Source organism: Vulpes lagopus, chromosome X, assembly GCF_018345385.1.
Source record: "Vulpes lagopus strain Blue_001 chromosome X, ASM1834538v1, whole genome shotgun sequence".
NCBI classification, from domain to species: domain Eukaryota; kingdom Metazoa; phylum Chordata; class Mammalia; order Carnivora; family Canidae; genus Vulpes; species Vulpes lagopus.
Window position 1 is genome coordinate 17,714,930 of NC_054848.1, and position 132,154 is coordinate 17,847,083.

Here is a 132,154-nt window from a genome sequence, read left to right on the forward strand (position 1 = left end):
GTGCTGGAATAGAGTTAAATAACAAATCTTTTTTAAGGTAAGATTTAAGAGGAGTGCCTGGCTGGCTCAGTTGGTAGAGCATGTAACTCTTGATCTCAGGGCTGTGAGTTCAAGTCCCATGTTGGGTGTAGAGATTACTTAAAAATAAAATCTTTGGGCACCTGAGTGGCTCAGTCAGTTAAGCATCTGCCTTTGGGTCAGGTCATTATCTCGGGGTCCTGAGATCAAGCCCCACACCGGACTCCCTGTTCTGCAGGGAGTCTGCTTCTCCCTCTCCCTTTGACCCTTCTCCCTGCTTGTGCTAGTGTTCTCTCTCTCCCTCCCTCCCTCCCTCTCTCTCTCTCTCTCTCTCTCTCAAATGAATGGATAGAATCTTTATAAATAACGTAAAAAATAAAATCTTAAAAAAAATGGTAAAGCATGTGAGGGCACCTGGGTGGCTCAGTCGGTGAAGCATCCTACTCTTGATTTCAACTAAGGTCATGACCTCAAGTTTGTGAGATTGAGCCCTGTGTCAAGCTCTGCACTGGGTGTGGAGCTTACTAAGATTCTCTTTCCCTCTCCATCTCCCTCTCCCTGTTCCCCTACCCCCAAAAAAAGATAAAGCAGGTGGATATATTTTCTTTGAGACAATACGCCTTTCTGATCAGTGTATTTGCAAGCTACTCTTGCTGTTTTGGCCATGCTATTTGAATAATCCATTGTATATTTTATCAGACCATGGTAAATGAATTCATTGAAAGGAAAGCCTCTCTTTAAAAACCTAATGCCACAATAGATTATACTCAAGATGGAGGTAGGAAAAAAATGGCTAAAGGAAGTTGCAATTCTAATTACCAAGCAGGTTATATTGTCTAGCTTAACTTCCCAATGAAGAAAGACAAAAACATCCTGATATCTTAGTTTTATTTAGCTAAAGACTGATAAATATTCAATAATTGTCCCTTCTTATTAACTGACCATTTCTCAAATTTTTCTTTTGATGTGTTCCTGACACTTTAGGGGAGGGAAAAACCCAGAAAGATCTAAGAATAGAGCCCTGTAATTGGCTGTCCATCCTACAAAATTGAAATTTGCTTTACCTTAGATTTATATAAATTTTGCACTCAATCAAGTATCAGAAAGCCAGTTCCCTTAAATATGAAACTCTAAACTGTAAAAGAATTAGATGCTAAGAATATTAATATTTTTTTCATGTCTAAAACACATTGGTAGAAAGTTTATAACAGCTGGTCTGTAGACTAGTTGACAGTCTAGATGGTGTTTTTGTCTATTTCTAGTGAAATGAGAAAAATATATTGTATCTAATTACAAAATAAGGAAAACGTATTTGTGTTGTTTAAGGTGCCTGCTGCCCCTTATCAAGGAGCTCTCCTTTATTTGGATTATCGAAACACATACTTAAATTCACTTAGCACTTCTAGATTTCTCTACAGAATGTCTCTCTGTAATTGACACTCATCAGCAAGGCATGAGGGTTCCATGTTTCCCATGCCCTTTCCTCCACCTGAATTGTCTTTCATGTTCTCACAAATGTGTTGGTTGCAAAATGGCATTTCTTTTTAATTTGCATTTCTCAGATTAATAAGGTTGTGCATCCGTATACTTGTTTAGCCATTTAGATTTTTCATTTTGCCAATTGCTTATTGACATCTTTTGCCTATTGTCCATTGAGTTTACTAAATTTTTCTTATTGAGCCATAAGAATTTTTTTGTGTATTCTAGATTGAGTCAACAAACTGCAGCCTGCAAGCCAAATCCTGCTCAGCACCTATTTTTGTAAAAAAAGGTTGTCTTAGAACACAGCCACATTCAAGGGTGCCTGGGTGGCTCAGTCGGTTGAGCCTCTGACTCTTGACTTCAGCTCAGCTCGTCATCTTGGGACCTTGGGATCAAACCCCTCTTCTGGCTCTGCACTCAGTGGGGAGTCAGTCGGCTGGAGATTGTCTCTCCCTCTGCCCCTCCCCCTGCTCTCTCTCTCTCTCTCTGAAATAAATCAATATTTAAAAAAAAAAACTACAGGGCAGCCCCGGTGGCTCAGCAGTTTAGTGCCACCTTCAGCCCGGGGCGTGATCCTGGAGACCCGGGATCGAGTCCCACGTCAGGCTCCCTGCATGGAGCCTGCTTCTCCCTCTGCCTGTCTCTCTCTCTTTCTCTCTAATAAATAAATAAAATCTTAAAAAAACTACAGCCACATTCATTCATTCATATATTATGTATGGCTGCTTTCATGCTACAAAAGCAGAGTTGAAGAGTTGAGCAGTTGCAACAAAGACCATATGACCCACAAAGCCTAAAATATTTACTATTTAACTGTTTACAGAACAGCCCATGCTCTAGACATCAATGTCTTGTCCATTTTAGATATTGCAAAGAATTTTTCCAGTCTGTGACCCATCTACAAATTTTATGTATGAGGCTTTGTTGTTGAACAAGTACCTTTGGTTTGATATAGTCAAATCCATTAATGTTTTGATTGTTTCATGAATCATTTTGATTCATTCACTGAAAAAATGCTGTTCTGTTCCAAAGTCACAATAACAATGTGTACTTTTTTCTATTTTGCTTTATTTTTTAAAAAAGATTTTATTTATGTATTTATTTATTTGACAGAAAAGGAGAGAGAGCACAAGCAGGGGGAGCAGCAGGCAGAGGGAGAAGGAGAGGCAGGCTCACCACAGAGCAGGGAATCCGACATGGGACTCAATCCCAGGACCCTGAGATCATGACCTGAGCCAAAGAAAGATATTTAACTGACTGAGCCACCCAGGCACCTCTTCTATTTGTTTTAGAGTTATACTCTCACAGTGAGATCTTTGACTTCTAGAATATATGGTATGAGGTAGGAAATCCGAGTTTATTCTTCTATATAGCATGAACTATTTTAAAAATACAACAGTATTTTCCTTTTTAAGATTGTTAAAACAGTTTACATGAAGTTCTTAATATGGTACTTGCATGCTCAAAATATTACATACTTAAATTACTTATTTTCACAATGCAGAATTATTTTTTTAAGATTTTATTTATTCATAGAGACAGAGAGAGAGAGAGAAGGAGAGACACAGGCAGAGGGAGAAGCAGGCTCCATGCAGGGAGCCTGAGGTGGGACTTGATCCTGGGAATCCAGGATCACACCCCGGGCTGCAGGTGGCGCCAAACCGCTGCGCCACTGGGGCTGCCCTACAATGCAGAATTACGACACAAATTTGCCCTGATAGTCCCCTCCACACTGGTGTCAGATCCTGCCTCCTTTTGATACGCCTTCTTGGCTTCCACTGCCTTCAGGCTCACTCTGGTTGTCCCGAATGTCTTCCAGACCTTGATCCTTTTAAATATTTCCTCCTCCAATTAAAAAGAACCAAAAATCATGATACTTAAGGTGTTGGCTAAAGATTTTGCCCACAAAATAACCTGTGTTTGTGGGTATGTCCATTGATAGTAACTTAGGCATTTAAATCTGATCTTACCCAAACATTTTAACTTAGAAGGAGGCCGTGTGACAAACCAACATGAGAGAGAATCTGAGGTAGAATGGACTTTGAGGACTACATCAGACAGTGGAAAGCTGCCTACTCTGTGCACAGTTTAGGGTATTATATTTCGAAATAAGCTATTGTTTTACATGCTCACTTTATTTTTGCATTAATTAGAAAAGAAGCTAAGCTTTCTTTTTTAATGTGTGTTCTTTTGTAGATTTTTTTTTTATCCACATCATTTGTCCATATTTCCCTGCAGTAATCATCACCTTACTACTTTTCATTACTCAGGACTCACGTTTGTTACAAGGGTTTGCAAATATATTTGACCATACCTTAGCTTCTCTTACAGGTCCCTTACTTTCATACTTTATTCCTAGCGTTTTCTTCTTCCCTATCAGTCACTTTGTTTCCATCCTTTAATGGCTTATAATTTTCTTTCTAGGTGTGTATCACCAGAAATTTACAATGGAAATTAGTAGCACTTTGCAGTTTACAGAATGTTCACTTTTTCAGTACAGGGCACCCCCTTTTCTGTTATGGAAATACCTGGGAAAAATAAGTTGGTAATCAGGAGTTTGGAGAATATAGACTTGAACAGAAGAAGATAGATAATGTGATTTCTTTCACCTTTATAGAAAAACCGTTTTCTGTGGCGCCTGGGTGGCTCAGTTAGTTGAGCATCTGCTTTTGGCTCAGATCATGATCCTCAGGGTCCTGGGATCAAGTTGGGCTCCCTGCTCAGTGGAGAGCCTGCTTCTCCCTCTCCCTCTGCCTTTCGCTCCCCCTGCTTGTGCTCTCTCCCTCTGTCAAATAAATATAAATAAATAAATAAATAAATAAATAAATAAATGAATAAATAAATAAATAAATAAAATCTTAAAAAAAAATTTTCTTACTAAAAAAATGCACATTTATTATAGAAAACATGTTAAATGAAAGTAAATTGTAATTTATTGAAAAAACTAGGATTATATTATAGATTAACTGGCAAACTACTTTTTAAATTTGAGGTTTATAAAGCAATTTTCAATGTTATTAATACTCTAGTGTTATTTAAGTGAATATATAATATTTCAGCACTGACTATAGCATAAATTTTTTCTTTTCTTTTAATTTTCTTTAAGTAAGGTCTACACTCATATCAGGCTTGAGCTCACAACGCTGAGATCAAGAGTCACATGCTCTACCAACTGAGCCAGGCAGGCACCCCTGAATATGGCATAATTAACCAACCTCTATTATTTACAATTTTGCAATGCTATAAACAAAGCTGTGAGGAATATACCTAAAACTAAATCTTTCTGCATATCTATGATTATTTGGTTAATTCTAGAAACTCTTAAAAGAAAAATTCCTATCTTGAAATGTGAACATTTTATATATATATATATATATATATATATATATATATATATATAGCCTTGTTGCAATTACATTTTTTTCTCTTATTTGGATATGCAAAATGGCATCTCATTTTAATTTGCATTTCTTTGATTAGAAAAAGGTTGAACATTTTTAAATGTATTTATTGGCCATTGTGTTCTCTTTTGTTTATCCCCATCCTTTGCCCATTTTTCATGGGAGTGATTATTGTCTTACTGCTTTTTATCATAAGCTCAGTTCTGCTATTTGATTTGTTACATGTGAATAAATTAAAACTTCATTTAAGTATAATGCTAATGCTTATTTTTATGTTTTTATATATCATGATCTGTCAAGCTTTGCCTTATTATTTTCCACCTTTGGTAAAATGTTTTCAAAGTCTTCTCAAGATTTTATAAATATTCACAAACATTTTATGATAATTTTATGATTTCATTTTTTCAAACATTAATTTATGTGCAACGTATTTTGATATTGGTGCAAAGTAGGAATATTACTTTGTGTTTTGTTATCCTCAACTAATTAACCCAGTCATCTCAAAGGAGATGGTTAATCTAAAGAGGTATTTCATACCAGCCAGAAAGAGGAATAAATTTATATCCTTTGGAAAGAATAGAAATAATAAGTGAAATTATCTCTCATTTGATAAGCCATTCTTATTTATTTAGGAGGCATATATTTATCATTTACTTTTTCAATTCAGTAATACAGTGAATTGAGAATATGTCTCATACTTTAATTGACAAGAGTCCTTAAATAATTTTTTTCTCTAAGGTATTTTTTTAAGATTTTATTTATTTATTCATTAGAGACACAGAGAGGCAGAGACATAGGCAGAGGGAGAAGCAGGCTCCCTGTAGGGACCCCGATGTGGGACTCGATCCCAAGACCCCAGGACCATGCCCTGAGCCAAAGGAAGATGCTCAACCAGTGAGCCACCCAGGCGTCCCTAAGATATGTTTATTTTTATTGAAATAGTGTTTCTCATTCCTAGATTAGATTCCTAACCTATATTCCTAGACAATATAGATTAGCAATCTGGAGATTATCCTTAATATATTATATATCATTATCTAAAGGTACCATTTCTATTAACTTCTTAATTAAAATGTTTTTTTACTTCTTAGATTTTCAAGCTTTAATTCCTCTCTCTGTGGATTGTTTAATATTAGTCTTTAAAGGTTAGAAAAATCTATCTTTGGAATAGATGTCCTGATTTTAAAGTAAGTATTTTATCTTCATCTGTTTTAATTATATAATAATTTTAAGTTTGGAGCACTGCATTCTTGATTACTTGTTCAAAATATGCATTTTTAGTCATGATTTAAAATCATGAAAAGAGGTAGCTAGGATACTATGAATTTGTATTTTATTTCTTATAAAATTTGAAAACTGCTTTTTTCCCCATTTAAAATGTTTTTCTTCTGAGATCATTGTAGTTGGTTTTTAAATTTGCCTAATTTTAGAATATGACTCTTGTGAATATGCTACTTCAGGAGATGGTTATTGGATTTAAAAGTTTCCATTTTTCTTGCTTTTCCCCATTCTGTAGTCACTAGAACTGATACAAATATTCTTTCATTCATTTAAGAAGTATTTATTGCATACTTACTGTATTCATGGCATTGTCCTGGGTTCTGGGGATGCAGCAATAAATAAGACAATTTTCCTCTTTTGTATTTTGTAAGGAAAAATACCATTTATTTTTAAAATAATAAATATATGCTAAGCATTACTAAGTGTTATAAGAGATTAAGCCAAGAAGGTTGGCAGAGGCTAGGTCTTAGAAATAGGTTATGGACGTTAGCTTAATTGCAAATGGGAAGTCATTGAAAGTCTCAAGCAAGGGAGTGACATAATCAGATTTGCATTTTGGTGGATCACCTTGACTAAGGATAAAACATTGGAGGGAGGCAAGTCTGGAGGCAAAGAAATTGGTTAGGAGATTATTTCACTAATCTTGGCAAGAGATGGTAGTTATATAAAATAGGATGGGGACAGAAGAGGTTGAAAGAGAGAAGAGGACAAAGGAAAAGTAGGATCCATTGTGTTTGATGGTTTCATGTAGTTTAGATTCAAGAAGGAATCAAGAAGACTTCAGGTTTCTGGCTTGGACAATTGAATGCTAGCAGTGCCATTAACAGCTAGGGAACATCAGAAAAGGAGTAGTTCAGTTTTGTTTTGTTTTGTTTTTTAAAAGATTTTATTCATTTATTCATGAGAGACACACAGAGAGGCAGAGACATAGGCAAAGGGAGAAGCTGGCTCCATGCAGGGAGCCCGATGTGGGACTCAATCCAAAGACAAAGGCTCAACCACTGAGCCACCCAGGCATCCCAGCAGTTTAATTTGGAACTCTTGAGTTTGACTGCCTGGGAAAACTTCAAGTGGATTGTTGGATGTACAGGTCTGAAACTCTGTAGAAATTAGTTGGAGATACCATGTAGAAGCTGATGCACCCCAATATGTAATTAAACCCATGGGAGTGGATAGTCTGGAGAGAATGTAGAATAATGAAAAGGAAAGAGAAGGTGTCCTAGGATAGAGCACTCAAACTTTAGAAAATTAGGAAGAAAACCACAAGTGAGAGTTTGGTATTAGAAAAACAAAGGGAGGGACACCGGGGTGGCTCAGCAGTTGGGTGCCTGCCTTCAGCTCAGGGTGTGATCCCGGAGTCCCGGGATCAAGTTCCACATCGAGCTCCCTGCATGGAGCCTGCTTCTTCCCCTGCCTGTGTCTCTGCCCCCCCCCCCTCTCTCTCTGTGTCTCTCATGAATAAATAAATAAAAATTTTAAAAAAGGGAAGAGAATATATCAATATGTCAGTAATGTGAGATATTACTGAGAGAGGCTGCCAGATGTCCACAGGCTTTAGCAGTTCATAGGTGATCTTTAGAGAGCAGCCTCAGTGCAGCATGGAAAGCTGAGCCAGGTTGTAGTGGATGGAGAAGTGGGGGGTAGGGGTGCAGGGAGAGGCTACAAATGCAGAAAATGTGCCCAAGAAGTTCCATTTTGGGGTGGGCGCCTGGGTGGTTCAGTCAGTTGGGCATCTGACCGTTGATTTGGGCTCAGGCCATGATCTTGGCATCATGGGATGGAGCCCTGGGCATGGCACCAAGTCTGCCTGAGATTCTCCCTCTCCCTCTGCCCCGCCCCTGCTCACACTTGCATTCTCTCTCTCTCTCTCTCTCTCTCTCTCTCTCTCTCTCAAATAAATAAAATCTTAAAAAGCAGTGTTCTATTTGGAAGGGGTGGGGAGAAATGGGACTTGATGTAGGCTGTAGAGGAAAGTGTCATTATTGTTGTTATTGTTTTAGCAATGGGAAAATCATGGGCATGTTTTTGGTGCTGACGGGGAGAACCCGAGTAAAAGACAGTAGATCATCAAGGGAGGAGATGGGATCTAGAGTGCAAGTAGAGCAATAGTCTTTACCAAGAAAGATGCCTTCTCTAAGAGGAGGAAAAAGGAAAAATGGGTGCAAATACAGTTATCTTGATTCCAAAGTGTCTAGAAGAGTGCTTGACACAGAGTAGGCACTCTAGAAATCTCTGTTGAATAAGATGAAGTCCTCATATAACTGCAAGGAGCAGTTTAGCCAACCCCCCTTCTAGATAAGACATATTGCAGAGGCACTTGAAGAACAGGTGCAGAATTTCCTGATTTTGAGAAAAATAAAAGTGACTTCTTTGTTCTCAGGAAACACATGGCTGAAGTATAGAAGTTGAAAGGGTCCAGAATAAGACACTGTGGCATAAATTTTGAGCTGAAGGCATTCGAGTTACTAAAATGGTTTATCTGCCTAAAAGCAGAGCTTCGCAAAGGATCTCAACTGTCATAAATCTCCTACCCAGGAGCACCTCTAATCTTCTCAAGCAGGCATTGACACAAAACTATCATATCTCCCACCACTTCTTCTAGGGGCCCATTTATCTTTCCAAAAAGTCATTTGTTTTTTCATAAGTGCCCTCTCTCCCCTCCTTCTAGAAGTCATTTACTCTCCCAGAAGTGACCCTCTGCCCCCTACCCATCCCCTCTTAGATGACTGATAAGCCCCAAATTCTAATTGCCTTGAGTCACATTTCTCTGTGAACTCCTGTCCTATGTGTATAAATCAATGTGTTTTTCTCTTGTTCATCTGTCTTTTGTCAGTTTAATTTGCAGACATCAAATCATTAACCTAAGAATAGAGGAAAATTTTTTTTCTCTCTGATAAAGGGGCATGATGTGTGAAACTCAACTCTCACATGGTTCAGAGAAAAAGATGATAATACCAAAATGGCAAAATGTTAACAATTGTTGAATCTCAAGGGCATAAGGGAATCTTTTGTACTCTTTTTTTTCCTTTGTACTCTTCTTAGAACTTCTGTTTGAAATTGCTTCAAAATAAAATGATTTTTTTTTAAAAAAAGAACCTGCATTTATTGAATCTGTTTTTTTAACTTCCTATTTTATTTCCAATTTCAATGCTTTTTATTTCACAACTTCCTATGAATGGCAAGAATGAGGAATTTTACAGACAGCTGCTTTTTGCATTTGGGCAAATTATCTCTATTTTAATTTTTTTCTTTTTGAAAGTAATGCCTTCAAAACTTTGCTATGTTAACTGAAATAGTCATACAATCGGCACTCAGTAAATGTTTTTCCCTATATTTTTCAGGACCAGATGAAATCACAGTGCCCTTATGAAACCGTCCCTCATCACCTCCATGATAAAGCTTATTTTGTATTGCCCCGTACATTTAGCTAAGTGGCTTTTTCATACGTTATACCTTTGAATTCTCCCAATAATCTTACGACCATTTTCTTTGCCTTATAGATTAGGACATTTAATTAAGTTGAATTAATTAATTAATTAATTGGTTTTTTTTAATTGGTTTTTTTTTAATTGTAGTAAGACGTACAAACAAAATTTGCCATTTTAATCATTTTAATTGTACTGCATTAAGTACATTCACATTGTTATGCAACCATCACTACAGTCCATCTCCAGAACTCTTCATCTTGAAAAACTGAAATTCCATACCCACTAAGCAATAATAACTCCCATTCCCCCCCGCTCCCCGCAGCCCCTGAAAACTACCGATTTACTTTGGCATACCATCCATCTTACTCTGGATACCTCCTATGAGTGGAATCATATAGTATTTGTCCTTTCGTGACTGTTTTATTTAACTTAGCCTAATATCCTCAAGCTTCATCCATTTTATAACGTGTTCCTCCCAAGTTTCATAACTATTTGTGCTCATGGCATTCACCTGTGACCTCATGTGTCCTAATTTACTTCCTAATTTATAAACTCCTGGAGGGCTGTGACTCTGCTTACCCTTGGTATGGCCACCCTCATAGTGCCTTGTTCATAACAGTAGTCAATGAGCTCTCTTGAGCGGATGGCTAAGGCCACTCTAAAGTAGAACATGATCCTCATACGGTACATTCAATTTCACACCTACTCTCAACTACTGGAGATAAGATGGATGAGCATAATTGTTCTATTACAGTGGAAGACCAGACATAACATAAGAAGTTTCCCCAGGTTGGAAGTATGGCAGGCACATGAATTTTTTTAAAGGTTTTATTTATTTATTCATGAAAGACAAGGAGACAGAGAGGCAGAGACATGGAGAAGCAGGCTCCCTGCAGGAAGCCCAACGTGGAACTCGATCCCTGGCCCCCGGGATCACACCCTGAGCCAAAGGCAGACACTCAACCACTGAGCCACCCAGGCATCCCAGGCACATGAATTTTGTACAGTTAGCTCCTTACTCACTAAGGAAAAAATCATATATGGAGTGTTCTTTAAAAAGAGGAAAAAACCTTTTAGTATTATGAAGTGAGTGAAGGTTTGGTAATGTTTTTTTCCTCCCCTGAGAAAAATAAAAGTGACTCACCACATTATGGTAAGAATGAACTCTGGATGATTGGTCATCATCAATCCTTGATATCATCCTAGCGTAGTGAAGACGCATTTGCCTTGTCATGTTATTTGATTATTACATAGTTCCTATAAACATTAAAGGACAAAAAGAGGAGAAGTGGAATAAGAATTATTTTTGAGTCCAGGTTTTAGCTCTGCAACCTACTCGTGACATTCAGAAGGGGAAGAGTTTGCCGTCCCTTCTCACTAGTACACCCATGCCTCTACCTCTGTGGAGCAGCAGAACTTTGGGGGCAAACCTGGCTTCCGAGCCCAAGAGAAAATGTAGCCTGATCAGGAGCAGCCCAGGAAACTCAAAGGCCTTCATCTCCTTGTCTAACAGGAGATGCTGCTGGACCACGTGCCACCAGTCCCATTCCTGAAGCAGAACGTCAAAGGAGTCTGTCCAAAAAGCAGAGGCCACCTGCCCCCAGGAAGAAAGGCTATGCTTCAACCAGCCTAACTCTACTTCAAGAAGGGGCACCTAGAAGAGACACAACCTGAGGGATTCACCCAAGTGTCTCTGAGCCAGGACCTCTGGCACACTTCGGACACTGGAGGCATACAGTAATTGGATGCAACCTGAAAAGCAAAGTTGTTGAATATGCTAAATGACTTCCCTCTATATGTCTGCAAAAATACCAGTAGCACATTTTTCAAACATGCAAGCTCTGTGGAGAACACGCAACACAGGAGCTCTCAAAGGATCTTCCTGACTGAAGAGAAATCAAGCAGGCTTTTAGTTTAGCAACCTACTTATAACCTTAATCTACTTGTGGTTGTTACCTGAGTAGTACTAAATATTTCTCATGCAGGATTAGGTTTCTTAAATCTCATTTATTTTATTTTATTTTATTTTATTTTATTTTATTTTATTTTATTTTATTTATTTTTATTTATGATAGGCACACAGTGAGAGAGAGAGAGGCAGAGACACAGGCAGAGGGAGAAGCAGGCTCCATGCACCGGGAGCCCGACATGGGATTTGATCCCGGGTCTCCAGGATCGCACCCTTGGCCAAAGGCAGGCGCTAAACCGCTGCGCCACCCAGGGATCCCCTCATTTTTTTTTATTTTAAAATCTAAACAGGAAATATAGGGGCGCCTGGGTGGTTCAGTGGGTTAAGTGTCTGCCTTTGGCTCAGGTCATGATCTCGGGGTCCTGGTATCAAGCCCTATATCAAGCCTGGTTCTCCCTCTCCCTCTGCCTGCCACTCCCCCTGCTTGTGCGCTTGCTCTCTCTCTCTCTCTCTCTCTCTCTGTCAAATAAATCTTAAAGAAAAAAAAGATCTTTAAGGAAAGTTGTTCTGCAGCCCATCACGTTGTTCTAACATCTAACCTAAATGAGACATGACACATTACAATGTAGATTGATGTAAACAGTTGGAAAAGCAATTTAGCAATATTTATCAACTAACCTCAGAAATATCTGGGGTGCCTGGGTGCTTCAGTCCATTAGGTGCCAGACTCTTGATCTCAGCTCAGGTCTTGATCTCAGGGCCCTGAGTTCAGGCCCTAAATTAGGCTCCACACTGGTCATGGAGCCTACAAAAAAAAAAAAGAGAGAGAGGAAAAAAAAAGAAAGAAGAAAGAAAGAAAAGAAATGTCCATGGCCCTCTTTGAGGCAATAATTCCTTTTCTGAGAATTTATCCTAAATATATGCTAAGCTTTATATAGAGATATTCTGAGACGCCTGCTTCTGTCTTTGTCTCTGCCTCTTTGTGTCTCTCATGAATAAATAAATAAAATCTTAAAAAGAGAGAGAGAGAGATTCCTAAAAGTGTGATTTACCCCAGTGAAAAACTAGAAAGTACCTAACTGTACCACAATGAAGATAGTAGAATAGATAGATTAAATTGACTAACTTGACTCAGCTTTATGTCCACAGAATGATATTAAAAATTGGGGGCCTGTCTGGCTCAGTTGGGAGAGTGTGTGACTCTTTCATCTCAGGGTTTTGGTTTCGAGCAGCATGTTAGGTGTTGAGATTATTGAAAAGATAAACTTAAAAATTGTTTTACAGAACACATGATAATGTGGGGAAATATTTTCTTTTTTAAAAAAATATTTTATTTATTTATTCATGAGAGACAGAGAGAGAGAGAGGCAGAGACAAAGGTGGAGGGAGAAGCAGGCTCCATGCAGGGAGCCTGACCCGGGACTTGATCCCAGGTCTCCAGGATCAGGCTCTGGGCCTAAGGTGGTGCTAAACCGCTGAGCCACCCGGGCTGCCCGGGAAATATTTTCATTAAAAAATAAAACAGAATATGAAAGTTTGTTTGCTTCATGATTATAATAGCGTAAAAAAAGAAATCATTTGGGCCTGCTCAGGGACTCCAAAAAAAAAAAAAAGAAAAGAAAGAAGAAAGAAATCAAGCCAAATCCTATAAACTCATGTAATCGAAGCTGTTTACCCAGAAATTCCACTTCTAAGAGATGATTTTAGGAAATGATTAGCAAAAGGAAATTAATCACTAAGCAAAAAAGTATGAACGACTTTAATGGTTTTTTAGTAAAAAAGTGGAAACCAGATGCCAGGCTGGACCTCACAACCATGAGATCATGACCAGAGCCAAAACTGAGAATAGGATGCTTAAGCGACTGTGCCACCCAGGCACCTCCCAGCTAGAGGATCTTGAAGGGCAGAGGAAATTCTTCCTCCCCAACAGGTGGCCTAATCCGCAGGATCCTTAAACTCGCTGGATACCTCTCACTCTGACACTGCTGCAGCCGAGAGTTCCTCAGGACACCTGACATTCAGCCAGCGGCAGGTAAGATTTCTTACCATGTTAGCCCCCCGGAATCTCTATCTGTGGAGGCAAATGGAACCAATATGGTAAGAGGCATTTTTCTCTCTAAATTTCGATTAACAGGAGAAAATACTTGTGCAACTTGTTCCTTGGGCTAGGTGACACTTTGCTACATTTGGTAGAGACTCTTGGTTCCTGATCCATTTCTTCCCAGAGAGGAAATTATGTCTGTCTTTGGTGTCCTTTAATGCCCACATGGAGTGAAGGCTGTTGCTAAGGGACATGTTGGAAGCCAAAGCTGCAAAACTGGTGGGCACAGGTCAAACACCTAAAAGCTGTTAGAGTGCTCAACATCTCAAGAAGACTCCCATGTTATGATAAGTTGGACACAGGATGGGTTAGGATGACACTTGGTCACCCCCGGACCTGAAGAAAACTTCTGTGCAATGAGATATACTGTAAAACAAGACAAAATCCCTAACCTCGCTGCATATCCCTCCTAGATATTAGCGTGGCTATGGCTCCAAGAGACCCAAGACCTAGCCAAGGCTGTTAATGTGCATATAAGAGATTTGTCCTTTCGTCTTGTTCTGTTTTAGGTTGTTTTTTTTTTTAAAGATTATTTATTCGAGAGAGAGCATAAGTGGGGGGTGAGGGAGAGGGAAAGAATCCCTACCAGACTCCCTACTAAGCGTGGAGCCCAATGAGGGGCTTAACATGAGGTTGGATCCTAGGACCCTGAGATCATGACCTGAGCTGAAATCAAGAGTCAGACACTTAACCAACTGAGCCACCCGGGCGCTCAGTCTTGTTCTACATCTTAGGAGTGTAGCCGGGAATCAGGAGTGCATTCCTTATTGCTTCATGGGGTAGTTTCAGTTTCCATCCAGGGATTCTTTGCCCTCAAGAACTTCTGCCTGGGCCAAGAGCTAAGCCAGAAAGAACCCAACTAGAAAGTTCCAAGTCAAAATGGAGACAGCCAAGAGGCACCTGGGTGGCTCAGTCAGTTAAGTGTCTGCCTTCCTCTCAGGTCATGATCCCTGTGCCCTGTCCCTCTGCCTCTGTGCCTCCACTTTGCTTGTGCACTCGCTCTCTCTCTCTCTCTCTCTCTCTCTCTCTCTCTTTCTTTCAAATAAATAAATAAAATCTTTAAGAGAAAAATGGAGGATGGGACGCCTGTGTGGCTCAGTGGTTGAGCGTCTGCCTTTGGCTCAGGGCATGATCCTGGGGTCCTGGGATCGAGTTCCACATCAGGCTCCCTGAATGGAACCTGCTTCTCCCTCTGCCTGTATCTCTGCCTCTCTCTCTCTCTCTCTCTGTCTCTCATGGGTAAATAAATAAAATCTTTTTAAAAAATGGAGGCAGGAAATCCCTGGGTGGCTCAGCAGTTTAGTGCCTGCCTTCGGCCCAAGGCGTGATCCTGGAGTTCCAGGATCGAGTCCCACATCAGGCTCCCTGCATGGAGCCTGCTCCTCCCTCTGCCTGTGTCTCTGCCTCTCTCTCTGTGTCTCATGAATAAATAAATAAAATCTTTAAAAAAATGGAGGCAGACAAAGTCTTTCATTTTCAATTATGTCGTATAATCTATGTTTCCAATTGTGTCCTACTAAAAGGAAAACATTCTTATTGAATATATCCAAATATATATTGCCATAAAAATATAAGAACACTCAGGTGCCTGGCTGGCTCAGCCTGTGGAGCAGGTGACACTTGATCTCAGGGTTGTGAGTTCTAGCTTCACATTGGGTGTAGAGATTACCTAAAATAAAATCTTAAAAAGTTAAAAATCTTGAGATGCCTGAGTGGCTCAGTGGTTGAGCATCTGCCTTTGGCTCAGGGCATGATCCCGGGATCTGGGGTCGAGTTCCTCATTGAGCTCCCTGCAGGGAGCCTGCTTCTCCCTCTGCCTATATCTCTGCCTCTCTCTATGTGTCTCTCATGAATAAATAAATAAAATCTTAAAAAAAAAATTTAAAAATCTTTAAAAAAATAACACTGACAGTTTCTGAATTCTGGAGGGATTAGGTAAGGACAAAAAAATAACTGTTTTGATTTGTTCACAAATATGTATTTTGTCAAATTGCTGTAAATAATAAGCTTAAGAGAGTTTTTAAAGAAGATTTTATTTATTTATTTGACAGAAAGAGCCACAAGCAGAGAGAGTGGAGGAGGGAGACAGAGAAGCAGGCTCCCCACTGAGCAGGGAGCCATATGTGGCCTCAGTCCTAGGACCCTGAGACCATGACCTGAGTGGAAGGCAGACACTTAACCTACTGAGCCACCCAAGTACCCAAGAATTTTTTTTAATTTGAAAAACAAAGCATTTTTTAAAAAGTCAGCAGCATTTTAAACAGAAAGTCATAAAAATTACAATTACCTTCCTCAGTTTATGCAGTTTCATGTTATTACTTTTTGTTCTGCTTAAATCCAGTTTTCCCCCTAGTTTTAGAAATTCTTACTTCAGTTTTAGGGTCTTAAATAAAAGATTTTAAAGGCAAATACAGAAGGTCACATAGTAGGGAGCAAAATTTAGCTTTTTTAATATTAAGACTCAGGTTTTTTGTTTTTGTTTTTGTTTTGACTCAGTTTTTTTTTTCAAGTTATCAAAGACCTGACAAACATAGGAAATTATTTTGGCAAAATACAGAATCCTCGTTTTTTAGGCAGATAATTTTAAAGGTAAAGAAAAGCTTTTGTTTACAATTTCTTAATAAGAGCAGACCAATAGTTCAATAAAACTTCATCCTTTTAACAAAAAGAAAACACAATTTTACTTTTTGATATTTAAATCCATTTACTTACTTAAATTGATCTTAATTTTAACTAGTATTGACCACACATAAATTCCTTTCCAAAGATCCCTTTTGTATAAAACTTCTACAACTTTTTTTACATTCACATTTTGTCCTCAGTTTTTCCATGTTAAATAACCAGCCTCATTTTAAGACAAAATCATTTTCTTTCCCTCAACTCAACAAAAATGTATTTCTATTCCTTTACTACTTCTTACCAAAAACACACATCTTATTTTCCTTGCATAGAGTTTTTCCCCTTATTATTTCCAGTAGTCTCATTAACATTTATTAGCATTCATAATTTTTTGAAAACTTAGTTTCTACTAAAAACTAAATAGTAAGCAATTGTGAGCCATCAGTTAAACCATTATTCTTTACATTAGCAAATTTATTTATTTATTTATTTATTTATTTATTTATTTATTTATTCATAGAGACACAGAGAGAGAGAGAGGCAGAGACACAGGCAGAGGGAGAAGCAGGCTCCATGCAGGAAGCCCGATGTGGGACTCGATCCTGGGTCTCCAGGATCACACCCCAGGCTGCAGGCGGCGCTAACCCGTTGCGCCACCAGGGCTGCCCCATTAGCAAATTTATGAATATACTTCATAATTTCTAGAAACATGCTTTTTCATGGTATAATTTTTCAGTAAAGCACAAACCAAGTGTACTAACAGACCCATATTTATCAGTAGTCTCGGTGATAAGACAAAAACAGATAAACTTATGTTTAGTACTTGATGTTTTATTATTTTGTCTTATTTAGAAAGAATTTAGGTATTCAATAAATTTAACTTAACTCACTGTTTAACTTAGCAAAAATATTTAAAGTTTCAGGTTACCAAAGATTTTGAAACTACTTAGAAGTTTACTTATAAACCTTTTTACCTTATTTACCTCTATTTTATCTACTTGTTCTTAACAATTGTGTTTAGATTACTCACAAAACTTTATGAGGCATTAGACAAAGTCAACCATTCTTGTTTTTTGGACAAATTTTGCAACAGAGATAACGGACTTATTTGACTTTCAGTGAAAGACAGACTACAAGTTTTATATTTAATGCTGTTAATTGTAAAAATGTGTATTTTAATTTAATCAACAACCTTAAATTAGCTTTCATATTGAATATTTTCCTGGATCGTGTGAACTTGAAAAATATTTGGGTTATATTTTGTCTTTCTGAGTTTTATTTATTTTTTTAAAGATTTTATTTATTATTTGACAGAGCAAGAACACAAGCAGAGGGAGCAGCAGAGGGAGAGGGAGAAGCAGGCTCCCCATGGAGCAGGGAGCCCTATGCAGGGTTGCGGGACTCCATCCCAGGCCCCTGGGATCATGACCTGAGCCAAAGGCAGACACTTAACTGACTGAGCCACCCGGGTGCCCCTCTTTCTGAGTTTTAGATGCCCAATCTTACAAGTGCTTGCCTTCAAATGACTACATAAATCTCTTTTACAAGTTGATTTTAGCAATACTGTTAGGAGCTAGTTGGGCAGTTAGGTAGTCAGAGCCAGAGTCCCCAACAAGAAAATAAGGAGTCAGGACAAGGAAAATAAAACAACACTAACATCCTGCTTCACAACTTAGATAGGACTACGCTAGCATTCTGCTTTGCAGTACTTGCAGAAGTGACTTCTGCAAAACCTCCTAAAATAAGGCAATTGACTACAAAGCACTTGCACTATCACAGGCAAAGGGCAGTTAAAACATAGTCCCCCAGATGTCAGCAAAAAAGACCATCAGCCCAGGGATATTAACCAAATAGGCAGGCAGAAACATGACCAAAGCCCTGATTGCTTAAGAAAGTTCCTCAAAAGAGGATCCCTGGGTGGCTCAGTGGTTTAGCACCTGCCTTTGGCCTGGGGCATGATCCTGGAGTCTCCTGATCGGGTCCCATGTCTGGCTCCTTGCATGGAGCCTGCTTCTCCCTCTGCTTGTATCTCTGTGTCTCTCATGAATAAATAAATAAAATCTAAACACACACACACACACACACACACACACACACAAAGTTCCTCAAAAGAGCTCATAAAAATCCCTAAACTTAGAAATTCCAAGAGCAACCTCCTGGGCTTCTCTCCCTCCTGGGGAGCTTTACACACTTGCTCAATAAACCGTGCTTTGCTGCCCACCACTCTTCTCTGCTCTACCTCTAGATTCTTTGAGGCAGCATGACTGAGAACCTGAACACTAAGGGGACACGGGACACAAATCCTGTAACATTTACATGAGCAACCTGTAAACTTGGAACCTAGAATTTAGGCTGGAGCCCTCCCTGTAAATCTTGTAAGGAAAGGGAAATTACAACAGGCAGATGAAGCTGGGTTTTAAGAAGGGAAATTTATGGGTGCCTGGGTGGCTTAGTGGTTGAGCGTCTGCCTTTGGCTCAGGTCCTGATCCCAGGGTCCTGGAATCAAGTCCTGCATTGGGCTCCCCACAGGGAGCCTGCTTCTCCCTCTGCCTGTGTCTCTGCCTGTCTCTCACGAATAAATAAATACTTAATATTAAAAAATGTTTTTAAAGAAGGGAATTTTTGTTGGTTGTGGGCCTTTAAGTCATAAGTCTAATTTCCATTATTTCATCTTGTCATGGCAGTCCCTAAGGCTAGCCACTATGCTAATAAGACAGTTGAGAGCTGTTTATTTAAAAAATGTTTTTAATATAGCCAATTTAAAGGATCCATCCTCCAGCCACTGATGAGTAGGATGTATTAATAGTAAATCAAACCAATAAGCCTCTCTGGTTTAACCAGAGATACAAGGCATACAGAGAGGGGATAGATGACACAGCATACATGATTCAAAAGTTTACTCCCAGGGGTGCCTTGGTGGTTCAGTCAGTTAAGCATCTGCCTTCAGCTCAGGCATGATCCCAGGGTCCTGGGATGGAGCCTCATGTGGGGTTTCCTGTTCATGGGGGGCCTGCTTCTCCCTCTCTTCCCTGCTCGTGCTCTCTGTCTCTGTCTCTGTCTCTGTCTCTGTCTCTCTCAAATAAATAAATAAAATCTTTTTTAAAAAAATTTACTCCCAAAATTCATCTAAGAAAGCAAAGGCCTTCCTTGCACATGAGGTAGGGATGTGTCTCTGGTCCTCACAAAATCATGAGATGCCTCCAGTTACTGATCTGCTCATCTCTAACATGGGGCAGGCACTACTGTAGTGGGACTTGCCAGCACTGCCAAGCAATGAAGGTTGAGATGACAAGGGTTCCTCTAGGCTGGAACCTCTCATGACAAACTTCCCACAGCCAGACAGAGAGAGAGAGCCTGGGACTCCCAGTCTATTTGGCCACCGAGTGCACTCCAAAAAGTGCACCCTCTGAATGGTGGAGACCAAACAGCATATCCTCACTGGTCATAAAGCCAAGTTCTTGAAAGAGGATTTCAACTATCTCCATTTTGACCTCAAACTTTCTAATTGGTTAAGTTCTTCTTTCCGGCTTATTTCTTAACTCAGGAAAAAGACTGTGGGCAAAGAATCCCTGAATGGGAACCAGAACCAAAACTACCCCTGGAGCAATAAGAACTGCCCTGAGCCAGCAAGACCCTGCCCACGCTTGACTTGACAATGATTGACTTGACCTTTGCTGCCCACCTGCAGGTACCCACCTACCTTTGCCCCACATTTTCCTTATGTAAACCTGGAAGTATATTTAGCACTTTGGAGACTGCCTCTGAGACGCTAGTCCACTATCTTCTGGGTGTTGGCCTCACTGAAATAAATTCCTTTCTTGTTTTACCACCACTCCCTTCTCTGCCTTTGGATTTTGTCAGCAGGAGTGGCCAAACCTGGTCTGTTTGGGACCGCCAGAGCCAGGTGTCCTTGCACTCCTGTGCCTCAGCTACAGAAACATTGGTTAGATTACCAGGGCTTTGACTGGAATGCCATATTTGAGAGAGATATGCATAGACTCAGATATGACCAGACGGCTTTAAGGAACTAAGGTTGACTTTATGAAGCCAGTAAAGCCCCTTAGAAATCTCAGCCTGATACTTTGCTCACAGAGTTCCCAACAGCCTTACCAGATGAGTAAAGGTCACTTCCTCGCAGGTGTAGAACCTCAGAATACTTGGGCAAATACTCAGAGAATACTCAGAGACAGGAAAATCTTCAGCTATGTTAAGCAAAGTCTGATGGCAAGTATTGGGCTTTCTGGCCTCAAAAGGCTGTTAAAAGTTCAATCTAGAGATTCCTTATAAAAAAAAGTGCTGGCAAAGGAGTGTTTAAAGAGCCTGCATGGTCAACTGCTATTCTTATTGTACATATGTAAATGCCCAGGCCAAGGCCTTTTGAAACTAGATTTACTTAGGGGTGCCTGGGTGGCTCAATTGGTTAAGCATCCAACTCTTGATCTCAGCTCAGGTCTCAATCTCACAGTCCCAAATTCAAGCCACGAATTGGGCTCCATGCTATGCATGGAACCTACTTGAAAAAGAAAGAAGGAAAGAATGAAAGAAAGAAAGAAAGAAAGAAAGAAAGAAAGAAAGAAAGAAAGAAACTACACTTATTTAGCAACAAATCAGTATTAATTCGTCTATCTTTGGTAGAAATGAGGGTGATTATAGAGAGAAAACATTTCAATAACATACCGTGTTAAGTATTAGATTCTAATACTGTTCATTATAAACTGGACTAGATCCTGGTTTCTTCTAGTTCCAGTGTCTGGTTACAATTCTCCAAAGTAACATTTTAAGTCTTTTCTCAACTTTCTGAGTTGGATTCATTTGAGAACTAAAACTGCCCTTTCTCTTGAAACCCTGCAAACTAAACATGAGCTACTTCAGAAATATCACCACAGTAGCTCACATATAGGCAATCTATATGTCTGTTCCTCTTTGGGCCATTGAAAAAGATCATCACCAGACCCATGGCTGGCTGTCAGTAGGGTGTGCGACTCTTGATGTCAGGGTCATGAGTTCAAGCCCCACACTGGGCATAGGGCATACTAAAAAAAAAAAAAAATAGAAATTAGGTTTCCAGAAGTATGTAACTCTAATAGACATAATAAACCTCCTTGTCCACTTAAAGAAAAAAAAAAGATCACCACAAATATTTGAACTACAAACCAAGAAACTCTTATCAGACTGATGCTGTCTGCTGCCACTCTATAGAAAGATGACTTAAGCTCAACAATCTAGAAATCTAGTGGCTGGCTAGCCTCAGAACTCGGAAAATGGTTTATAATTTGATCCAATCATTAACCACTATTTTTCTTTTGTTTCCATAGAAATGCCTCTTATTTAAAACCTGATGGCTAGGGCACCTGGGTGGCCCAGTGGGTTAAGCATCTGCCTCTGGCTTGGGTCGTGCCCGGGGCCCTGGGATCAAGCCCCACTTAGTCAGGCTCCCTGCTCAGCAAGAAGCCTGCTTCTCCCTCTCCCTCTGCTTTCAGCTCCCCCTCTCCCCTTGCTTGTGCACCCTCTGTCTGTGTCAAGAGAATAGATAAAATCTTTAAAAAAAATAGAAAAATAAAACCTGATTGCTTGAACCATGGGCCTAACTTTGAGAACAGAACTGCATCACGCCTCCTGAAATGATTTTAACTGAACTGACTTATTACAGGGACTGGTTCAACAAGACAGAATGACCAACCTGATCAACTTTTACGTGTGAACCTTAAGGGAAGTTTCAAAGGAGGAATCTGTAGAGGCCCAGGGCAGGCCGTCCCAAGATGGGCCAATCTGGCAGGGATGTTATTTTGAGTCAAAAGTAATGAAAACCCAGCAAATTCAGGGAAGGCTCAATACCTCTCCCCTCTGCCTGCTGCTTCCGGGAAAATGGCTGTTTACAGAGATTCAACTCCATCCAAGAAACTTATCTACATAGCAGGGCCACCTTTGTTTTCCAGACATCTCCTCTCACCTTCCTGCTAGTTGTCTTTCTTCCCTTTGTTTTTTTTGTTGTTGTTGTTGTTGTTTCTTTGTTTGTTTTTGGGTTTGGGGGGTTAAGATTGTATTTATTTATTCATGAGAGACACAGAGAGAGAAGTAGAGACACAGGCAAAGGGAGAAGCAGGCTCCCTGCTGGGAGCCTGATGCAGGACTCGATCCCAGGACCCCAGGATCATGACCTGAGCTGAAGGCAGACACTCAACCACGGAGCCACCCAGATGCCCCTCTTTCTCCCCTTTGGATCCTCAAACCCCCACCCTGCTCCTGAGCTCATATAAGCCTCATGTTGCTTGATGTCTTTGGGATTTGCGTGTCTGTGGATTCCCCATGTTTATGAAATTAAATTTGATTTACTCCTGTTACTCTGTCTCATGTCATTTTGATCTTGGTCCAGTTAGAAGGACCTAGAAGGGCACAATCTTTCACATTTACTCATGATATACTCAGCTGGGCTAAAAATGTAGCTTTCTTATTTCTCTAAGTCTGCTCTCATCTACCTTACAAGCTTCCACATCCTAGGTGGAAGCTGGGAGGAGGGACAAGATCAGGTCCAATTTATTAACCTCAATTCAATGCTATAAAATGCTTCTGTAGGTAAACAGTCTCTGCTTGGATGACTCTGTTAAGAACTCAACCAGTGAGGGATGCCTGGGTGGCTCAGCGGTTAAGCGTCTGCCTTCTGGCTCAGGGCGTGATCCTGGAGTCCCGGGATCAAGTTCTGCATCGGGCTCCCTGCATGGGAGCCTGCTGCTCCCTCTGCCTATGTCTCTGCCTCTCTCTCTCTCTCTCTCTCGAATAAATAAATAAAAATCTTAAAAAAAAAAAAAAAAAGAACTCAGCCAGTGAGATTTCCACCCTCCCTCTACTCCTCTCCAAGAAAACATCCAGGTATGTGAGGGAAAGATGTGGCTTTTATGATCTCAAAGTGGCAAAGGGCATATGGCAATCCTCTCAAAGAAAAGCAGAATCCAGACCTCTCCATTTCTGTCTTCTGCTTTCCCAACAGCCTAGCTAACCTACTTCCTGCCCCAGTACTTCATCCTGGAAAGAGCAGTTGTGTCCTAGGACCTCCCTCCCAAACTCCAATCCCCTGGGTCCCCATAACTGATCCAGAATTGCTTTCCCCCTCATTCTTTATAGCCTAGAGGGTCTCCCTTCTATTCTGCACACAGGCCCTATGTACTAAAAAGAAAGCTTTAAGGAGGGAAAATGAGTGGGGAATATCAGAGAGGGTGACAAAACATGAGAGACTCTACCTAAAAAAAAAAAAACCATGAGAGACTCCTAACTCTGGGAAACGAACTAGGGGTAGTGGAAGGGGAGGTGGGCAGGGGGGATGGGGTGACTGGGTGATGGGCACTGAGGGGGGCACTTGACGGGATGAGCACTGGGTGTTATGCTATATGTTGGCAAATCGAACTTCAATTAAAAGAAAGAAAAGTAAAAAAAGAAAGAAAGAAAGAAAGAAAGAAAGAAAGAAAGAAAGAAAGAAGAAAGAAAGAAAGAAAGAAAGAAAGAAAGAAAGAAAGAAAGAAAGAAAGAAAGAAAGAAAGAGTTGTCATTTAGAAATCCCTCCCTCCAAAAAGCCTGGGTTTTATGTACATTGTCTTACTAAAAAGAGGTGAAAAAAATCAGCTTTGAAATTCAAAGCTGATGAAGGCCTGGCCTCTCTCTTATGAGCAGCACCTGTCTGTCCTTTCTTCCCTGGGAAATTAAGCTTGATGACTCTGACAGAAGGCTAGCAGGACATAGGGGTTTTTTTTTTAAGATTTTATTTTATTTATTTACTCATGAGAGACACAGAGAGAGAGGCAGAGACACAGGCAGAGGGAGAAGCAGGCTCCACGTGGGGAGCCTGATGTGGGACTCGATCCCGGGTCCCCGGGGTCACACCCCGGGCCAAAGGCGGCGCTAAACAGCTGAGCCACTAAGGCTGCCCAGGACATAGGATTTAAAGGGGGGAATCAAAATGCATTAGTTTAATTCCTATAAAATATGTTCCCCAGAGAGATGAAATTGGATGAACTAAAGAAAGGAGGTTCATTTTCTTGGGTGTCTTCTGAGCTCCATTTCTCTTTCTTCATAGAAACAAAGTATAACTTTCGAAAACATGACCCTCATGAACATATAGAATTAATACGTGTCACAGGTTTTATGCATTAATGAGAGAAGCAGGAGGATGGTAAATCTGGTATAAAGGAGAATTTGAAAGGTAGAGATTTATAGGTTCATAAAGGAAAAGCATGCTGAAATAGTTTACTAAATTAGAAGCAAAATAGGACAATAAATCCAGAACCTCTGCAGAAATCTTTTCCATCTCTCCTAGACAAAAATCTACCAAGTTAACATGTCTGAACTTTAATCAAGCAACAGTGCATTCCTCTGAAGAACTAAATGTTCCTTGGGTGGGTCTGTTAGATAAAGGCCTTGAAATAAAGCTTTAGTTCAACATTCAAAGGACAAGCAGTCATCCTTTTGCTTCGGTTCCAAGTGTTGGGCAATTTTTCTTAACATAAATAACCCAATATTGCGTACCTCCCACCCACCTTCAGGGTTACGAACCAAGTATGGTGGGAGCTGATGAAATAAAGGGCCGTGAATGGATTTATAAAGAACCTACAGAAATAAAAGATGTGGTTTAAAGCAAAGCCAGTTTTCGGCCTTAGGGATGCAAGTGAAAAGGTATCTTTAAAAACCTAAAATTGTGATGTTGCTCCAAACCTGCAGATCTTAGAGATATCTTTTTACTCACAAATTACTCTTTCCTTAGAATCACAATCTAGATCTATTTAATGAAGCATAAATGATTCCCTTACCAAAGCAGATTAATCTGTTAAATGAAACCATAAGGGCATGTGATTATTTTGCAATCATAGGTTACGTAGGTTACTACAGCCCGTGTAATGTAGGCTAGCCTATTCGTTTACTGAAGTGACAAACATTATTTCATCAATCAGGCAAATTCAGAGTTGGCTTAACTTTAAGGAATTTCGCACAGTTCACATATAAACCACTCTTCAACTGATAGTTTCCAAAACAGATCTGATTTTTAAAAATTTCCTAACAGCTCATTTGTAATACCATCCTCCCTATTCAGGTGGCTATTGAAGTATCCTCTGGGTTAGAGAGCAATGGAAGAAAATGAATATCATAAAAGAACAAAGCCTACTCTGAGTAGCAGTTTCCCCATGGAATTTCATTTTCTGAGTAGAGCACAAGATCATCTGATTAAAAAGCTCAAGTTTTCTAAAACTTTCTCTTGATGTCTACGGTGTGTGTAACATGAGCACGTTTCCATATTAAGGTTATTCAGCTGTGGAAAACACGAGAGCTCACACAAAGCTTTTCCTCTAAAAGTTGAAGAAATCTAAGACTGCATGTTGGTGCAGCAATGAGAAATCTTTAAATGTTGGTCACCAACTGCTTGGCAGTGGGTTTTGTTTGTTTGTTTTGTTTTGTTCTTCTTTTCTTTTTGTCCTCCAAGGAAGCAGAGACAAATATTTTGGAAAGCACTATAACTTAAAGGCATGACCAAAGCTAAGAAATTTAAGTAAGCGTGTCACAGAAACACAGGAACACAGATTTTGTTGGCTAATCCAAATAGATAATTAATCATGTTCCTGACAGTGTGGAATGCAGATTTGCCTGCTATTTGCAGAAACTTTAGCAGGCAGGCCAAGAGCTTTCTTGAATACTGGAATCTGGAGTGGCTTGAGGAGCCATAAGACACGGATTTCAAGATCTACAGATTTCTTGGACCAGTAAAATTTCAAAATAATGTTGAAGACCAACATGGTGTTAACTTCTTATCTTGACAAATAAGAATAATATTGGGAAGGGGGGAGTCTTAATATTTGTAATTGACATCCAATTATGAACTAGCCTCAAAAAAAGGTTTTGGGTTGGGATTTTTCTTTCTTTTTAAATATTTTATGTATTTATTCATGAAAGACACAGAAAGAGGCAGAGACAGAGGCAGACGGAGACGCAGGCTCCATGCAGGGAGCCCAATGCGGGACTTGATCCCAGGACCCTGGGATCACGACCTGAGCCAAAGGCAGACGCTCAACCGCTGAGCCACCCAGGCATCCGTTTTTTGTTTTGTTTTGTTTTGTTTAATTTTGAGGCTAGTTCATAATGGCTTCACCAGTAGATTTGGGGCCAAGATATCTTTGAGATAACTTCTTTCTCAAACCTTTCATTAGTGACTAACAAGCACCTTGAAGTACCTGCCACCCATGGCTGATCAAAATGAATGCTACTCCTGAGAAAGGTGAGTGTGCTAAGAATTAAACTTTGGCTCTAGATAGGGTCCTGGCTCTTGAGAGTTCTTTAGGATCGCTTATCTTAAGGACAATTTTTTTTCAAATGGTGAGGAGATAGGAGGTTTAAACATTGACCAAACTCTGACCGGGACATTTTTTTCAGCTTTCTTCTGACCTAAGTGACCTTTAAGCAATAATCAAGTCAAATTCCTTGGATGTCTATTACTAAGAGTGTTGTGCTAAGCTCTGGGGCAAAATTTCTCAAACTTAAAGTCTTAGTAAATAGAGCCTGAGAACTTATCAAAAGAGCAGACTTCTGGGTTTCAGTGCTGTAGGCTCTGAATGAAGTCTGAGATGGCCGCCCTGGGATCCCAGTTTTCAACATGCATAATGTAGTTTTGATGCACATGGTCCATGGATCCCTGTCTTGACAAACACTGTTCTAGGAACTACAAAGAAGTCACAATTCCAATTTCAGTAGTCACATTAGCTAATTCAGATCACCCCTCCTGCTGAACATAATGTACTAAAAATCTTTTTAGAAGCATCAAAAAGCTAAGGGCGCCTGGGTGGCTCAGTCACTTAAGCGTCTGTCTTCAGCTCAGGTCATGATCCTGGAGTCCCAGGGTTGAGGCCCAGGATGGGCTCTCTGCTCAGCCGGGAGTCTCCTTCTCCCTCTCCCTCTGCCTCTCCCCACATGTGTTCTCTCTCTGGCTCATTCTGTCAAAGAAATAAAATCTTCAAAAAGAAGAAGAAGAAGAACAATCAAAAAGCTAACAAAATATTGACAAATTCCTAGGATGAGAGCCAGAAGAGAATGGAAATCCAGAGGAGTGAGCCTGGTCATTTTTGGACATGTTCGCTTTGTGGTCATTAGCTGATCCTGAAGAGAAAACTGAGAGGTTAACTGTCTTTTTAGCAACCTGATGGGATTAAGGGAACAAAAGTCAGATCAGGACCTGGAAAGAGGGACACCTGGGTGGCTCAGCGGTTCAGCATCTGCCTTTGGCTCAGGGCATGATCCCACAGTCCTGGGATCGAGTCCCACATCGGGCTCCCTGCATGGAGCCTGCTTCTCCTCTGCCTGTGTCTCTGCCTCTGTGTGTGTGTGTGTGTGTCTCATGAATAAGTAAATAAAATCTTTAATTAAAAAAAAGGGACCTGTGAAGAGTGGAGATATGGTAAGCCATCCCCCTGTTCCCCATGCACACACTCCCCTAGGTGTAAGGGCGAACTGGCAGTGGCTTGCTTAGAAAAATCTCAAATTTTGAACTTGAACTAAAATGATACTGGAAAAAGCAAATGACCATTCTCTCTAGAAGAAAACGTCAACCTGGGTGTCCGGTTGCAGTATCCTCCTTTCTAACTGATCTTTCTGATTTCATTTCCCCCATGCTTCACATTGCTCTCAGGGCGGTTTATCCAAAGCACAAACTTGACCATGTCACTTCACGTGTTTGTACACTTTCTCCCATTTCCTATAAGTCAGTACAGATCTGGTCTCCTTTGAACCCCTATCAAGCCCCTCAGTGCACTATGAGGCCTGAGCACACTGGGCCTTGGCAGTGTCCTCTGCCTGGAAAGTTTTTGTCCTGTCCTTGCTTAATGGACTCACACTCAGCCTTCAAGACTCAGCTTAACCATGGCTCATTGGAAAATTTTTTCAGGCTCCTCTGACTTAGTTGCTTAGTTATTCCCATTTCAAAAATTGATAAGTGAATGAAGTAAAGATAGAATACTAAGAACTGAGGCAGCCCTGGTGGTGCAGCGGTTTAGCGCCGCCTGTAGCCCAGGGTGTGATCCTGGGGCCCCAGGATCGAGTCCCACATGGGGCTCCCTGCATGGAGCCTGCTTCTCCCTCTGCCTGTGTCTCTGCCTCTCTCTCTCTCTCTCTCTCTCTCTCACTGTGTGCCTATCATAAATAAATTAAAATTAAAAAAAAAATCTTTAAAAAAATGCTAAGAACTGGATCCCAAAGAACACACCCAGCAGAAAAGCAAACAATTTCAGAAATACAGAATTTTACAACTGGAAAGGGAACTTACAGATTTTAAAGATTATCTGAATGCGTTTTTAGATGAGGTTCAGAGAAGTTACATGACTTTCTCAGGATCAGACAGCAGAACTAGAAGTAAGACATGGGTTTTCCAGTTCCATTTTTGGGTGCTGTTTTCCCACATTTTGCTGTGAACTTGTTAAAGAATAATTGAATACGAGGGTTTGTGTGGAAGGTTGTGTTTAAAGGTTTGGACGTTTTTGCCTTGTGGACTAGGTTGTATTTGAAGTCAGATACGGAATGATCAAAATGTCAGTGTAACCTTGTCACAGAGATAATTATCTAAATTATGGGCCATGTTCCCAGAGGAACAGATAGAGATCCTGTGTACATACCAACGTGGACATCAAAAACCAGAGTGTCCACTTCAAGGGCTCTACATTTTTTTGGTCCCAGGGGCCCTTTCAGTCTGGCTTCTCAGAATAATGTCTGTTTTTTACTTTTATTTTTTAAAGATCTTATTTTTAAGTAATCTCTATACCCAATGTGTAGATCAAGATTTGCATGCTCCACCAACTAAAATTGTCAAGCACCCCAGAAATATGGTTTTGAATGTATAAAATATCATACATAAGAATACAAAGGAAACCAATAACATTGAAAATATGGTTATCAAAGTATAAAAATTTATAAATATGTGATATGTGTAGTTCTTTATTTAATCTTCTAAATATAAGATCTAAAAGCAGGGATGCCTGGGTGGTTCAGTGGTTGAGCGTCTGCCTTCGGCTCAGGACATGACCCTGGAGTCCCGGGATCGAGTCCTGCATCGGGCTCCCTGCATAGAGCCTGCTTCTCCCTCTGGCTGTGTCTCTGCTTCTCTCTCTGTGTGTCTCTGATGAATAAATAAATAAAACCTTAAAAAAAATCTAAAAGCAGTCTAATAACTACCGTTATTTTGATGTAACAATGAGCATAAACAATATTTTAAGATATCTGTAACAGGGCTACCTGGGTGGCTCAGTAGCTGAGCATCTGCCTTTGGCTCAGGTTGTGATCCCGGGATCCTGGGATCCAGCCCCACACTGGGATCCCCGCAGGGAGCCTGCTTCTCCCTCTGCCTATATCTCTGCCTCTTTCTGTGTCTCTCATGAATAAATAAATAAAATCGTAAGAAAAAGATATCTGTAATAACTGTCATATGATAGGAAAGTATTTGTGGTTTTTCTTGGTGACAAGTCACAGGTCCTGCTAACAGAACTGTGGTTTGATACTTATATTTGCAATTGAAGGAGACATTTTTGTTAGGGATCACTGAAAATGAAGAAGAGATGTTTTTCTCTCACGTTCAGTGACGTGGTAAACCTCAGGTTGAGAACCTCTGGGTTAGAACAATCTCTTCATTTTCAAGGTGAGGAATCTTTTATCTGAAATATGTACAATAAGTTCAAGTAAAATTAATTCAAAGAAAACCACTGGTCTCAGGGTTCTGGGATCAACCCCATGTTGTGTCAGGCTCCCTGCTCAGTGGAGAGTCTGTTTCTCCCTCTCCTTCTGCCCCTCTGCACCCCCCCCCCCATGCTAGCTCTCTCTCTCAAATAAATAAATAAAATCTAAAAAAATAAAAATTTAAAATTAAAAAAAAAAGAAAACCATTGGTAGAGTCTATGCAGTTGGCTTCTCTCAATTCAGCACACCTCCTTTAAGGAACTTGAATTAAAAACAAACACTTGGGGGGCACCTGGGTGGCTCAGTGGTTGAGCATCTGCCTTTAGCTCAGGTCGTGATCCTGGGGTCCTGGGATTGAGCCCCATATTGGGCTCCAGGGGAGCCTGCTTCTCCCTCTGCCTATGTCTCTGCCTCTCTCTGTGTCTCTCATGAATAGATAAATAAAATATGCATAAATAAATAAATAAATAAATAAATAAATAAATACACTTGGAAAAGGGAAGTTGCCCTTAAACCATTTCAGCTTTTTTTAAAAATGGAAGTATAATTAACATATAATGTTACATTAGATTCATATTACAGCATAATGATTCAACAATTTTTTACATGGCTCAGTGCTCACCACAGTGAGTGTGGTCACCATCTGTTACCAAACAACATTATTACAATATTATTGACTATATTCCTCATGCTGTACTTTTCATCTCCATGACTTACTTATTTTATAACTGCAAGTTTGTACCTCTTAATCCCCTTTATCTATTTCACCAATTCCCTCAACCCCTCTCCCCTCTGGCAACTATCAGTTTGTTCTCTGTATTTAAGAGTCTATTTTTTGTTTGTTTCTTTTTTTTAAGATTTTATTTATTTATTTGACAGAGAGATAGAGAACACAAGCAGGCGGAGCAGCAGGCAGAGGGAGAGGGAGCAGCAGACTCCCTACTGAGCAGAGAGCCCAACATGGGGCTCGATGCCAGGACCCTGGGATTATGACCTGAGCCGAAGGGCAGACGCTTAACAGCCTGGGCCACCCAAGCACCCCATGTTTGTTTCTTTCTTTATTTGTTCACTTGTTTTGTTTTCTAGAGTCTACATATAGGCTAATCCTATGATATTTGTCTTTCTCTGTCTGACTTACTTCATTTAGCATAATACCCTTTAGGTCCATCCATGCTGCCATAAAAACCATTTCTGCTTTCTGCTCCGTGTTTCTGGTCCCTAAGACCTGCTTGGTGCAGAGGACCTTGGGGAGGGGCCATAAAAGAACTAAACTCAACTTAGTATCTCAATGAAAAATGCTGCCACCATACTAAGTTCAAAAAGAAAGATGACACAATTAATTAATTTGGGGGGATGCCTGGGTGGCTCAGTGGTTGAGCATCTGCCTTCAGCTCAGGGCATGGGGTCCCCGGATCAAGGTCCACATCTGGCTCCCTGCATGGAGCCTGCTTCTCCCTCTGCATCTCTCCTGCATCTCTCCCTATGTCTCTGCCTCTCTCTGTGTGTCTCATGAATAAATAAATAAAAAATCTTAAAAAATTAATTTTTTAACAAATGCCAACAATTGGATTAGTGATACATACAAATATCAAACCATTATGTTGTATGCCTGAAACTAATACAATGTCATGTGTCAATTATGTCTCAAGATAAATAAAGGAATAATGTGACTATAGGTTTGGGATGCACATTCACCTGAACTATATTTTGGTTATTTTTTTTTAAAGATTTTATGTATTTATTCATGAGAGACACACACACACACACAGAGGAGAGAGAGAGAGAGAGAGAGAGAGGGAGAGAGAGGCAGAGACACAGGCAGAGGGAGAAGCAGGCTCCATGCAGGGAGCCCGACGTGGGACTCGATCTCGAATCTCCAGGATCACACCCCGGGCTGCAGGCAGCGCTAAATCGCTACGCCGCCACGGCTGCCCTGGTTATTTTTTTAAAATTCAATTTAGTGTAACACCCAGTGCTCCTCGCATCATGTGCCCTCCTTGGAGCCGGTCACCCAGTCACCCCATCCCTCCACCCTCCTCCCCTTCTACAACCCTTTGTTTTCCAGAGTTAGGAGTGGCTCGTGGTTTATCTTCCTATTTTTCCCCCGCTCAGTTTCCTTCCTTTGTTTTAATTAGGCTCCACTCCGAGCGCGGAGCCCTATTCTGGTTATTTTTTTCTAAAAGATTTTATTTATTTATTCATAAGAGAAAGAGAGAGAGGCAAAGACACAGGCAGAGGGAGAAGCAGGCTCCCCGCGGGGAGATACTCAACCACTGAACCACCCAGGTGCCCCTATTCTGGTTATTTTTAATTTGACTTTAAAAAAAAGATTTTATTTATTTATTCATGAGAGACCCAGAGACACAGGCAGAGGGAGAAGCAGGCTCCATGCAGGGAGCCAGATGTGGGACTCGATCCCGCGACCACAGGATCACAGCCTGGACTGAAGGCGGCGCTAAACCGCTGAGCCACCCAGGCTGCCCTAATTTGGTTTTTTAAGAATACATTTTGAAGGCGCTTGGTAGATCAATAAATTAAAAGTCTGCCTTCAGCTAGGGTCATGATCTTAGAGTCCTGGGATTGACTGAGATGCTCATCGCATCAGGCTCCCTGCATCAGGCTCCCTCTCTCAAATAAATAAATAAAATATATTTTAAAAATAAAAATAAAAATACATTTCGTAGGGTTTGAAGTAAGGCTGTAAAACATTTTTTAAACCAAATAATTGACTAAATGTGGCAAAAAACAACTCTTTGAATTCATGTCTCTATCACTGCTTTATGATGTCTCCTTTATCATGTATAAAATAATTAAATGTACTAGTATCTACTTCTTGAGTATGTAATTCTTTAATTCTTTTTTTTAAAGATTTTATTTATTCATGAGAGACACAGAGAGAGGCAGAGACATAGACAGAGGGAGAGGGAGAAGCAGGCACCTCGCAGGGTGCCTGATGCGGGGCTTGATTCCAGAACCCCAGAATCACGCCCTGAGCCGAAGGCAGATGCCCAACCACTGAGCCACCCAGCATCCCTAATTCTTTAATTCTTATACCACTCCACTCATGTGCTATGTGTAGACTCATCTAATTACATCTCTGAAATTTTGGACATTTGAACAATAATAATAATAAAATAACAATATTTTAGAAGAAGTATTCAAAAATTCCCTGTTAAAGAACAGGATGCCAGGGTACCTGGGTGGCTCAGTGGTTGAGCCTCTGCCTTCAGCTCAGGTCATGATCCCAGACTCCCAGGATTGGGTCCCGCCCCCCCCATCAGGCTCCCAGTGGGGAGCCTGCTTCTCCCTCTCCCTCTGCCTGCTGCTCCCCCTGCTTGTGCTCTCTCTCTGTCAAATAAATACATAAAATATTCTTTAAAATACTTTTATTCATTTGTTTCTACTCAATTTTAAGGTCCCCTAAATTTTTAGTTTAAGCCACTAAATTCTGGAGTGGTTTATCTCGCAACTATGGATAACCAGACACCGTGGCATCACATCATGAGGCACATGATGTCAGTTGTCCCATTATCGGTGATGAAAAGTCGGATCTTTTGGTTAAGGTCTCGTCTACCAGATTACTCCATCATAATTACTAAGTTATCTGTGGGGTGTCTCATCCTGCTACATGAACACAAGACCACCATAACTACGATCAAGGGACCCGACTTCAGTTACATTTTTCTCTGTGGAAATACCTGCCTCAATGCCATAGGAATACGGAGAGAAAGCAGCACCTATTGACTGATTACCCAGCAGGTGGACTCCACAGCTTGCCGAGAAGGTGGGAATCCAGCTGTGATGAAAACACGTCATTCTATTTGTAGTTCAACAGAGTCTGTGCTTGAAACAGAATGCTACAAACTCCGTGTCGGTTTGCCAACTTGTGATTCTGATCCCAAACCACGAGATTTGGAGAAAGAAAAGAAGCAAAGAGCTGTCCTTTTATTTTAGGCTTTTCATAAGGAGTTTGGATTGGATGCCCACTGAGAAAGAAGTCTATTAAGGACACTACTTCTCACTTTCAGAGCAATACAGTTGTTTCCTGGATAGGATGAAGGTCCCACTGTGTAAAACTTGTCTGGTCTATGTGGCCTTCTTGGTTATGGCCTTTGATTTCTGCTTTTAAATATATTGTCTGATCATATTCAAGCAGTTAAATCGTAGTCCTTTTATATTCCAAACTTAGAAATCCATGGCCATATCCCTGGTGCCTAGGGTGGCACATGGTAGAGGCTGTGTGCATCCATGCATATATGAATACATGGGAATTCTCGTCCTTTCATTCATTCCTCACAGATCATAACCTGCCCACTTTCCTGTTATTTCCTACGAATTGTTATCTCCAGGAATTGTCCTAGGCATTGAACCATAGAAGCTAATGAAACGTAGCCCCTGCTTCAGGGGCTCACAGGCGAGAGGGCAAGAGAGAAACATAAACAGTGAATTATACAATTTGGGAGGGGGCAGGCACTGATAGACATATGCACTGAGTTTGTTTTTCTATTTATAAGGCATCGTCAACTTATTCACAATTGAGGCACATCGAAATAGGACTCACAGGAAAGTGCAAAAAACCCACAGCGTCTTAGGAAGCAGTGCAAAGAATATATTGCAGTTAGAGAAACGGGTGGAAGACTCCACAGTCTTGTATACATATTTATCAGTGTCATCACCATCATCATCATTTTTTAAAAGTATTAGTTGAGTTAACTGACAAGGACCTGGGATAACCAGAGTTGCTCAACTGTTTTAGAGTAGTGTGCTGAGTTTTTTTTAAAAAATATTTTATTTATTTGTGATAGAGAGAGACAGGCAAAGACACAGGCAGGCTCCATGCCAGGAGCCCAACATGGGATTCGATCCTGGGGCTCCAGGATCGCGCCCTGGGCCAAAGACAGGTGCTAAACCGCTGAGCCACCAAGGGATCCCAGTGTGCTGAGTTTTATAGGGACAGAGAAGAGGGTGGTGACAAAAGCCCTCCTGCGCTTAACCTGAGGTAAAATTATGAAATACTTTTATGAGATTTTTCTTAGCATAAACTATGGTTTTAAAAATGAAGACAGTTGGGGGGGAAAAATGAAGACAATCAGGGTGCCTGGCTGACTCAGGCCACCGAGCACACAACTCTTGATCTCCGAGTTGTGAGTTGAGGACCCACGTTGGGCTCAGAGTTTACTCTAAAAAAATTAAAAATGAAAAGTCAAAAAAAGAAAAATATTTAAAAGTCATGCATAAATCCACTCAAAGGTAATGGTAAACATCTTCGTTTATATCCTTATTTTTCTAGAACATATATACTTTAAAATATACAAAAATGGGGGCAGCTGGGTGGCTAAGTTGGTTAAGTGTCTGCCTTGGGCTTAGGTCATGATCTTGGAGTCCTGGGATGGAGCCCCGAGTTGGGCTCCCTGCTCAGTGAGGAGTCTGCTTCTCCCTCTCCCTCTCTCCCTCCTCCTTCTCTCTCTCTGTCTCTCTCTTTCCCCCTCAAATACATAAACAAAATATTTTTAAAAATAAAATATACAAAAATATAATCAATCTGTATATTCTCTTTTGTGACCTGGTTTTTCTCACTTACTAGTCTGTGAATGTTTTTCCACATCCACAAATATTCTCCTACGATCTCCAAGGACACCACTATATGGGAAGAGAGAATGTTGGAACCCAATTGCTAATTAAGCCACAGAGTTAGGTACAAATGTAATTCTTAGTGTCATTTTTACCAGGCAGAAATCATTTGCAATCCTACCGGACAAAAGAAATCATGTACAGTCTTACCAATCTTTTCAACAAGTTAACGTGTATATGTAACTTCATGGAGTCTGGGCCGCAATCAGTAGCAATCAGTAAGTTAAAGTCACATTGCTCTAGATCCACACTATCCAGTGTGGTTTCCACTAGCCCCACATGTGGCTTCCGAGCACCTGAAAGGCTAGTGTGACTGAGAACCTGAAGTTGTTTGAGTTTGGGGGTTTTTGGATATCATGCATATGCCTCTCGCCATAATTAATTAATTAATTAATTAATTTATATTCAAGTATAATTAACATACAGTGTTATATTACTTATAGGCATACAATATGATTTGATAATTCTATGATAATTCTATACATTTCTCAGTGATCATCATGGTAAATGTCTTTTTAACCCCCTTTATCTATTTCATCCTTTCGCCCCCCCACACACCTCCCCTCTGGCAACCACCAGTTTGTATTCTAGTTAATAGTCTGAGATTTTGTTTGTTAGTTTGGTTTTCGTTTGGTTTGTCTCTTTTTTTCTTTGTTTTGTTTCTTAAATTCCACATATGAGTGAAAGTACATGTCTTTCTTTGTCTGATTTACTTCATTCATAATTATACCCTCTAGAGCCATCCATGGTGTTACACATGGCAAGATTTCATTCCTTTTTATGACTGAGTGCTATTCCATTATGTATGTGTATATATATATATATATATATGATATCTTTATCCATTCATCTATTGATTGATAGATGCTTGAGTTACTTCCATATTTGGGTATTGTAAATAATGCTGCAATAAACAAGAATGTATATATCTTTTCAAATTAGTGTTTAATTTTCTTTGGGTAAATACTCACTAGGTGGAATTCCTGGATCATATAGTAATTATATTTTTATTTTTTTGAGGAACCTCCATCCTGTTTTAATTTTTTAAATTCAATTTTATTTAATTATTTTTTAAAAGATTTTATTTATTTATTCATGAGAGACACACACACAGAGTGGCAGAGACACAGGCAGAGGGAGAAGCAGGCTCCATGCAGGGAGCCCGATGTGGGACTCGATCCCAGGTCTCCAGGACCACAACGTGAGCTGAAGGCGGCGCTAAACCGCTGAGCCACTGCTGCCCTAATTTAATTATTCTTAAGTTTATTTTTAAGATGTTTTTATTTTTTATTTTTTTTATTTGTAAGTTTATGTTTAAATTCTATTTAGTTAACATACGGTGTAATATTGGTTTCAGGTGTGTTCTATAGTGATTCAATACTTCCACACAACACCCAGTGCTTATGACAAGTGCACTCCTCCATCTCATCCCCTATTTCACTCATCACCCCACCCATCTGCCCTCTGCTAATCATCAGTTTGTTCTCTAGAGCTAAGAGTCTGTTTCATGGTTTGCCTCTCTCTCCCCTCGCCCTTTTCCTCTTTGGCTTTATTTTTTTTTATTTTTTATTTTTTTTTTATTTATTTTTTTTGTTTTTTTTGATTTTTTTTTTCCTCTTTGGCTTTAATTTAAAATTTCACATACGAGTGAAATCATATGGTATTTGTCTTTTTTTTTTTGTTCTTTTTTTTTTTTTTTTTTTTTGTTTTTTTGTTTTTTTTGGTATTTGTCTTTCTCTGGCTTATTTCCCTTAGCATTATACTCTTTAGCTCTATCCATGTTGGCAAGATTTCATTCTTTTTTATGAGTGAGTAATATACATATTTATATATATTACTTGTTTTTCTAGAACATATATACTTTATATATATATATAAAATAAAATATTAAAAAAACAAACGCAACTGTATTGTTTAGGTAGGACGACATTTCACTTTAACTTTTGCAACTCATAGATATTGCTGCACCATATGCCTGCAGAGTACATGAGTCATCTCCAGTATTACACATAAGCACATTATCACTCTAGTTAGTATCAGAAGATTGAGTCAATTATTCAGTAACTTTCTATGCACTAATTTAACATTGAAATGTGTTTGCTTGAACCTTCTGTACAAAGTGTACTATTTACAGGGATACTTACATGAGTCATAATTTGTAACTAAACCTATTTTTATTTAGAGAGGGAGAGACAGAGGGGAGAGGAGGGGCAGAGGGGGAGGGAAAGGAAGAAAGAGAATCTTTTTTTTTTTAAAGATTTTATTTATTTATTCATGAGAGACACAGAGAGAGAGAGAGAGGCAGAGGGAGAAGCAGGCCCCATGCAGGGAGCCCGATGCGGGATTCGATCCCGGGTCTCCAGAATCACGCCCTGAGCTGAAGGCAGATGCTTAACTGCTGAGCCACCCAGGCGTCCCAGGCAAGAGAATCTTAACCAGAATCCACACCCAGTGTGGAGCCCAACAAGGGGCTCAATCTCACAACCCTGAGATCATGACCTGAGCTGAAATCAGGAGCTGGATCCTTAACCGACTGAGCCATCCAGCTGCCTCTAAACTGAAATACTTCTTATGCTTTACATTAGAATAGAATTAAACTATTTTTAAAATAAGAAATAAATATGGACCAAGTTTTATGTTTAAAATGAAGGCATACTACCGAGGCTGAATTGAGTGGAGATGCAGAGACTAGTATTGTGCCAGAAGAAGGAAAAAACAAAGAGATTAGAAGAAAGGATGTTGCAAGTGTCATGTAATTTGCTGCAGCCAACCAAAACAGAAAAGCTGTTTGTGGTGTAAAAACTGAATAAACAAAATAGAGTGGACAATTCGTAAGGGACATTTTTGGCAGATACAGAGTGAATTTGATGAGAAGAAAGAATCAATAAAATTAGTTGCCTGCATTCAAAATTGAATGTGCATTAAAAAATATTTCCAAAAAAGATAATAGGTGAGGATCCCTGGGTGGCTCAGCAGTTTGGCCCAGGGCACGATCCTGGAGTCCCGGGATCAAGTCCCACATCGGGCTCCCAGCATGGATCCTGCTTCTCCCTCCTGTGTCTCTGCCTCTCTCTCTCTCTCTCTCTCTCTCTCTCATAAATAAATAAATAAAGAAAGAAAGAAAAAAATCTTAAAAGGAAAAGATAACAGGTTCTGGACTTGTAACTTTGGCCAGCTTGATAATGGCTTGGACTTTTGCGCACTAAAAAACCAGTTTCAGATTGTTCAGTTCTGAAACAGACTATGAAACATGTCATGGATACAGTTGTTAAAACTGTTCAGCATATACGTGCAAATGCTGTGACTCATCACCAGTGGTTATGGAACCGTTGAAAGAAGTAGACAACGATTTTAATGATCTTGTGTTTGTTGCCAATGGTCTTTGGTTGAGCCATAAAAAGTTTTACAAAGTTTTACTGTGCTGTTGACTGTAATTTAAGATTTTCTTGAGACAAAAGGAATGCTTGCTAAATACTAATTAATTTTTTAAAATGGCAATGTGATTTACATGTTTTCTCATGGATAAGCTTGAAGTTTCATGGAAAGGAAAGGCTTTTTTGTGGTTTAACTAGACAGGTATAAGAATTTATGTTAAAATTGACACTTTTCATAATTCAAATCAATAATTTTATACATTTTTCTAACATGGATCGATATGCAGGAGATTTTAATTATAACAGTATTATGTACATTGGTTGTAAAAACTAAGAAAAAAATTTGAAGAATGCTTTGTTTATACTGATAAATTTAGCGTTGCTTTTCAAGTAACATAATTCCCTTTGAAACTAATACTGAGTTGGCACAAATTAATGAATTTACTTAGCTTGGACAGACATAGTTTTGAAACTAACATCCCCCCTTTTTTTAAGATTTTATTTATTTATCCATGATGGACACCCAGAGTGAGAGGCAGAGACACAGGCAGAGGGAGAAGCAGACTCCACGCAGGGAGCCCGAGGTGGGACTCGATCCCAGGTCTCCAGGATCAGGCCCTGGGCTGAAGGCTATGCTAAACCGCTGAGCCACCCAGGCTGCCCTTTTCTTTCTTTTCTTTTCTTTTCTTTTTTTTTTTTTTTTTTTAGCCTTTCACTTTACAAGGCCGACTTTGCCCTGAAGTCAAGCTTGCTTGTTACCAAGAGATTCAAGCATGTCTCAGACATGGCTGTGGCACCTACACTCCAGGAGACGTGGGTCTTTTTTTCCCTCTTCTTTTTAACAGTCTTAGGTTTTCTATGCAGTCACTGTTTTTGGAAACTTTGTTAAAGATTTATTTTTTATTTTTTTAAAAGATTTTATTTATTCATGAGAGACACAGAGACAGGCAGAGACACAGGCAGAGGGAGAAGCAGGCTCCATGCAGGGAGCCCGACGTGGGACTCGATCCCCAGTCTCCAGGATCACACCCCAGGCTGCAAGCGGCGCTAAACCGCTAAGCCACCAGGGTTGCCGATTTATTGAGTCAGGGCAGCCCCGGTGGCGCAGTGGTTTAGCGCCACCTTCAGCCCAGGGCGTGATCCTGGAGTCCCGGGATCAAGTCCCGCGTCCAGTTCCCTGCATGGAGCCTGTTTCTCCCTCTGCCTGTGTCTCTGCCTCTCTCTCTCATGAATAAATAAATAAATAAATAAAATAAATGCACGGACAGGAAAGTTGCAAAAAGAGTACAAGGAGCTCCTTTCTTTACCCAGTTTCAACCATCATTGACAGTTTATCCCATTTGCTTTATGGTCTCCCTCTCTCTGCCCCTGCATGTATATGTGCATACACATACTAACACATGCATCTATCGTTTTTTCCCAAACGACAAATTAGTTGGAGACATTATGCTCCTTTACCCAAAATGCTTCAAGGTGTTATTCCTAAGAACAAGGGCATTCTGTTACGCAACCACAGCACACTGATCAAAGTCAGGAAATTTAACATTGCTACAAAGCTATTGTTCAACCCACAGTCCTTGTTCGACTTTTGTCACTTGTTCCAACCATGTCTCCTATGGCTATTTCCCTTTCTTGGTTCAGGATCCAATCCAGAATCACACGCTGCGGTTTAGTCGTCATATCTTTGTAGTCTCTTTTCATCTGGTACAGTTCCTCTGCTTTTCATTGTATTTCTTGACCTTGACAGTTTTGGAAGAATATGGGCAATTCATTTTGTGGAAGGTCCCTTAGTTTGAGTTGGTCTGATGTTTTTTCATGATTACATTTCAGGTTCCGCATTTTTGGCAAGAAGACCACAGAAGGGACATTGGGTTCTTCTCAGTGAATCTCAGTGGTCCAATCATCGATATTACCTTTGCTTTGTAACAGCAACGGAATGTTCTTTTAGCTTTATTTTTCCCATTTGGCAGATGTTTTGCATTGCAGTACAGGTTTCTTTTTTGCAGAAGCATGATAATGCAAAATTTCTAAACCTTTTAATTAATTGCAAATAACCAAAATGCAACAAACTGGTGTGCTTTCTTTAAGGCAGCATGTTTAAAATAATGTGTGTTAATTTTTATCTGTGGAGCTTTAATGTCCACTGGTATACCTAGATTGAAACAAAATCTATTTCAGACAAAAATGAGAAAACTATGTATTTGTATATAATTTTGAAAAATATGCCGGTTAGGATTAAGAAAAATTTCCTGACACAATGAACCATTAGTCTATCCTTAAAGTTCAAGACTTTTATGATTAACATGTTGATATGCCAGGCGATGTAGTATGAAACCAGAAGAAATCTATGACTTAGTGGGGAGGAGTGAAGTATGGTTTGCCGTGTGAATCTTAACAGTAACTGCTGCATAAGGATTTTAGGTAGATTCTCAGAGCCTGACAGAGGAGAGTCATGGGACTGGTTGTGCCAAGGAGAAGAAGCTGAAAACGGAGCCAAAGAAGATTTTAAAATCAGAGCTGTGTCAACATACATAAATTCACTTGCTTTGAAGAAGCTGCAATGGGATCCAGGAACAGGAAAAAGAATATTTATTGTTTTGCCTTTGCATGCCAAAATGTAATCTCTCTTTTTCTTATACCCTTTCCTTAAAACAACAATTGTCTGCATGTAGAATGAGTATATTTTAAATGAGCCATTCATTGCTTTTAATATGCTCTTGTTTCTGGTATGGAGGCAACAGGATAGACCAGAAATTCTCCTGACTTTGGACTCAAACTGACCCGTATTCCTAACCTCGCTCTGCCACAGACTGGCATGTGGCCTTGAGCAGGTCACTTGGCCTCTGTGTCTATGTCTCTAAAGATTTTCTTTTGAAGTCATCTCTATACCCAACATGGGGCTCTAACTTACAACCCCCCAGGATCAAGAGTCACAGGCTCTAAGCGACTGAGCCAGCCAGGGCCTGCCCTCTCACTGTGTCTTTTCTTTTTTAAGATTTTATTTATCCATTCATGAGAGACGCACACAGAGAGAGAGGCAGAGACAGAGGCAGAGGGAGAAGCAGGCTCCATGCCCGGAGCCCGACCCGGGACTCGATCCTGGGACTCCAGGATCACGCCCTGGGCCAAAGGCAGGCGCTAAACCGCTGAGCCACCCAGGCTGCCCTCACTGTGTCTTTAAACAGGAAATCAATTTTGCCAGATTGGAAGGATTTGAGGTGACATACATTACAAATACTGTGGCCCATAGTGAACAACATTCAATAACAGAAGTTGGACATAAAGGCAATAGAGTTTAAGGAAAAAGAGCCCTGGCCTGGAACCTGGGGACCAGGATCCTGCTCCCTGAGCCTTCCTTTCACTAACAAGCACCTGACCTTGGGCTAGTCACTCAAACTTTCTGGATTTTAGTTCCAATAAGGAAGGAGTGTTGGTTGGAGAGAAACACAGGTCAAGTACGAGGGGCACTAGCATGCTGCCACTAATGCAGGGTGGAGAGTTCTTCACTGGAGCGCTGACTGCTGTGCCATGGGATCACAGCTGAGCAAGTGAGTAGGCTGCGGCTGGCACCTGATCTGGGCCTCAAATGCTCATGTGTGGGCTTCTCTGCTGGACAAAGGAGGTGTTTCAGGTGAGAACAAAGACCCAAAGGTCCAGTAGGTGAAAGGGCAAAGCCCAGGGGCACCTGGATGGTTCAGTTGGTTAAGCATCCGACTCTACATCTCAGCTCAGGTCTTGATTTCAGGGTGGTGAGTTCAAGTTCCGCATTGGGCTCACACCAGGCATGGAGCCTACCTAAGAAAAGGGGGGCAGGAAGGGCTGCCATACTGCAAAATGGCAGCTCAACTCCAGTCCCACTGCAATCGGCTTCTAGGACTCTCTGTTGAGTTGTATCAAATACATTTTAAGACAAATGGCCCCTCTCTGGGCTTTGGAAATCCTTCAGCTCTGCTGCAGGGAAATGGCAGCTGAAATGGGAGTGCTCTGTAAATGTCCACGTGCCCACCATTTGGCTGGGGCAAAGGAAACTACCAATTAAACATTAATCTTAACTCACTAGCAATTGGGATCCCTGGGTGGCTCAGCAGTTTAGCGCCTGACTTTGGCCCAGGGTGTGGTCCTGGAGTCCCAGGATCAAGTACCAGGATCAAGTCCCAGGATCGAGTCCCACATCGGGCTCCCTGCATGGAGCCTGCTTCTCCCTCTGCCTGTGTCTCTGCCTCTCATGAATAAATAAAATCTCTTTAAAAAAAAAAGAGAAAGATGAGAACATTTGTCAAAGGTCACCTGCAAGCAAATGGAAGAATCAGGGTTAGGATCCAGGCTGGCTGACAAAGCTCTGACCTAACTATTCTGTGAACTGCTTTCACTTGAGGCAGTAAGAAATCATTTTTTACAGAAAAAGATATATTTAACTAGTACTAGAAGTTGAGAATTTAGTCACATCTTCAAGCACAGCTATAGTAAATGCTGCATTCAGACAAGAAGCCAGGCAGTACTAGGCTATGCTAAACCGCTGAGCCACCCAGGCTGCCCTTTTCTTTTCTTTTCTTTTCTTTTCTTTTTTTTTTTTTTAGCCTTTCACTTTACAAGGCCGACTTTGCCCTGAAGTCAAGCTTGCTTGTTACCAAGAGATTCAAGCATGTCTCAGACATGGCTGTGGCCCCTATCACTCCTGAGACGTGGCTTTTTTTTCCCTCTTCTTTTTAACAGTCTTAGGTTTTCTATGCAGTCACTGTTTTTGAAACTTTGTTAAAGATTTATTTTTTATTTTTTAAAAGATTTTATTTATTCATGAGAGACACAGAGACAGGCAGAGACACAGGCAGAGGGAGAAGCAGCTCCATGCAGGGGAGCCGACGTGGGACTCGATCCCCAGTCTCCAGGATCACACCCCAGGCTGCAAGCGGGCGCTAAACCGCTAAGCCACCAGGTTGCCGATTTATTGAGTCAGGGCAGCCCCGGTGGCGCAGTGGTTTAGCGCCACCTTCAGCCCAGGGCGTGATCCTGGAGTCCCGGGATCAAGTCCCGCGTCCAGTTCCCTGCATGGAGCCTGTTTCTCCCTCTGCCTGTGTCTCTGCCTCTCTCTCTCATGAATAAATAAAATCTCTTTAAAAAAAAAAAAAAAGACGTGTTTAAAAATTTAAAAAAGGGCAGCCCCGGTGGCGCAGTGGTTTAGCGCCACCTTCAGCCCAGGGCGTGATCCTGGAGTCCCGGGATCAAGTCCCGCGTCCAGTTCCCTGCATGGAGCCTGTTTCTCCCTCTGCCTGTGTCTCTGCCTCTCTCTCTCCTCTCTCTCTCTCTCTCTCTCTCTCTCTCTCTCTTTTACTTATTTAAGTAATCTCTACACCCAGTCTAGGGCTCAAACTCACAACCCGGAGATCAAGAATCGCAAGATCTTCCGACTGAGCCAGCCAGGAGTCCTCAGGTGGAAGGTTACTCTTATGGAGGCTGGCCTGGTGTGTCTTCTTGGGCCTGTGTGACAGAGCCTCAGGCTGGCAGTCTTACCTTTAAGTCAGGCTTTCTCAGCTGGAGGAGCCCTCTGGGGGTGTTCGGACACATCTGAGGGCAGTGTGACTCCGCAGGGGTAAAGGAAGTGGTTGCAGGGTAAAAACAAGAAGTGACTCTTCACGTCCTGCATGCTTGTTCTGAAAGGGTCAGCAGAGGGGCACCTGGGTGGCTCAATCAGTTAAGTGTCTGCCTTTGGCTCCGGTCATGATCCCGGGGTCCTGGGATGGAGCCCTGCTTCAGGGGGAGCCTGCTTCTCCCTCTTCCTCTGCCATTCCCCCTGCCTGTGCCCTCTTGTTCTCTTTTTCTCTCACAGAAAGAAAATCTTAAAAAAAAAAAAAAAGACGTGTTTAAAAATTTAAAAAAGGGCAGCCCCGGTGGCGCAGTGGTTTAGCGCCACCTTCAGCCCAGGGCGTGATCCTGGAGTCCCGGGATCAAGTCCCGCGTCCAGTTCCCTGCATGGAGCCTGTTTCTCCCTCTGCCTGTGTCTCTGCCTCTCTCTCTCATGAATAAATAAAATCTCTTTAAAAAAAAAAAAAAAGACGTGTTTAAAAATTTAAAAAAGGGCAGCCCCGGTGGCGCAGTGGTTTAGCGCCACCTTCAGCCCAGGGCGTGATCCTGGAGTCCCGGGATCAAGTCCCGCGTCCAGTTCCCTGCATGGAGCCTGTTTCTCCCTCTGCCTGTGTCTCTGCCTCTCTCTCTCATGAATAAATAAAATCTCTTTAAAAAAAAAAAAAAAGACGTGTTTAAAAATTTAAAAAAGGGCAGCCCCGGTGGCGCAGTGGTTTAGCGCCACCTTCAGCCCAGGGCGTGATCCTGGAGTCCCGGGATCAAGTCCCGCGTCCAGTTCCCTGCATGGAGCCTGTTTCTCCCTCTGCCTGTGTCTCTGCCTCTCATGAATAAATAAAATCTCTTTAAAAAAAAAAAAAAAAAAAAGACGTGTTTAAAAATTTAAAAAAGGGCAGCCCCGGTGGCGCAGTGGTTTAGCGCCACCTTCAGCCCAGGGCGTGATCCTGGAGTCCCGGGATCAAGTCCCGCGTCCAGTTCCCTGCATGGAGCCTGTTTCTCCCTCTGCCTGTGTCTCTGCCTCTCTCTCTCTCTCTCTCTCTCTCTCATAAATAAATAAAGAAAGAAAGAAAGAAATCTTTTTTTTTTAAAAGATTTTATTTATTTATCCATGATGGACACCCAGAGTGAGAGGCAGAGACACAGGCAGAGGGAGAAGCAGGCTCCATGCCCGGAGCCCGACCCGGGACTCGATCCTGGGACTCCAGGATCACGCCCTGGGCCAAAGGCAGGCGCTAAACCGCTGAGCCACCCAGGCTGCCCTCACTGTGTCTTTTCTTTTTTAAGATTTTATTTATCCATTCATGAGAGACGCACACAGAGAGAGAGCAGAGACAGAGGCAGAGGGAGAAGCAGGCTCCATGCCCGGAGCCCGACCCGGGACTCGATCCTGGGACTCCAGGATCACGCCCTGGGCCAAAGGCAGGCGCTAAACCGCTGAGCCACCCAGGCTGCCCTCACTGTGTCTTTAAACAGGAAATCAATTTTGCCAGATTGGAAGGATTTGAGGTGACATACATTACAAATACTGTGGCCCATAGTGAACAACATTCAATAACAGAAGTTGGACATAAAGGCAATAGAGTTTAAGGAAAAAGAGCCCTGGCCTGGAACCTGGGGACCAGGATCCTGCTCCCTGAGCCTTCCTTTCACTAACAAGCACCTGACCTTGGGCTAGTCACTCAAACTTTCTGGATTTTTAGTTCCAATAAGGAAGGAGTGTTGGTTGGAGAGAAACACAGGTCAAGTACGAGGGGCACTAGCATGCTGCCACTAATGCAGGGTGGAGAGTTCTTCACTGGAGCGCTGACTGCTGTGCCATGGGATCACAGCTGAGCAAGTGAGTAGGCTGCGGCTGGCACCTGATCTGGGCCTCAAATGCTCATGTGTGGGCTTCTCTGCTGGACAAAGGAGGTGTTTCAGGTGAGAACAAAGACCCAAAGGTCCAGTAGGTGAAAGGGCAAAGCCCAGGGGCACCTGGATGGTTCAGTTGGTTAAGCATCCGACTCTACATCTCAGCTCAGGTCTTGATTTCAGGGTGGTGAGTTCAAGTTCCGCATTGGGCTCACACCAGGCATGGAGCCTACCTAAGAAAAGGGGGGCAGGAAGGGCTGCCATACTGCAAAATGGCAGCTCAACTCCAGTCCCACTGCAATCGGCTTCTAGGACTCTCTGTTGAGTTGTATCAAATACATTTTAAGACAAATGGCCCCTCTCTGGGCTTTGGAAATCCTTCAGCTCTGCTGCAGGGAAATGGCAGCTGAAATGGGAGTGCTCTGTAAATGTCCACGTGCCCACCATTTGGCTGGGGCAAAGGAAACTACCAATTAAACATTAATCTTAACTCACTAGCAATTGGGATCCCTGGGTGGCTCAGCAGTTTAGCGCCTGACTTTGGCCCAGGGTGTGGTCCTGGAGTCCCAGGATCAAGTACCAGGATCAAGTCCCAGGATCGAGTCCCACATCGGGCTCCCTGCATGGAGCCTGCTTCTCCCTCTGCCTGTGTCTCTGCCTCTCATGAATAAATAAAATCTCTTTAAAAAAAAAGAGAAAGATGAGAACATTTGTCAAAGGTCACCTGCAAGCAAATGGAAGAATCAGGGTTAGGATCCAGGCTGGCTGACAAAGGCTCTGACCCTAACTATTCTGTGAACTGCTTCACTTGAGGCAGTAAGAAATCATTTTTTACAGAAAAAGATATATTTAACTAGTACTAGAAGTTGAGAATTTAGTCACATCTTCAAGCACAGCTATAGTAAATGCTGCATTCAGACAAGAAGCCAGGCAGTACTTTTTGGACCCAGATACGCTCTATTATTTTCTTCGGTAACACTTTTGATTATGTCACTATTTGGGCACAGTCACTTAGGTAATGCAGTGCAATAGTGCAGTCTCCCCTCCCCCTAATGCCATTCTGTGTTGGAAGTGAGAGGAAAGGAGGAAGTGGGAGGAGTTGCACAGCATTTCACGTGGGGGCTTTGTGTCAAGTGGAGGTTCTCTCTCTCTCTCTCTCTCTCTCTCTCTCTCTCTCTTACTTATTTAAGTAATCTCTACACCCAGTCTAGGGCTCAAACTCACAACCCGGAGATCAAGAATCGCAAGATCTTCCGACTGAGCCAGCCAGGAGTCCCTCAGGTGGAGGTTCTCTTATGGAGGCTGGCCTGGTGTGTCTTCTTGGGCCTGTGTGACAGAGCCTCAGGCTGGCAGTCTTACCTTTAAGTCAGGCTTTCTCAAGCTGGAGGAGCCCTCTGGGGGTGTTCGGACACATCTGAGGGCAGTGTGACTCCGCAGGGGTAAAGGAAGTGGTTGCAGGGTAAAAACAAGAAGTGACTCTTCACGTCCTGCATGCTTGTTCTGAAAGGGTCAGCAGAGGGGCACCTGGGTGGCTCAATCAGTTAAGTGTCTGCCTTTGGCTCCGGTCATGATCCCGGGGTCCTGGGATGGAGCCCTGCTTCAGGGGGAGCCTGCTTCTCCCTCTTCCTCTGCCATTCCCCCTGCCTGTGCCCTCTTGTTCTCTTTTTCTCTCACAGAAAGAAAATCTTAAAAAAAAAAAAAAAAAAAAAAGACGTGTTTAAAAATTTAAAAAAGGGCAGCCCCGGTGGCCCAGCGGTTTAGTGCTGCCTTCAGCCTGGGATGTGATCCTGGAGACCGGGATCGAGTCCCCACGTCGGGCTCCCTGCATGGAGCCTGCTTCTCCCTCTGCCTGCGTCTCTGCCTCTCTCTCTCATGAATAAATTAAACCTTTAAAAATTAAAATAAAAAATAAAAAAATAAAAAGGTCAGCAGGAACACAGATGAAGATTATGACTGGCACTCAGTGTGCTGGCTTGACATGTCTTAAGGAAAACCTCTCTTGTCATTTACTTTTCTTGAATCATTGTCCAGAGAGTTCTGCCAACAAATGTTTAGAGGCCTTGGCCTGGGCTGTCGACTGCCTGGAACCCTGGGGGGTGGGAATGTGAGTCAAACGACGGGGAACAGAGTGGGGAAATTGCACGGGTTGCCTGTAAGCCTCATCTCCCTTCCCCAACATCAGTACTCAGAGAACCTGGTCTCTGCGTGGAGTCCTTCGGGGTGTCAAGCAGGATATTCTCTTCCTCAGTTCCTTTCAAAGACACAGATGTTGAAGTCCTACTGTGTGCAGGCGCCATGCCAAGCACTGGGAGCAGAGAGGTGAACAACCAGGCATCCCAAAGGAGCATGGTGCCAAAAGTAGACTGTGCCATAATAACCATAGCAACACCCTCCTGGTCGCCGCGACCTCCCATTTACTGACTACTCACTATGTGCCACATATTGCCCCCTGTGCTGGTCACATAGTCACTCATTTAATGGCCACAACAGCTCTGTGAGGTGGGGACTATTCCTCGATCATTTTCCAGAGGTGGGGAAGGAGGCACAGAGAACTCAAGGGACCTGTTTGTTGACTGTCACATAGCCCAGAGGATGTGGGCTAGCAACTCACCCCAGAAACTGTCTGGGGGAGCTAGGCAATAGCTCCAGAGAGGCAGAACGTCCTCTCAAGTACAGTCACGCCCTGACAGGGAGCGGGCACAGCTTGGCGGGGGGGGGGGGGGGGCACTCCTACCCCTTGGCCTCCAGGAGCTGTACCAGCAGGCCCTGCGCTCGGGGACAGCGCCTCGACCGTGTGGGCAGCCCTACTGGGGAGCCACCCTCGGGCTTCCAGTCTTGGCCTTACCATTTTCTAGCCCTTGAACCTCTTCATGCCTCAGTTAACTTGTTGGTAAAATAGGGATAATGACACCTACTTCTCAGAGCTATTCTAATGATTAAGTAAGTTAGCATTTGAGGCTGAAGAAGGCTTTTCTCTGGGAAAACCACAACCATGAGGATGGTTTCCCAGCAGCCTTCAATTTTGCTTTTTCATAAATACCTCACTTCAAATTCCATCCCGCCGGGCATGTACTTGAAATGTGCTTCAGGTAATGAAGTTCATTTAAAAATTCCTTTACAGGGACACCTGGGTGGCTCAGTGGGTAAAGTGTCTGGCTTCAGCTCAGGTCATGATCACGGGGCCCTGGGATCGAGCCGCTCTTTGGGTTCTCTGCTCAGCAGGGAATCTGCTTCTCCCTTTGCCTCTGTACTATCTCTCTCTCTCAAATAAATAAAGAAAAAACATATTTTAAGATCTTCTTTATTTATTCATGAGAGACACAGAGAAAGGGGCAAAGACCTAGGCAGAGGGAGAAGCAGGCTCCCTGTGAGGAGCCCGATGCAGAACTCGATCCCCTGACTGGGATCATGCCCTGAGCCAAAGGCAGATGCTCAACCCCTGAGCCACCAAAGTGTCCTAAATAAAGAAAATCAAACAGTGTATGTTCTCATTCATTTGGGGAATATAAATAATAGTGAAAGGGAATACAAGGGAAGGGAGAAGAAATGGGTAGGAAATATCAGAAAGGGAGACAGAACATAAAGACTCCTAACTCTGGGAAACGAACTAGGGGTGGTGGAAGGGGAGGAGGGCGGGGGGTGGGGGGGAATGGGTGACGGGCACTGAGGGGGGCACTTGACGGGATGAGCACTGGGTGTTATTCTGCATGTTGGCAAATTGAACACCAATAAAAAATAAATTTATTATAAAAAAAAGATTTTATTTATTCATGTGAGACAGAGAGAGAGAGGCAGAGACACAGGCAGAGGGAGAAGCAGGCTCCCTGTGGAGAGCCCGATCCGGGACTCAATCCCAGGCCCCCAGGTTCATACCCTGAGCCGAAGGGAGACACTCAACCATCCAAGCGTTCCCCCTAAGAAAGAAAATCTTAAAAAAATTCCTTTACAGCACGGCTGCCTGGCTGGGCCAGTCAGAAGAGTTGGCAGCTCTTGATCTCAGGATCTTCAGTCTAAGTCCCACATTGGGCATGGAGCCTACTTCAAACAAACAAATTTAAAGCATTTCTTTTTTTTAAAAAGATTTTATTTATTTATTCATGAGAGACACAAAGAGAGAGAGAGGCAGGGACACAGGCAGAGGGAGAAGCAGGCTCCATGCAGGCAGCCCGACGTGGGACTCGATCCCAGGGCTCCAGGATCACGCTCTGGGCCGAAGGCGGCGCTAAACCACTGAGCCACCCCAGGTTGCCCTAAAACACTTCTGTATAGCTTTACATGACAAAATTGTTTTGACTCTAAGTCTTTTTTTTTTAACTGAGGTAAAATTTACATAACATAGAATTAGCTATTTTACAGGGAAAATTTCACCAGCACTTAGTACATTTAGAGTGTTGGGCAACCACCATCTGCATCTAATTCCAAGACATTGTCATCACCCCAAAAAGAAACCCCATACGCATTAATCAGTCACATCTTCCCCTCACACAGTAGCCTGATTTCTACTCCATGGAGTTGCCTGTTCTGGACATTTCAAATGCAATCATATAACATTTGTCCTTTTGTCTGGCTTCTTGTACTTAGCATAATGTTTTTGAGGTTCATTTATGTTGTAGCATGAGTTAGTATGGATTCCTTTTTATGGCTGAATAATATTTTGTTTATCCATTCATTTATCAATAGAAATTTGGTTGTTCCTACTTCTTGGCGATTGTAAATACAATTGTGTACAAGTTTTTGGTTGGACCCTGTTTTCCATTCTTTGAGGTACATACCCAAGAGTGGAATTGCTGGGTCATATCGTAGCTGGATGTTTAGGTTTTTGAGGACTCGTCAAACTTTTCCAGAGCAGCTGCACCATTTTGCATTTCCACCAGCAATCTCACCATATCCTTGCTGAAACTTGTTACTTTCTGGCTTTCAAAATTTATTCACTTATATCAGAGCTAGCCTTGTGGGTGTGGAGTTGTATCTGCTGTGGTTCACACTGCTTTTTAGCTTTGCAGTGGCACACCTGGTTTTACATTGGAATCTCCAGGGTTTTTATTTTTTTTTGTAAAAATCCCATTGTGTGGTCTGCACCTCTGTCAGCAGCTTTCAAAGCTCCCGAGGTGATTCCAGTAATCAGGCAAAGTTGAGAATCACTGTGTCGAAGATTCCAGGATGCTCTCGGTTACACGGTCTTTTTAATCAGAAATTCAGATCATGTTTAACTTACTGGGCCAGGCCCACATTTATCTGAAAACCGGCGGGGGAGTGATAACAGATTTCTGTCAGCCATTCCAAACCTAATAGCTAAGGCCAGGTTTTTGTTTTTGTTTTGTTTTGTTTAAAAGAAAGGAAGTGATTTCACCACAGCTGCACACAGGGGGCAGGGAGGCAGGGTATCTCCAAGGGTCCCAAGTGAACTGCTGAAAACAGAAAAAAAGAAAAGGCTCCTGGCTTCGGTGGCAGGTGCAGCTGCTGAGGGCTGCTGGTCCCCACTCTGCCCCCCACCTCCGTTCACAAGGAAAGTCTGGAAAAGCAGCACCGGTGGTGGCCACTGGGTTCTTACACCGGGAGAGGTTTCCAGTTAGCACCCTGCTTCTCTGCCACCACCTTCCGCTCTCTAACAGACAGCCTTTTACCACTTTCTTTCCTTTTTTTTTTTTTTCCTTTTACCATTTTCAACTTCCTTCTTCCCACTAGGTAGTTACTTTTGCTAACTGAGCTGGACAAACTGTGTAGCTATACCTCTGAGTTTATAAAGATTTTATTTAAAAAAAAGATTTTATTTATTTGAGAGAGAGATTGAGAGAGAGAGAGAGAGCAGGGGGAGGAACAGAGGGAGAGGAACAAGCAGACTCCGAGCTGAGCACAGAGCCCAACGTGGGGCTCCATCTAATGCCCCTGAGATCACAACCTGAGCCAAAATTGAGTCAACTGCTCAATCGATTGAGCCACATAGGCGCCCCTATTCCTCTGAGTTTACAAAAACTCTGTTGCAGACGTTCAAGTTGGCCTGACCGTGAAGAAGCAGGTGGGCCCATGTGAGGGTGAGCCTTGGATAAGAGTAATACCTGACACAAGTAGCATTTTGCTATAGAGGATCACCTCTGGTTCTTCACTCTAAGCACTGACTGCATGTTATTGTCACAATTGTTACCACCTTCCAGCCACCCTCCCACCCCCTGGAGCACACCTGGTGTGGAACTCGGACGGCGGGGAGCCGTGTGGGCCTGTCACACGAGGACTGGGCCTGTGGCAGGGGCTTTAGGGGAGCTTTTAAGGAGGCCAGCTGTTCTCTGGACTGGAGGTAATTCCATGATTGGGGCCCTTGGTAGGTCTTATCATCGGGCAGCAGGGAAGACGAAGACAGGACAAAGGCTGTGAAGGGTAAAGAAGCAGCAGTCGCTCATATGAGCCAGGATCCGGGGATGTGTGGGGACTTCTGTGGTTTGGACAAGGTTCGCTTGTTCTCCGTGTTCAGACGGGATTACAGAGTGGTCTTGTTTTGGTCTTGTCCCATCCCGGTCACAGAGTGGCCTTGTCTGATGTTGGTGTTCTGGGTAATTATTTATGTTCAACGGAAGACTGTCTGGCCAGTTCCCAGATGGCAGGGGCTGCTTTTCTGTCTCAGGCCTCACTTTTGGCCAAGAGCAGACAAGGTCAGGCCAGAGGATATGAATCCATGAATATCCACATTTTCACCTTTGCCAAGATTCTGTTGATTAGGAGGTTGTTTCAAGAGTGCAGGCTGTGGTTTGGTAAATTTCTCTTGCTTTTCTATGGTGGGATAGGTTGCTGAATTGGCTGGTGTGACAAAAGCTGCTCAGGATACACCGGTCAACTGTACCACATGCAATTCCCACAAACAAAATGATTATTCATCCTGTAACACGCCTTGAAGCCAGGGACGTAGATTATAAAACCTAGACAATGAGAACACATTCTAGCATCCCAATAGGTACTCACAGCCCAGTTGGAAGTGTTTATCTTTTAAAAGATTTTATGTATTTATTCATGAGAGACACAGGGAGAGAGAGAGAGAGAGAGAGAGAGAGAGAGAGGCAGAGACACAGGCAGAGGGAGAAGCTGGCTCCCTGCAGGGAGCCCGAGGTGATCCTGGGTCCCCAGGATCACACCCGGGATCACACACCAGGAAGGTGGCGTTAAACCGCTGAGCCACAGTGGTTGAGCTCTGCCTTTGGCTCAGGGCCTGATCCTGGAGTCCCATGTCGGGCTCCCTGCATGGAGCCTGCTTCTCCCTCTGCTTGTGTCTCTGCCTCTCTCTCTGTCTCTCATGAATAAATACATAAAATCCTAAAAAAAAAAAAACCAACTGCTGAGCCACGCAGGCTGCCCTGGAGGTGTTTAAAGAAGCCTCAAGGCTTCAAGCCCATGACCTACCTTTAACAATCTTGCCAGGATTGTGTCATTAGTAGGTAATACGCTACATTGCAAACATCTTTACAACTCCTAAAATCACCTCAACAATGTGCGCTGCATTTCGGGGCCTAGTTATCTCTGATATTGTGCTATGTCAGGAAGCATTTTTGTTAAAGTCCAGTTCTGTTACGGCTGGCTATCTGATTAGCTAATGGCAAAGCATCTCAAGGAATTCCATCTCTATTTTCCACCTTGCAGAAGCAAGGCCGGGGCACTTAGGCTGGCCACTGCTGGCTGCACGCAGGCCCCATGCTGCTGAGCAGGACCGGCTACATCATTTGCAGGCTCAGTGCAAAATGAAAACATGGGGTCCCTTGTTCAAAACTGTGAAGAGTTTCAAGAAAGTGAGAGCAGAGAAACCAAGTATAGGGCCATTCTGGGTGCGAGGCCCTGTGCCAGTGCACGCATCACAGGTTCTAGAGGCCCACCCTGCTGCGGCATGACAAGAGGTACACCTGAGACCTCTGGAGTCCTACTGTCCATGCTGCGTGGCAAGGGACAACTGTGTCGCCCTGACCTGACTCCAGCGGAGGAGAAGCATTGGAGATTATTCCTGGACAAAAGCAGGAGCTGTATGCAGTCTAAGGGACAGAGGCTGAAAGGCTGAGATAACAGAAGAGCTCGGGAACTCGAGGATCTGGGAATCCCAGGAGAAAGGAAAACACTGAGGGCAACAAACAGGTGGCTGTGGGTAGGAAAAGATGAATGCAAGTCCTGAAAAGGAGATCCAGTTCTTAACGGGATGGTCTGTTAAGAGAACACTAGTGAAGACGTTGCCCAGTTTTTGTGAAAGGGTGAAAGACTCAGGAAAACAGCCACCAGGGATTGCTCTTGGGAGAGGTGGGTTTCCTGCCAGGTTCTTCATGCTTTTTGGGGGGCACGGAAGTTCCCTCCTTTAGCCTCGGTCCAGCCATTCGGGCACTTCCCGCGGAGCTTGGGGACGCGGGAGCCGCACCAAAGACCGATGGGAGGATGGAAGCGTCTGCCTCGTGGCCCTGTCGGTGGAAGGGAGGGGGCTCAGTGCGCCCTCCTGTTCTGTCCTGTGCCACGTCGCGTTGCAGACCAGCCGGACACCCAAAGTGAAAGGCAAGCCCACGGCGGGAGGGGCCAGCGCCGCGAACAGGGGATCAGCGGTGCGGGGGCCCTGGGGATGCCGCAGTTCCCCAAATGCACAGCGGCAGCCTTGCCCTCCTCCCACTCGCTTCTCCACCCTTCCCGTTTCTCACGCAAACGTGGGTAACTGAAATACCCAAGACGTTTTCGTTGGGCGCTGGAATGCGAGCCGACCGTCGCTAATAATAATGGCAACGATTCTAAAGGGCTCAAGTGGAGCGTTTGAAGAGTCAGGGGAAGGGCGGCAGCACTTTCCGAGTACGGGTGGATCGCGGCGTTAGACTTGGCCAGGAAAGCAGAGGGGCCTTGGCTGGGGGGATGGTCTGGGGAAGTGCAGGGGGTGGGCCCCCCGGAAGTCGCGCTGCGCTGTTCAAACCTAAGGTGACCTAACGGATGGCGGGAGCGCCCGCCGATCCCGGGCGCGGGAGCGGCCATTGGTGACGCACGCCGGGGAGCTGGGCGCCCACGCCTCCAGCGCTGCCTGCCCGAGGCCCCACAGCCTGCGCGCCGAGGTCGGGGCGGCGGGCGTCCTCGCTTCCTCCCTCCCGGAGGCGGGCCCGGCCCCGCCCCCGCGCCCCGGAGCGCTCCCGCGGCCCCTCCCACCTCCTCGCCCGGCCGCCCCGCGCGCCGCACTCCCCGCCGGCCGCAGCCCGACGCGCCGCGCGGCCCCCCGTCTCCCGCGGCCGCCTGCCCCAGGCATGGCCCAGGGCCTCGCCTCACTATGGCAGCAGCACGGCACAGCACGCTCGACTTCAAGCTCGGCGCCAGAGGTGAGGGCGCGCGGCCGCCACCTGCCCGGCCGCCCCCGCCGCCCGCCGGGCTGGGGCCAGCGGGGACCGGGCGGGGCGCGCGCCGCGGGCCGAACAATGCGGACGGCCCGCGCGGCCCCGGCGTCCCCGCGGCCGCAGCGCCGAGCGCGCACCGGCGGCCGGGGCGGAGGCCGCGCCCGGGCTCCCGCCGCAGCGCCGGGCCTGGAGGGGCCGCCGCCCGCCCCGGCCCCCCGGCGGCGCCGCCCTTCGAGGCCCGGGTCGCCCACCCGCGCCCCGTGCGGGCGTGGGCGCCCCTGCCAGGGTCCCCTTGGCGCCGCGCGGCTCGGGAGGGCCCCCCCCCGCGTCGGCGGAGCCCCTTAGGGCGGCGGTGCCGGGGCGGGGGGCGTGCGCCGCGCGGGGCCGCCCGCGTGACCTTTTCCTGTTCGCGGAGGCGGGTAAATTCCCTCCAGCCCGGGGCGGGGGCTCCCCTCGTGGGAGCGGGGCTGGGGCAGGACCGTGCGGCGCTGGCCGCATTCCTGGCCGGCTGCGTAGGAGCCGGGTCCCGCCGAAGGGGACGGGAAAGGAAGCGGCGATGGGGGGGTGAAGTCTGGGCGCGGGAACTCCAGCTCCCCGACCCCTGGAGGCTCGGAACACAGGCCACCCAGGGGGCTGGGAGGTGGCCCCGAGCGGCAGTTACGAACGGGAAGGGCTTCTGCAGGCTTTTCTCTGCGGGTTTCCAACGTGGGGGGAGGGGAAGCGCTGCCCCCCCGCTTTCTGGTGGCTCTGAAACCTTGAAGTGCTGCAGCCTGGAATCTGCGCTTCCCGTACCTCGCACTTGGGACGGCGCCTCTGATCTGGCCTTTTCACCGTTTTCCTCGAGTGGAATGGATCAGCCTTTTCTGTTCCCACGTAAAACCTGCACTTTCTCACTTTCTCTTCGCCTTTTGTGAAATTCTGAAAACTCATTTTGCATTTTCGCCCCCAAGCTGAGAGGCCCTCCGAAGGCAAAGATTTAATAAAAACAAAACTTTGAGGATTCGAAGCAAGACCGGGGTTTTTGCGTCTTGTCTTTCTCCATTGCCTCCGCATGGGACTTTGGCCTTCTGTCTCCACCTGAGTATTATCCTCCCGGTGGTTAAAAAAAAAAAAAAAAAAAAAAAAAGGTGGGGTGGGGGAAGGACGGCGCACACTTCATAAAGCTTAACGTTTATATGTATATTTTTTAAGGTTTATGCACGAGAGAGGCAGAGACACAGGCAGAGGAAGAAGCAAGCTCCATGTGGGATTCGTTTCCTAGACCCCGGGATCACGCCCTGAGCCAAAGGCAGATGCTCAACCGCTGAGCCACCCAGGCGCCCCCGCCCCCCCGCTTTTTTTTTTCTTAAGATTTTATTGGCTTAATGTTAATATTAAGGGACTTGCCGTAAAACACTACAATGTTCTTAAGTAATGTCAGTGTATTCCGTGGTTGGGAAGGGACTTGGACAAAACAAAGCACTTTTGAGTTCCCATGTTTTTTAGTTGAGGTTAGAGACGAGATGACTGGGAGAGTCAGGAGATAAAATGGTGATTGGGGCGTGCAGATAGTGTTGGGTGTGAGGTGGCTAAGGTTTTGTTGAGGAATTACCCTGCCAATTTCAGGGATTAGTGGTTAGTGAAGGTTCTTGCATACTCAATTCAGAGGTGAGGAGGGTGTGGCTTGAGGAAGAGCTACTGAGTCAGGGTCCCTCAGCTAGGAGGGGCCTCTAGGAAGGGTCCCTGGTGGTAAGCAGGTGTGAACACTGACCTGTACTTATTGAACGTGGGTTTTCTAGGCTCTACGGAGGGTGATTTCGGGATGAGGCTGGATGATTCTGGCACTTACTCAGCTTGTGTCGGTGCCTGAAGCCTTAAACAGCTTTCAGCTTAATTCAGGTGTGGTATGTTGAAGTGATGGCTCACAACAGGCTTCTGTGTTCTTGAAAAAGTCAGGGGAACCTTCACTTTATGGAAGTGAGAGAGCTTTATTTCTTAACATGCTTTTTAAAAGATTTTTTAATTTATTTGATAGAGAGTGCACAAGCCTGGGGGTGGGAGAGCACAGGGAGAGGGAGAAGCAGGAAGACCCACACGTGGTTCCATCCCGGGACCCTAAGATCATGATCTGAGCCAAAGGGGGACGCTTAACCGACTGAGCTACCCAGGTGCTCCTAATCTTTCTTTCTTTCTTTTTTTATATTTTTTTAAATTAAGTAATCTCTTTGCCCAGCACAGGGCTTGAACTCAGGACCTGGAGATCAAGAGTCACATGCTCTAGGGACTGAGAGAACTTTAACACTTGGGGCTGACCCTGGCTCGAGAGGGAGAGAACCACAGACGCACAGTTTAGAAGGAAGCAGGAGAAGCTGGCAGGTTCTAAGCTGGCAAGGTGTGGAAGCGGCATATAAATAATTTAGTTGTGCAAGGAGAAAATAAAATTAAAAAAATTTCCCAGCCAATTATCCTTCAGTCTCAGCCTGTTGATCTTAAAGATGAGAAAATTTTGATGGCGAGCTGAAGAACATTTTAGGAAGAAATAATAAGGAGGGGGATGTGAATATATTCATCTTTGTTAGTTCTTAAGCCCCTACAAAAGTGTTTTGGGAGGAAGACCACTCTGATTCTTATTGTGTTTCCCCATCACTTAATTTGGGGGAGACCTGTCACCCTTGCCATCCATCAGTAGGTGTCTACACTTGGAAAACGAGAGGATCTGGCTAGATTGGGATCTTGTAAATTCTTTTAATTTTCAGTGAGGGGCACTTGGTGAGAAATCTACCACCTGTGTGTGAGGTCTCCAAAAACATTTATTTTAATTGATAATAATGAGTCAAAAGGCATTAGTCTTGGCATGGTGAGTCCTGGATGTGACTCAAGGGTGAGTCAAATGCCTGTGGAGCCTGGATTCATGTTCTTTTTCCCATTTGTCAGTAATCCTTCCTAATGCTCCAGTTCCATGATGTGATTTTAATGGAATTAAACTTGAACCACTTAGTTATTATGATGCGATTCCATGTAACTTAGCAGTGCAAGCCAGCTAGTACCCAGCAGCCACCGGGCCACTAAGGGCAATTATAGGTTGGGCCTGGTGGTGCCTGTTTCGTGTTGTGGCTGATGATGTAACTCAGGAAATTTTGATTTTTGTTAAAAAACAAAACCTCATCTCTGGACTGGTGGAGGACACATGATTTGTTCCTAGTCTGAGACTCTAGGCAGCAAGCGGGCTGCATACACAGACGTGAGTGGGGTACGCTTGGCCTCTGCCTGCCCTGTCTCCAGTCTCAAGCCAGCTCTCAAAAGCTCTAGCAGTTTTCCTCTCTCCATGTCTCATTTCTTCCCCTGGGCTGGGAGTATCCTCATAGGCAGACCTCCAGAGTCTGTATCCTGGACACAGTTCTGGAACATCATAGACGTTTGATAAGTGCTGGTTAAGATGGACCTGATGATGTTACGGTCAAGATGGAAAGCTAGTTCAAGTGCCCTGGGGAAAACAAGGCACACGTTTAGGAGTCCTGTGTGAGGAAACCTGCCTGATGCTGTTATGTTCTTCGGGTTGTGGACCACTCATCTATAGTTTACATGGGGAAATGAAGTGACTTACGTTAGTCCAATTCAGAAAGTTTTATAACAAAGATCTTGTTTAAAAAATAAAGAACAGGGTTGCCTGGGTGGCTCAGCGGTTGAGCGCCTGCCCTCGGCTCAGGGCGTGATCCCGGGGTCCTGGGATTGAGTCCCACGTCGGGCTCCCCGCATGGAGCCTGCTTCTCGCGCTTCCTGTGTCTTTGTGTCTCTCATGAATCAATAAAATCTTAAAAAAAAAAAAAATAAAGAACAGAAGGCTACTTGAGTAGGGCTTAGCCAGAAAGGTTTAGGAGAGGGGTTCTTATTTTGTACCTTTGACCTTCATCAAGGAAGACTGGAGCCCCTCTTAGAGTAAGAATTTTACTTTTTTTGGTGTGGGGAGGGGAAGAGGGAGAGAAATTTAAGCAGGCTCCACACCCAGGGGCCGATCTCACAACCGTGAGATCCTGCCTGACCTGAGTCGAAATCAGACTTAACTGGCTGAGCCCCCCCCAAGCGCCTCTCAGTGTAAGAATTTTAAATGCATAAAGTAAGCACATTATTTTAAGATACAATTTCAGAATTAAAATCCAAGATAATGTAGCATAGTAGTAATATGTGCTTCTTCAGTAGCACATTTAATATACATTCTAGCATCAGGCCTAATAACTTCCATAATTTCGAAGCAGAGCTGAGAAAATCGTATTTTAGCTGTGATGTGAGAAAAAGCTGTGGTTTTATTGGTGACGATGGCCACCATCGTTGATGTGTGGTTTTACAAGCATAACTGAAGAAAATGCTAAGTTTTAATGAGTGAAAATAAGGATGTGTATTTTTTTCCCCCCATCGGAGTTCACAGACCCCTGGATTGTATCCACTGGCCCTGGGGAGTCCATGGACCCCTAGTTCAGACCCCCTACAAACTGGGGAGGGAAAGGAGGGGGCCAGTTCTGTATATTGTTTCTTTCAGGCTGAGTAGGTTTCCACTCAAGCCCACACTGTAAGCAAATGTCCCTGGTTCCTCTTCAAGACAGACATCTCTTTGAAAACATAAAAGCCGGTATTTATTAGTTGCCTCCTGGGCTAGGCATTGCCCTAAGCGCATTACACGTTATTTTACGTAATCCTCACAACAACCCTGTGGTAGGTCCTGTTATCCCCATTTTAAAGATGAATAAATAGGCCCATTGAAGCTTTTCACCTTATAAATGGGGTAGCTGGGATTCAAAGCTCTGTCTATTTGATTCCAAGGCCTTTGTTAATTCCACGACTGTGAAGCCTCTTAGTTTAAGGCAGTGATTCTCAAAGACCCTCTCCCTTCCTCCCCCTTCCTGGGGACATTTTATGGTTATCGCAAGTGGGGAGGCACTGCTAGTATTTTGTAGGTCAGGGGTGCTCGCTCAACATCCTCCGTGCACAGGACAGCCCCCCCCCCGCCCCCCCGCAGCGTTGACAGCCCCAGATGTCAACAGTGCTGGGGCAGAGAATCCCTGATGGAAGTTCTAGCTAGGCCGTTGCTATAATGCACATGACAGATCATCAGCAAAATTTCCACGGTTCTTTTAGGAAGTCTCCATTAGGTATAAATCAGTAGTTTGAGGGGGAGGGTGGGCTTTACCTTCCTCCAGGGTATGTCCTGGGGTCGGTTAGGAGCAGAGGGCTCGGCCAGTACTTCCTGCTCTGCTGAGCCTGGGACTTCAGATGATTCTGATGACCCTCCCTCCCTCCCAGATTTCCCGAGCCTTCCGCCCGTCCTCAGAGCTTCCACTCTTTCCGTGTGTTTGTTGAGCGAGCTGCTTTCTGGTAGAAGCATATTGTCTTTGTGTGATTCATAGCTATAAGCACAAAACCTAAGAAATCCAGTTTTAATTGCTTCTAGTGTTTTGGTTCTAGAGGAGAAGCAGCTTTCCCCTTTGTCTCAGCATTAGCATCCCTTGTCCAAACACTTTATCTACCTTTGTGATAACAACACCCCCGCCCCCACACTCTCGCTTTAACAATGAAGCCTGAAGGGGGCTGATGACTGGGAAGGGGGAAATGCGTGCTTGGGTCCTTTTCTAGGTTGACTGAAGTCTGGGCTGGGGGAGTTTCTGGAATTTGCATTTTTAACCGGCTTCCTCCCAGTAATTCTGATGCTAAGTGAATCTGAGAATCACTATAATAGGATCCTCACTAAAAACAAAAACCCCTTGTACCAGGAACGTGGGGCACCCCCTAACCCCAGGCACCAGTCAGCAGAGCATTAAGTCCTGTGGATTGGGCCTGCTATGCTCTCGGTTTCTTTGCTCACCTTTTTCCTGGCTACACTTCTTGGCCAGAGTTTCCCAGTCTGTCTCCATTTTGGGGAAGGGCTCGGATCACCACTAACTCAACGGATTCCTGTCCCTTTTCTCATTTAAAAAGCCCCCTGTGTGTCCTCATCACCATGTGGATAAAGTAGAAACTCCTTGTCAGCTCTTCCTGGGGCCATCTCAACCCAGCCATCCCTCCCCCAGCACACATTTTGAGTCTCACACTCCCTGTGCTTCCAAGTAGCTGGGAGGCACCCAGGCACAGAATTTAACAGCTCTGGGGAAGGCATTTTTCGTCCTTTAGGTATTCTCTCATACTTGAATGCTGTTTGCAAATGTTTTATGGACTGCTTGGGGGAGGTCTCAATGGAATCTCCCTGCATTTGGCACACTCTTTTGCTTTGTTTTTTTTTTTTTTTTTTTAACTCTCTTTCCCTTCAACTCTGCAAAAGATTCTTAATTGCACTAATCAAGCTCTATTTGACTCCAGGCTGAGTAATTGCACATTGCTGGGAATTAGTTTTGTGAGCTTGCCATTAAAAAATTGTATAAAGCATAATGAATCTTTTTAGAGTGTAGTTCCAAGGCTACACTCATTTCTTTAAACCTGTAGAGGTAGTGTGCGGTAAAATGAGCTTGTGCTTTATCTCAAGAAGCCTCATCTAGTTATTTGGTCATTCTCTGTCGTTACTTTAAGTGCTGTGCAAGGGATAACAGCTGTTGAAGAAATTGACTCCATCATCCAGGCATTAGGAACAGTCTCCACCCCAGCTAATGAGAGAGGTGCATTTTCAAGTAATCTGAAGCCCTGCATGTGACATTTCTTCGGGATAGCATTTTCCAATTTACTAATCAGCTTCTAGACCCTTTGCCGTGTGTGTGTTGAGGTGGGAAAGGTGCTTTTAGGGTGGTTAAAATTAAAGACGAGATAGAAAATGTATATATCGTGTGTGGCAAAAATTTAATATTTTTAACGAACAGCAAGCCAGAAGGTCTTATGAATAGATACTAGTATGCCATTAAAAACAAAGTCCTGTGATTAGGTAATGTAAAAAAGAAAAAAACCTATAAGCTGCCTAGAAGTATAAAGTTGTCCCACGTAACAAGGAGAGAAGCAAATTGGAAACTGAGAAAGACTTAAGGTATCGATATTCAGAGCATGAGGAACTCGTCTACCCAAATGGAAGGTTTTGCAGTGGAGGAGTTACCGGTTTCGAGATCTTTGCATCTTCATTGTGTCATGAAATGGGCTGTATCTGAGTGGCGACTCAGGCCTTTGTTACCTCCTTGGGAGACACAATCTCAGAGTTAGGAAAAGTTAGAGCTGTGGGTGTCAGGCTTTGTACTCGGGTACGATTTGGAATGACAGGCTTTGTAATTTGACTTGAGACCCACAGGGTCATACTAATCCTTGGCAGGTAAGGATCAGTTAGAAAGTTACTGGGCTGTGGTTGGGCATCTGTTTTTGTATATGTGCTGCCGAAGCGAGCACTGGGCGTCTGTTTTTGCAACCATGTACAGTAGAGCTGTTAGTGAGTTGAGTTTCTGGAGTCCAGCATCGCCCCGCACTTGTAACCCAGGCCTGCCCCTGTGTGCTGCCGCGCCAGCCACCATTTCATGGGAGTTTACTTCCAGGCTCAGTTCTTTTGAAGAGTCAGGAAACCTCCTCAATTGAATCTTGAAACCAAGTATGTAAACCATTGCACAAATGCTCTTTGAAACCCTTACAACTAGGCACTTATCCAGACCCCAGGAAAAACCACTCTGGGGCCCCACGTTGTGGTGGGCCTGGATCTCATTAAACTGATACTGTCATCTGTGTTCCGGAAGGAGCCACTGAGCTAGTGACCATGCTTGGGATCAGACGCGTGTTGGTGTTAAGCAGCAAACCCAAAAGGAGCTGCTAAGAACCGGTAGCATCTTCTAGATGACCCTCGGGTAGTTTCACATGCGCCTTAATTTCTCCCTCTGCGTAAAGGTGCTAATGATACCAAAATCCCACACACTGTGTTGTTGGGTGGGATGTCCAATAAAATGTTTGGAAGACTGTCAAATGATACATAAAACACTTAACACTAATTGCAATACTTAGGGCTGAGTACTTTGAGATTGTGCCAGTGGATAAAGATGCTCAGTTATAAAGAGGTGTGAATTTAACTGACTGAAAGATAAGGAAAGTTCTGCTGGCAAAAGTAGAGGCAGAAAATAATGCTTTGGCATGTGATTTGAAGGTTGGTTTTTATTTAGAGGAGCTCTTTAAGTGAAAGCAGAATTTTTTTTAAGGTTTTATTTATTTATTCCTGAGGGACACAGAGAAGCAGAGACATAGACAGAGGGAGAAGCAGGCTCCTCAGGGAGTGCGATGTGGGACTCGATCCCCAGATCAGGATCATGCCCTGAGCCAAAGGCAGACACCCAACTGCTGAGCCACCCAGGTGTCCCGAAAGCAGAATTTTTAGGGAGCACTTTGAGTTTTAAGATATGTGTTTGTGTTGCCTGACTCCACTTTCCCTAGAATAGAAATTTCTCCAGTGAAAGCCCTGAAAATGTATAGGATGCTGTTATATTTAAGACCAAGTCATCTCTGGTGCCTGAGTGGGCTCAGTCCGTTAAGTGTCTGCCTTTGGTTCTGTCCGGTCATGATCCCAGGGTCTTGGGATCAAGCCCCGTGTTTGGGAGCCTGTTTCTCCTTCTCCCTGCCACTCTGGCTGCCAGTACTCTCTGTCAGATAAGTAAATCAATGAATAAAATCTTAAAAAAAAAAAAAAGACCATGTCATCTCATCCAAAGGACTGCAGGTCAGAGTGGTTAAGCAAACTGTGATATGCTGGTGGACATTCTGAATTTCTAGAGGTGACTGTAAAATGAATATATCTTAAATTTGGTACAGCAGGGAATGCTTTTCTTTTTTTAATGGAAACGATGTATAATAGTTTCAGATATACAATGTAATGATTTTGTATTTGTTAAACACTGAAATGATCACCAACAGTCCAGGTAACATCTATTACCATGTAGTTACAAGGTTTTTTGTTTTTGTTTTTTACAAGGCTTTTTTTTATGAGAACTTCCTTTTTTAAAGATTTTTTTTTTCCTTTTTTAAAGATTTTTAAAAAATGTATTCATGAGAGACATCGAGAGGCAGAGACCCAGGCAGAGGGAGAAGCAGGCTCCATGCAGGGAGCCTGACATGGGACTCGATCCCAGGTCTCCAGGATCACGCCCTAGACTGAAGGTGGCGCTAAACCGCCGAGCCACCCGGGCTGCCCTTGATGAGAACTTTCAAGGTCTACTCTTAGCAACGTTCAAATACACAATACAGTATTAACTAGAGTCACCATGCTGTGCATTACATCTCCATGACTTATGCCACCTTTTTTTTCTTACAGAGTGTTTTTCGGGGCCAGTGCCATGGATCACGCTTTGGGAAACAGTAATGGTGTAGGTTTTATAAACGATCTAACACTGACTCTTTGAACTGTGTATTGCTGCTGCAGAGTGGCCTGGCTGGTTCTAGAGTTCAGAGAAGGAAGAGGGTCCTGGGCCTAAGTGTTTGATGTTCCTAAGTGGGGTTTGTCTAGGTTGTAGAGGAAAGGGCTTAATATTAATTTACACCCCTTGGTATGAGATGCAAGAATTTATAGGACTACTTTTTTTAAGGCATTTTGTGAATGTCATTTTTTTTTTTAAGATTTTATTTATTTATTCATGAGAGACACAGCGGTGGACACAAAGGCAGAGGGAGAAAGCAGGCTCCCTGTGGGGAGCCCCATGAGAACCTATCCCAGGGTCATGACCTGAGCCAAAGGCAGACACTTAAAGGCTGAGCCACCCAGGTGCCCTAGCTGTAGGTTTTTTATGCTCCTTACCAAGTTGTGGAAGTTCCCCTCTATTACTGGTTTTCTGTGTGTTTTTATTTTGAGTGGGTGTTGGATTTTGTCAAATACTTTTTCTGTATCAATTAATATGTAAGTTTTCTTTAATCTAAAAATATGATGGGCCCCATTGATTTTTCTTTTGTTTTAATATTGAACCAGTCTTACAAATCTGGAATAAATCCCATTTGATCATAGTATGTAATTATTTTTGTTTATTGCTGAATTCTTATTTGGTAAGGATTTGCAAAGGATTTTCATGCTTATATATTCATGAGGGATACTGGTCTGTACATTTCTCTGTGAATTGTCTCTGGTTTTGGTATTAGGATAATGGTTTCATAAAATGAATTAGGCATTCCTTTTTTGTTTTCTGCTAGAGATTTTGTATAGAATTGGTGTTATTCTTTAAATGTAGAACTCTCCAGTAGATAGAACTCTCCAGTGAAACCCATCTGGCCCTCAAGATTGCTATTTGGGAGTTTTTATTTTTTTATTTTTAAATTTTTAAAATATTTTATTTATTCATTCATGAGAGACAGAGAGGCAGAGACACAGACACAGGCAGAGGGAGAAGCAGGCTCCATGCAGGGAGTGACTCGATCCCGGGACTCCAGGATCACGCCCGAAGGCAGGCGCCAAACCGCTGAGCCACCCAGGGATCCCTGTTTTGGGAATTTTTAATTTACAGATTCAATTTCTTTGATAGTTAAATAGGGCTATTCAGATTACTTCATTGGTGAGTTGCCGTAGTTTGTATTTTTTGAGGAATTGGCCCTTTTCCTTTTTAAGTTGCAAAATTTGTGTAGAGTTGTTTGTAGGATTCCTTTATTATCCTTTTGGTGTCTATAGGTCTATAATGCTCTCTCTTGTTCTGTTCCTAGTCCTGGCAATCTGTGTCTTCTCTCCTTTTTTTTTTTTCCCTTGTCAGTCTTGCCTAGAGATTGTCATTTTTATTTATCTTAACAAAGAAATAGCTTTTTGTTTAGTTGATTTCTTTTTTCTTCCTCTATGGTTTTTCTCTTTTTATAATTTCATTGATGTCTCCTGTTAGCCTTATTCCTTTCCTTCTGCTTACTTCGGTTTTATTTTTCTCTTTGTCTAGGTTCTTGGAGTGGGAGCATAAATTAGCAATTTGTGACTTTAAAATGGTGACCGGTACAGCTTCTCCATCGTCTGCTAATGTTACTTCTATGTTTTCCTTAAAATGCAGGGGTCATAGTTACATAGGTTATTAGCTGTTATTCACAGTCCCTGCCCCCGCATTTAATAAGATTGCTAACTTGAATGAAGGAAGTATTCCTCAGATTATTCTAGTCTCAAATTCTAAGACTGTCCCTTCTGGAAATTCAGGTTGTAGAATTCCAGCTGAGTGCCCCTATGCCTATTGATTAGGAATTTAGAGTTGGAAGTGACCTTACAGAGGTAAAAAAAACTTGGACTGCTGGGCCATATTCTGTTCTTCTGGCCTCCTTTGTATGGCCCTGGTGACTGATAGAACCAGAACCGTGATTTGGCCTGCAAATCTTGAAATCTTTACTGTGTGGCTCTTTATAGAAGAAGTTTGTCCACTCATGCCTTCAATTTTTTTTTAAAGATTTTATTCATGTGAGACACAGAGGCAGAGACCTAGGCAGAGGGAGAAGCAGGCTCCCTACAGGGAGCCTGGTGCAGGACTTGATCCCCGGACTCCAGGATCACACCCTGGGCCGAAGGCAGATGCTCAGCCGCTGAGCCACCCAGGCGTCCCTGTCGACTCATGCCTTCAGAACATCTAAGTCCAGTGGATTGCTTTAGAGCCATCTGGAAAAATATTCAAGTACAGATTCCCAGGCCCCCACATGGCCTTTTTCTCATCTGGAATCCATCATCGTACACACTCCTCCCTCTGAACAGGGAGTTTTGACTTGTGTCCTTCGACTTTCATCTCTGTGGCACTTACTTTTCCAGCACTTTCCGGGTGCTTAGTAATCTCCTGGGAGGTTCATTCTGAAGGGCGCAGTTCTGAATGTTGACTTTGCTGAATCTGCCCTGGCCAAAGCTGGAGGAAGAGAACGTGCCGGTGGGGTCATCTCAGGGACAACTCTGATAAAAATGTGATTTTTGACGACCCCAACTCCAAACATTTCTCTGTGGAAATATTATTTCATTGTTGATTTGCAGCCTGGCATGGAGTCTTGAGCACAAACCCTAGAATTGTTTGTAGAAACACAAATGGTTAATAGATCTGACCCTGGAAGGTAGTTTGCCCACCTAAAGTTAGTGGGAAGAGTGCTGGATATTCATGATACTGGTTAAGTTCTCCTGAACAATGAAAGTGACAATCCCATACTTTGTACTTTGGGAGAAAAATCTGGTTTTCTTCTGGGTGGAGCTGAAGGAAACCATTGCCATCTGACCTTGGGCCAGCCCATAACCCGATTTCATCCTGCTGCTTGTGAGATGAAGGGAGGTGGCTGTCGGCAGCTGGGACCCTTTGCACTCACAGTGGACTGTGGATGGCAGTCACGAACTCAAGGGAACGGCTAGTTATTTTTCCTGGTCCAGGTGCCTTAGGTCTTCTCCTGGCCTCCAACCTGACCCTACCAGTCCCCACCTTGCTTATCCCTTTTATGCTGCTGCTGGATCTGGTTTCACCTCATTTCTTGGACTACTTCTGTTGGGTTGAGTATGGTACCCAGAGAGGGGAGCTGGTCTCTTCGTGTCCTCTGCCTTGGTGGTCTTCTGCTTTCTTCCACAGCTCTAGCCAGAGTTTACTGCTTCCTCTTCTGAAAACATGGACCTTGAACCGTGCCTTACATTGCTCAAATGACGCTGGGCAGAGTTCAGGTGGCCAGATGCCTCTCATCTCTCATGGCCAAAATTGGCAATCTTCTCCCCAAGTGAAAGCCAGGCCTTTGCATTGTCTCCCCTCCCTGTGCCTTTCTTTATAACTCATGCTTAGCCTCCCACTGGGCTTGGTCAGGATGTGAGGACTGGAGAGTTAGAGCTCTATGAGCACTCCAAGGGGGGTGCCTCCCTCTCTGGGCTGACTGAGGCTTGTGGGTTGTGGCTGCTTTGAAGACTCTAGTCTTGTGGGGGAAACGAGTTTACCAGGAACAAGAGGGTAGAAGATTGCATTGCTGTTTGGGTTCCAGACTAAAGAGGGCTTAGGATTGTGTCTCATAAATTATATTTTTATGAACCCTTCTTCAGTGTTCTGAGGGGATTGGCTCATGGAGAGACCTAAGTGCTTAGATTCAAGTAGAAGGGGGCTCTGGCCACTTTCCAGTAGGTGTTAGGTGTTGGGAAATGCCTTTCTGACTGTGCTCTTGGAGTGGGGAAGGGAAGGCAGGGCAGCGAAATAATTAGCAACACATTTACAGAACGCCTAGTATACTGTAATGTGGGTTTTAAGAAATAGTCCCTGTGGCTGGTACTGTAAACAGTCCCATGTGGTTTTCCTTAATGCGCACTTGCATGAAAAGAGCTTGGGTGTTATTTCTGTGTTGTGTTGTATGGCTGTCAATCCAACGTCAGTAGGTCTTTTTCTTTCTGTAGCTGATTTTTCCTGGTTTGGTTGTTCTTCTGTATGAACATCAGAAACTGCTCTGGGACGCCTGTGTGGCTCAGTTGGTTAAGCGTGTGACTCTTCATGCTTTCAGCTCAGGTCATGATCTCAGAGTCGTGAGATGTAGCACCACATCTGGCTCTGCGCTGGACATGGACTCTGCTTAGGATTCTCTCTTTCCCTCTCCCCCTCCCCCTTCTCTCGGTCTCACACACTTGCTCTCTCGCTTTTTAGAAAGAAAAAAAAAAACTGCTCTGAAAACAAGCCCTCCAAATTGTTCATTTGGCCCTTTCTGTGTTCTTTGGTGCCATGTCACTGCTATGATTTTTAAATTTATTTATTTATAAAGATTTTACTTATTCATGAGAGACACCGAGACAGAGGCAGAGACAGGAGAAGCAGGCTCCATGCAAGGAGCCTGATATGGGACTTGATCCCAGGAATCTGGGATCACGCCCTGAGCCGAAGGCAGACACTCAACCACTGAGCCATCCCGGCATCCCTGATTTTTAAATGTAAAAGAAATTTTTTTAATTGAGGTGTAATGGACATAAACCATTGGGTTTAGGTGTACAACATGATTTGATATTTGTGTGTCTTGTGAAACCATCACAGGAAGTCTAGTTAAGATCCGTCGCCACACATAGTTAAGTAATTTTTTCCCTTGTGATGAGAACTTTTAAGACCCACTCTCCCAGCAGCTTTCAAATACATGATACACAGCTGTTAACTGTAGTGGCTGCTCTGTACATGGCCATTGTGATTGAACTGAGGCATTGAGACTGGCTGCAGATGTGCATTCGTGGCATGAAAGCCAAGTTCAGTGCCAGGGACAGAGCCTGCACATAGCAGCTGCTCAAACACTTGTTAGTGGTTGACAGGTGGGGAGTGGGGATGGGTAGAAGAGAATGCCCATTGCAGCCCCTTTAACCTGGTGCCTAGGGCCTGGCTTATGGTTGGTTGAAGGGGAGCAACTGACTTCTGGAACTTTTTGTCCCTTTGATTACCTCATAGTAATTGAGAATCTAAAAGTTCAGTGTGTGTGTTGGGATTTTTGGGGACAGATTTATTGAGGTGACTCCTGTGCCACACTCTTCCCTCATTTAAGGTATACAGTTCATACAGGTCAGTAATTTTCATTACATTTGGAGTTGTGTGACCATCACCACAATTTTATTTATTTATTTATTTATTTTTATTTTTTATTTTTTTATTTTTTAAAAGATTTTACTAAGTAATCAATTAATTAATTAATGAGAGACACACACACACAGAGAGGCAGAGACACAGGCAGAGGGAGAAGCAGGTTCCATGCAGGGAGCCTGATGTGGGACTCGATCCCAGGTCTCCAGGATCCCGTCCTTGGCTGAAGGCGGGTGCTAAACAGCTGAGCCACCCAGGGATCCCCTATTTTTATTTTTTAAAAATTTTATTTATTTATTCATGAGATACAGAGAGAGAGAGAGAGGCAGAGACACAGGCAGAGGGAGAAGCAGACTCCTTGCAGGGAGCCCGACACGGGACTCGATTCCAGGATCACACCCTGGGCTGAAGGCAGGTGCCAAACCACTGAGCCACCCAGGGATACCCATCACCACAATTTTAAAACATTTTCATCACTCCAGAAAGAAACCTGTACCCCTTAGCCATCGTTCCCATTCCTCCCAGCCTCTTGTTCCTCCTAGTCCCTGGCATTCAGTAATTTGCTTTTTATGTCTAGGGATTTGCCTTTTCTGGCTATGTCATATAAATGGAATTCTACAACATGTGGTCCTTTGTGACTGGTTTCTTTCACTTAGCATCATGCCATCCATGTTGTAGCAAGTATCAGTACTGCATTCCTTTTGTGGCTGAATAAATAGGTCATGGTATGGATAGACCACATTTTGCTTATCCATTTATAGCTTGATGGACAGTTTGAGTGTTTCCACTTTTTGATTATTGTGAAACCTGCTGCTCTGAACTTTGCTGTTGTCTTGGGTTTTGTGGGATTAATTGTCTTGCAGCTGTTGTAAAAAGAACTGGACGTGGGAAATTGAAGATGAAGCTGTCGGAGTAAGAGAGCCCGAGGAACCACCTGCTTGACCTTCACTTTACTCTCTGGGAATATGTTAGGCTTCTGAATGTCTGAGAAGTCTCCCAATGCACAGACCTTTTGTTAAAATTTAAAGATGAAAAAATTAACAATTTTAAGTGTTAAGCTCCTTTTGCTTGTGAAATATGCTTTCTCTGTATATCACTTGATTGCAGTAATCTAGACTTGCTGCCTATCAACACTGATGTTTTTGATTACATCTAGTGTATTCCAAGTGAGTTCAAATGATGTTCTTACACCCTCAGGCACTTCTGAGCAATAATTTGGGTGAGAGGGAGCCCATAAGGAATGCTGTGCTATTTTGTTACTCTTAGAGCAGTTATGCCAGTGGTGGTGGTGGTAACTGGAACAGATTTTTTAATTTTTTAAATATTTATTTATTTATTCATGAGAGACACCGAGAAAGAGAGGCAGAGATCGAGGCAGAGGGAGAAGCAGGCTCCTTGCAAGGAGCCCAATGTGGAACTCAGTCCTAGACCCCGGGATCACGCCCTGAGCCAAAGGCAGCCGCTCAACCGCTGAGCCACCCAGGCGTCCCTGGAACAGATTTTTTAAAACTTGATATAATTTACATCGAGGAAGTTTTGTGTATACTTCTGAGTTTCGACCAATGTATACAGTCCTGTGACCACCACCACTGTCAAGATTAGGACATCTGGGTGGGTGCTTAAAGCAGATACTTGAATGGCTTCAAACTGTGTTGGAGTCCAGATGTCCCCTTGCTGTGAGTTGCTGGTGTATCTGTTGCCACTCTCCATCAGGGGAGCCCAGCTCTCAGGGAGGAGGGGGTGAGGGGGTGGTCCCTGACCTGGATATCAAGCGGAAGGAGGGGCAGGTGGGGGGTGGGAATCAGGGCACAATCGGACTTTGGGGGGAGAGGGGCTCGGGACTCAAAAGATACCAGGGTCTGTGGAGGAGGGGCGAGCTGGGAGGAGGCCAGCATTGGGCTTCACTCACCGCTTGGGCATGGTGCAGTGATAGGAATGATGGACCTCTTGGTGATGGAATAGCTTGGGCCATCGTGGGGAGAACTAGGAAGCAAGGTAATGGGCCAGGGGCTTGAAGGGGAGGTGTGGAATTTCCAGTCCTAGTTAAAGATATGCTTGGCAAGGATAGAAATTTGTCTTTTAATTTCATGACCCAGATGCTGCCAGAATGTGAGTGAATTGCACTTTCCTGTCCTCTGGGTGTGGGGAGGCCAGTGCAGCTCTGGCCCGGTGGCCCCCGTGGCGGGGCAGGCTGATGGTCCTGCACAAGGGGTGACTGCTGCACACTCTGTCCCAGGTTTCCTTTGCTCAAGTTTGTGAAGTTGGAAAGGAGTGAAATGTGCAAGTTGAGGTCCTCTGTTTTTTTCTGGATGTGGGAGAATTGCTTATTCCCTCAGGGCAGCCGCTACTGGAAATCACCATGTTAAGGAGGTTACTGCATTTTATCCACTACTTGAAATGGAAGAAAGAAGTGGGAATATGTATAACTGAAGCACATTGTGCCCCCCCATTTTTAGATTTTATCTATTCAAGAGAGAGAGAGGCAGAGAAATAGGTAGAGGGAGAAGCAGGCTCCCTCCCTGTGGGGACCCTGATGTGTGGGATGATCCAGAACCCTGGGATCACCCACCCAGGAGCCTGGGATCATGACCTGAGCCAAAGGCAGAAGCTCAACCACTGAGCCACCCAGGAGCCCCTGTTCCCTCCCACCCCCCCCCTTTGGCCCACATTGGGCTACTAAGACTGGGTGTGTGCAGCTACTCCATGGAGCTTAGGCACTCGGGGCTGCCTCCCTTTAAAGAGCACTGGTTATTATTTCTATTTTATTTGTGTGTGTGTGTGGGTGTGTGTGTGTGTGAGAGAGAAGAGAAGAGAAGAGAGCATGAGCAAGGGCAGAGGGAGAGGGAGAAGCAGACGTCCCGCTGAGCAGGGAGCCTGATGTGGGAGTCCATCCCAGGGACCCCTAGGATCATGACCTGAGCCAAAGGCAGGTGCTTAACCCACTGAACCACCCAGGCAGGCCTGGAGTGCTGATTATTATTATTTTTAAAGATTTTATTTATTCATGAGAGACAGAGAGGAAGAGACACAGGCAGAGGGAGAAGCAGGCTCCATGCAGGGCTGCCCTGGAGTGCTGATTAAATGGCAGTACCAGACCACGAGAGATGGAGGGAAGGAACACTGGTGCCCCATTCCCTACAGGAACCCTGCAGAGTGCTATCCCCATCTTACAGTTGAGGCAATGACGTATATGGGTGGCAAGGGTACCTGGCCAAGTGAGTTTGGGTAGGTAGAAAGGCTGTGGTGGGTGATTTGTGGGAGAAGCTTCAAGGGGAGCATCATGGGAATTTTAAATAGTGGCAGGGGTATTAACATCTGGGGAGGGAGTAAAGAAGCCCAAGTCCAATTTCAGACTTGACTGGGACAGTGTGGTAGGCAATTAGGCAGGACACAGTTTCCATATGGATTTGGGATTCAGCCATCTGGATGGAGCTGGTTGATGGTCAGAGTCTGAGCCCTCCCAAGAGCGGCCTATAGATGGATCTCTGGGAGAAAATGAGGCAGGGAGATGAAATTTGGGCCTTCATTCCCTGTGCCACTCCCACCCCACTTTTTTCATCCCTCTCTTTATTTTGGGAGTGGTACATTTAATTTGGACCAGACCTCCAAGTTGATTCTTTTTAAGTTATTGTTGAATAAACACAAAGTGGGCAATGGTCTGGAAACGGGGACATTGAGTCATTTAACGGACAAAGGACACATTTTGCCCTGGGGACAGGTCACTGTGTTGCTGAGCGCTTTGGAAGGCTGAGTCAGATACTAGTCACATACTAGTTGCATGTCAGTTAGAAAGTTTGAGGTCAAAATCGAGGTAAGTGAAGTCCTTAAGAGTTTTCTAAGAAGTTTTGTTAGCCTAGTTTGGATTACCTTGCCCTCTTGAAAGCCCTGTGATTATCTCTTACTCCTAACTGGGAAACGAACAAGGGGTGGTGGAAGGGTAGGTGGGCGGGGGGTGGGGGTGACTGGGTGACGGGCACTGAGGGGGGCACTTGATGGGATGGGCACTGGGTGTTACTCTATATGTTGGCAAATTGAACACCAATAAAAAAAATTTCAAATTTTCTGATTTGCAGCCATTTATGACATTGCAGTCTTGTGTTTCCAAATTTGGGTATGCTCTGACCTAAGGCTTATTTTCACTCCTGTGGAGTATCTAGTAGTTCTCAAGGCCCGCCCCACTTCTGCCCCTGGGTGTCTTTTTTTTTTTTTTTTTAACAAAAGGGGGCACTACCTACTTGTAGTGTGTATGACTGGGATTGCCAAAGACCTGTGAGGGACAAGACACTCTTTCACACCGTATGTTGTCAATCGCAGTTGAGGAACCCTGATACAGTCAAGTACGTTTTGTTTGGTCATGTTACATGTTTCTACTAGACAGGCATGAAGACTGAAATTGGATAACTGCAAAGCATTTTCTGGGGCACGTCCTAGGCTACTTGTTGTTAGTAAGGAGTTTGGGCTTTTTTCAGACCCATTTTAACATTTTCTGTAACCATTGGGTTGACTCGAGTGTAATTAGTTTGGAAATAGTGGGGATTTCTTGTTCTTGTATCTAGTGGTTTAGCTCGGTGGTTCTCAACCATGGCTGTACATTGGAATTTCCCAGGGACCTCTGAAAAATACTGATGCCTGGTTCTTACCCGCAGATTTTTATTTAATTGATCTAGGATGTGACATACTGGTTTTAAAAACTCCCCAGGTAATTATAATGTGCTGCTAGGATTGAAAACCACTGGTTTAGATATTCTGGAAACTCTGCAAAGATCTAGCCATATGGATGATGAGTTTAGCCAGCTGAAATAAATTTTCATTTACCCACAAAGCATTTATTGAGCCCCTGAGATCAAGATGACCAAGCAAGCCACATTGTTGAACCTAACGGAGCTCATGTCTTTGGCTTTGTTTTCATTTTCAAACCTTGGTTCTGGAAAAGAGTTATTGGGCAGTTGTTTAGCTCTGGAGCCCTTTGCTGGAGTCTTCTCCCAGGGCTGGGAGCAATGTGGGGGACAAGAAGACAGGAGGAGAGTGTAGAAGGGGCACGGTCCCTGTAGCCCCGCGGGGCTGGGCACGTTCAGTGCCCACAAAAGACCAGGTGGTGGTGACAGCCAGAAATAACATTCAGACCTGGCAGATTTCTTCTGACCTGAGGAGCAAGCCCATAGTATAGAAACAAGTGACAACTCTCAAGCGGGTCTTTCATAATGTGTTTTTCTTCCATCTGAAGGCTGACTGGAGGGCCTCCATTAGCCCCATCGGTGCTTTTCTGCTGCTGGTGCCAGTTAGGAAGGGGGCGGTTGCCAGGCTGTCCCTGGCCGGGTCAGGGGTTGTAGGAGACAAAGTCACCCCTTTCCCTGGCCCAGGAGATAGTTCGCCCCGGCTCAGCCCTGGGGCCCAGGTGCTCCTAACACTGTGCAGCCTGTGCAGGGTGGCCCTGTGTGCCCTGTCCCCCTCACCAGCGGAGGGGACTTGTGTTCCCTGGTGTACTGTGCCAACAGAACCCGGTCTTGAGGCCGTTTACCAGGAGTGGTGATTTGTTTTATACACTTCCAAAACAGAAAACATCTGTTCTAGCCAAGGAGGGATTGAATAATGACACAGTGGCTTTCCTGTTCAGGGCAAGGACTGCTGGGATACGGGCACGTTGGGCGTGCCGGGCGCCCAGTGTTCACCACGGTGGCTTGGCCCTGCCAGGCTTCAGTTGACAAGCACACTGAGCAAGATCAGTTCTTTTTGTGAAGTTTGAGATCGGAATTTTTTTTTGAAGATTTTATTTATTTCATTCATGAGAGAGAGAGGCAGAGGGAGAAGCAGGCTCCCCGCGGGGAGCCCGACGCGGGACTCGATCCTGGGACCGAGATCACATGCTCGACCACGGAGCCACCCAGGCGTCCCTAAAATTAGATTTTTTTTTTTTTTTTTTTTTAGGGAGTGGATTTCTCTTTTACAACCAAGTATCACTCAGAGGGTATAATTCAGGCTCCCCCCTTTTTAAGTTCCGAAACCGATTTCAGAATAGTGAAGCCGGCTATTTTCTGCCAGATGAGTTTCCCGAAGGCACATGAGACACGGTCACCCGTGGCGTCAGTCGGTGCTTGCGCTGGCGGGGGCTGTGCGTTCTGCTGCAGCGCCCTGTCCCTGGCGAGTGGCCTTGCCCTGGAAGCGGCTCCGTTCGCGGGGTGCTCTCGGGCTCCGCGGGCCTCCGGGGGGCTGCCCTCTCCAGGGGATGCCTGCCGTGGGGGCGAACCCCAGCCGGTGGGGCCGTGAGAAGTGTGAGGTCCTTTTGTTTCCTGCCTCCTACTGGTCTCAAGGTCGTGACCCTCTGGTCTCCACCTGCTCCTGTTGGGGGGCTCGGGGCTGCACACCCATCTGGTTTGGTTTTAAGTGGTGTCCGTGCCTTTTGGTTGCACCGTCCTAATAGCTCCATCCACGTTCAGGGACTGGAAGGATTAAAAAAGGATGCCCTCCCGCCCCTTGGGCCATGCTGTTTGCTATGGTGTTCAGTGAAGTTGAAAATAACACATTTTGGAGGGTGTGTGAGTCACCAGAGCCCAGAGCAAAGTGCTACAAATTGGGTGGCTTAAAACAACAAACATATTCTCCCAGTTTTGGAAGCCAGAAGTCCAAAAACACTGTTGGCCAGGCCGTGGTCCTCCTAAAGGCTCTAGGGGAGACCTGGCTTGCCTCTTCCAGCTTCTGGTGGCTTCTGGTGTTCTCGGCCTGTGGCTCTTCAGCGGTCCAGTCTCTAATTTTTTGTCTTCACCTGCTCCTCTTTATCCCTGTGTCTCCTCTTCTGTCTGTCATAAGGGCACTTGTCGCTGGATTTAGGCCCCTCTGGATAATCCAGGATGATCTCATCTCTAGGTCCATAATTACATCTGCGAAAACCTTTCTCCAAATCAGGTCACGCTTCCAGGTTCTGGGGGTTAGGATGTGGATATATCTTTTTGGGGGCCACCGTTCCACCCAGTACAGTGGGGATAGGTGAAGTCTGGGCTCTAAGTGGCAACTAACTTTAGATTTTTATTCCTTTTTTTTTTCTTAAAGACTTTATTTATTTATTCGTGAGAGACAGAGACACACACACAGAGAGAGAGAGAGGCAGAGACACAGGCAGAGGGAGAAGCAGGCTCCATGCAGGGAGCCCCATGTGGGACTCGATCCCCGGTCCCCAGGATCACACCCTGGGCTGCAGGCGGCGCTAAACCGCTGCGCCACCGGGGCTGCCCAACTTTAGATTTTTAAGATGTTGCCTGTCAGAATAAGACACATCTGCTGTCTACGTCAGCCTCACAACCCAGTTTGTGGTCTTCATTCTTCCTGTGCTCTGGAAGGTCTTGGGAACACTGTTCCAGACATCGCTGGAGATAGATTCTATGTAAGGTGAAAAAAATCTTAACCTCTAGTCCAGACGTTGGCACTACTTAGTTTATGGAAGAAATTCTAGTGTGATTTTCTTGGGAAACCGCACGGCGGTCAGCTGTGAATGTTTTTTTCCTTTTGCCTGGGTTCAGGTCACAGACATACTCTTTGTACATACTCTTCGTTTTGATGCTTTGCAGCCCACACTGTTTTTTCCCGTCATGTGGAAAAAGCACCGGCCCGTGGAGGGCTCATGGGACGGTACAGAGTAATTCCTTTTGTCCCATCTCAGTTCTTTGCCTTAACACTTCTCAGGCAGTTAGGGGCAGGCAGATCGAACTACAGGGGACCAAACTGCGTTTTGCCTCTCCTCTGTCATAATCTTGGATGTACTTGAAGTTTCTGGCTTTAGTTGACCCTGCAGAGATGAATGCACTTTCTATAACCTTGGCCGAAGTCCTACCCGTTGTTACAGGTGATACTGAGCTCCACTTTGGCGGTGGGTGGGAGGGAGAGGGGAAGATGGGCGTCTGGCCAAGGAGGGGGTCACAGTGCGGAGTGAGAACAAGGAGTTCCTTGTCCCATAAGGAACCGTTGTTGAGTCTCTACCATTTGGAAAAGTATTATTGAGTGGCCCCCTTTATTTTTTCCTATTATAATAACAACCCAGCCTTACTGCGAGATACCTGGAGCATAAAGCCAAAAGTTTCGAAGTCATTTAGGATACCCATCAACAGCGGGTGGACATGTCCCTTCTAGTACTGTATGTCCTCATTAACTTCTTTACTCTAAAATGGAAGCTCATTTATTTGCGTCTCTGATTTCTGATTAGGCTAAACATTGTGTCATCTCTGGTTGCCTGAACACCTGTCTGCATCCATGACACAATTATTTTGTGGTTGGTTTTTTTTTTTTTTTTTTTTTGGTGTCTTTCTTGTGTTACCTGGTAATCTGTGTAGCCTCTCCTCACGGGTGTGAGTGACATTGGCAACTCTTCGTTCAGGTTTTCTTAAAAAGTTCAGTCCTCAAACCGTGCCTCATTGGCTTTCCTTTGGAATGTGTTTCATCCTGACCACCTTGCCTTCTCTCTCTCCTTCTCCAGCTGATGGCGAGACCATTCTAAAAGGACTCCAGTCCATTTTCCAGGAGCAAGGGATGACAGAGTCGGTGCACACCTGGCAAGACCATGGTTATCTAGCGACCTACATAAACAAAAATGGCAGGTGAGGCGGCCTTCAGATGTGAGCACTTCAGCTCTTGGGGGATAGGGGCCAGTCAGAAAAGGGGGGTGGAGGGCTAGTATACAGATATTCTTATTTTCTCAATGACATTTTGTTGCGGGGGTGGGTGGCTAGAATTCAGTGTTTCACAGCCCTAGCTGCACAGTAGAACTCTCCCGAGAGTGCTTTCACAAGAGGCCATTACCCCAGTCACTCTCCCAGAGGTTGAGGCCACTGGGCATCAATATTTTTCCAAAGTACCCCTTCCCCCCCTGCCGAGGTGATTCTGCTGTGTGGCCAGGTCCCAGAACCCCTGGGCAGCAGAAGCAGTGTGAACTGGCAAGCCACAATTCAGACGTGGTCACAACAGATTCCTGGGCCCTACTCCAAGAGTTTCTGATGCAGCAGCTCTGGGGCAGCAATGTAAATAGCATTTTCAGCAAGCTCCCAGGGGATGCTGATGCTGCTGGTCGGTGGACCTCACCATGATGAGTTACTAGCAATTAATGCGGACTGTAGTCAAGTGCAGAATGAGAATGTCTACCGGGAGGTTGACAGGAAGCTGAGGGGATCCAAGATATCCAGTTTCAAGGTATTTTTTTTCCTTAAGACCTTTATAGACTATCTAGACTTTACCTAATCAATATGTAGATGAGAGCCAGTGTGTTCTGGGACTAGGAAAGGAAATCTAAATTGAGAACTGACCAATAATCGAAGACCCCAGAGTGTTGAGCTCTTTGCACTTTCCTAAGTCTAGGTTTGTATCCTGTCTAGACTGGTTTACTATGCAAAACTAGTAAGATGCTTCATAATTGGCACTGTTAATTTTCACATGTGAACTCCTGGGTATTTTCAATGGCTTTAATTCCATTTCCCCCAATGAGTACAATGTACTAGAATTCCACATGGTTTCTTTCATTAGTGTCCCACATTCTCTCCCTTGTTTTCTATTAAAAGGAAAAATAACCACCCCCCCAGGATCTCACAGAGGCCCAGAAGGCAATGCTGGAAGATGAGGGGGAACTTTTACTTTTGAGCACCCCCTCTCCTTATTCTCTTTATAAGTCAACGTGCCCCACCCTGTGTGTGGGGGTAATTGGTTTTCTCTTTCTTAATGCCTCTCGGAGTCTTCCTGGCTCCTCTCTCCCCAACCCAGATTTGTATTTCCAACTATGTAGCAAATCTCCACATATGGGTTAAGCAGATACCTCAGATATATCTAAAATGATTCCCTCCTCAAGCGTGACTCCAAATCAACACCACCACTAAACCCTCCTACCTTCCCTCCTCCATGCTCCAGCCCATAGCACCTTTCCTGGAAGTAGAGGTTTGCAGGCTTGCATTCAGCCCCTCTCTGTCCTGGCCTCTTTTCTCCACCTTGCCTGCCACAATCTCTTGCTGTCCTGGATGTGGTCCATCCTTTGGGAACCACAGCAAATCGAACCATGTCACCTTGTCACCCCGGCAGGCTCTCCGAAGCCTTGATTCTCTTAGAATCTCCTAACTAAACTGCCTTTGTAGCCTGGCCCTGCCCACCTCTCTACCTCACTTTTTGAATCTTCTACTGACGACACCATTTCCAGTTGTCTGGGGGGCCTAGCATTCTTCCTGGAACAGAATTTTGGATGACAAGAGCTGTTTAGAAGTTGCTTCTGAAAGCAGAAAATGAAAATTGACATGCTTAGTTTAAAAACTTATTTTCAACCTTGGTCTCCCTCTTTTCTCACTTGGTCAACTGGGACCCATCCCCATGGTACCTGTCCTGAAACCTCACTTATCTACCCCTGCCTGGGCGACCAGGCACCAGCTCAGGTGGACCAGGGGAACTGCACCCTGCTTCTGGCCTGACTTCTTCTGGTTAATGGCCACTTTGTGATGCCCTGGTCCTCAGCCACCTTTTTTTCCTTTTCTCCAGCCCACCCGCCCTGCAACTTTTCCTGTCTCTTTTTTTCTGGTTTTACTCTCTTGAAGTTGGTACTTGATCTTAAATTCCAGCATCGGTTGTGTTCTTGGAGGTCTCTGACAGAGGACACCACTAGAACCATCCAAGTGGTTAAGGTTAATGTTTTTCTACCCTTCCCTCTCCCCAGCTCCTCTCCTTTGTGCTGATGGTGGTGGAGGGGGAAGGAATGATAGGCACATTCAGGTGTAAATGATTTGTGGTCTCCTGGGCCTGAACTTGATTGGGGGGACCACTTAAAGGCTGAAGGTGAAATTAACTACTAGTGTTTACTTTTTAATCCAAGCACACAGCCTGTACTCTGAATAGAATTCTTGTCATTTAGTATTTTTCAAATGTTTAACTATGACTTCTACCAAGAAATAGTTTTTTTTAAGGGTATTTATTTATTCATGAGAGGCAAACACATAGGTAGAGGGAGAAGCAGGCTCCCTGTGGGGGGGCCTGATGGGTGGGGAGCTCAATCCCTGGATCCGAGGATCACACCCTGAGCCAAAGGCAGATGCTCCGGTGGGGGTGAATGGGTGACGGGCACTGAGGGGGACACTTGACAGGATGAGCACTGGGTGTTATTCTGTATGTTGGTAAATTGAACACCAATAAAAAATCAATTTATTAAAAAAAAAAAAAAAAAAAACAAAGGCAGATGCTCAACCGCTGAGCCACTCAGGTGTTCCCCAAGAAGTAATTTTATATTATAAGCCCGTGCATACTTGTCTGTGTCTCTACAGTACATATACACATTTATGATCGAAACAATACTTTCTCCAGATAATTGACTTTTATTGCATGTGATACACTCTGATATTTTAAGAAAAATGTGCTGACCCACTAAATTAAGGGTCAGAAAGCTTGTTCGGTAAGGAGCCATGAAGAGTCTCTGTCGCATTCTCTGTATTTTAAACAACTCTTTAAAAATGTAAAAACCAGGACGCCTGGGTGGCTCAGCGGTTGAGCATCTGCCTTCGGCTCAGGGTGTGATCCTGGAGTCCCAGGATCGAGTCCCACATTAGGCTCCCTGCGTGGAGCCTGCTTCTCCCTCTGTGCTTCTCTCTCTAAAATAAATAAATAAATAAAATAAATAAAAAAAAAATTATAAAAAAATGTAAAAACCATTCTTAGTCTGCAGGCTTTACAAAAAAAAGTCTTGCAGGCTGGATCTGGTTTGCAGTCCCCAAGCTAAATCAGTTTAACCACCACCTGCTTGCAGTCAGAAAACCACGGGTCCCCAAGCTAAATCAGTTTAACCACCACCTGCTTGCAGTCAGAAAACCACGGCTCTAGTTTGAAGTCTCTGAAGGTTAATTGGGAGTACCTAGTTTGCACTTCTTACCCTCTCTTCACTTTAAGGCCGTGGTTACTAAACCTGGCTGGATCATGTGCCAGGGAATATTCTTTTTTTAAAATTTATTTATGATAGAGAGAGAGAGAGAGAGAGGCAGGCAGAGACACAGGCAGAGGGAGAAGCAGGCCCCATGCACCGGGAGCCCGATGTGGGATTCGATCCTGGGTCTCCAGGATCGCGCCCTGGGCCAAAGGCAGGCGCTAAACCACTGCGCCACCCAGGGATCCCGCCAGGGAATAGTCTTAAAACTGAGGTTCACAGGGACACCTGGCTGGCTCATTCGGTAGAGTATGTGACTCTTGATTTCAGGGTTGTGACTTGGAGTGGAGTTTACTTTAAAAAATTTATATATATATTTAAAAATCAGGTTTACATAACTTGCTGCTAAATCCCTTTCTGGGCCCAAGAACCTGTTATGTATGAAAACATTAGCATCAGGTGACTGTATAAATCTTCCCTAAATGATTGGTGGCTCCCTCACCCCTAAGAGGTTCTCCTAAGAAAGCAAAAGGGTTAACTTTGTAACTTAGGGACAAAAAGAACAATGGTCTTTCCTTTTAATTGGGTGGATTGGTGTCTTTTCTTTTGAACGCCATGATACAGTTCCTAACCTTAAAATTATGCTTTCCTTTGTAGCTTTGCCAATTTGAGAATTTACCCACATGGATTGGTGTTGTTGGATCTTCAGAGTTATGATGGTGATTCGCAAGGCCAAGAAGTTGACAGTGTTGGTTTTCACTTTTATTTATCTAATTTTTATTTATTTACTTGTAATTATAAGTATTTGAGGGTCATCAAGTCTCATATTTTTAATGATAAAATGATTTTGCTTAATTGCTGATCTCCCAGCTAACTTTAAACTTTCCTCCCAACAGATAAGTGATTTTAGAAGAAAAACAGTGGTTCCTCAATTGTTAGGAACCTGGCTTGTCATCATTCCCTCGACTGCTTGAATACTGAGTAATTTTACTTTCCATTGGATGGAATGTAAACCTTTAAGCAGGATGTGATATCTGCATTATCCTTAGGTTCTCTCCTGTCCCCATTATCTTGCTGGTGACTTACACTAAGGCTAGGTCAGCGCCATGTGGGCTAGTTGGTGTGGGTGTGGAACTGAGCCAGGCTTGGAGGCTGCTGTAGGAATGCAGGAGGACGGGAGTATCGCACAGCTCTGTCACAGTGGCTTTAGCCTTCTGGAAATTTAGCTGTTCCACTCCGCTTATTCTATAAGCCCTTGACTTCTTTTCTTTTAATTGTAGCTTTTGAACAAAGTAGAAGAAAGAATGAAAGAATTGAGTCAGGACAGCACTGGGCGGGTGAAGCGGTAAGTCCACTCCTGAATGTCCTTTCATATTTATTTCACTGGTAAAATAATTGGAATGGTGGCGTTTTCCTGGCGTAGCGTCCGCTTCCAGCAACATGGTAGACTGACTGAGCTAATGGGTGCCTCACACTCAAACAAGACCAAAATGTATGAACACACACTATGAGCCATCACTGAGGGAAGCAACCAGAATACAGATTTACGTCATTGACACTTTCTAGAAGATAGAATTTGTTTTGGCAAGACCTAGGATGTGAAGGACTTAATAGCTCAGCATGCATAGTTTCATCAGCCCATAGGAAAGCTCCAGGACTGATGTAAGAGAACTAGAAGGTTGGTTAATCTCTGGTAGGGTAGAAAGCAGCAAACTGCTGGTAAACGAACCTAACAGTGTACAACTTACCTGCTTTGTTGGAATCTGTCGGAGCACCTAGATTTGTTTACCCCACCTAACTTCAGTATGCATTTCCTCAGCTCTAAAATTTCCCTCTTCCCTGTCCTTAAAAACATGTCTACACCCACACACTTTTCTGGACTTGTCATCTTTCCGTGCTTGCAGTTTTTCATCTATGCACCAACTTGAATTCCCGCTGTGTTCTGAAATATGTTAACTCGATGATAGATAAAATGCCTCTGATTTTTCTTGGTCTTGCTTTTTATTGGGGCTACTTCTAGGAGTAAGTAAATAGATGGAAAGCATTTATAGGTTTCAGGATTCGTGAGAAGTCTTTTTTTTTTAAGATTTTATTTATTTATTCATGAGAGACACAGAGAGTGAGAGAGGCAGAGACATAGGCAGAGGGAGAAGCAGGCTCCACGTAGGGAGCCTGATGTGGGACTCAATCCAGGACCCCAGGATCACACCCTGGGCGGAAGACAGGCGCTAAACTGCTGAGCCACCCAGGCAGGGATCCCGAAGTCTTTGTTTTTGCAATAGGAGTTTTATAAGTGAGAGTGCAGTTAAGCTTCAGATTTTCAGTTCAAAATACAGACCTTTCTTTTGCAATGTCCCTGTTCTTACATCTTTTCATAAAATTAGGGTAGAGGGAGTCAAGAAGTTATTGGGAATACTCGATGGCAGGCTTTTTGTTATTGGCCTCAAAAGGACAAGGATGGCGCCATTTTTCTGTCTGAAGAATGACGTGTTTAGAAATTTTGTCATTAACAGTAACTTATAACATTATCTGAAATTAGTATTCCCCTGTGGCTGGTGAGTTAAATCTGAATTTTCAGTATTAGAAAGTTTATTTTTGTATTCTATTTTTCAAAAGAAAGAAACCAGGAAAATAAGCTTACATCCATTAAGTTTTGTTGAGGTTTGGGGGTGAGGGAGATGTCACAGTTGACGCAGTGTATGTGAGACCCAGGATGTATTCTGACTTTCTCTCTCTGAGTCATTTTTGATTTTTAGCAGTGAACGTTGAAGCCAGAGTTGTGCAGGGCTCCAGAGTATCTCCTATAGCCCATGACAAGGAGATGCACCTCATGCGAGGAGGAGTACTTCATCAAGATCCATGGCTTCCTCAACCCGTTAGAGATCCTTGTTTCTTGGCCAGTCTTTAAAAACCACTGTGCTGTGAGCTGCCTGGGTGGCTCAGTCACTGCGGTGTGCGACTCTTGATCTCAGGGTCCTGAATTTGAGCCCCATGTTTGGTGTAGAGGTTACTTAAAAATGAAATCTTAAAAAAAAAGAAATAAAATTATAAACCATTGTGTTGCAATTAAAGAAAGAGATCTTCTGTGGTGACACAGTTGAGAATGGATATTTATTTTCATTGAGTTTGTGCATAGTTAGTAATTGTGTCTAGCTGGCTGGGTGTCAACTGGAGGATGGGTTTCCTCCCATGAAAACCCATGACCTTTTATTTTAAAGATATATTTATTTTATTTATTCATGAGATAGAGAGAGAGAGAGAGAGGCAGAGACATAGTCAGTGGGAGAAGCAGGCTCCATGCAGGGAGCCCAATGGGAAACTCGATCCCGGGTCTCCAGGATCATACCCTGGGCCGAAGGCAGGTGCTAAACCACTGAGCCACCCAGGCATCCCCAAATCCATGACTTGATACTTGTCACCTTCATCTAATGTCACAGGTGGTTTACTCTCCCACCTCCCTCCACCCGCCAACCATCAGCCAGGGGCAGAAGAGGCCTCTCCCAAGTTCTGTTTGCTGCTGATGGTGGAGGAGGAGGTTGGTATTGCCTGTTTGGGGCTCTACGTTTTACAAGACAAACCTCTGGTCTGTGAACATTCCAGCAGCTGTATTTGTTCACTTGAAAAGTGGTTAAATCAGGAGTTGTTAGGATTGAATGAGAGTTCATGGAAATTTGCTTTGTAAATCTCAGTGTCCTTTTTTCTTCTTAATAGATTATTTATTGAGAGAGAGTGTGCTTGCAAGTGCAAGTATTGGGAGGGACAGTGGCAGAGGGAGAGAGAATCTCCAGCAGACTCCACACCCAGTGAGAGTCGGGGCTCTATCCCATGACCCTGAGATCATGTCCTGAGCTGAAATCAAGAGTCAGACACTCAACCGACTGAGCCACCCAGGCGCCCCGATCTTAGTGTTCTTTATAGTTAATAGTGTTAGCTCAGAGGAAGCTTCAGTAGGGCAGGTTCATTTTTTTTTTTAAATTTTTTTTTTTTATTATTTATTTATGTAGTCATAGAGAGAGAGAGAGAGAGGCAGAGACACAGGCAGAGGGAGAAGCAGGCTCCATGCACCGGGAGCCTGACGTGGGATTCGATCCCGGTCTCCAGGATCGCGCCCTGGGCCAAAGGCAGGCGCCAAACCGCTGCGCCACCCAGGGATCCCCAGTAGGGCAGGTTCAGACTGTATTCCTGGAAACAGGTGAGTGGGAGGGCAGACTCCTCACTACAGCAAGTCCGAGGTAGCAGATCTCAGCATACAGTTGTTTTACTGTTGAACACCACCGTGTTTGAGAACATGTGACTTGGATGCAGTTGTGTTCTGTATGCAGCGAGTTCTCATTTTGTGTTCCTGTTAGATTTGCCAACCCCCTTTTCTGGGTCTGGTTTTCATTGTCATTTAGTGTCCTCTGCTGGTAGTTTCTAATACATTCACGTCTGAAATACTGAGCATTTACAAAAAAAGGGAGTAGGAAAATCATCACTTTGCAGTCCTTCTAGTAATAATTGATTCAGGCAAGAATCGTCTAGATGCCAAAGCCACTACTGGAGGTTTATTGGGAGATCAGACCCTTCATTCGGCAGCCTGCTTAGTAATTTCAAAGGGAGAAGATGTACCTTTGCAAATTGAGGGATCTGATGCCATCCACTTTAACCGAGTGGTCACATTTAGTTAGCATCTCTAATAATAGGACATGCACACATCTTCTGGCCCTGATGGTGATGCTTGTGTAAATATATGCCAACCTGACTTTAATGAAGAGATCTTCAGGCAAATCCATCTTAGGGATTTTCTGCGGAATACCTGGTCTGGACTTCCTGAGATGTATTGAAACACATAGGGCGATAAAACTATACTAGATGAAATGAGGGTTAGAAAGGAAAACAAAATACAGCATATGATCCTTCATTCAAAAGCAGAACAGCTATAAATGACATGATTGGGACAGTTGTGTGGGTATTTGAATATGGATTCTATACCAGATGATGGTATTACATCCATGTGCGCTTGCACGAATGTGGTAGTGGCAGTGTGGCTGTATAGGCAGTCTTAAGAGATTCCTGCTGGGGTCCTTGAGTGGCTTGGTTGGTTGGGCTTCTGCCTTCAGCTTGGGTTGGGTCGTGGTCCCGTGATCCTGGGGTCGAGCCCCGTGTTGGGCTCCCTGCTCAGTGGGGAGTCTGCTTCTCCCTCTGCCCTTCCCCCTGCTCATGCTTGTGCACGCACGCTCTCTCTCTCTGAAATACATAAAATCTTTTTTTTTTTTTTAAAGATTTTAAAGAGCTTGAAAGCTCAAGCTTCAGATTTGTACACTATTCAGGAATTGGCCTGAGGTCATGTGACCTGCTTTGGTACACTCCTTCCCGGTTTGCTTTTTTTTTTCTTATTTTTTTTTTTTTTTTTATTTTAAGTAGTACACCCAACCCGGGGCTTGAACTCTCAACCCTGAGATCAAGGGATGAATGGTCTTGACGACTAACCCAGCCAGGCACCCCTCCAGATTCACTTTTTTTAAAAAAAGATTTTATTTATTAATTTGAGAGAGAGCACAAGCAGTGGGAGTGGGGTGGGGAAGAAGCAGGCCTCCCCATGGAGCAGAGAGCCCAACACGGGGCTTGATCCCAGGACCTGAGATCATGACCTGAGCCAAAGGCAGACGTTTAACCAACTGAGCTGCCTCCAGGTTCACTTTCAAGGCAGCATTACCATTAGCAGTGTTCCTCTGTAAGGCTCATTCTTGTTTTCCCTTTTTCCAGATTACCACCCATAGTTCGAGGAGGGGCCATCGACAGATACTGGCCCACTGCTGATGGTCGCCTGGTTGAGTATGACATAGATGAAGTGGTGTATGATGAAGATTCACCTTATCAGAACATTAAAATTCTACACTCGAAGCAGTTTGGAAACATTCTCATCCTTAGTGGGGATGTTAGTAAGTATTCCATCCCTACCCCAAACACATGGCAAAGTGACCGTGTTTTTTAGATTGTGGTGCTTTCCTGACAAATACCACCATTATGGATTTGTCCTAGTTTGTCCTTGGCAGTGCTGTTTTTTTGAAAGGAATATTTATGTCCTATTAACCTGTGGATTGTCTGGGCTTTCTTGTTTTCTTTCGTTTATTGATTTTTAAAAGATTTTATTTTATTTATTTGAAAGATAGAGAATGCGTGAGCAAGGGGAGGGGCAGAGGGACAGAGGAAGCAGACACTGCTCGGGGCAGAGCTGGACCTGAACCTGGGGCTCTAACCTACGACCCTGAGATCATGACCTGAGCTAGCCGAATACGTAATCAACTAAGCCACCCAGACGCCCCAGGCTTTGATGTTTTATAGCAGAACCATGAAAACTTTGTCTTGATAACTCCTTTTTCTTAGTATTCTTAGTGTTGAGTATTTAGATTATACGTATATAAAGAAAATATGATTGCTTATTTTTTTAATCTTTTTGTTACAGAAAATTTCAAACCTAAGTAGACAAAATAGTATGATGAACCCATGTGTCCTCGCTATTGAGTGCTAACAATTAGCAACTCCTGACCAGTTTTGTTTCCCCTAAACCCTGGTTTACTTTCTCCCTCTCTTATTATTTGGAACAACTCTTAGATGTCATATTTCATGTAATAAAAGATGTAATTGTTTTTAATTAGCATATCAGAACATTCTTAAGACTGAATTTTTTTCCCCCACTGACCAAGGTATCTGTATGTAATATATTGTATTGGGTGTCAGATGAGTAGGGTTGATGAAAAGTCCACAATCAAAAAAGAAAAAAAAAAAGTACCTCTTCTGCACATGGTTACAGTTTTTGAAGATTGAAAATGAAAAAAAAAATTGCCTTTTAGACTAGATTCCAGCACTTTCTAGTGTGATGAGTCCAGTTACAGTGTGGGTTTGGGTAGAATAACCATTTTGTACCTGTTTTTCCTCCCTAGATCTGGCGGAGAGTGATTTGGCATATACCCAGGCCATCATGGGCAGTGGAAAAGAAGATTACAGTGGCAAAGATGTACTGATTCTCGGGGGTGGAGATGGGGGCATATTATGTGAAATAGTCAAACTGAAACCAAAGATGGTCACTATGGTAGAGATATCCTTTGTTTGGAGATCAAGTTCAATTGGGTTCTTACATTTTCTTCCTCCTTCTTTGTCTTAAGACTCCAGTTAACTGTTATGAGGCAAATGCGTTATAAATACTGCCTTGAACAAACATTTCCATTTAGTAGCAATAGCCTTTTTAAAAATTAAAAAAATTTTTTAATGGAGTTCAATTTGCCAACATTTAACATAACACCCAGTGCTCATCCCACCAAGTGCCTTCCTCAGTGCCCGTCACCCAGTCACCCCAACCACCCCAACCCCCTGCCCACCTCCCCTTCCACTACCCCTTGTTCATTTCCCAGAGTTAGGTGTCTCTCATGTTTTGTCACCCTCACCGATATTTTCACTCATTTTCTCTCCTTTCCCTTTATTCCCTTTCACTAATTTTTATATTCCCCAAATGAATGAGACCATATAATGTTTGTTCTTCTCCTATTGACTTATTTCACTCAGCATAATATCCTCCAGTTCCATCCACGTCGAAGCCAGTGGTGGGTATTTGTTGTTTCTAATGGCTGAGGAATATTCCATTGTATACATAGACCACAGCTTCTTTATCCATTCATCTTTCGATGGACACTGAGGCTCCTTCCACAGTTTGGCTAACCAATAGCCTTTTTATGTGGCTACAAACAAAGCAGCAGAGATGATGTAGTTGAGAAAAAGAGAAAGCAACCTTGGTATTGTGTCTACTGCTTAGCACTTTCTGAAAGGTCTTCATGAGAAGAGAAAATTTAGTTCTTTTTGAGTGACCTTGGTATAAAAATGAAATCATGGTCTCATTCTTTTTTTTTTTTTGTAGTAAATCTGATATCCACATTAGTGTTGTAAACTTTGTCTTACCTTTATTTTTTTTAAGATTTCATTTTACTTTATTAAGATTTTATTTATTGGGGATCCCTGGGTGGCTCAGTGGTTTAGCACCTGCCTTTGTCCTGGGGCATGATCCTGGAGTCCCAGGATCGAGTCCCACATCGGGCTCCCTGCATGGAGCCTGCTTCTCCCTCTGCCTGTGTCTCTGCCTCTCTCTGTGTGTCTTTCATGAATAAATAAATAAAATCTTTAAAAAATTTATTTACTTATTTATTTATTAGAGTGTGCACACAGGGAGGGGCATAGGGAGAGGCAGAGAGAGAATCTCAGGCAGACTGCATGGAGAGCCGAATACAGGGGATGCTCTCACAACCCTGAGATCATGACCTGAGTTGAAATCAAGAGTTGGACACTTAACCGACTAAGCCACCCCGGTGCCCTTACTTTTTCTTTAAAATATTATTATTTCGGAATTCTTTAGTAGATCCAAATTCAGGATAAATTTCTCCTTGACTTGTTTGAACATCGACCAAATGGTGATTGATGGATGTAAGAAATACATGCGGAAAACATGTGGTGACGTCTTAGACAATCTTAAAGGAGACTGCTATCAGGTAATTATGTTTTCTGGATAACATTTTTAAGTCAACTAATAATATGTTATTGACTTGAATTACACCTTCCTAAACAGCTTTAAGTATAATTGGTTAAAAAGGTAAATCCTCTTCCAGGGAAGGAAATTTTTTCTCTCTTATGTTAGAAGGTGGGAGAGTACCCCCCATACTAAGAAGGTACTTTGTGACCCTAAATCAAAGTAGGCCATTCCATAGGTTTACACAGAGTTTTATTCAGGGACACTGACAGGATTGGGCAGAGAATGATCCATGGCAGCTGTGTAGTTATTCTCTGCAAAGTACAGACTATAGCCCACAGGTTTTATGGAGCGAAAGGACAGGAAGAAAGGGCATGGAACCAATAAAAAAAATACAAAAAAAAGAAAGGGCATGGTAGTGAGATCATACAGTTCCCATGTACCTCAGAGGGTAGGCATGCACCTAATTGACCTTTAATCAAGCTAACCTTTAATTAGATTTTATGGCACTACCTGTGCATCAGGAAGGGGAAAGGCTGTTATCTCTAAGAGATTCATGGGAAGCCAAAACCCATCCCAGCCTTCCTTGGCAGGCATTTCTGAGGTATGGATATTAATCTCCAAGGTGCTGGAACATGTAGTTCCAAGATAAGAGGGGCAGCGATGGACTTCGTATTATCAGCACCCTTAACCTTCTGCTCTTCTGGTTCTTTGCTGAGACTCCTATAATAAAAGAGTAACAAAAGCAGAAGTTGATTGACATATATACGTCGTGTATACTTGGGAGAGACCCAGAGCTGAGTAACTCAGAGGTAGCTTTAGAATTTAGGTTTAAATATCATCTTAATAGGGAAAGGGGTCATAGGTGCCTTGGGGAGTGAGTGACTTGTAGGAAAGATAATGGGCCCCTGCAAGACTGGATGGGGTAGGTACAATATTTGTGACTAAGTTTGGATGGTGATATCCATCTCCTGTCCCGTGATAAATAAAGGTCAACCTTCCCTTGTAGAATCCCCTAGAGAGGGGATTTCCCCCAATTCAGTTTTATTTCGGAGGATCTATGTTTAGGCAGATGAAAGGGAGAGTCCAGAGAAATCTGCTTTTTGCATTTGTTGTTTTTCAAGTGCCCACAGCTCAAGATAATCAGTATACCAAAGTGCCATATTTTGAGGTGGCATATTCTGCTGCACTTCAGACTCTCTGTGTGAGTTCTGTGAATGTCTAAACAGTTGCTTCTTGCTGAGCAAATTAGTTTCTCTCCTAAATTGTACTGTACTTGCAAGTTGATCAATTACTAGTTTGTAGGATATGTTTTGTATTGTATTTTGAGCGTGCATGTGTTCAGTGCTCATACCTATACTACTTATTAGAGCAATATAACATACATTTTATTTGAACAGGATCTTAAATGTGTGTCTCAAAAAAAAGGTATCTGTCTCCAGATTTTTTTTTTAAATTTTTTTAAAAAAATTTATTTATTCATGAGAGACACACAGAGAGAGAGAGGCAGGGACACAGGCAGAGGGAGAAGCAGGCTCCATGCAGGGAGCCTGATGTGGGGACTCGATCCCGGGACTCCAGGATCATGCCCTGGGCTTGAAGGCAGGCGCCAAACTGCTGAGCCGCTCGGGGATCCCCTGTCTTCAGATTTATAAACCGTTTAGACGAGTTCCTTAATTTATTGATCTGTAAATTGCTTAACCCTACCCCATCTTGCCTAATGTATTTGCATCCAAATTTGATCTCGTGGTGCATACAAGTTAATTTTTTAAGCAGAGAGAGTTCTTTCTATATTGAAATGTAGGTGTGATTGTTTTGTGGGCAAAAGGGGAAGGAGGATACACACACACACACACACACACACACACACATATGTGTGTATATATTTCACATGTACTGTTTGAGAGTTTTAAGAAGGGACAGAGGGTTAAGTTAATCAGAGCATGACAGATTTGTTTAACATGGAGCTAAAAGTTACCATTGTTGTCAAATAATGTTTGCATTGTTAGCCAGACTCTCTGCTTAAGGTGTTTTAACCTGTCATCCTCAAACCTGTACCAAGTGGCTATTATTTCTATGTTATAGCTAAAGAAGATGAAACTTAACAGAGTTTAAAAGACAGTTAATTCAAGGTTGTAGGGTAACTTTAGAAGAGTAATTCAGTCAGATTCCTGTCTCCCTGGCTCCTTCTGTTAACTCCCTTGTATGAATTCAGAAAAACAATTTAAGCATAAATAGAAACACAAACCCAAACCTGCAGTAAGGTGGAGTTGTAGGTTGTTATAATTAGAGGCTGAATGTATGTGGGATGATTTACTAATGGCTTTAGAAGACAACTCTTGACTTGCAAGTCTGTCTGAAAGCAGAGCACCAAAGGCAGGTGGTGACTTTGACAATTGGACATTTCAGGGAATGGAAAAGTAGTATTTTATTTGAAGTGGTTCTGCTTTTGAGGAAGTTGGATGCCTGAATGCACCTGCCTACCCCTCCTGTCTTCTTGCTGGATTAGAACAACCATTAAGGGAAGCCTGGAAAATTCTTCTGAGGTTGAGGGTTTTCTGAGTCCTCTCAAGGGGTTGGGGGTTGCTAGTCTGGGGATAACAACAGGCAAGCCCCTTAGCCATTAAAATACTACCATTAAAAATACACCAGCTCTTTGTAAATGTTTATTTTTATTTTTTAAAATTTAACTATTCATGAGAGACACAGAGAGAGACATAGGCAGAGGGAGAAGCAGGCTCCGCGTGGGGAGCCCGATGTGGGACTTGATCCCAGGACCCCACCTGAGCCAAAGGCTCAACTGCTGAGCCACCCAGGTGCCCCTTTGCAAATGTTTATTACTTGGAAAACACATAATTACTCCATTAGTCTTTTATTTTTATTTTTTAATTAAAAAATTTTTTTAAAGATTTATTTTTTATTTATTCATAAGGGACATACACACACAGAGAGAGGGAGAGAGAGAGAGAGAGAGAGAGAGGGGCAGAGACGTAAGCAGCGAGAGAAGCAGGCTCCATGCAGGAAGCCCAATGTGGGGCTCGATCCTTGGACTCCAGGATTATGGTACTCTATTCTTGGACTCCAGGATCACACCCTGGGCGTGAAGGCAGACGCTCAACTGCTGACCACGCAGCCGTCCCCTGTTAATCATTTTTAGAAAATAGAAAATGTTCCAAAGCACTCCCCATTCCTTTTATAATGGTGGAGTAACCTTCATGCTAAAATCCTTAAGGTAGTACAAAAAGGAAACCTAAAGATTGGTTTTGAGGAGTGTATAAGATTTTCAAGTAAAAGAGTAAATTAAATCTAGCGGTTCATTTAAAATAACTCCATTAGGCCCAAGAAAGATTTAGTTCAGAAACATAAAAATGGGAATCTTAAGAAACCTGTCACATGATTCATTATTAAATGAATTATTTTAAAATATTAACAGATGACAAAGCATTTGGGGGATATTTAGCAGTCATTCTTAATAAAGTCTTTTATCTTAATAAAGATAAAACTGCAATAGAAGGGAGACTACCCAAACATAACAAACTATCAAATTTAATGTTAATGTAAAATGGTGAGATACAGAAGGCATTTCCAGTAAAACTGGAAGTAAAGTGAAGATGCTTATTGTTACCTTTATTCAACATTGTTTTTTTAAGATTTTATTTAGTTATTCATGAGAGACACTGAGAGGGAGAGGCAGAGACACAGGCAGAGGGAGAAGCAGGCTCCATGCAGGGAGCCCCATGTGGGACTTGATCCCAGAACTCCAGGATCACGTCCTGAGCCGAAGGCAGACCCTCAACTGCTGAGCCACCCAGGCGTCCATCAACATTGTTTTTGAGGTATTAGCTAATGCAGTAAGGTAGGAGAATGAAAACAGTATAAATATAGAAAGAATCATTATTTGCAGATGATACGAGTGCTTTGAAAATCTAGGAAACTCATCTAGAAAATTAGTTGAGTTAATGAGAATTTGGTAAAGTGATTGGGCAATCCAAAAATTTTTTTTTAAGCTATGTTAAATGCAAAAAAGTTTGAATAGAAATTAGAGGTAGAGAGTGGGCTGGAGAGCCTATTCAGAATAATCAATTTTTTTTAAATTTGTAATTTTAATTCTAGAGTAGTTAACGAGTATTATATTAGTTTCAGATGTATAATATAGTGATTCAGCGATTCTCTGCATTGCTCAGTGCTCATCACGATAAGTGTACTCCTAATCCCCATCACCTATTTCCCCCATCCCCCTGCCCACCTTCCCTCTGTAACCATCTGATCAATATAATTAAGAGTGGTTTTTGGTTTGTCTCTTCTTTTGTTTGCTCATTTGTTTCTTAAATTCCACATATGAGTGAAATCATATGGCATTTGTCTTTCTCTCACTGACGTTTCACTTAGCATAATACACTGTAGCTCCATCCATGTCATTACAAGTGGCAAGATTTTGTTCTTTTTTATGGCTGAATAAAATCCCATTGTGTATATATATATATATATACACACCCCCCCCCACTTTTTTATCCATTCATCAATTGATGGACCCTTGGGCTGCTTTCATATCTTGGCTCTTGTAAATAATGCTGCCATAAACGTTGGGGTGCACGTATCCCTTTGAATTAATAATGTTCTTGTATTCTTTGGGTAAATATCCAGTAGTGCAATTGCTGGGTCATAGGGTAGTTCTTTTTTTTTTTTTTTAACTTTTTGAGGAACTTCCATACTGTTTTCCATAGTGGCTGCCCCCATTTGCATTCCCACCAATAGTGCAAGAGGGTTCCCTTTTCTCCACATCCTCACCAACACGTGTTGTTTCTTGTGTTGTTAATTTTAGCCATTCTGACAGGTGTCAGGCGATACCTCACTGTAGCTTTGATTTGCATTTCCCTGAGGATGAGTGAGGTTGAGCATCTTTTCAAGTATCTGTCCGCCATCTAGATGTCTTTGGAAAAATGTCTGTTTATATCTTCTGGCCATTTTTAAGTTGGATTGTTTGTATTTTGGGTGTTGAGTTGTGTAAGTTCTTTATATATTTTGGATCCTAACCTTTTATCAACTATGTCATTTGTAAATATCTTCTCCCATTTCATAGGTTGTCTTTTAGTTTTGTTGATTGATTGTGTCCTTTGCTGTGCAGGAGCTTTTTATTTTTTATTATTTTTTTAAAAAGATGCATTTCATATTTAATTAATTTATTATTTTTAAATATTTTATTTATTTATTCATAGAGACAGAGAGAGAGAGAGAGAGAGAGAGGGGCAGAGATACAGGCAAAGGGAGAAGCAGGGTCCACGCAGAGAGCCTGACGTGGGACTCGATCCAGGGTCTCCAGGATCATGCCCCTGGCTGCAGGCAGCGCTAAACCACTGCACCACTGGGGCTGCCCAGGAGCTTTTTATTTTGATGTCCCAGTAGTTTATTTTTGCTTTTATTTCCCTTGCCTCAGGAGACCTATCTAGAGAAAGGTTGCTATGACTAATGTTAGAGGTTACTGCCTGTGCTCTCTCCTACGATTTTTATGGTTTCAGGTTTCACAGTTAGGACTTATGACCAATTGTTAAATACCTGGGAATATATTTAAATAAGAATGGTATTGTGGTACTCGGTAAGAATTATGTCAAGATTTTCTTGAAAGACCATAACTGAAGTTGGAATATATGGAGAGAGATGTTATATTTTTAAGATGAGAATACCAGAACAATGTCTGTAACTTCCTAATTACAAGTAGTTCTAATCAGAATCCAAAAGTTTTTAGAATTAGATCAAATGATTTTTGAGTTCATTTGTATTAATACCTAAGAACAGCCAAAAAAATAAATTAAAAATCATACTGCTGGGAGATTTTCCTGTTGTTTATCATTTACTATTAAAGCATAGTAACTAAATAGTGTGGTGTTGACACAGGAATGGATAAAAGGAATGGCACAGAGACTTTGAACATGTCTGAGTATATATTCATACTAGTAATAGATGGCCTAAGCTATATTTCAGTTTGCTTGGGAAAAGGAGATTTAGTTGATTTCATAGGCCATGCCAACACAATGGGCTGTCCATTCCCATGAGAACAAAGTTAACATGACCCTGGAAGCCATAGAAAAGTTAATCTCAGATGCCTTAAGCTCTGGATACAAAAACTTAATACATTGAGGGAAATTTAGCATATTTAACTTTGGAGTTAGGAAACCTTTTAAAAGAAAGACAAACCCAGAAACCATAACAACAACCTAATCCCATAAATGAAGCTGGGAAAACTGGTAACAAACACGACAGGGATTTAATCCCTTTAATAATATAAAGAGCCCCTACAATTTAAAATTTAAAAATTAAGATAATTAAATGGAAAAAATGTAAAGGGCATGAACTGGTATTTCTCAGAAGACGAAAATTAAATATCCTATAAACTTCTAACAAGATGCTCACCCCTTTTAGTGGCCCAGCAAGTTCATGTGAAGACATTAGCGAGGGACCTGTCACAATAGAAGAGGGACAACGTCCAGTGTTGGGGAGGATGCAAGGAAATAGGTGCTTGCATGCATAGCTAGTTGGGGCATGAGTTACTATCCAAACTATAAAAACTAAAATCTACATCCCTTTTGTATCAGCAACCTAGTGTTTGAATGTCTGCCTTACAGTCAGGCATCTATACAAGGAGGTTAAAGAGTAGTTTTTTATGGAATGATAAAATATAAAAAAAAAAAATCAGGGGATCCCTGGGTGGCTTGGTGGTTTAGCACCTGCCTTCGGCCCAGGGCCTGATCCTGGAGTTCCGGGATTGGGTCCCGCGTCGGACTCCTTCCATAGAGCCTGCTTCTCCCTCTGCCTGTGTCTCTGCTTCTCTCTCATGAATAAATAAAATCTTAAAAAAAATCATTATCCCCCCCAAAAATCTACGATGACACCGAACAGTGTTAGATGAAAATTTTCAAGTTCAGAATATGTGTGATCCTAGTTCTAAAAAGAACAGCATGCGTGTTTATCTGAGAACATGTGTTGGTAAGAGTGTATACGAGCATAGGAGAAAACTGAGCATATCACACAGGATTGATTAGTGTCTTCTAGATCTTCGAATGGTTGTACTTAGATGATACATTAAGTGAAGCAAGTTATAAAACCTTAGGGCTATAAGATCGAGTTCTTAAAATTGTGACTGAGGATCTGTGTAAGAACATTCATAGGAAAAATCCTGGAATGGGCTATTTTAGGGAATTTTGGCAAACGACTTCTGACTTCTATGAATTTTTCATGAGTATGTATTTTGTAACTAGAAAAATATAAGGCAAGGAGAGTAACTCCTCTGTTAGTTCAGGATGTTACCTACAGCCAGATGGGTCCCCAGCCTATGGCTTCAATACTTAAAAGATAAGGCAAGCCCCAAACTTACTTCCTTGTACAGTTGACCCTTGAACAACATGGGGGTTAGGGATGCTGACCCCTACACGCAGAAATTTGCACATAACTTTTTAAAAAAATTTTTTTTAGATTTTATTTATTTATTCATGAGAGAAGCAGAGACACGGCAGAGGGAGAAGCAGGCCCCATGCAGGGAGCCCGATGTGGGACTCGATCCTGAGACCCCCCAGGGGTCATGCCCTGGGCCGAAGGCAGTGCTTAATGGCTGAGCCACCTGGGCTGCCCTGCACATAACTTTTGACTCCCCCCAAACTTTACTTATAACATTCTGTTGACTGGAGGTGTTACCAAGAACATAGTCAACACGTTTTGTATGTTATATGTATTATATACTATATTCCTACAATAAAGTAAGCTAGAGAAAATGTGATTAAGAAAATCATAAGGAAGAGAAAATATTTTTACAATATTATATGGTATTAGGGGAAAAAAACCTGCAAATAAGTGGACCCAGACAGTTCAAACCGATGTTGTTCAAGGATAACTGTTTATTGTAAAGGATCTGTTCGAGAATTCCAGCTCTTAACTGCTGTACTCATTAATAATTGTGATTGTGGGAGTTGGTATTCTTTTACATAATTGTATTACCAACAGTATTCAAAGTGGTAAAAAAAATCTTGAAAAACTGTAGGTTAGGGGCAGCCCGGGTGGCTCAGCGGTTTAGCGCCTGCCTTCAGCCCAGAGTGTGATCCTGGAGTCCCAGGATCGAGTCCCACATCAGGCTCACTGCATGGAGCCTGCTTCTCCCTCTGCCTTGTGTCTCTGCCTCTCTCTCTCTCTCTCTCTCTCTCTCTCTCATGAATAAATAATCTTTAAAAAAAAAAAGAAAGAAAAACTGTAGGTTAATAGTTTGAGGTGAGATGTAAAAAATCAATAGACCATGTAGTCATTAAGTGGCATAAAAAGAAAATCTAAAAGTAGAAGAAAATATAGATAGTAGTAGGAGAGGCAGTATAGATTCAAGGGTGAACTTGGCTTTCATATAGATCTAGGTGTACTTCTTGGCTCCATTTCCTATTGGGTACCTTTGGGCAAGCTACGTAACCCTTCTCCTTTCCTCCCCCCCTTCTCCCTCTCACTCTGTCTCCCAAGAGTATGGGATGCTTCATGAATTTGTCTCTCATCCTTGTGCAGAGGCCATGCTAATCTTTCTGTATCCTTCCAATTTTAGTATGTGTGCTGCTGAAGCGAACACTACATATCCTTTCCCTCTCTCTCTCTATCTCTTTTGGAGGGGCAGAGGGAGAAGAAGAGAGAGGGGAGAGAAGAGAATCTTAAATAGGCTCCACTCCTCACCCAGCACAGAGCCCAAGTAGGGCTCCATCCCACAACCCTGAGATCATGACCTGAGCCAAAATCAAGAGTCAGGTGCTTAGCCAACTGAGCCACCCAGGCGCCCCTTTGTAACCCCTCTTAATTTTTCCCATTTTAAACTGTGGATAATAATAGTACCTGTAGATGTGTTGCTTAGATTAAATCAGAAGGCAGACAAAGCATATAGTAGGCACTGATTTGTTGCTGTTATAGGCATGGATGGAAGTCATTTTTGTTCATGTGGCAGGTGCTGTGGATCCCAGCAGCAGTTTGCATTTTCCTCCCTCCTCTAGAAGGGTGTATATGCTTCCACAGGAGCCAGCTTACACGCATCTATTCCTCTTTTTTGAAGGTTCTAATAGAAGACTGTATTCCAGTACTGAAGAGGTACGCCAAAGAAGGGAGAGAGTTTGATTATGTGATTAATGATTTGACAGCTGTTCCAATCTCCACGTCTCCAGAAGAAGGTAGATTCTGTTTTTTTTTTTCTTTTATAACCAACATGTTAAAATGAAAATGATTTTTTTGGGCGCACCTTGTGAGAATGGAAGGCTCTTAGAGATTGTCTCCTTAATAAGTTCCTTCATGTTTTCAAGGGTGGTTCAACTGAGGCCCACAGTGGAAGGATGGCTGGGTTTCTGTCACCAAATGAGTAAATTTACTCAGTCATTTGAGAGAAATATTAAATAAAATGACGCATAATCACATCATTGAGAAATTAGCTTGTTTGGTAATTTATTTCTATTCTGTGATTTTTAACTTGTCATGGGACAAACTGGTGACCTTTCTAAGCAACACTAGAAACAGTTCCCCATTCTCAAAACACACACTCCAAACCGCTGCCTGCTCGGCGTTTTGGTGTTAGTGTTCTTTCTATAACTTTGCCTTCCTGCTGAGTTTGCAAACTGAGTCCCCACGTGATGACCCTTGCTGTTTGTCTCGGGATGTCACTACTTCCCCCTTAAAGCTGTTATTTTTCAGATTTCCACTTCTGCCTTTCTGTCAAATCATTACTGGTATCGTGAAAGCAGTGCTCAGCACATGGATATTTGCTTTTGATCATGCTTAAGTCTGTGCACGTGTGTGCAGGACACCCAAAAATGACAGCAAATTTTCACGAATGAGCTCTTGAATATTTCTTAAGCTCTTGGCTGTTTCTTTTTTTGGTATTGTTGAATATTAATGTGGATATTTGACTTTTTTTTTTTGATATTTGACTTTAGATGTTGTTTCTGATGCAAGCAAACCCATGTTTGTATAACATACATTTTTCTTTTTAACATCCAGATTCCACATGGGAGTTTCTCAGACTGATTCTTGACCTCTCAATGAAAGTACTGAAACAGGATGGGAAATATTTTACACAGGTAGACTGCTTAACTGTTTCTTCCCAAAACTCTCCATAAGAATTTTATATTTGAAATTTGCATGCATTTTATTGGAATTTATCTCTTAAGGATAGAACATTGTAACTGAATTATGTTCTTTCAAACAGTAGGTTATAAATAGCTGACCTGTCATCTTGTGGGAATTAATGAGTTCTGTTGTGTCCTTTTATTGTGCAGTGTCCTCACTCACTGACCTGGGGCTGTGGCTGTATTATGATGTACTGCCACCAGATGGAGACACAGATCGTGATATTTTTGTTTGGCTTTGTTTTTTAAAATTTTCCCTCTCATCCTCTAGGAGATTCTTCACTGGAAAGCCGATTTATCAACATAACTTTCATAAATTGCTTTGACTGTAGTATGAGCTCCTACCACCAGATGGAAGCAAATTGTTTTTTTTCCTCCTTCTCTATGGGATTCTTAAATTGAAAAAAAAAAAAGTTTAAAATTTGTATCTGTTATATAAAAAATATACATATAACCTACTAAAGCCCTGAAGAAAATTCTGAAAATGACCACAAAAGGAGCTAAATGATGATCTGAGTCACTTTATTGCTACAACAATCCCTTGATTCATTAGCAGAAGATAAGCACTTACTTAGGTAGTACTGCACTATGGTCCCTATAATTCTTATTAAGTGCTTTCGGGAGATCTCCCCCACCCCTTTAAAAAGCATTAGTATATTTAAATGTCAAAAACTAATAGAGAGGTCTTAACTTTATTCTCCCAAGGAGGCATTTTAATGCAGGCCTGGGGCAGTTGATGGGATCTGAGATTAATAATGCTGAAAACAACTTGGCAACTGTCAGACACCTTGAATTAGTCTTCAGCCCATCCCATTTTCTTCCCCTTCCCTTCCCCATGGTGATTAATCCTAGACCTTGCCCTTGGTGAAAGTATTGGGAACTTCAAGGGAAACAGATGACTATATGAATGGATTTTTTGGCCTGATGTTTAGAAATGAAATTTTTTTAACACATTCTAGGCTTGACTCTTAAAGCAGGGGTCTGCAAACTATGGGCCAGATCTCTCCTACTGCTTTTTTTGATAAGGTTTTCTTGCCAGACAGCCACACACATTCGCGACATTTTACCTTTGGCTTCTCTAATGCTCTAGGTGCCCACTGATTGGTTGGGATGGGGACTGTGATCTGTATGCCTAAACTCTTCATTCTGGTCCTTTACAGATGGAGTTTGCAGACCCATGATTTATAGGAAGTCCACCATGAAACCTGCTTAAGGTTGTCTTACTTTTGTGAGAACAAACCAAATTCAATGAGTTAGGTTTTTTTCATGAGTGGCTATTTCTCAAGCCGAGCATATGGCTAGAATTTGGTTCTTAGGTTTCTGTAAATAGAACTCTCCAGCAGCTTAAGTTGGGGAAGAATGGGAGGTTCTGGGATTTTTCACCAAAAGAGACTGAAAACCGTTCGGGGCCACTGTAGGCAGCGTGGCACAGAACAGGCAGACTTAGGAAGGAAGTGTGACTGTTCTCTTTTGTTGTGTTTGCCTGCTAGACTGCTGTCTTGGGGAGCTGGTATCGTAGGATGGGGGGCTAATACAAGTGCTTGCTGAGCAGGTCACCACAGCTGGTTTGTAGATACTAATGATCCAGGCTTTGATAATTTGCCATTACCAACCAACTTTTAGGAAAAATCACGCCCAGGGCTGTTCAAAAGATACATTAGGATAGGTTTCCTGTCCCTGCATTCATTACAGTTGGAAACACAGGGCAAGCTCCTTTACGATACTCTGGGATCATATGGTACTTTTGGTGGTTGAATGTGTCACATGGTGCAATCCATGTGGAGTAAGAGTGTAGAAGGCCTTAGAAGAGGCAGTAGTTGAGTCAAGAGCACAGGGTGGTTTGATTCAGGATATGCTGATTTGTCATGATGTATGTTTTAAATTTTTTAAAGTTTTTTAAAGATTTATTTATTTTAGAGAGAAAGTACATGTGTGCGCCCACGTGCATGACTTGAGGGGAGGGGTAGAGGGAGACTCTCCACTGAGCCTGGAGCCCAACCTGGGGCTCGCCCACAGCCCACGAGATCATGACCTGAGCTGAAATCAAGAGTCCGACACTTAACCGACTGAACCACTCAGGCACCCCCGTAGTCCTTTTTAAAACTGCCATGTGATAATGTTCAGGAGATACTCTTGATTCACACCTACCTCCCCTTCCCAGAGCATGTAGCTCAGAACTGAAGTGTCCAGATGGGATGAAAATGTTGTTTGACCTGTTACTTGGTGACAGACAAAACCTGAATGTCCTGCCTCAAATCGCTTGCATCACAGTAGCAAGTTCTTGATGTCACTAGTATGACTGTGACTGCACGAACACAGCCTAGTTACTGCACCACAAAGCTGGGGAGGTGTAGGGAACGCTGTGCTGTGGAGCGGGTGGGAATTGAGTGGCTCTGGTGGGCCAGGGCGGGGGGTGGTGGGGGTTGAATCCAGGGAAGATTTGCTTTCAAGAGACTGGAAGAGACAGGTCCTGGGACTTTACCTCCCTCACTTGTCTTCCCCACTCCCCATTAAGATAAACCCTGAAGGTCTTTTGATATAAAATTATGTATGTGGCATTCGCATAAGTTATGCAAAATACCACCACCCCTCACTTGAGAAGTGGACAGTTAACTAGTACCTTCGCTTGACACATCAACATTCCTTCCTAATCCCTGTCCACCTTCCAGAAGGTAGCCTATCTTTACTGTAACTCTTTTTTATTCCTGTTTTTCTCTCATTTCCTCTTGCTCTCCTCTTCTCTCTTGTAAACTCTGTGCCTAATGTGGGGCTCAAACTTATGACTCCAAGATCAAGAGTCACACACTCCTGACTGAGCCAGCTAGGTACCCCCATGTACTTTTCTTCCTTTTTTTTCTGTTAAAGATTTTATTTATTTATTTGATAGAGTGAGAGAACACAAGCAGGGTGAGCAGCAAAGGGAGAGGGAGAAGCAGGCTCCTGATGCAGGGCTCGATCCCAGGACCCTGAGATCATAACCTGAGCCAAAGGCAGACATTTAACCAACTGAGCCACCCAGACACCCCTCCACCCTGTACTTTTCTTTGTAGATGTTTTACATGTGTAATTTCTTAAATCATTATATTTTGTAGTTTGCTTTAACTTGATAAGAATGGTGTTGTTAAGGATGTATTCTTCTGGACCTGTTAATTTTTTTTACATTACAGAATTCATAACCTGCTAACTTAAATTTGAAAAAAAAAACAAGGGTGCCTGGATGGCTCAGGCAGTTAAGTGTCTGATTCTTTTTTTTTTTTTTTAAGATTTATTTATTTCATTAGAGCATGATCAGGAGCAGCAGAGGGGGAGAGGGAGAGAATCTCAAGCAGACCCTCTGCTGAGCATGGAGCCTGAAGCAAGGCTTCACCTCATGACCATGAGAATATTACCTGAGTTGAAACCCAAGAGTCAGACACTTAACCGACGGAGCCGCCCAGGTGCCCCATGCGTCAGACTCTTGATTTTGGCTTAGGTCGATCTCCACATTGGGCTGTATGCGGGGTATAGAGCCTACTGGGGATTCTCTCTCTCCATGTCCCCCTCTGTGCTCTCTTAAATAAATAATAATAAAAGATAAGAACAATACAGAATTCTATAAAAAGTGTCACCTACCCACAGCTAACACGGGGCAAAGAAAACTTTCTAGAGCCTAACTACTGAACTGGGATTTACCTCTTAGGATGGCACGCCTCCCCACCCCCTCCAACATTACTCACTTCTCATCCTTTTTTTTTTTTTTTTTTTTAACTCCCTTCTCATCCTTAAGAGATGTTTAACTCTCTGCTCTTGGGTTTTTGTTCTGCATCTCCAATATGTCTTTTCTTCCTTTTTTTTGGGCGGGGGGTCCATTGAGGCATTTTATTTGCATCTATGTATTACATCCCTAGAAAAAGGAATCACAGGATTTTCCCTCTTGTGTATTTTTGTATTGCTTCTTCATGGTCCATGATGCCAGCTAAGGTTGTCAGCACAGTGAAACCAAACTGGTGGAGGGGGAGCCATTTTTCTAGATCTTTCAGTTGTACATCAGATCTGGGGCTGATCATTCTGCATACACTTGTTTTACCTGCCTGTGAGGTTCACAGTAATTTTCCCAGCTCTGTGATCATCAGTGATTTCAGATTCACCAATGTAACCACGCTTCATCATCACAGTTAGAAATCGGACATTGACTTTGGAGCATGGCTTGTTAAGTACCTGGCATTTGCCTCTCTTTTCGGCATTGTTAATGTTCTTGAGAGCATCTGCCAGGACATTGATGTGCACCATTATGGCAGCAGAGACAGATCCAATATGTCTTTCTTAAGAAAAAAAAATGTATTTCCATTTAAAAACACAGGAAAGTAAAGTAAAATGTATCACATTACTTTTTTTGGGTAGGTCTCCATTTCTGGTGAGGTTTTTTTCCTTTCTTTTTTTAAACTACTTTTTGACGGTGCTGGGGAAGAACAAATTGAAACTTTCCTATTTCCTTACCACATTCTTACTAAGGACATCCTCCCATATGCCCTCAATAAAGAGAATGCAGTGTCAATTTTAAGATGGCAAGAAAAGCCATTGAACTGTGCACCTAGGTGGCATTTCCATTCTATAGCTTCCCCAGTGGTGATGTGTTCTAAAAACATCCAGGCAGTGTTTTCTATTTGTGAATCTAAAATTACACATGTGGTGTTTATATACTCTCACAGTGAACTTAATGTTGAAACCAAATTATATACTGGTGAAGGGCACTTTGGCCAAATCCCACTGCAGGACCCTAGATGATGGGTTACTAAACCGGCTGGCACTGAAGGACGACGTCATGCTGAGCAAATGTGCTAAGTTAAAACCACTGAGGGCAGCTCTCAGAATAGTTCTTTTTGCCCACTTGCCTGTAGCTGATTGGTTGATTTCGAAATATCCTTCTTGGGGATGCTTACATCACAGGATGCCTTGCCTTCATTTGTAAGTGATTTTCATTTTACATTGTACTTACCTATTCTAAGGCACAGTGATAGTGAAGAAGAAATAGAATCAGCACATATACTCAGTAATCTTCAGAATGTTAAGAACTTCAGAGGTTAAAAGGAAATAGGTGGTATTAAGTACCCATTTTGAAAAGCCCTTGGGGGAAAATTGTGCTAATATGATAAGCCCTACCCCAGACCTACCGAACAAAATCACTTGTGATTCATACACACATTAACGATTAAGCACTGCTCTAGGGGTGCCTGGCTGGCTCAATCAGTGGAACGCAGAAAGTGGCACTCTTAATCTTGGGGATGTGAATTCAAACCCCACGTTGGGTGTAGATATTGCTTTCAAAAAAACAAACAGCAGCACTGCTGTAGTACCATGCAGATACTATATCCACAGCTCTACCCTGTTCTTGGCCAGCATTTGATTCATCCTTTTTTTCCTCCGCGGTCACAGAGAAGCTCACTCTTTATCCTTGATGGTCCAGAAGTGGAAACTCCCTGTAACCCCCAGCCGACTTCACTGTGTCTCCTTGATCACAGATTAGAACAATGAAGTCAGGAGAAAATGATAAGGAGTCGAATTTCAGGATAGCCTTAGCACATATATTCTGAGTAAACTTTTGTCCTCTTCGGCCTTAAAATCACATATTTGGGGGAAAGCATGGAGATGGGAATATAGTTCTGTGTCATTGTTTCAGATTCTTAGGGAGGTTGTAGTTTTAAGCCATTCTGGAAATGGAAAACATGACCATTCTGATGCTTCATTCTCAACACTGTTGTGACAACTGGGCAAACATTTTGAATGTGTATGAATCTTTGCTCATTGCAATGGTGTTGATACAGTGACTTTGTTACTAGTGAGACATTGGTCTTCCTGCTTTCTGTTGCTTCATACTCTGAAGAGTTTGAAATGGCTTGGTAAATGAGGTAGAAGGATAATGAGCTAATGGATCTGTAAGTAGAACTGAATGCAGTTTGTCAAAGTACAGAAGCCTTATCTTCAGAGATGAACTTTTTCATCTAATGCTAAAATTGGTTTCATTTATTAGAGACCTTCCCATGAGCAGGGGCCCTCAGTAAGACTCAAGAATCCCATTGTTTGCTTTTCTCTCTTTGATTTAGGGTAACTGTGTGAATTTGACGGAAGCCTTGTCGCTCTATGAAGAACAGCTTGGGCGCCTGTATTGTCCTGTGGAATTCTCAAAGGAGATCGTCTGTGTTCCCTCATACTTGGAATTGTATCCTTGAACCATAACACTTTATTGTCAGATCAGAAGACCCAAGTAAATCCCATGCCCGTTCAACATTTGAAATCCAATAATAAATGGGATTAGCTCTGTACTATATAAATAAGGCCACAGTATTCAGTCGTGGCCGCACGTTGGCATTCCCCAAAACTTTGAAATAGTGCTGCTTCCTGGGTCCCACCCTCCGATTCTGGGGTGTGGCTTACCGCAGCCTCCCTAGGTGGTTCCGCTGATTAAGTGCTATTGGTTGTCAAAGGCTAGCCCCAGAACTGCAGCATCCCCTGGGAAGAAGTTAGGGTGCAGATTCTCAGGCCCCGCCCAGGAGAGGCTGGAGGGAAGTCCTGCTGAGCCGTCTTCACCAGCCGGCCAGGAGCCTGACGTACATATATAGCTTCTTCGGAAGCCCTAGTCGGGGAAGCACCACTTGAGCTGTAGCAGGCAAAAAGAATGAATATGCTCATGTTATTTTATTTTTTTACACTGAAAAAGTACTCAAATTTTTAATAAGATTTTGAAAAATAGGGTTCTAGAGACTAATATCTCAATGTAACAGAAATATACTTAATTGTGTATCACTTTATTTACAAACTACTACCACATTCTTCTTTTTTTTTTTGCTGGAGTTTTATTTTATTTAAAAAAAATTTTTTATTGGAGTTCAATTTGCCAACATATAGAATAACACCCAGTGCTCATCCTGCCAAGTGCCCCCCTCAGTGCCCATCACCCAGTCACCCTAACCCCCCTGCCCACTTCCCCTTCCACTACCCCTAGTTCGTTTCCCAGAGTTAGGTGACTCATGTTTTGTCACTCATTTTACTTTTATATTGAAATTCTCCCACTTTAATATTAGCTTCTACACTTCACCTGATCCTGGCTTGTACTAGAAACCACGAGCCAAAAATAATGCCGGGGATTGCAAAGTTAATAACGTTGGTCTTCTTTGTTAGTTCCCCTTTGTAAAGTGAGTCCTGAGAAAAACCAGAATGAGAGTATTATCGTTGGAAATTTAAGATGCCGTTCTTCCTAAAAGGCAGACTCTAGTCTCCAGATAAAAGCTTCCTTATCTGAGGTGGCCGAGTCCAGTTTCCTGTCACAGCAGTCTTCGTTGCTGTCTAGGATCCTGTGACTGCTCCTTGCCCACGAGCCCTGGCAGCCTGTGGCAGAGACTCAAGCCCTAAGAAACCCCCTAGGTCCTGGGAAGGAGGGGAGCAGTCTGTGGGGTGGCCGCTTTCTTCCATGGCCTGTGGGGATCCTTGACCTCTCTCCCTCTCCCAACGGTCTCCTTTTGGAGCACTTCTTACAGTCAGATCTGTTTATATACTGAGAGATTGTAGAAACTCTCAGTCCCTCCATCCTTCTACCTTTTCTCCTCTTTCTCCCTACCTCTCCTTTTCCCCCCTCCCCAATCTCTCCTCCCTCCCACTCTTCCTTGTCATATTCATTCCCTAAAACATCTAAAGACTTAGGAAGCAGTAGCATCACCCAAGGGAATATTTGTATGCCTTTAGCTTTTTCTCCACTTGGCTCCCTTCTCCCTTCCAGTGTCCTCCCGGTCACAGAGGGGAGGAGTCCAGGTGGTCAAGTGGCCATGTTTTAAGAGGCCTTAATTGCCATCACCTCAGTGCTTCAATCCATGAAGCTTTCAATCCATCTTCCAATTAGTAGGTTAGCAAACAAATTTTAAGTGCTGTCTGTTCTTCCTTGAATTGCCTGCTCTTATTCCTTGACTCCCTGTCCAGGTGGGTATTTTACACTGTTTGGAAGAAAGCTAAACCTTGAAGACCAATCTCTCCTAATCATGTGTGCTGCAAATAGCCTTCCTGACCTTCATATGCTGTACATGACATCGAAATGAGTCAGGCAATTGATTGTGAATTCCTTCAAGTTTTCTTTTTTTAATTATTATTTTTAATTTAAACAAAACAAATGGAAAATGTATATTTTGATGCGCTGGGGTGTTAATTTTTTTGAAAGTCAGCTGAAGGATGATTAGACAGCACAGCGAAGGCTGCTAAATGCACTGAACCCCTAGAATGTGATTTTTGTTACTTTTCTGTGTGTGTGTGTGGGCTTTTTTGTTTTGTTTCAGTAGACTTCAAATTCGGTTGTTTGGAGGAATGAACATCATTGTTTTATTCTGGAGGGAAGTTCTTTGATGGTGTTTCTTTCCCAAAAAAATTGACCTAGATATTAAAATTTGGTGCTTATAAGAAAGAGTTAAGAAAAAATGAATAGCAATGCTTCGATTAAAATTATAAATGAGAAATTTCATGTGTTTGTTGTTTTATTTCAGCCAGGTCCCCGTTTTCTCACTGTTGATCTCACAGAACAAAAGTGTCTCCTGGTCTCATTTATCTCTTTATAACAGGATGGCCTTAGGGCCTTTTTTGAACAGTAGTAATGACTTCATTTACCACCGTGGTAAATGATACACAGCCTATTACATTCACCAGTTCTTCGTTATAAAATTGACCCGAGGATAGGAAGAGATTTGGCCTTACTGTAAAGTTGAAAGTCAGAAGCTTATTTCTATTCCCACTGTTATTGGTGTATCGGATGTGGAAATACAGGTCCTTTTCGATTGCCGCAGTGAAAGCAGGGAGATTTTTTAGAGACACAGGGATAGGATGATAGTTTGTGGAGAGACCCGCAATGAGAGCAGTGTACACTCTCCTAAGGAAGTGCGGGTAACTAACAGCTTGATAGTGTGTCTGTGGATAACAATCCACATCAAAGGGAGAGGTCTGCTGACTCAGATTATTAGACATATTGTTATATTGTTTTTATAAAAGGTTTACGCTTTATCAAGGGCTTGAGTTCATTTATGGTGAATTTGCAGTGAGCACAGCATTAGAAATTAAAATCTTCAGTGTGGGTTTGGAGATAGAATTAAGTGTCAACCTGGAACATCCCTCTTCCTCCCAAGATAGATTTATCTAACAGATGTTCTTCTTTTTTTTTAATCGTATTGTTGTTGTTGCTTTTTTAAGATTTTATTTTTAAGTAACCTCTACACTGATGTGGGGCTTGAACTCATGACCCCTAGGTCAAGAGTCACATACTCTACTGACTGAGCCAGCCAGGTGCCCCTCTAATGGATACTCTAAAAAAAAAAAAAAAAAGAGTGCATGCTGACTTTTCTTTTTTACTACGTTGGCATGGAAGAAGAAACAGTAACAAAGGGAGAGTTAGTCATGTTGGTACTAGATTGGCTTTCAGCAAATATTTTTCTTGTGCATAGAGCTTAAAAACAGCATTGGTAGACAGAATCCTACCTACCCTCTCAAACTCTCCCGTTATGCTTTGCCAGAGGCGTTGTATTTGCCTACTGTGTGAGATTAGAAATGGTGGTATTGTAACTGTTAGACCCCATCTTAGCTTAGCGGAATTGGATTTTTTTTTCCATTTTAGAAAAGAAACCAAGTCTATCTGCTGTCTGGATATGGTGTTATTAATATGTGGGCATAACTTTGTCCTTGAAGGCTAGCTTGGTGCTGAGGCTAAACCCCACTGATGAGTCTGATGATACACAGGTCCTGCCCAGAGCTGAGAGTTAGAACTGAGACGGACTGGGCTGTGCCAGACCACAGGGGATGCATCGGGAGAGAGTAAGGGGAGTGCTGCATGGGAGCAAGAAGCAAATGAGATACATGCTTTGTGGTGGTGGTGTAGATTCCGACCCTACTCCTGTCTTTGTATTGGAGAAAGGATGAGCCTGATTGTTTTTGAACATCTTTGTTATTTATTTATTTTATTTATTTATTTAAAAGATTTTATTTATTCATGATAGAGAGGCAGAGACACAGGCAGAGGGAGAAGCAGGCTCCATGCCGGGAGCCCGACGTGGGACTCGATCCCGGGACTCCAGGATAGTGCCCTGGGCCAAAGACAGGCGCTAAACCCCTGAGCCACTCAGGGATCCCCCTATTTATTTTTATTTTTAAAAATTTTAAAGGATTTTATTTATTCATGAGAGACGCACACACACACACACACACAGAGGCAGAGACACAGGCAGAGGGAGAAGCAGGCTCCATGCAGGGAGCCCGATGTGGGACTCGATCCCGGGACTTCGGGATCACGACCCAAGCTGAAGGCAGATGCTCAACCGCTGGGCCACCCAGGTGTCCCTTTATAATTGTTTTAAATGAAGCATGCAGACTGATCCCTGATAGCTAAAAAGGACCTCTACTTTTGCTGCATTTTAAGGAAATGTTATAAGATCTAAACTGTTACTTTAATGGCTGTTGTGCTTGATACAATCTAAAGCATTATACCGTCATCATACAGCCACTTTTTAATTAAAGACAAATAACTGGCTGTAATAGAAATTCCATTCAGCACATTAGCAGATATCAAGGATTGGTTCATTTTAAAAAATGCTGCTTTCCCCTACAAATGTGATTGAATATTTTATGAAATTTTTTTTCTAATTTGAGAGTAGAGGGAGAGAGAACCACAGACTCCCCCGTTCAGTGCGGAGCCCAACATGGGGCTTAGCCCCATGACCCCGAGATCATGACCTGAGCCAAAATCAAAAGTCAGACACTTAACTGACTGAGCCACCCAGGCACCCCTCATTTTAATGAAATTTTTAAATTATTATTTGAGAGCAAGTGAGCTGAAGGAAGAGCAGAGGGAGAGGGTGATTGAAAATTTTGAAAGCTAGATTAATGGTGGGCTGGAGGAAGGCTGGGTTAATAGTGTTTTTACTGGGTGAGAGTGGTGCTGATGTCAAAAAGGTGCCCACTACTTCCTGTGCACTTGAATAGTTCCCCCCCCCCGCCCCTTGCTTGCGTTAACCATTGTTGATGGAAGAGTTTGTATCTGTCTCATTGATGAATTTTGTTCTGTTCCCATGACTCCTAGGATTGGGTGAAAGAAGTGTGGGTGTGAGGTCATATACCATTGGCCTGTATTTGAGACTTGAGAACAACACTACTGTTTTTTTCAAAGTGTATTTTTTCAACCAGTTCTTCATTTTCTAAGTACTTTGTTGACTTCAGCTGAACTTCTTGTTCCTAGCAAGCCCTTCGTGAAGGAAGCTGTCTGCTGATTTACACCACAGCTGTGCTCCTTACCCAGTCTTGGAATAGCACTTGGAGTAGGTTAGTTGGGCTGCATTGTTTGATAGGAGCTGCTATGTGGCCATGAAGAAACATTTAACCTCTTTCTATCACCCTGTTGCTGAGTGTCTTTGTACTAAATCTTTTATATTGCTGTGATTTGGGCTAATAAACCACTTTTATTTACATTTTCTTGTTTAGTTTTAAAATAACTCTGTGAATATCACTGAGTAGGCCAGCAGTCAAAAATTGAAATGTGCCCGACGGGTCCCATAGCTAGTCATGATTTGAACCCAGCATTCAGTTTTGGCTCTCTGGAAGCCTATGGCAGGGGCTTTTAACCTTTTTTTTTTTTTAAACCTTGGACTCCTTTGGCAGCTTGGTGAAATCTGCAAGCCCCTTCTCAGAAACCTGTTTTTTATGTAAAGTAGATATGATTGATTACAAGGAAATGAATTACATTGTTTTTTTTTTTTTAAAAAAAAATAATGACTTAATATTTATGCTGTAATAACTTCCTACATAGCTGGATCTGGTGGTGGATCAGGTACCATAGTTTCTGGAGTAGTAATGAACATAAATATTTATAAGATCTGTAGCAACAAATGTGGTTAAGAGTACATCTGATTTCTCTTCTTGACAGAGTCCTAGTTCCTGCCAGTACGGTTTGTTACCTATGTTCATGTTTAAAGAAAGTGCTAAATTTCAATTAGAGGTCAGTGAAAGTAAAGAAGAAATGTTTTGCCATTCAAGTTGAGGGGCACACCGTTCTGTCCATAGGTCCCAGCTTAAGGACCTCTGGCCTCCGGTGTTTGCTTCCATTGTTTGATTATATTTAGGTGATGGGGAGGGGTAGCTGGATCCCTTTTCTCCTGGTGTCAGAACCTCAAATCAATGCTGGCAGATCTGTTCTTCTCGGCCAGAACCATTTAAAATCTCAATTACCTAGTGCTGTCATTCCACTGATTTCTGCTTTACTCATTATTTCAAAAATGAGAAATAGAACGTGGGCAAGAAATAGCCCGGTGCTTTTGGAAAGCTATTTGAATACTCTTGGATGTGATTTCCCTGGGAAATCAGACGATAAATGCGACTGGACAGATATGCTTATCTCCTGTATCTGGGGGTCTGGGAGATGCCCTGGCCAGCTCATGAATGCAGATGCCGTCCCTGGGCAGCAGCCAGTGATGTGGTGGCCATTTTGGTGAGCAGTTTCTTTATGATGAGGTATAAAGGAACAGGCCCCTCTCTGTGCCACTTTTGCTCAGGAATGTAGCAGAATAAATGGGGGGGGGGGCTCTCCCTGGAAAAGCAAGCTGAACAAGCCAGGTCTACTTTGACAAAAGCTTCCCAATATCCAACAAGGGAGTACTGGAGGGTTGTCCCTACCTGTTGGCTAGAGACGAAAACCCAGGATTGTAAATACGGGCAACAGGCAGATGTCTGTAGACGAGGGCTTTGACTCTGGTGTTAACTTAGGAGAGATTTCTCCTGATAGGTTGATGATTATGTTGGTAGTTTTGGTTCTCGCTAAAGTGATGTGGACAGTCCCAAGTTCATTGCAGAGGGACAGAAATGTTCCTTGGGCTACATTCCATGGCTTCTACTTTCTAGACAACTCTTTTTCCTGCTTCCAGTTGTGCGAGTTAACTTGAAATTCCCCGTCCATCCTCCCAGTGCCAAGAGAGAGCTTCTGCCGACATACCCCTTACAGTCATTTCTTGGGGCCCTTCACACTCAGTGTTTCTAATTTTTCCTCAAGGCATCTTAAGTATTTTTTATTATGTATCGTCCACATGTTTGTTGATTTATTTTTTTACAGATTTTATTTATTTATGAAAGAGAGAGAGGCAGAGGGAGACGCAGGCTCCATACAGGGAGCCTGACACAGGACTTGATCCCTGGTCTCCAGGATCACACCCTGGGCCAAAGGCAGGCGCTAAACCACTGAGCCACCCAGGGATCCCCTCCACATATGTTTAAACGTTCAATGTCTGAAGGGACAGTGTGTCCTGGTGAGAAAGAGTACACCTCAGTCTGGGTTTTGACTGCCATGTAAGAGCTGGAAGTTTTTAACTGAAGTATGGGGGCAGACGAAGCAGTTTCTTCAGCCCAGACTCGGGGACGATGGCTAGAATGTAAGCTCCAACGACCATGAGCTGGTTCATCTTGGTCACATTTGTGTAACGCTTTGCACATGTAGTAGGTAGTTAGGAGGTTAAAGTGCGCCATAAAAGGGAATTCTTAGAATTCCCATGGAGGAAGTAGGCTGGTGTGAAGACGTTACACGGGGTTGGGTATGTTCAAGAAGAAAAGCAGTCCAAGAGAAAGGGAAAAGTCCTTGCTTCTTCACGCATAGAAGGAGGAAGAATGTCCACCCTTCCCGAGCAAGGGTACCATCTCAATCTAGGTGAAAGTGCTGTGTTGGTGAAAGGGGCCTTTCACCAGGGCTTGTGTCTTTTGAGTTCCTTCTTGGTGCCCCAAAGGGCTGAAGAAGTACAGAAACTCAGGAAGGTGTACAGCGTTCAGACCGCAAAACTGGAACAACAAGAGGATCTGCGGCCATTTTGGCACCAGCTGTTTCTGTGAGTGAGTTTTCTTTTTTTATTTCCTGTTTGTTTGCGGTCCACTGTCAACTCCATCGCTCTTAAATGTCTCCATCCTTGGTGATTTCCCTCCCATTGGGTGGAATTCTTGTGCCAGGCCTCTACTTGGGGTCATGGCTTGGGTCCCAGTGCCAGTCCATGGAGACCAGACAGCAAGGCCACGAGATCGCCTGGCCCTTGGCTTCAGTGAATTCATCCAGAAGGGTTTGCACACTAAAATAGTTATAATGAAATTTAAGCCATTGAAAAAAACTGGAAGTGATGAGGGTGTGTGGAAAACAAATGTACCAATAAATGGTGAATATACAAATAGATAAGGTGCTTATCATAGAATGCCGAGTGTCAACTAAGTGTTGTGACTGCTGGAGTTGAAAAATTAGCATTTTGAAATCATGACAGTGAAGACTGAATCAGGCAAAAGTCACCCTCTGATGTAAAATATTGGGGGAAAGCTTGACAAGGAGCCTGTTTATGTGGATGTAAAACGCCTCCTTACAGATTGCTTATTTTTGAGTTGTCTATCAGTTTCCTAGAGCAGCTCCAACAGGTTACCACAAACTTCCTTAAAATGACACGCATTTATCTTAGAGTTCTGGAGATCAGAAGTCTGAAACTAGTCTTAATGGGGCTCCAATCAAGGTGTCGGCAGGGCTGTTTGCTTCTGGAAACTTGAGGAGAATCCGTTCTCTGCTTTTCTGGCTTCTAGAGGCCATCTGCGTGTGCTGGCTTCTGGCCCCTTCTCCTGTTTCAGAGCCAACCCCGTAGTATGCTCTTCTGGTCTCTGCTACAGTCTTCAGGCTGTCTTCTCTTTTGGACTCTTCTGCGTCCCAGCGGTAAAGCCCCTTTGGGATTACATAATAATCCCCAATAATCCACCACCTCGCCAATTCGAGATCCATACCACAGCTGCAGAGTTCCTTTTGCCATATAAGGTAACATTGACGGAAGGTAACGGATAAACATGCTTCTGGGATTAGGATGTGGACATCCAGAGGGGGCCCCTCTTCAGCCTCCCACGCATTGTTGGAGAAAACAACTTGATAGGGGAAAGATTGAACACCTTGCTCAGGTGATCAGAATCACCAACAAGGGGGAGATAGATGGACATGTGTGCTCTAGTACCCTGAGAAGCTCCTGTCACCGCCTGTTCAGTCCTGTATCTGGAGAATATTATTCTAAAGAGGCCTGTATTCTTTAAAAGTACTCATGTCAAAAGACACAAGGCTGTGAAAAGGTTTTCTGACTAAAGGAGGCTAAAGAGATGGGGCAACAAAACGTGCTACCTGGCCCTACTCTGTGTCCCATATTGAAGGAAGGATGCGTAAAGGGGATACTGTATCCATTGACAGGTTGGAATATGAATGGTAGTTTCAGTGCAAGCATTGTATTAGTGTTAAAGTTACTCAAGTTCTTACTGCAACTTTCTCTAAGTTTGAAATTCTTTCCAAGTAAAACATTAAAAAAAAGAGGGGTGCCTGTCTGGCTCAGTTGGTGGACCATGCAATGCCTGATCTCGAGGTTGTAAGTTCAAGCCCCACGTTGGGTGTAGAGATTGCTTAAAGTAAAATAAAGTCTTTTTTTTTTTTTTAAAGTAAGCTCTATACCCAGCATGGAGCCCAGTGTTGGGCTTGAACTCACAACCCTGAGATCAAGGCCTGAGCTGAGATCAAGAGTTGGACGCTTAACTGACTGAGCCACCCAGGCGCCCCTAAAGTAAAATCTTTAAAAAAAAAATTAAGAAAGAGTGCTCCTGGCACAGTTGGTGTCCTGTCTGCCTGATGGACATGATGGCAAGATTTTTGGACCCAGAACCAAAAATCTAAGAGGAATAAGGCTCAGGGGACCCAAATAAGCATGTTCTGCTTTGAAGATTTACTACAGAAGACCATGACCTGTGATATTCATGAGGCAGAAGTTCTAATGGCTAAATTGCTTTTGAGGCTCTTTGTGTCTACACAGTACCCGCCAGGGGCCCCTCCGGAGACCAGGCTGTGGTGGAAACAAGACACGCCAGCAAGAGTAAGAGGGTGGTGTGCCAGTTGGCCCTCCATCCACTCGGGTTCTTGTGGGTCCTGCTGGCTTAGCAGGAAAAGGTCTCGGTGGAAATCTTGCTTGAAAGACCCCACTGTTTCTTTGCTGTATGATGTTTGTTCCTGAGCTGCTGCTAAGACGATGCAGGGCAAGAAGAGGTTTACTGTTCTCTTTCCCCGCGTGTGTGGCAGAGGAGAGGGAGAGAGAGCCCAAAGCCTCCTCTTTACTGAAGGCACAGAGCCCCGTATTGTACTATTTTAGATTTACAAGTAGGATCACATTAAAAAGCTATTTAATTAGTTTTACAGGAAAGCTGGTTGAGGACTTTAAAAGGTTCAACTGGAATAGTAGTTGTCTCGCTGCTGAGAAACAGGAATAGAAAAAAGGAGGGCAGTGCTTCTCAAACTTGAGTGCGCACAAGGATTACCTGATTTTATGTCCTTAAAAGACGGTCTGATCAGGAGGTCTGGGGGCAGGGCCCAGGGCTCCGCACTTCTCACGGTCCAGTCCATTGATGTCAGTGCTGGTGAGTGGAAAGAGAGATGGGGGGCCCTGTAGGAAAATGCAGAAAGCTGTTGCATGGTCCACAGCTGAATCCAAGTATCTTGAGTGTCAACTTACTGTTCCAGGCAGCCTGGAAAGTCCTAGATCTTGCTATAGGAATTGCTAAAGTGAGTTTCTGTTTGATATCCAGGGGTTAGAAATGTTCTCGTGGATTTTGTTAAAAGGGCAGTTGGATAAACCATTCATTTGGGGCTTGATTTGAAGCTCCCAGTACTCCCCAAACCAAAAGGTATTTATACCCCCAGCATTTGAAAAATTGGCAGTGGATGGAAGCCATTTAGTGTCGAAATTTCCGAGGCAAGGAAAGGAACAGTGTCGAAATTTCGGAGTCGTCCTCAATTCCGAAAGAAGATGGAGACCCCATTCAGTGTGCAGACCTTGCCCTGACAGCTAGAAGGTTCTCAACATAAAGATAAGGGATTATACTTCTTAGTCAGCTAAACATGCAACTTACTGGATTGTGCTTTGATTTCATGGGCATAGCTTGAGTTTGTTTATTTCTGTGGAGAGTAAAATCGGAACAAATTTCAGTTGGAGGTCAGATCTTTTGCAGGTTTATTCAAAATGCAGAGACTAATAAGGGTAAGGATTAGAGGTTACATGCTTCAGTTCTGACCTATTAAGAGCTTTCACTAGCACTTACTGGCCGCTTTGGCCCCAGCAGCCTCTACATAGGGGGTCATAGAAGACAGGTTGGAGTCTGTTCAGGGCATTGTGTAGAGAAGAAAACCTGTGGGCAGCCTCTTAAGGAGCAAAGAAAAATAAGCATTAAAACACCAGCTCGAAGCAACGGGACAAACTCTTGAGGGCTGCAGGAAATGGAAGCACACACGAGTAAGTGTTAAGACTTAGTAAAGTGAAGGCTAGAAAGAAAACATAGGTTTTTGTTAGGGGATGGGGAGGGATGGAGGTGATTTATACAAGTGGTGTATAAAACACCAGAAGTTGAGAAGAAGACACCAAACCCTAATATCTATCCCAGCTACGGCTATACAAAAAGATGAACTCATGGGTGCTTGGGTGGCTCAGTCATTTAAGTGTCTGACACTTGATTTTCGCTCAGGTTGTGATCTCTGGGTCTTGAGATCGAGCCCTACTTAGGGCTCCCCACCCAGCATGGAGTCTGCTTGAGATTCTCTCTCTCTTTCAAATAAATAAAATCTTTAAAAAAAGATTTGCCTTAGACAAAGGCCATCAGGCCCTTCCAGTCTTATTTCTCCCCCCACCAGAAGGGTATCTGGGATGATGCTATGATTGTGTCCTCCGCAAAAGATGTTGAGGTCCCAACCCCCAGTACCCCCAGTGATCTTGTCTGGAAATCGGGTCCTTGTAGGTGGTCAAGTTAAGATAAGGTCATTAGGGTGGGCCCTCATCTGATATGACAGGTATCCTTATAAAGGGACATTTGGGACCAGAAACAAGTACATTGTGAGGACAGGAGAACGTTATTCTACAAGCCAAGGAAAGCCTAAGGAGAAGGCATGAAACGGATTCTTCTCACAGCCCTCCGAAGGAACCGGCCCTGCTGACACGTTGATTTCAGAGTTTTAGCCTCCAGAACTGTGAAGCAATAAATTTGCTGTTTAAGTCCCAGCTTGTACTTTGTTTTTTTTCTAAAGATTATTTATTTATTCATGAGAGGTTTTTTTTTTTTTTTTAGATTTTATTTATTTATGAGAGACACAGAGCGAGAGAGAGAGAGAGAGAGAGAGGCAGAGACACAGGCAGAGGGAGAAGCAGGCTCCATGCAGGGAGCCTGACGTGGGACTCGATCCCGGGACTCTGGGATCACGCCCTGGGCTGAAGGCAGGCACTAACCCGCTGAGCCACCCAGGGATCCCCCCTAGCTTGTACTTTGTTACATTCATCCCAGGAAACGAATATAGGTGGTCTTCAAGATAATTGGATGGCAAATGCAGGAGGGTTTATTATGTATTAGCTGTTACTGCAATAACCCTGCCCAGCAAACAAACTTCAGATTTCAACAGCTTGGAGCAGCAAGTGTTGATTTCTCTCTCCCCCACCTGTGGGGGGTTAGTTAGCTGGGGTTCAGTTGATCCAGGCAGGGCTCTGCTGAGCTACCTGAGACGTGTTCTCATGGTGGAAGACAGGAGAGCAAGCGCAGTGGTGTGGGTACATTTCTAGCCTCTGTTCCATGTCTGTCACTGGCCAGTTGGTCAAGGCACATGGCATAGCCAAGCCCAAGGCTGAGAGAGGTGAGGAAGTTTGCTCTGGTAGCATGAAGCCACAGCAAAAATAGGGATGACAGTGGGGTGAAGAATTGAGAACAACTCAGTCTGACTTAACAATTTTTTTCTTCCAACTTAAGAATTTAATGTAAAATCCAAGGAGTGTTTAATGCCCCTGTCCAGAACTTGTGGCATTTTTGTTGCTTCTTGTTTGGGTTTTTTTGTTTTGTTTTTAAAGATTTTTTTTTTAATTTCAGAGAGACAGAGTGGAGGCATGGAGGGGGTGCAGAGGGAGAAGTAGATAACCCGCTGAGCAGGGAGCCCAACGATGCCCGGCTCCATCCTAGGACCCCGGGATCATGACCTGAGCCAAAGGCAGACACTTATCTGACTGAACCACCAGGTGCCCCTTGCTTTTTTTTTTTTTTTTTTTTTTTTTAAGTAGACGCCACAATCACTGTGGAGCCCAACACAGGGCTCGAACTCACGACCCTCAGATTAAGACCCGAGCTGAGATCATGAGTCTGATGCCCAACCGACTGAGCCACTCAGGTGCTCCCGAAATCATGGTGTTTAAGGAAATAGGAAAATGTCTTTTTCAGAAGTAGTAGCACAGACTGTCCATCTTGAGTGGCAAATATGTGAAGGCAATCTTTTTTTAAAAAAATTTTTTTAAATTTATTCATGAGAGACAGGCAGAGACATAGGCCAAGGGAGAAGCAGGCTCTCTGTGGGGAGCCTGCTGTGGGACTCGATCCCAGGACCCCAGGATCACCACCTGAGCCAAAGGCAGATGCTCAACCACTGACCCACCCAGGCGCCCTGTGAAGGCTGAATCTTAAAATCCCTTATTGCACTTTGAAGCCGTCAACAGATGACCTCTTATTAGGGAAGAGATGGCAAAATCTTGAAGGACAAAAGCAAAGCACTAACAGGTGCCTCATGAGGTAAACTAGTACTGCGAATTGTAGAGCTAGGCTACATTGCTATGAGATGCCATATGCCCGTGGCTTCCGGGAAGGGACATCATTCAGGAAACTTAGGAAAGGTGCCATCTGGCAAACATTTTCTTGGTAATTAGGGAGCGTGAAACCCAAGACTGAGAATTGTTGCACACGGAAGTCAAGGCAGCATTGTTACTTCTCTCCATTCCTTGCTTTTAGTAGCAGGTTCACGACTTGCCTTGGGAAACCATTAGAAATTTCCAGATCTAGAAGTCAGTAGTGCTTCATACGTACTTAGTTATGTTACAGTTTACCCCATCACCTCCACAACAAGCAATGCCAGCTCCTGTGAACACTATTTACTCGTGGGATGCAGAATGCAAAGGTGATTTTGAGCAGAGGCCCTGGGCCCAGACCACTGGTTTCAAATCCTGGCTCTGGAATACTGGCCCTCTTGCACATCTGTAAAATAGGACTAATAATGGTGACCCTGTCTTCATCCATTTGAGCTGCTAGAAGAAAATGCTGTAGACTCAGGGGTGGGGGTGGTGCTTATAAACACCAAGTTTATTCCTCCTAGCTCTGAAGGCTGGGAAGTCCATAGAGGCAGGTCTGGCAGGTACATTATCTGGTGGCAGCCCGCTTCCCGGTTCGCAGATGGCCCTCTTCTCTCTTTGTCCATGTAGTGGGAGGGGCAAAGAACTCTCTGTGGTCTCTTTGATGAGGGTGCTAATCCTATTCATAAGGGCTGCTCCCAAGGGCACCCTCTCCTGATACTTACACATTGGGGGTTAGGATGTCAGCATAGGAACTTGGAGTGACACAGCAACTGTCCCCTGGATCATTGTGAGGCTTAGATTGGTACCTGGCACAGAGTAAGGGTTCAAGTGTTAGCTTATATTTTTTTATTATTACTTTTTAAAGATCTTATTTGTTTATCCATGAGAGACACAGAGGCAGAGATACAGGCAGAGGGAGAAGCAGGCTCCCTGCGGGGAGCCCAATGTAGCTCGATCCGGGACCCCAGGATCATGCCCTGGGCCGAAGGGAGGCACTCAACCGCTGAGCCATCGGGCGTCCCCAAATGTTAACTTATTATTGACCATCAAGAATCAAGTTTCAAAAATGAGTCATGTGAAATCTTAATTGATACCACTGCAGCCAAACTCAAGTATTTCGGGTCCCTGCTGCCTTTAAAAGAAATCATGTGGTGGAACCCAAGTGCTATGCCCTCTTCAGTCTTTATACTCCCCAAGAACAGTTATTCAGATTTGGTTTTACTTAATTTTTAAAAACTACAGTAATTCTCCCAAATGCTCATTTTTTTTTCTCCCAATTTCTCTGCACATCTTCAAGGTAACCGGCTATATTAAATGATAATTAAGTGGAGGCAGTAAGGAAGTTAGGTTTTTTTTTTTTTTTTTTTTTTTTTATGGGTCCTGGAAGGACTCTATTTAAGGCAGGTTTTGGGTGATCTATTTGTGTGTTAAGATCAGGTAAGGTTAGATATTTATTATATAAGCTCCGGGAGAGTAGGAAGCAAGCCCTGATGAGCTTCACACCCCCAGACTGGAGCAGACACGCAGTCCTGAACAAAGAGAATGAAAGTGTTAAGTGATCGAAGAAGATTCTGTAGGATGTAAATCATCAGGAAGATAGCACATCTGGTAGTTTGGGTAGGAAAGACCCAGTAAAGTACAAAAAAGACTTAGCAAGTGATTCAGTGGAGCAGAATTGTGACTAGTTTGGGTTTCAACTTGGCACTGACAGAAATTAGCAACCAAAGAAAGTGACATGACCAGCTTTCTCTTCCAAGGAACAGGTGCGTTTAACCTGGCTGGAATCCACAGGCCATCAAAACTTAATTCTTCCTCACGGAAGAATCAGAATCCTACATTATTGTTACTGGGAGAGCAGTGGTGAGGTCGGAAAGTAACATCATTGTGGGTTCCTGTTAGGCGCCTAAGAGCTCCTTGAACACATCACCCCTTTAACACAACACGGCGCGTGAAGGGCTAATAAAATCGTCAGAAGTTAGAAAGGTACTTGGCAACATTTATCAGGTGACCTACAACTCCCCTTTAATTATCTGCTACCCCCTACCCCTACTGCTTGGCTCCCGGCCTCTACTTTTACAATTCTTTTTTTTTTTTTTTGGTACCATTTAAAATGGTGAGTTTAATGGTATGTGAATGGTATGGTATGTGAATTTTTTTTTGGTGAGTTTAATGGTATGTGTATCTCAAAAAAGTAAACAAAGGTAGCATTAAAAGTGAAATAGCCAGGAATTATTTTCCACATCTACCATAAAACTCCATATCCTTAACATACGTAAATCTGGTTTTTAAAATTTATTTATTTATTTATTTACATATTTTTTTAAATTGGAGTTCGATTTGCCAACATATATCATAACACCCACTGCTCATCCCATCAAGTGCCCCCCTCAGTGCCCGTCACCCAGTCACCCCAACCCCCCGCCCACCTCCCCTTCCACCACCCCTAGTTCGTTTCCCAGAGTTAGGAATCTCTCATGTTCTGTCTCCCTTTCTGATATTTCCCACTCATTTTCTCTCCTTTCCCCTTTAATCCCTTTCACTATTATTTATATTCCCCAAATGAATGAGGCCATATAATGTTTGTCCTTCTCCGATTGACTTACTTCATAATACCCTCCAGGGTATTACCCTCCAGCATAATACCCTCCAGGTCCATCCACCTCGAAGCAAATGGTGGGTATTTGTCGTTTCCAATGGCTGAGGAATATTCCATTGTATACATATCTTTTCTTCGAAATAGCACCTCAGTGGTAGATACATTTAAAAACAAACTGCTCTTCCAGTACCTTCTCACGTGGTTGCTTCTTCAGGCTTCAACTTTACTAGATGTCAAACGGATTTCCAAAGTGCAAATTTACACAAAATATCAATTCACACAGGATCAGGACATCAGAGTTGAAGTTGCTCCATTGCCAATGTTGGAATTAAAAATTTGTTAGAATTTTTGTTAGAATTCAAAATGTTTGCTGGTCTGGAGGTGTGAATGGTAATGGTTTATGTTTTTATTTACCTAATTACTAATGAGGTTGGGCACATTTTAATAAGTTTTTTTTTTACATTTTAATAAGTTAATTGGCTAGCCAGTGTTCTTTGCAAAAATGCCTGTCTTCTGGCCTTTCATTTCTGTGTTGATCTGTTGTGTTTATATCTTCAGGATAATAATCCTGTATTGCTTGTATTGTTAAGAGTATCTACTCCCACTCTGCCTTTGTGAAATATTTTTAAGTTGGACTTTTTTTTTTAAGATTTTATTTATTTGTTCATGAGAGACGCAGAGAGAGGCAGAGACACAGGCAGAGGGAGAAGCAGGCTTCACGCAGGGAGCCTGATGCGGGACTCGGTCCCTGGACGGGGATCACGCCCTGAGCCGAAGGCAGACGCTCAACTCTTGAGCCACCCAGGCATCCTTAGTTGCACTTTGTTTTTAATTACATTTTATCATCAGGAGACCAGCTTTGGCCATACTTCATCTTTTCATTTATTTATGGTATTTTTTGATGCACATGAGGTTTTTTTTTATTATAGTCGTATTTGTCAGTCTGTTTTATGATTTGTGTTTATTGGTCTTGTTCTAGAAACTTTTCCCTAGCCTCATCCTATATACATATATATTTTTTTTGCCTCCCCTAGTGTTTTAAACTTTTGCTTTTCATACTTAATTCTTTCATTTATCTGGCATCCTTTTTTTTTTTTTTTTTTGGTAGGATGTGAGGAAGGGTCTTTCGGGGATTTTTTGTTTTGCTTTTGGTATGCTAGGAGTTGTGAGGATGCTTTGTTTCATCTTGATCACTACTTGTCCCAATACCCTTGATTAAATTGTCCATTCATTCTCCAATGATTTTGAAATGCCTTTGTTGTCCTACATTAAGTTATTCATTTATTCATGGGCCTGTTTCTGAGTCCAACAGCTTTTTTGGACTTTGAGAAAGTGATATTTGACAGGGCTGTGCCAAAAATGTACTTTAAAAAAGATATACAGATGGCCACAGAATGCCAATGAATTGTATTTTATTCTAGAATATTATAAAAAGGAAAAGATGTTGATCACACTCTAGATGAAATTATTTTTTCTGATGGCCCACTTTATAATTTTTTAAAGATTTCTTTATTTATTTTAGTGAGAGTGCACGCGTATGCGTGTGCAAGTGGAGGAGGGGCAGAGGGAGAGAATCTGAAGCAGACTCCCCACCCAGCGCAGATCTCACAATCCATGAGATCATGACCTGAGCCTAAACTGAGAGTCAAACGCTTAACCAACTGAGCCACCCAGATGCCCCTATAATTTGTTTTTAAACATTTAATTTAAACATTTAAATTAATAGCTAAGTTGTGTAGGATCAGTTTTCATAGGCTACCCACCTACATTATAGCACGTTACTGAAGATTCTGTGCACAAACTATTTCATCAAATGTGGTAGTGACATCTAAGTTTATTAAGTTTATGGATGGAACAGTTCAGCATGTGAAATCGGCCAAAAAAAAGAGCTGTATCTTGGGAACAATTCAAAGGCTGGTAAATTGTGCTTCAGTAAGCGATGAGATCCACATAGTTATCTGTCTTTATACTTTATAGCTCCGCTCTTCTCCGGAGTGGTCAAAGGCAGCTCACAGAGTGTAGACACATTTAAGAGAGAGTAGCTGGGGGTAGAAGAAAGGCATCAGCTGCCACCTGCAACTGCATTGCTCACCTGTTCCCAGCCCATGCGGAATGACTCCCTTCTAAGCTTTTCTAGGATCTGATGTCTTTTTTTATTTCACCCTTAAAAAACAACCTTGTATTAAGTACCATGGTGTGTAATTACTCAAAGTGTTGTCAAACATAGTCCCCTGATGATTATAAAATGCAATTACAATGAAGTGTGTCTTAGAAAAGATTTCACAAGGGCCTGCCTTGTCAGTCTTGTCTTTGCCACCAAGTTCTGGTCATTCTTTATCCAGTAGGATTTGAATAGGATCGTCCAGGATCTTACATCTAGACTTTCTAATCCTTAGATTCTAAACCTCGTGGTAGTAGCACACTGGGTTAATTCGCTTCCACAGGGAACTGACTCTGACATTCTTTATGCTGGAATAATTCTCAGTACTACATAGTTCATGAAGGCAAAAAGATAATCATTTGTTTATTCAATAACTCTGTGGCTACTTCCATGTGTGAGGCGTGGTGGGGATATTGAACATACCAAGATGACTTAACGCCCTCAGAAACATCCCCCAATCTACTCGGGGAGACTAACTCACAGACATAAAATAGCAGGCTGGTGTCTCATGATCCTGCATGGTGTGTCCCATGGACATTTGAAACCATGCAGGTAACAATCTAAAATAGCCAAAAAGGGACAGAGGAAGGAGGGAAGGGCTGTTTTTCAGTACTCGAACGGAAACTTTGATGGTTAGGTGGAAGATACAGTGAAGGGATAGCTGTGTATTTTCCAGGTTTCTTTTTTTCTTTTTCTTTTTTTATTCATCATCATTTCAGATAGAAATGTTTAAGGGAAACCAGGGAAGGGCTGCCAGGAACATAGCAATTTGGTTTTCCAAGATCATTATATTTAGTACTTTAATGTCTAGCTTTTGAGGTGGGGGTGAGGGGTGTTGAATTTAAGAAAAAGTAAACAGTTGTTCTTAATTATACCATACTCTGGGACTTGCTATGCTAACTTCAAACAAAAATAATCCAGCCTTTTCCCCATTACGGAAACATCAGTGATTAAACAGAATTGATTGTCTGAGTGGTTATGATTGGGGGTTACTACAGTTAAATAATGCTAAGCCTTTAAGTTGAGCGGTAAACTGCAAATGGAATTCGTGGCTAATAATATCAGTGAAGCAGTCTATTGTGTAATATAGTATTTATCACCTCCTTACGAAGACAAATGATCTTCCTTATTTGTATAATGTATTATATAATTTTTTTTGAAGTTCACACATTACCTGATGAATTTTGTACAATACTAACACAATGGAATGTTCCTGGAATTGGACATATTGAACAACATTGTCTCCTTCAACAAACGAACTTGCAGAAATACTTTATTTAAGAACGCCTAACGGAGGTCTTTACTTTTTTGCTTAAGTTGTCAAGGCTTTCAGTTGCAGTAGGTAGTTCATCCCCAACACCTAGATTTCTCTTTAAAAAAATTCTTGTAGTTTAAATCCTTTTGGGTAGGTTGGATGTGAAAGGATGTAATTTGTAAGCTGTAAGTGATAAGGGTGACAGTTTTGCCCTCAGGATTGGGCAAGCGGAGCCCTGCCCTGGGTCCTGGTTTCAAGCATCCTTCCACTCAGGCTCTCCTAACAGCTTGCCCCTCACCACTGGGTGGGTGGTCAGTGCCGAGGGGATGTGTGCCCGAGTCCCTTTCTAGAACACAGTTGGTATCCCCAAGATTTGAAATTTCCTCCCCAAACTGCTGGGGCACCTGGGTGGCTCAGTGGTTGAGTGTCTGCCCTCGGCTCAGGTCATGATCCTGGGGTCCTGGGATCGAGTTCCGCATCGGGCTCCCCACATGAGCCTGCTTCTCCCTCTGCCTGTGTCTCTGCCTCTCTCTCTCTGTGTCTCATGAATACATAAATAAAATCATTAAAAAAAAACTGCTCAGCACACTTCCAGGGCCCACAGGGGTCTCTTTCTCAGTTTATCATCTCATCATCCTGATGGAAGCCTCTGCCTGGGCTCTGGTGGGTGGTCAGGGTGCTACTGCTGGTGGGGGTATGAACAGAGGGAAGGGGGTGGATTGAGGGCCCTGGTGCACCAACAGATTTTTGGCATGGAACCTTACAGGGTCTGAGAATTCTGAGTTGGAACCTGGCCTTTCAGATGGATGAGTGGGATATTTACAAGTTATGAGGATAGAATGTATTTAACAGTTGGTAGCCTGATTTATGGTTTTAAATGGTATATGGATGGACCTGCATTTGTACTCTGATCTCAGATCCTGCAGTGTAGGTATGAGCCTGGGGAGCTGCATAAATATGTCTAAAAATATGGACAGTGAGTTCTCATTAAGCTATATTTGGAAGAATGTCAAATATTGTGTCAAACAAGCTCTTTTTATTTATTTTTAAAAATATATTTGTTTTAGACAGAGAGAGTGTTCACATGAACAGGGGAGGGGCAGAGGGAGAGGGAGAGAGAATCCCAAACAGACCCCCCACTGAGCCCAATCCTGGGAGTCCTGGATCATGACCTGAGCTGAAGGCAGACACTTAGCTGATTGAGCTAGCCAGGTGTCCAAAAACTTTCAAAAGCTTTATGAAACTGAAAATAATCAGTTGAAATTTGAAAATCTTATCTCTGCTTCCTTCCCCCATTTGTAGAAGATGCCCTCTGTAATGGGCATCCATCCTTTCTTTTTCTTTTCCACTGAGTATTCTATTGGCAGAAAGTTCTAGAGAGCAAGAATAGATGTTCATTTGATAGAAACCAGGTTCAGCGTACCCAGAGAACACTTGACATTAAAGAATCCAATGGCGAGTTGTTATGGTAGAGGAGACATGAACAAGAAATGATTTCCTTCTTTTTAAAATATTTTTGTTTATTTATTCATAAGAGACACAGAGAGAAAGAGGGGCAGAGACACAGGCAGAGGGAGAAGCAGGCTCCATGCAGGGAGCCCAACGTGGGACTCGATCCCAGGTCTCCAGGATCACGCCCTGGGCCGAAGGCAGGCGCCAAACCGCCGAGCCACCCGGGCTACCCCAAGAAATGATTTCCTTCTTATCCTTGGTGATGTCTAGTAACTTCAGAGAAAAGGTCCATTACCACTGCTCTCTTCCTTTGTTTTCATCCCAGCTGCAAAATCACATTCTGAACCCAGCCCTTGCAGGCTGCCTTCTGTTATCTCTTTGAGACTCCAGTTGCATTCATCCTGCAATGTTAAATGCCTTCTCTATAAGGTCCCAGGGGTGTAAAGGTCTCCAGAGCATGAGGAAGCCCTCAAGTGGCTCAAAGAAGGAAGCAGACAGGTGTATGCTCACACTTGGTTATTCTTCCTGCCAGTAGGAACACGACCAGCTAGGATTGGAGGGTGACCAGCATCTGTGGTGAAGAGCAAGAGAAAGGACCAGAGAGGAGGGGACATTGTGGTTTTCAGTTGCGTTTCCTTCACGACTAATGAAATCGAGCTGCTTCTCCAATGTTTATTGGTCACTTGGATAGCCTCTTTTTGACGTGTTTCTTCAAATCTTTGGTCCACTTTTTCTCTCGGGTGATCTGTCTTGTTGCTTTGTACACATTTTATATTCCAGATATGAAGGACAGGCATACCTTCCAGGCAAAAAGAAAACCATTGCGATGTCTTTGGCAGAGTTAATCTGTGCGTCTCGTGTTGGGGGAGAGTAGGAGTTGGTGTGACTCTGAGATCATGGATGAGGAAGGGAGCCAGGCTGATGTTTGGCTGGTAAGCACCTGCCTGGATATGCTGATTCTTAAAATACTGAAATAATTCCATGCCTCTTGGAAAGTAGGCGCTGCTCTGAGCCCTCAGTGCCTTCCCTTTCTTCTCTTCCTCTCCTCTATCCTCTCTTCTGCTCCCCTTTCTTTTCCATTCCATCCTTTCTCCCTCAGTAGGTCCTCACTGAATACTTCCCATAGGCATAGACAGTCCTGAATAAGAATTAAGAAACAAACAAATACTAGGAGCCATCTACAGGTATATCTATGTGTGACAAAACATACAAAATATTAAGAAGCACAATAATCATGATGCCTAACATGTCTTCAGACACCATTTTAAGCACTTCATCTTATAATAACTCTATAAGACGGAGATTATTGTTATCACCATTTGTCAGATGACAAATCTGAAACCCTGAGAGATTAGGCAATTTTCTCAAGGTCACATAGAAGTAAGTGGCAGTGAATGCTGGGAATCCATGCTCTTAACCACCGTCGCCTCTGTGCTGTGTGCGTGCATCAACATGAATGGGCATTTCCAGTTACAGAAGGAAAGGGAAGGGAACTGTAGCTGTCAGTGTTCAGCTGGGGAAGCAGAAACCACTCTACTGTCTTAAAGAGAGTGTATTTAATATGGAGAATTGGTTCTAAAAGCATTGGAACCGATTGACAGAAGCAGCGAAGAGGGGACACTGGTGCTCAGAGTTCCATAACTTCTGGAAACTGCTACTGCTACCAAAGGAGGAAAGATGTTGACCCCGAGTCCACAGAAACACTCACCCTTGCAGCTGCTGCCCACTGGGACTCCAGGAGCTACGGTCCCGCAGAAGCTTCCGGAGTCTATGGGCCCCAGCAGCCATATGCCTCTGCTGCTGTCCACTCTGTCCCCACTGTTGCCTGCTGGAGCCATGGGTAGAATCAGGAGCAGCAAACAAAAAAAACCAAAGCAGACTTGTACGTCCCTCCAGCCCATGAATGCCTCCCACTGACAGAATCCAGAGCTCAGCTGGCAAGGGAACCTGGAAAATGTAGTCTGTGGGCTTGCCACTGAACATGCTAGAAGGTCAGAGTGAGGCTGAGACCCAAAGCATAGACTACAAGCTCAGTACTGCCCAAGGAGATGTGGGTACAGGGAGGAAGAAAAGCTTATTTTGTTGCATCTAAGATAGAATTGATTATAAGATGTACCCCAATACCGGGTACCGCCCAGAAAGAAAAATACTGTCAAGAGGTACACCCCCCTTCTAGAGATGTTAAAGTCCCTCTTGAAATTGAAGCAATATGGTAAATGGCTGCCCTCAACTTGCCTGTGGCCCAAGGGGGTGGATTCCCACAGAGATCATTGTCACACAATCTGAGTGATATGACAGGTCACCCCATGACCTTGACGAGAAGTGGGCTTTAGGATGCTTTCTAGAGTCCGAACTGAGTCTCAAAAGATGAATCTGAGTTTCTAAGGAAATGCTTTTCTTTTCTTTTCTTTCTTTCTTTCTTTCTTTCTTTCTTTCTTTCTTTCTTTCTTTCTTTCTTTCAGCACAAAGGCTGGGTGAAGTTCGCTGTGTCTGGGACCTTGCAGAGCGTTGAGAATGACTGGTGTGTGGCGGGTAAATTGACGGGCCAACCAAAGTGAGCCTGGGCGATTGCAGGGGTGCAGTCACGCAGGATGTCATGTGAAGCATTTTGACATTTCCCCAAAGGCCGACAGCAGCTTTTGAAGGGTTTTTAAGCACCATCATAAGTCCACTTGAAATTTGACTCAGGACTGCAATTCAGTTGGCTCATGGCAGTGTGGCCGCAGCTGTTGCTAACTGCTCAAATACCTCCTTCCTCTCGGTGGCTGCTCCTGCTCCAGGCCCTCCTTGCAGCCGCATCTACCCCCGCCCCTCTCCTGGAACCCTCCGGATCCAGCCACTAAGAAGTAGTGCCTCTCTGGAGCGTTTAGCCAAGCCATTCCATGGTACTGCTGCCTCAACATCCATTTTGTTAGGCCAAAAAGCAACCTGTGGAGACCTCAGACTGACCCTTGCCCCTCGTGCAAGTGCACACCCCGGATAACAGTGCACAGAGTCACAAGCAACTGCAGGTTCCGGATAGGATGTCCCCAGCAGCCCTCATGATCCAGGAACGGGCTCCCTCGCCTCCCAGGGTGCCCCTGAGATACGAGCTCCACGGAGCTTATCACAATTCTGTTTGGGGTTTGAAGTGACCATTTGGGCCTTAGCCTGGGAACCCCAAAGCCCTCCAGCCATGGGTTGGAATGACGGCTCATGCCCAGGTCCTGCCTCTGTGTACTTTCTCTGCCTTGACTTCCCCACGTGGGCCACTGGGGCATGCTGTGCGCGTCCTGCAGGACCTGTAAGCAAGAACTTTCTCTGTCCTAGTTTCTCCGTAGTCTTTGGTTGAACCACAGCTCACGATCTGGCGCCCTGTGCTCTCCACTTAACAAATGTTCTTTTCAGAAGGGCATAGCAGCCTGGCGCTTTCATCACTTAAATATTGTTAAATATTTTGAATGTCATCCCCAGGTTCGCTACGTGAGTTTAATGTTTAGTTTTTGTTAGTTCTTCGGTTTGCCCTACTGAAGAGATGTGACAGTTTCTCTAAGCCAGCGGTCCCCCGAATGTGGTCCTCAGAGCCCCAGCACTGGCGTCACCTGGGAGCTTGTTAGAATACACATTTCAGGCCGTCCAAGAGCTACCGGGTCACACACTCAGGGGATCGCACCCGGTAATCTGGGTTTAAATCAGCCTTCGAGGAGATTCTGGTGCCTGGCCACACCGACCTGAGAATCACTTCTCTAAGCGTCTTGCCTTCATTAAACATCTGAGTAAGCCATCCTTCAACAGTTGGCTGTAAAGAATCAAAGGCATACAAACCTGTATAGGTTAGTCGTCTAACCAAGGGTTTCAGGGTAGATCTGATCGGGGTCAGGGTAGATCTGATCGGGGTCAGGGTGGATCTGATCGGTCACATGTAAGCACCAGTTGGAGGAATAGTTATTACAGTTTAATAGAATGCTATGCAGTGGAATGCTTCGGGAAAGGGCTGAAGGGTTTCGGAGCTGTGTTACTCATTTTTAAAATTTTCTTTGTTTTAGGACTCTGACGTCTTTGGGCCTGTGGACCCAGGGAAGGCCTGGCCCTCGTGGGGTTGCCTCATTCCTAGAGATAGTAAATGACTTGCCTTGTAGCATGCCTTTCTGATGCAAACCAACCAATCCTGAGTCCTACCCTCCCCTGCCTCCTTTTCTCAAGCTCCTGCAGTCCAGGACGCTAGCCACCCAGAACTTAGATCACCCCAGGGCCAGCTGCTGGACAGACCGCTCCTCTAGACCGGCACCTGCTGAGATTATTCAAACTCTCCTTTCTTAGGCTTAACTGTCTGGCGGGGGGGCTTAACCTGTCTGCCCATTTCTTTCTTGAAAACCATAATAAAAGGCTTTTGTGTGTGTTTTCCCCTTGCTCCTTCTCCCCTCACCCCCCACCCTTGCTCCTTCTGCCGCCTGACCAGCCCTGGTGCTTTCCT

General features: G+C 43.4%; 1 protein-coding gene and 1 non-coding gene across 2 annotated transcripts; one reads left to right on the forward strand and one right to left on the reverse strand.

The window, feature by feature from the left end:
- The first annotated feature begins 55,286 nt into the window (after positions 1-55,286).
- SMS (spermine synthase) lies at positions 55,287-109,044 on the forward strand. Its single transcript, XM_041741737.1, has 11 exons — positions 55,287-55,669; positions 78,548-78,668; positions 82,607-82,697; positions 83,230-83,294; positions 87,695-87,870; positions 88,873-89,027; positions 90,376-90,465; positions 99,508-99,622; positions 100,443-100,522; positions 106,651-106,766; positions 108,518-109,044. Exons 1-11 carry the CDS (start codon positions 55,621-55,623, stop codon positions 108,555-108,557), a joined length of 1,098 nt encoding a protein of 365 aa, XP_041597671.1. The 5' UTR covers positions 55,287-55,620; the 3' UTR covers positions 108,558-109,044.
- LOC121483648 lies at positions 98,931-99,036 on the reverse strand. The gene has a single exon (XR_005985776.1). It is a non-coding gene; the product is annotated as a U6 spliceosomal RNA (small nuclear RNA).
- Positions 109,045-132,154: the final 23,110 nt, after the last annotated feature.

Excerpts from the sequence above, each read along its gene's own strand:
- SMS (XM_041741737.1), top strand. The coding sequence starts at position 55,621 with ATGGCAGCAGCACGGCACAGCACGCTCGACTTCAAGCTCGGCGCCAGA. Across the intron at positions 89,028-90,375 it reads AGATGGTCACTATGGTAGAG|ATCGACCAAATGGTGATTGA; the intron begins ATATCCTTTGTT and ends ACTTGTTTGAAC. Across the intron at positions 100,523-106,650 it reads ATGGGAAATATTTTACACAG|GGTAACTGTGTGAATTTGAC; the intron begins GTAGACTGCTTA and ends TCTTTGATTTAG.